This window comes from Neoarius graeffei, chromosome 6 (genome assembly GCF_027579695.1).
Source record: "Neoarius graeffei isolate fNeoGra1 chromosome 6, fNeoGra1.pri, whole genome shotgun sequence".
Lineage (NCBI taxonomy): Eukaryota > Metazoa > Chordata > Actinopteri > Siluriformes > Ariidae > Neoarius > Neoarius graeffei.
This window is the reverse complement of record NC_083574.1, coordinates 88048960-88193138: the sequence shown is the minus strand read 5'-3', so window position 1 is coordinate 88193138 and position 144179 is coordinate 88048960. Positions and strand designations below refer to the sequence as shown.

Here is a 144179-nt window from a genome sequence, read left to right as displayed (position 1 = left end):
ACCAATTTTGATTCTTTCTGGCATGAAGGTAGGGGTATCTAGGGTGCATAATTCTACCCAGATTTGCTTATTTACAATTATTAATGAAGTTATGGACTAATGAAGCCTTAATGCCTTAAGCAGTTCAACAAAAATCGCTTCTTCTCAGACAATTCCTCACCGTTTTGGATTCTTACTGGCAAATAGGTCGGTATTCCTATGGTGGATATTGCTTCTATATATAGCTTGTATGTAGTGTATATAGCTTGTAACATTTATTGTGCAAGGTGGCCCACTTTAGATCGTTCCTTCTGGACTAGACGGGGTCGGAGTGAGTTACACCGTCATTGATGGTCTCATTCATTATTATTTTTTACATTATATTAAAGGGGTGGCACGGTGGTGTAGTGGTTAGCGCTGTCACCTCACAGCAAGACGGTCCGGGTTCGAGCCCCGTGGCCGGCGAGGGCCTTTCTGTGCGGAGTTTGCATGTTCTCCCCGTGTCCGCGTGGGTTTCCTCCGGGCGCTCCGGTTTCCTCCACAGTCCAAAGACATGCAGGTTAGGTTAACTGGTGACTCTAAATTGACCGTAGGTGTGAATGTGAGTGTGAATGGTTGTCTGTGTCTATGTATCAGCCCTGTGATGACCTGGCGACTTGTCCAGGGTGTACCCCGCCTTTCACCCGTAGTCAGCTGGGATAGGCTCCAGCTTGCCTGCGACCCTGTAGGACAGGATAAAGCGGCTAGAGATAATGAGATGAGATGAGATTTTCATATCAGTCCATATGTCAAAGCAATGGCCTTAAACAAGATTCGTTGAGACCTGTGCGAGACATCGTAGGACGGAAGTAAAACATACAGCGGAAATCAAAGTGACCAACATCTACCAACGTTGTCAAAAGACGCGCGCGCCTTCTTTTGAATGCCGATGTAATCAAGCTGTAAGTTTTGTTTGTTTTGATAGCGATCAGGAAAGTTTGAAAAAAGTTGGCAGTAATCGTCATTTAAACTCGTTTTTGTGCAATACTTCGTTTGGAAAACAGTTTTCAAAATGGCGGCACTGACACCTGGTGGACACTTCACATTTCGAAGTCTCGCACAAGTCTCGTGAAGATCATGCGGATAAGTGACGCCTGCCGTGGACCAAACAAACTAAATTCAACACGGCTAAAACCCGAATAGGCCGATAAGTATAATATTTAATTGCAATTAGTTGCCAATACGAGTCACGATATAAGGTTAATAAAACCAAAAACGTAATTGAAGAACACGTTAATTAAGAAATAAAGCAAGTTTAAAAATGACTTCAGTTCTCCTTTCATGGCATTTTGCAGACGCTGTTATCCACAGTCAGTACGTTTACATGCACATCCAAATCGAGCAACTGTCGGTAATCGAGCAAAGGGTCCCAGCAGGGGTGCCAGAGAAATCCAATCCTACATGCAACTGTGAAATCGAGCTATTGTGTAAGGTGCATTGTGCACCTGAGCCACAGGTGGCGCTACACGCCCCATCGTGTTGGTACATTTCCGGTTGTCGTCATGAAGAAGAGCTAAAGTGTTGCCAGATACTGCTGACGTTTCCAGCCCAAAACATGTTAAAATCCGCCAAAATGCACTTAAAACCTCCCAATCTGGCAACACTGGCAGTTCCGTGCTCAAGCTGTTAGGCTTGCTCTAACAGACTGTATGGCTACAAACTGTCCGGCGCAGACCACTGTTTTGTAAGACAACTTATTTTGCACAATTGTATATTTTTCTAAAGTCCATTTTTTTTGCTTACAAAAAATTTTTTTTTTTTGCTTACAATTTAACTTATGTCTTAATAAGCACACAGTTCAATTGTTTTGTTTTTATTGACATTCTTCAGATGTTGGACATATATATATATATATATATATATATATATATATATATATATATATATATATACATACAAATACAATGACTTCTTTATGTACACAATTCACAGCTATGCAACAGCTGTACAGATGTATTTGGTGATACAGTAAGTGAGCTAAATTTTAACAGTGCAAACAATGCCACAAAAAGAAAAGATTCATGCCGTTGTCATGATTCGTTGTCATGCCGACCGAGGCTGTTGTGTTTCCCGCTTGTGGTCTCGTCACTCGTCACTTCCGGAAGGGGCAGCGCTGAAGTAAGCGGTTCGACTACGTATCTCGATAGGGTTTACATGCACTAAGTAGCTCGGCAGAAATCGCATAATCTAGGTCGTGTAGCTCGATTGCGAGAAATCAAGTTCGGTTCAATTTCAGCCTAGCTAAGGTGTTTCCATGCCATTTAGAGCTTCGATTTCAGTCGAGCAACGGCAGAAATTCGATTTTCTCTATGTGCATGTAAACGCACTGATTGATGTACAACATATCCAGAACAGCCTGGGGAGCAGATGGAGGTTAGGTGCCTTGCTCAAGGGCACTTTAGCCATTCCTGCTGGTCCAGGGAATCATACCAGCAACCTTTAGGTCCTAAAGCTGTTTCACTAACCATTAGGCGATGGCTCCGTAAAGCTTTTTTTATCATCATCGTCATCATCATGATGCTTATGAAGTCTTCCAGGTACTGACAGACTGATGCAACAGAGAAACACCACATTGGCATTTTCTCTGCTTGGTAATTATCTGAAGAGATGCATCACACATATTAAAAAGCTTTGCAGTACCAGACTGCTGGGAAACTTCAGCTTGGTGTGTTTCCACCTGTCTAAAACCTTGATTTCCAGGCGCTCAGATCAACGCTGCCTGGCTGACAGCACCATTAGACTGGCATTAGGGTTCTCTCCTCTGGAGGACCAGGCAGGATGCTGGAAAAAGCAAATCAGCCTCTTTAAAAGAGCAGCTTGAAAAAAAAAAGACTCCTGGCCATCACTGTACCTTGTTTTCTCTACCTTCATTTTTCTCTTTCAGGATTCTGGACATCTTTGCATTTTTCTTCCTCACTTTCAACCACACTTTTCTTTCCTCATCTCTCCCTCTTTCATTTTACGGTGTCCTTGGATATTTATCTCTCTGACAGTATTGATTCTTCATGTCTTTCCTCAGGCACTTCTTTCCTCAGGATGATTCTCTCTCTCTCTCTCTCAAACACATTTTGGTGAATGGATGATTTCCAGGTTTATGTGTATTAACGTTCTTATTCTACTATGTTATTGTTTCTAGAGTAACAGCTTAAACAGGGACTTGCATGGCTTCTAATGGCGTATTCACACCTACGTTGTTTGGTCCGGACCAAACGACCAAACAAACCAAATTTCCCTTGGTCCGGACCTTTTGGGTTGGTCTGAATACAAACCACCGAACTCTGGTCCGGACCAAACAAGCGGACCGAGACCGAGCTGCAAGGTCGGACTCGGTCCGGACCAAAGGAACCCTGGTGCGGATCTTTTGGAGGTGTGAAAGCAGACCGGACCTAATCCGACAGTTTTGCTTTTTTTGTACCTCGGGAGCTTCCGTCGTTTGTCGAGCATTATGGGAAACAGAGTCTTGACACTCCACCGCAAAGTGCAAACACTGTTTCGGTTGTCAAGGGAACCTTACAACAGTCGTTCAGTCATTCAGACCAGTGGTAGGCTAGACTACAGAGTACAAAAAATGAGTAGGGGGCAAACGTGGGCCGAGGAAGAAACGCGTACCCTTGTGGATATATGGGCAGATGTCCACATATCTGAGCTTTTGGAGAGAACACACAAAAATGCCGACGTGTTTGCTGTATTCAGTGAGAAAATGAAGGAGAAGGGGTTCACGCGCTCCCCAGAACAATGTCGGCTAAAAGTGAAGAAACTCCGTCAGACCTACATTAAAATCAGGGACATTCTTTCAAAAAGTGGCGGTACTAGCGACGCAAAAAAGAAATTCATCTATTGCGTGAAGAGCCAGAACTGTCACAACATGATGTGCGCTCATCAGCGCTATCCTCCGTAGCCGCCTTGCCCTTTGTCGTCGTCGTTGATTAATTACTTGTACAACAGCATAGTAATCGCACAATTGTGAAAACAATAAAAACTGGAAAAAACATATAGCTTTGATGACATTAAAAAGAATAACAGCACGGAAAGCCTCCATGACTACTTTTGAACTTAACGCTTTGTGTGCGTGTCGTCTCTGACCAATAGCTGAATGACCTCAGGGTGCGTGGCTTTGTTGACAGATTTTGGTCCGCTTACTAAAATGTACAGTGTGAAAGCGAACCGCACCAAAATCTCATCTCATCTCATTATCTCTAGCTGCTTTATCCTTCTACAGGGTCGCAGGCAAGCTGGAGCCTATCCCAGCTGACTACGGGCGAAAGGCGGGGTACACCCTGGACAAGTCGCCAGGTCATCACAGGGCTGACACATAGACACAGACAACCATTCACACTCACATTCACACCTACGGTCAATTTAGAGTCACCAGTTAACCTAACCTGCATGTCTTTGGACTGTGGGGGAAACCGGAGCACCCGGAGGAAACCCACGCGGACACGGGGAGAACATGCAAACTCCACACAGAAAGGCCCTCGCCGGCCCCGGGGCTCGAACCCAGGACCTTCTTGCTGTGAGGCGACAGCGCTAACCACTACACCACCGTGCCGCCCGCACCAAAATGAAAAAATAAAAAAAAAACATTTGGTTCGGACCAAAGCAAGTGAACTATCGAACTATCCTGGTCTGAATACACCCTAAGTTCCATCTAAACACATTTTAAAAGCCAATCTGGGATTGCTGAGATTGTGAAGTTTTCTATAAGGAGATGTGTATTCAATTATCTGTTCCATTTTCCTTGGAAGTCAGAGCTGGGCTGGACATCACACCTGAGTTGACAGCACGCTAGTGCGCCAAGTTGGAAAACCAAGATGGACGCCTCCATTGTGATCCATTGTGAGAAATATCAGTTGAGAACAATACATTATGTGTTATTTTGCACATAACAACACATCCACTGACAGAAGTTGGACAGTATTGTGTGTACGACTGGTTTAATGAGACACAAATAAAACAAAAGTGCTAATAAGCAGTATATTACTACAGTTTTCACTCTGTTGAGGCGTGAAGCAGCCATCTTGGATTTCGACATCAGGGTTGGTCCTTCTGAATTTTCAAGCCGGAAATCTGATTTCATGGCGTGTTCCAGTTAAAATTTCTGACTGGGAACTCGACTTCCCAGTTCAAATGGAATGCATCGTAAGATTTTTGGAAGGAGTCTTCAGCAGAGCCGGCCCATGGCATAGGCAATATAGGCAAATGCTAAGGGCGCTGCGTCCATCCAGGGGCGCAGAAATGGGGGGAGAAAAATTATGACTTCCACTATTCTGAAAACGAGTCAGCATTATAATGTCTTAGCCTAATTTAATTGTACAGCAAAGCATGTAGTCAGGGTGCGATTTGTCAAAAAAGGTGAGGTGGGGTGGGGTGTGGTGGTGGTTGTTAATCATGAAACAATAAGCGCTCAACAGTAGTTCGCCCTGTCTGTAGTGTGTCTTCGGGCGCGCAAGTGCGCATCCGCGGCTATTCTCTGTTTTGGCCAATTGCCTAGAGCTCAAAGTGTGCCCAGGGGCGCCAAGGGCGACCAAAACCCCACCCAAAAGGAGGGATGGAGTTATTGAATGGAGATGTTACCAAGTGCATCAGTGGTGTACAGTGTTTTCAACCACTGTGCTGCTGAAATCTAGTACCGCGGAACACTAGTGTGCCGTGAAAGATCACCAAGTGTACCGTGGAAAATTATAGAATGACTGTATATTGTAAATATTGGCAACAGCGTTTTAGTTTCAGTCAACATTTTCTATTGGTGATGTGCCTTGAGATTTTTTCATTGAAAAAAGTGCGCCCTGGCTCAAAAAGGTTGAAAAACAAGTGTAGCCTACGCAGTAGTGGTCGGTGATTTCCTTATGCCTACTAAAAATGCACAATGATAGGTTATAAGGGGGGCGGGGGGAGCGGTGTTCATCGGGGAATGAGAATGGCTATCCACTGCAAAAAGTAGCCCAGACTACAAGTGCTTAAATGAAGAAATCCAAACGAAGGCTACAGGAAGAAACAAATAGAGCCAAGTCTAGAGGTAAGTCTGATCTAATCTCTCATATCAGCCATTATAGTGGCAAATTAATATTTTAGACGCCTGAATCAATGTCTGCCTAGCTAACTAGATGCAAACAGCAATAGACTTCAATAACAAAGTACCCATAATAGCACTTTTGTTTGAAAATACAGCCCATTGATGTCCTAACAGGGTGCTTAAGTTTGCACAATTTAGAATTGTAGAATTTTTTATTCATTTAATTTGTTAATTCTTCAGAGATGACTTAACTTTTAATAGCAAAAAAGAAACTAAAAATAATTTCTTGTTTATTGTCCATGCACTACACTTTGAACAGGGTGCGGAAGAGTTTTTGCCCATTATATGGAGATATGTATTGAATTTGTGTGGTCATTTTACAACCCCGATTCCAAAAAAGTTGGGACAAAGTACAAATTGTAAATAAAAATGGAATGCAATGATGTGGAAGTTTCAAAATTCCATATTTTATTCAGAATAGAACATAGATGACATATCAGATGTTTAAACTGAGAAAATATATCATTTAAAGAGAAAAATTAGGTGATTTTAAATTTCATGACAACAACACATCTCAAAAAAGTTGGGACAAGGCCATGTTTACCACTGTGAGACATCCCCTTTTCTCTTTACAACAGTCTGTAAACGTCTGGGGACTGAGGAGACAAGTTGCTCAAGTTTAGGGATAGGAATGTTAACCCATTCTTGTCTAATGTAGGATTCTAGTTGCTCAACTGTCTTAGGTCTTTTTTGTCGTATCTTCCATTTTATGATGCACCAAATGTTTCTATGGGTGAAAGATCTGGACTGCAGGCTGGCCAGTTCAGTACCCGGACCCTTCTTCTATGCAGCCATGATGCTGTAATTGATGCAGTATGTGGTTTGGCATTGTCATGTTGGAAAATGCAAGGTCTTCCCTGAAAGAGACGTCGTCTGGATGGGAGCATATGTTGCTCTAGAACCTGGATATACCTTTCAGCATTGATGGTGTCTTTCCAGATGTGTAAGCTGCCCATGCCACATGCACTAATGCAACCCCATACCATCAGAGATGCAGGCTTCTGAACTGAGCGCTGATAACAACTTGGGTCGTCCTTCTCCTCTTTAGTCCGAATGACACGGCGTCCCTGATTTCCATAAAGAACTTCAAATTTTGATTCGTCTGACCACAGAACAGTTTTCCACTTTGCCACAGTCCATTTTAAATGAGCCTTGGCCCAGAGAAGACGTCTGCGCTTCTGGATCGTGTTTAGATACGGCTTCTTCTTTGAACTATAGAGTTTTAGCTGGCAACGGCAGATGGCACGGTGAATTGTGTTCACAGATAATGTTCTCTGGAAATATTCCTGAGCCCATTTTGTGATTTCCAATACAGAAGCATGCCTGTATGTGATGCAGTGCCGTCTAAGGGCCCGAAGATCATGGGCACCCAGTATGGTTTTCTGGCCTTGACCCTTACGCACAGAGATTCTTCCAGATTCTCTGAATCTTTTGATGATATTATGCACTGTAGATGATGATATGTTCAAACTCTTTGCAATTTTACACTGTCGAACTCCTTTCTGATATTGCTCCACTATTTGTCGGCGCAGAATTAGGGGGATTGGTGATCCTCTTCCCATCTTTACTTCTGAGAGCCGCTGCCACTCCAAGATGCTCTTTTTATGCCCAGTCATGTTAATGACCTATTGCCAATTGACCTAATGAGTTGCAATTTGGTCCTCCAGCTGTTCCTTTTTTGTACCTTTAACTTTTCCAGCCTCTTATTGCCCCTGTCCCAACTTTTTTGAGATGTGTTGCTGTCATGAAATTTCAAATGAGCCAATATTTGGCATGAAATTTCAAAATGTCTCACTTCCGACATTTGATATGTTGTCTATGTTCTATTGTGAATACAATATCAGTTTTTGAGATTTGTAAATTATAGCATTCCGTTTTTATTTACAATTTGTACTTTGTCCCAACTTTTTTGGAATCGGGGTTGTACTTTGTGACACTTTATGTGAATAATGATAATAATAACAATAATGAAAAAGATAAAAATGACTTCTTGTTTATTGTCCATGCACCATACATTGTTTAATAGTAATTGAATAGAGATTAAAGTGTTATTTAGATGTTATTAGAGGGTTTTTTTTCTTGGTGGGGGGGCGCCAAAACTCAATCTCGCCTAGAGCAGCCAAAGACCTAGAGCCGGCCCTGGTCTTCAGTATCGGCAATTTGAAACAGTCAGAAGTAAAGTTCTAACTTTGAGTTAGAAAGTTTTCAAAGCAGAGTTATGCATGGATGTTACATGGAATGAACGACTGTAATGACTTTGTAAGGTTTATAACTCTAACACTGATAAGAAGTTATAAAATCTCCAGACTCTGATGTATTACACAAGAACGCCGAAGGTTCTCTGGATTGCACTCCAGGACCCAAGAGTGAAATGTTTGGATGAATGTCATCTGACATGGACAGTGCTGAATAATATTTTAGCTTATCAATGTTATGTTCACTTTATTGTCATAAAAAAATTACTGTGATTCACTCGTGCTTGTGAATCAATTCAGTTAATTAATTGACACAAAAATGTATATTATTTCAACAACCACACACACCTTACATCAATAATTGTAGCAATTATTGTTTGCAAATTCTTTTTCTATTATATATAATTGTATTAAGCTTTTTAGTAAATTTTCTTTCCCGTATTATATATTGTCTGTGAATCAAGTTGGATTGGATTGAATTGAATTCACTTAACAGAGGGAATCAAAATGAATGAACTGTTTTGTGAATTAACCATCACGTTATGCAAAAGACGATTCCTGCAAAAAGAAAAAGGTTCCTTAATGGTTCTTTGGCTTCTTTCTAAGGTGGTTCTTATTAGAACTGTCTTTTGCAGGGTTCTACAAAGAACATTTAAACATTCCAGATTTTTTTTTTTTTACCTCTGCCAACGTTGTTGGAGGAGGTTATGTTTTCACTTCTGTTTGTTTGTTTGTCTTTTCCCAACATAACTCAAAACATAGTGAACAGATTTAGATGAAATTTGGAGGAAATGTGGGCCATGGGCCAAGGAACAATTGCTTAGATTTTGATGCAAATCCAGATATGTATGTGGATCCAGGATCCAGATATGTACACAGATCCAGGATTTTTTGTTTGTTTGTTTGTTTGTTCCCAACATAATTCAAAAAGTGGTGAATGGATTTGGATGAAATTTGGAGAAAAGGTGGGCCATGGCCCAAGGAACAGTTGCTTAGATTTTGATGCAAATGTGGATCTGTATCTGGATCCAAGATCCAGATATGTACACAGATCCAGGATTTTTTTTTGGCTGTTCCCAACATAATTCAAAAAGTAGAGAACAAATTTTGATGAAATTTGGAGGAAAGGTGAGCCATGGGCCAAGGAACAATTGCTTAGATTTTGATGCAAATCCAGATATGTATGTGGATCCAGGATCCAGATATGTACACAGATCTAGGATTTTTTGTTTGTTTGTTTGTTCCCAACATAATTCAAAAAGTGGTGAATGGATTTGGATGAAATTTGGAGAAAAGGTGGGCCATGGCCCAAGGAACAGTTGCTTAGATTTTGATGCAAATGTGGATCTGTATCTGGATCCAAGATCCAGATATGTACACAGATCCAGGATTTTTTTTTGGCTGTTCCCAACATAATTCAAAAAGTAGAGAACAAATTTTGATGAAATTTGGAGGAAAGGTGAGCCATGAACCAAGGAACAATTGCTTAGATTTTGATGCAAATCCAGATATGTATGTGGATCCAGGATCCAGATATGTACACAGATCCAGGATTTTTTGTTTGTTTGTTTGTTCTCAACATAATTCAAAAAGTGGTGAATGGATTTGGATGAAATTTGGAGAAAAGGTGGGCCATGGCCCAAGGAACAGTTGCTTAGATTTTGATGCAAATGTGGATCTGTATCTGGATCCAAGATCCAGATATGTACACAGATCCAGGATTTTTTTTGGCTGTTCCCAACATAATTCAAAAAGTAGAGAACAAATTTTGATGAAATTTGGAGGAAAGGTGAGCCATGAACCAAGGAACAATTGCTTAGATTTTGATGCAAATCCAGATATGTACTGTATGTGGATCCAGAATCCAGATATGTACGTAGATCCAGGATTTTTTGTTTGTTTGCTTGTTCCCAACATAACTCAAAAAGTAGTAAAGGGATTTGGATGAAATTTGGTGTACAGCTTTAGTATTATCCTAGGTTCAAGTGGTTTATTTTGATCTTGATAATATAGTATGTGGCAGGCACGTGCACACATAAGGCTTTAGGGGTGCTTGAGCCCCTGCCCTTTTTGCCTCGAATTAAATGTTGCCCTTTTAAAATAATAATAATCCTAATAATAAATAATACAGTCCTGTTAGAAGTTTAAAACAACGGCGGTACAAAAACTCCATGGCAATCTACCAATTTTCTTGTAATCCGGGGTGGTTGTGTGCGTTGAACTGCCGCTTCTCTGTCCATTGCTGCTCCGCTCGAGTGCGGCCAGAGAGAGGGGGCACGCGGACGTGAGTGCGAGGGAAGAAGGCGCTGCGCTGCCACAATGATAACAGAGGAGACGTGACAGTGAGGCAGCTTGAACATGTGAGTTATGGTCTAACAGTTGGGCCCTTCAAACTGTATGTACATGACATTTGGGCGAGTAATTTAAGTCTCTGTAGTTTAATAATCTGCTTGTTAACTGACGTGACCTGACCTGTTACTGTTCGATTCCCTCGGCCGTGCTTCAGTGTACATGCAAGTATCATATATCGTCAGGAAGCTTACATTCTCCTCTTGTATATATAACTAGTCGTCGACCTCTTCCACAACGTGCTCAAATCAAATGTGGGTTATGTTTTAGAAAAAAAAAAACATATCTGTGAAGATACTTAGTCATCCAGGTACATAGTAATCTGTGGTCGGTAGAAGAGAGCAACTGGACTTGCTTGAAAAGGCTTGAAGACGTTTCGTCTCTCGTCCGAAAGGCATCCTCAGTTCTGTCTGTCTAACAGGGAGTATCCAGTATTTATCCTCTCATGGATCATCATAGAATCTGAATCAGAATGCTGATGGCTGCATTGTAGGTGGCTGATAGATGTCATAGATGTCATACGCACTTTGGGATGAGTTCCCTTCGACTGGTGCGGGAGTATGAGAGGACTTCCAGAAAACTGGCAGACATCTTAGCCAGAGAGGATCGTTCATTTTTGTCAACCTGGAACGACCATCACTGAACAGAGGTGGGTGTCTATGACATCCATCAGCCACCTACAATGCAGCCATCAGCATTCTGATTCGGATTCTATGATGATCCATGAGAGGATAAATACTTGATACTCCCTGTTAGACAGACAGAACTGAGGATGCTTTTCGGACGAGAGGCGAAACGTCTTCAAGACTTTTCAAGCAAGTCCAGTTGCTCTCTTCTACCAACCACAGATAACAAAAACAAAAGCTTGTGAAAAATGTACTCAGAAGCCTATGCAAAGAAGAGAGGCTCTCTGATCTCCTTCTCCTCTCGATTGAAAAAGACATACCCATAAATCACAATGAGGTCATTAATATCTACAGGGACATGGCCCCCAGAAGGTTACTGCTTTAAGGCCCCTGGAATGTTAGGCTTCTACCTTATAAGAGGAAGGACTGATTTTTATCATTTTGTCCATTAGGCTATTTACTTATTTGTTCAAAGTTCAGGTTTCACTGTTCAATGTTAAATCTTTAACAATAAAAAAGCCTAATAATGCACCAGTGTTTTATTGCTTTGCATGTCTTCCAAGCCTATGATAATGTGAGTGACAATTTTGCTGACACAAAAGAAATGGCAATTCCATATCACTTTTACCAACACAGGACACATACAGTGGTGCTTGAAAGTTTGTGAACCCTTCAGAATTTTCTATATTTCTGCATAAATATGACCTCAAACATCATCAGATTTTCACACAAGTCCTAAAAGTAGATAAAGAGAACCCAGTTAAACAAATGAGACAAAAATATTATACTTGGTCATTTATTTATTGAGGAAAATGATCCAATATTACATATCTGTGAGTGGTAAAAGTATGTGAACTTTTGCTTTCAGTATCTGGTGTGACCCCCTTGTGCAGCAATAACTGCAACTAAACGTTTGTGGTAACTGTTGATCAGTCCTGCACACCGGCTTGGAGGAATTTTAGCCCATTCCTCCATACAGAGCAGCTTCAACTCTGGGATGTTGGTGGGTTTCCTCACATGAACTGCTCACTTCAGGTCCTTCCACAACATTTCGATTGGATTAAGGTCAGGACTTTGACTTGGCCATTCCAAAACATTAACTTTATTCTTCTTTAACCATTCTTTGGTAGAACGACTTGTGTGCTTAGGGTCGTTGTCTTGCTGCATGACCCACCTTCTCTTGAGATTCAGTTCATGGACAGATGTCTTGACATTTTCCTTTAGAATTCTCTGGTATAATTCAGAATTCATTGTTCCATCAATGATGGCAAGCCGTCCTGGCCCAGATGCAGCAAAACAGGCCCAAACCATGATACTACCACCACCATGTTTCACAGATGGGATAAGGTTCTTATGCTGGAATGCAGTGTTTTCCTTTCTCCAAACATAACGCTTCTCATTTAAACCAAAAAGTTCTCTTTTGGTCTCATCCGTCCACAAGACATTTTTCCAATAGCCTTCTGGCTTGTCCACATGCTCTTTAGCAAACTGCAGACGAGCAGCAATGTTCTTTTTGGAGAGCAGTGGCTTTCTCCTTGCAACCCTGCCATGCACACCATTGTTGTTCAGTGTCCTCCTGATGGTGGACTCATGAACATTAACATTAGCCAATGTGAGAGAGGCCTTCAGTTGCTTAGAAGTTACCCTGGGGTCCTTTGTGACCTCACTGACTGTTACACGCCTTGCTCTTGGAGTGATCTTTGTTGGTTGACCACTCCTGGGGAGGGTAACAATGGTCTTGAATTTCCTCCATTGTACACAATCTCTCTGACTGTGGATTGGTGGAGTCCAAACTCTTTAGAGATGGTTTTGTAACCTTTTCCAGCCTGATGAGCATCAACAACGCTTTTTCTGAGGTCCTCAGAAATCTTCTTTGTTCATACTATGATACAGTTCCACAAATATGTGTTGTGAAGATCAGACTTTGATCGATCCCTGTTCTTTAAATAAAACAGGGTGCCCACTCACACCTGATTGTCATCCCATTGATTGAAAACACCTGACTCTAATTTCACCTTCAAATTAACTGCTAATCCTAGAGGTTCATATATTTTTGCCACTCACAGATATGTAATATTAGATCATTTTCCTCAATAAATAAATGACCAAGTATAATATTTTTTTTTTTTTTTAAAGATATTTTTTTTGGGCTTTTTGCACCTCCATTGGATAGGACAGTGTAGAGACAGGAAACGAGCGGGAGAGAGACGGGAAGGGACCGGGAAACGACCCCGGGCCGGAACCGAACCCGGGTCGCCCGCATTCATGGCACGACGCCCTAACCACCCGAGCCACGACGCCCCCAAGTATAATATTTTTGTCTCATTTGTTTAACTGGGTTCTCTTTATCTACTTTTAGGACTTGTGTGAAAATCTGATGATGTTTTAGGTCATATTTATGCAGAAATATAGAAAATTCTAAAGGGTTCACAAACTTTCAAGCACCACTGTAGCTAAGTACTTACCTTCCTATAAGTACATTAATTTTAATTCTACATTTCCAGATTTTGGAAAGGACCAGGAAAAAAAATCATGCACTTGCTGCCCTTTTTCTGACTTTGAGCCCCTGCCCCTCAATAATCCTGTGCACGTCCTTGGTATGTGGCTTGGTGCAGGTATACACTCTCCCCTAGTGTTCTAGCATTCTAGTTTAAAGGGGTACAAAATATAATATATACGGTTGCTGATGTGACAAAGTAACGTATTCTTAAGTATTCTATCAAATTTATGTACTAGAAAACAACGAAATATCTTGGTAATTGTAAATATAATACTTTATACGCTAAACCGCACAAGAGTCGCCATTTTTAAAAGACCGTGACGTCAGCGCTACCCACTGCACTAACGGAACTCTCCGAAATAGAGGAGATAAGCGTGTAATCATGGCGTCGGGCGCATCAAGTGAAAGCGACAGCTCTGTCGAATCATACGAAGAGATCCCGCAAGACACACTGCAAGCAGGCTATGGCTTAGAAGGGTACCAGTTTGAACCTAGGAGAGGTACTCTCGACTCCGGTGATGAGATAAGAGAAGAAAGCTCGGATGACGGCGAGGATGAGACTGATGCTGACCATGGGCATGGTGAGCATGGGGCAGAGCGTCTGCGTGCAGGTGACACGGTCATACATGTCAACCTATACGGAATGTCTGTATTTTATACGGATTTGATTCAATAAACGTAGTATACGGGCATATAAATAAAGTTATACGGATTCTTTAAAAAAAACTTCAATATTTATTTAGAGCTATAATCAATTCCCACGATGATAAAAGAGCGCATAACATTTACAAACGTACTGTACACCACAGACAGCCAGTAAAGAGTCTTATGAAATCGCGCGTTATCTTGTGGTAGCGAGACTTCGTTCCACTTTTGATCATGCGCACACTGCATTGCGAGAATCCCGCCAACCGGGAAGTCATAGACAAACATAGACGCCGCCTTCTGCGTAGAATCATACGTCATCCTCGCTGCCATATTCGATGGGGCAAAGCAGAGACTAAAGATGCCTCATTCATGTGCTGCGTTTAACTGTACCAACAGGTTTGCCGTCCAAACGAGATCACATGGGATTATATCTGGGGATTTTAACTTGCATGTAGATAATACTGATAACATTTATGCCAAAGAACTATTTGCAATTATTGATAACTTTAACCTAGTACAACATGTACAGGGACCGACCCACTCTCGTGGTCATACTCTTGACCTCGTCATCACAAAGGGTCTTACTGTTTCTTATACTGTTGTTGACCTGGCCTTATCTGATCATTTCTGTGTTTTCTTTGAAGTTTCTATGTCTCCTCACATTCAGAATAGCTCAACGACTATAGGCAGGAGAGTCATAAACGACAACACATGTGCTCTTTTTAAGCAAGCTCTCTCTCAGAACTCAACCAAAATGTCAGACTCTGTAGATGATTTACTGGAATTTTTTAATTTAAATATGACCCAAATTATGGATGATATTGCTCCATTCAAAATAAAAAGAGTCAATGATAAGCAGAAAGCACCATGGAAGCAGTACCCGGCTGTTAAACTGCTAAAGAGAGAATGTAGAAAGACTGAAAGAAAATGGCGTAAATTTAAACTTCACATCCATTATCAAATCCATAAAGAGATGCTTTGTAATTATAATTATGAAATTCGTAAAGCAAGACAGTCTTTCTTCTCCAATATCATCAGCAGGAATATGAACAATGCCCGTGTGCTATTTTCAACAGTAGAGAAGCTAACTAATCCCCCACCACAATTAGCACCTGAACTTCTCTCAGTTAATAAATGCAATGAGTTTGCATCCTTCTTCAAAGGTAAAATTGATAAAATACGGCAGAATATTTCTCATAATATATCTCAGTTGCAAAAAATTGAAAAACTGCAATCACCAATGACACAGAACTTTAACACAATGTCAGAATTTTGTTTAATTGATTATGAGACTCTTGAAAAAACTGTACAAAATCTCAGTTCCTCAACATCTGAACTGGACATTCTGCCCACCAACTTTTTTAAGTCTGTTCTTCATCTTATAATTACAGATGTGCTTCAAATTATTAATACATCCTTGGAGACTGGTGTTGTTCCTGTGTCCCTAAAAAAAGATGTTGTAAAGCCCCTTCTTAAAAAAAAATAATCTGGATCCTTCAGTGTTAAATAATTACAGGCCAATATCAAATCTACCATTCATCGGGAAAATCCTGGAAAAAATTGTCTTCAATCAATTAACTGCCTTCTTGATATCAAACAGCCGTTTTGATAATTTTCAGTCAGGATTTCGTGCCAATCATAGCACTGAAACAGCGCTGATTAAAGTTATAAATGACATACGTCTTAATACTGATGCAGGCAAAACATCGGTCCTGGTATTACTGGACCTCAGTGCAGCTTTTGATACTGTTGATCACAGCATACTGCTGTATCGACTTGAACACTGGGTTGGATTGACTGGTAAAGTTATCAATTGGTTAAAATCATACTTAAAAGATAGAAGCTTCTTTGTTACCCTGGGAAATTGTTCCTCAACGTCAATGCTCTTGACCTGTGGTGTCCCCCAGGGGTCGATTCTTGGACCATTACTTTTCAACCTTTATATGCTCCCACTTGGGCAAATTATCAATAAAAATTCAATTTTGTATCACTGCTATGCAGATGATACCCAAATTTATTTTGCTCTATCACCAAATGATTATGCCCCCCTTGAATGTCTCTACCAGTGTATCGATCAAATCAATAGCTGGATGTCACAAAATTTTCTTCAGCTGAACACAGATAAAACAGAAGTAATTCTATTTGGAAAAAAAGATGAAAGACTCAGGATTACCACTATTCTTGACACAAAAGGGATTAAAACTAAAGAAATGGTTAAAAATCTTGGTGTTTTCATTGACAGCGAGCTAAACTTTGACAGTCACATGAAAGCAATCACTAAACCGGCATTTTATCACCTAAAAAACATTTCCAAACTAAGAGGACTTATGTCAAAACATGATCTGGAAAAACTAATATATGCCTTCATCTCTAGTAGGGTTGATTACTGCAATGGCCTTTTCACAGGCCTGACAAAAAAGACCATCAAACGACTTCAGCTGGTTCAAAATGCAGCGGCTAGGGTTCTCACACGAACAAAAAGAACAGAGCACATTACTCCAATTCTAAGGTCCCTTCACTGGCTTCCAGTAAGCTACAGAATTGACTTTAAAGTATTGCTGCTGGTGTACAAATCTCTAAATGGTACAGGGCCCAATTACCTCTCTGATATGTTGCAGCGGCCTAACCCAATCAGATCTACCAGATCGCAACAGAAAAATTTACTATTAAAACCAGTTGTTAAAACAAAGTGCGGTGAAGCAGCTTTTAGCTACTATGCAGTACAGCTATGGAACCAACTGCCAGAGGACATTAAAAATGCTCCTGCTGTTGGCAGCTTCAAATCTAGGTTAAAGACCAAGCTGTTTTCAGATGCTTTCTGTTAAATAATTAATATTTTTACATTTTTTATAATCTTTACTTTCTCTGCATGTTTTAAATTTACTTTAACTTTATTCTATTTTATTCTGCTAGTTTCTTTTTCTTTTTCTCCTTTTTCTTTTTGGCATTTTAATATTTTATTTCTACTATTGTTTAATTCTTATTATTTTCTTTTAATTCTTTTAATTCTTTTAATTAATTATTTTAGAATAAATATACAATTATTTTATGTAATTTTATTTCTCTATTGTTTACTGTTTTTGTTTTTACTTCTGTAAAGCACATTGAACTGCCATTGTGTATGAAATGTGCTATATAAATAAACTTGCCTTGCCTTGCCTTACCTTTCACAGGTGAGACTGGAAAAATACTTTTCACTGTATTTGGTCATTATAACGTAATTTTACGAACAGATTTTTCTGACTTTGTGGCTAATATGAAGTCTCGCGCATAATAGCCGCTCGGTGAAACCTGTCTCCAAACAACGAAGTATTTCCTTCGTAACTATGCTGATAACACTTTGTGTTTTTGTCAAACATTGGAGCTTTGTATTCATTCTGACGGTGTATTGTTATTAATATTGAATAAAAAGTAACTGGGATATATCATTGTTAATTATCATTCAAATTTTAGGTAAATTATTTTAATTTGCATCTTATACGGACTTTATAAGGGAAATATGGATTTTGGAGGTTGGTTATACAGGTTTGATTGACCAAAGGTTGACATGTATGCACGGCGTGGTGCTCGTGCAGAAAATGTAACGTGGAGTTGCTCACGAGTCCAGCAGAATATATTTGCTGCAATGAGATAGGCGCCACCCGTGGACTTGCGAAATCGTCGCAAGAGGCAGAAACAGGTATTTCACACGTGCTATTCCCAACCTCAATGAGCCAACACAACTGGGCACATACATACGTCATGAGTGTTACGCAGAGAAAATGAACGTGCATTCTGATTGGATAAAATTAATATCATGGCGGGCTGTTCAAACTGCGGAAATAGTTTGCTCGAGCTACTTTCAAAACACTATAACTTTCCAACCTGAGAACAAAAAACTTTTGTAAGTCTTGAATAAGGTTCATCAATGTGTGTTTTATTGTTATATTTACTCTATATATTGCCCTCTGTTCCCCTTTAAAGAGTGTCATGATTCAGTGGAGTATTTGAATGTACAGTTTGGATTGCTTTGATAATGTGAGTCCTGACCAGAAACACAAGCTTTGGGCCCTGTCCACACGGCAACGGATTCAGGTGACTCCGATACGATTGCTTATCGTTTAGGCCTGGCGTGCACACGGCACCGGCGTTTTGGGTGCCCAAAACGCAATCTTTTTGAGAACAGGTTCCAGAGTGGAAAGATCTGGCAACGTTGCCGTTGCTAAGTCGTCTGGATGAGTAGAACGGATTTGTTTACGATGACGTCACAACCACATGACTGTGAGTGCTTCACGCCGGGTAGAAGTGTAACGAACTTGATGCGAGTTGTCAACAAATCATATAACTTGGTTCATGAAACGTGCTTACAAAATATTTTCACTGTGAATATTTATTGTGTAATGGTGCAAAGTGAGAGAGAGAGAGAGAGAGAGAGAGAGAGAGAGAGAGACTCTGCCCTTAGGGCAGAGTCAATCCCGCCAGCAAAAATAGGGAAAAAAAGGAGCAATCTCATCTCTTCAGATGTTGGTTTAAGTCCTACAATACATTCCTCAAAAAGGGCGTAGAAGAGCAAATTAATCCATCAACGTGTAGCATTCAATTTATTCCGGACCATTAAAGACGCCGCCTTCCGCGTAGAATCATACGTCATCCTCGCCGCCGTATTGGATAGGTCAAAGTGGAGAATAAAGATTAGCTGCATTTAACTGTACCAACAGGTTTGCCGTCCAAATGAGATCACATGGGATTACCTTTCACAGGTGAGACTGGAAAAATACTTTTCATTGTATTTGGTCATTATAATGTAATTTTACGAACAGATTTTCCTGACTTTGTGGCTAATATGAAGTCTCGCGCATAATAGTTTATGCGCATGCGTCCTTACTTCTTCTATTGTTCTGGTGTCTCCGAAGGGACCGTCTTACAGCGCCCCTAGAGGTGTGGCGTGTGTATTGCATCGTTTTCAGCAAGCGTTGCGTTGCCATATGGACCTGATATTTTACTGATCGTTGCCCATTTGGACGCGATATATTTTTAAATAACATCTCGTTGCCGTTGTCGTGTGGATGTAGCCTTAGTCTTAAATCTGATCTGATATTAGTCAGGATTTTTGTTACTTATGGTGGTGTAATAAAAGAAAGTGGATAAGATTGAGAATGAAGCTGCAGCATCTGAGTAAAACTCAGCACAAAATGTGAGATGTTTTGTGTTAATGGCGCCACTGAGACCGTGTTAGTCTTTACAATGTCAATAAAGTTACAGCTTTATTTCACCTCCCTGTTGCTGCTATTGTTGCCTTTGGACAGCCAAAGGCGACTCCCAGTTCTCATTATTTTGAGTGTGTGTGTGTGTGTGTGTGTGTGTGTGTGTGTGTGTGTGTTTACATGTTTGAAATAAAAAAAAAGATATAAGTCATTTTTACTACCCATAAAACAGATGATGGCAATATCTTCCCCTCCAGTGCAGGCACACACACTCTGACCATATGACATTACAACCACAGACATAAATACACAAGATGTGAGGGTAAAGTACAAGCTAAAGCAGGGGATAAAGATCCTAGCAATAGTAAACAGCTGACTAAAAGCCTGTAAACATATGTGGTTTGCCAAAGCTCTTTATATTACGCAGCCATGTGGTCGCATTCAGAATCACAAATCAGAAATTAATCAGATCTGTTTATCAACAGAATCATACACAGCTTTGATGTTTCAATGGCTAAATTCTCTGAACTAATATCTTATCCATCTCTGGTGATGAGAAACATTCCTTGGCTCAGACTTCTAGATGTTTTCTTTGTGTGTGTTCGTCTGATACAAAGATCTTATCATGAAAGTGGAGCTCCAGGGTCTTGGTTAAAAAAAAAAACTAATTCGGAATATTCATCACTGTTAGATATCGTATCTGAACACATGGAATCTGATTCCAGTCCAGACATTCCATCACTCACTCTCACCTGATCACTGAACACACCTGTTTCCTGTTTCAGTCACATTCCCTTTGTGTATTTAAATGGCTCACTCACATCATGGCACGGTGGTGTAGTGGTTATCACTGTCGCCTCACAGCACGAAGGTTTCAGGTTTGAACCTCATGGCCAATGAGGGCCTTTCTAGGTGGATACCCAGCCACTGGGGTTGCACAAGCCCACAGTACATACTTAGTGCTGGTCCCAAGCCTGGATAGATTGGCAAAGGTTGCGTCAGGAAGGGCATCTGGTGTAAAACCTACGCCAAATCAAATATGTGGAACAGATCTGCTGTGGCAACCCCAAATGGGAACAGCTGGAAGAAGAAGAAGACTCACATCACTTTTTTTCTCTGCATAGTGCTTTCTTGTTTGTGACTTCTGCTTCACCTCCTGTTTACAAGTTTGTTTACCCCTTGCGTGGTTGATTGACTCGTGCCTTACCAAATGTTTATGATGAACTCTTTAGGTTCAGAAAATAAAAATATACTCTAAAAAGTGCAATAGTAGCCTTTAAGGTCAAATATTTGCCTTGCAATACAATTATGCCCCTCTAAATAACAAGACAGACCCTTGAGGGCAACACTCCATGTAAGCTTAATATACCTCCATTTTTACTAATGCTCATGGAACATAGTGGTGGTTATACCTTCTTCTGGAGTGGTCGTAGCTGCACTGAATGGTGAGAGGCAGGCATTGGATTTGCTGTAAAGACTCACTTTGCCCAGAAACTTACCAAACTCCTGGAGGGCCATCAACAACCGCCTGATAATACTTCAGCTCCCACTTGGAGGCAAGAAGAATGCAATGTTTATTAGTGCTTATGCCCCCACAATAGATGAAACGCATTGCCAAGGCCCAGAAGAAACGAGGTGTGTGGAAGGCTCAAACTATCACCACCCACACTACAGCACCTACCCACGCATGCCTGACATGTGGGCATACCTTCAAAGCCAGGATTGGCCTCATCAGTCACCTCCAGACCCACCACGCACCAAATTGAAGTCATGGTCATCTTCGACCCCGAAGAACGAACATCAAAAATTATTCCATTTACCTTGGAAGTCAAATGCTGGAGCTAGGAATGGCATCACACTTACTCAAGTGTGGACCACATTCCAGTACAAGTCAGTAAACCAAGATGGACGCCTCCAGGAAAGCAACTGTTGTGCCATGAGCCATTTTTCACAATACCAGTTCATAACAGCACACTATGTGATATTTTGCTCATACAAGCATCGTATTAACATGTCCACAGATAGAAATTGGACAGTACTCTATGTACAACTGATATAATGAGACACAAATAAGACAGAAGTGCTAATAAACAGTATATTAGTACGGCTTTTACTTGCTGTTGATGCGTAGAGCAGCCATCTTGGATTTTGAGGTCAGGGTTGATGAGGTTCTTCTGGCTTTCCAAGCCAGAAATCTGACTTCTTTGGGCATTCCAGTTGAAATTTCTGACTGTGAGCTTGGAAATTCCGACTTCCTGGTTCAAATGGGATCCACCATAAGAGTGCTGATTAAATTAAATAAAGTATATTCCGAATACACATTGGCTGGAAAGCCAGTTATCAGAGAGTACCATTCACACACTCATTCACAACCTGGAGACAATTTAGTACATGCATTTAGTGTACCAATCAATGATGCCATGTTTTTGAAGACATGAGGAAAACAGAGACCCCATAGGAAATTCACATGGCTTACTTCTTACTTTTGCCTAATACTCCTCCTGGGGCATAGGCCGCCAACAAGGGATCTCCAGGCATCTTGGTCTTGGGCTATACGCTCCAGTTGGCTCCAGGTGAATCCCATTCTTTCGGTGTCAGTTTCAAGGTCTCTGCGCCATGTGTTTCTGGGCCATCCTCTGTTCCACTTGCCTTGGGTATTCCAGGTGAGTGCTTGTTTGGTGATGTTGGAGGCCGGCTTGCGGAGTGTGTGGCTGATCCACCTCCAGCGCCATCTCAGGATCTCCTCTTCTGCAGAAAGCTGGTTGGTTCTCTGTCAGAGGTCCTGGTTGCTTATGGTGTTTGGCCAGCAGATCCAAAGGATCCTTTGCAGACTGGTGTTGATAAAAGTCTGCACTTTTTTCATTGTTGCCACAGTTGTCCTCCAGGTTTCTGCTCCATATGGAAGAACCGACTTGACATTGGAGTTGAACAGCCTGATCTTCATTTGCAGAGTCAGTTCCTTTCAGTTCCAAATGTTCTTCAACTGAAGGAATACTGCTCTTGCTTTGCCTATTCGTGCTTTCACATCAGCATCAGTTCCGCCCAGGTTGTTGATAACACTGCCCAGGTAGGTAAAAGCTTCCACCTCTTCCAGCACCTCTCCTTCCATTTTGATCGGGTCACTGCTTGTGGTGTTGACCTTCAGGATCTTGGTCTTCCCCTTGTAAATATTCAAGCTTATTTGAGTCAAGGTGGTTGCCACTCTGTTGGTTTTTTCCTGCATCTGTTGACAGGTATGGGACAGAAGTGCCAGGTCATCTGCAAAGTCCAGGTCATCAAGTTGCGTGAAGGGTGTCCACTGAAAACCCACATGGACATGGAATGAAAATGTTAAACTCCATACCAACAGTAACCCAAGTTCAGGATTGAACTGGAAACCCTGGAGCTGTAAATTGGGAATGCTACCCATTGCAAATTTATATCCTCCCATATTTTACTCCTACTGGAAAAGACAAGCTGTCATTTTAAGACCCATCTTTATATTCTTGTTCCCGCATCCTATACAAGTGTTATGGGCATTCGAGTGTAGATATCAGTGTTCATTAGGGCCGAGTAACCGATAACCTCCACCCTGCTCGAAACACATCTGCTTGCTTCATCTTTATTCCCATATAATCAGTTCAGAGCCATTCAGAACTCGAGTGCTGATCTAGAATCAGGTCAAGTCCTGATGAATACAATTACAAGCAGGGACATGAAGCTCAGCCCATGTCAGATCTTTTCTCCATGACATGTGTGACATCATTGTATTGGTATAACAGGCAGAAATATCCATATAAATAAGCCTAATAATGTTTGATACGCACAGTATGATGGCAAAGAATATGATGCACATAGTGCTCCTGTTTCCTAATCAGCCTAATCAGCAGTTCATTAGCAAAAAAATTGACAATACAATGACCACGTGTTGTGTAGAAGGACTAGTTCTTTCAAACAAAACAATCAGAACTGAAATCCATTGAGAATTGAGTTAGGAGATACGATTTAACTGAAAATAAGCAAATTATTTACAACAGGAAAATCAAACAAATGACCAAGTTTTGTTCCTCAAGGGAAGATCTACCCAAAACATCGATCAGAACTGAAATCAGATGAGAAATCAGAGAGGAGATAAAATTCTCGTGAGAGGCCTGGAAAATTTGCTAATTTGGCCTAATTACTAACTCGTTAGCAAAAGATTTGACAAAACAATGACCAAGTTTTGTGCGGAGTAATGAGTACTTTCAAACAAAATAGTCAGAACGGAAATCCATGGAGAACTGACGCAGGAGGTACAATTTAACTGAATTGTGGATGACGGACACCATGCCATGGCAATAGCTCATCTGCCTTATGGACAGATGAGTTAAAAATAGCACAAATGGAGATTCTCAAGAACCTATGAAAGTACAAAACAATGTTCCACAAGATTATCTTTTAAGTTCCCTATTTGTCTCTGTTTGTATCCATCTGCCTGGACAGGTCATTTGCAAATATGTTGGCTTTCACTTCTACAGTGACGAGACTCAATTAGGCTATATTTCTCAGTTTGACCAGATCTACTGAGACAGCTATGCAAACTAGAAGACCATGTAAAAGATATAAAAGCTTACTTGAGTAGAAATATCAAGGGTGGCAAGGTGGTGCAGTGGTTAGCACTGTTGCCTCTCACCAAGAAGTTCCATCCATCCATCCATCCATCCATCCATCCATTATCTGTAGCCGCTTATCCTATTCTACAGGGTCGCAGGCAAGCTGAAGCCTATCCCAGCTGACTATGGGCGAGAGGCGGGGTACACCCTGGACAAGTCACCAGATCATCACAAGGCTGACACATAGAGACAAACAACCATTCACACTCACATTCACACCTACGGTCAATTTAGAGTCACCAGTTAACCTAACCTGCATGTCTTTGGACTGTAGGGGAAACCGGAGCACCTGGAGGAAACCCACGCGGACACGGGGTGAACATGCAAACTCCACACAGAAAGGCCCTCGCCGGCCACTAGGCTCGAACCCAGGACCTTTTTGCTGTGAGGTGACAGTGCTAACCACTACACCACTGTGCCACCCTCAGCAAGAAGTTATATCCAAAAAAAATGCAAAGACATGCTTATTGACTTTTTACATTATAAGCCTTGTGAACCAGGCCCTTTAATGATAGGCCCTGTGCCCTTGGAACGAGTTCAGAGTTATAAATTACTATATATTTCTAATGATCTCACGTGGAACGTTCATTGTAATTATATTGTTAAGAAAGCTATTCGTCATTAGAGTGATTAAGAGGAGTGGTCTCCCTCCCTTGGATTTGGTTAAGGTCTTTTGTGCAATTATTAGGTCCATTCTCGAATTTGCATCCTCAGTCTGGGCTGCCTTACCCGATTATCTTTCTGACTTTATTGAGTCAGTTCAAAAGAAAGTTTTAAATATAATTTACCTAGATTCAAGCTATAAAGAAGCTTTACTGCTTTCTAAATTACATACTCTTAGTGATAGACATGAGAAATTATGTATTAAGTTTATGAAGAAGTGCAGTGGAGTCTCTCTCGTAAAGTGCCTTATTTCCCCTTCTGAATTCCATCAACCTTATAATTTTAGGTCAGGGAAATTTAGGGTAAGGGCGACATGGTGGTGTAGTGGTTAGTACTGTCGCCTCACAGCAAGAAGGTTCTGGATTTGAGCCCAGTGTCTGACGGGGGTCTTTCTGTGCGGAGTTTGCATGTTCTCCCCGTGTCCGTGTGGGTTTCCTCCGGGTGCTCCGGTTTCCCCCACAGTCCAAAGACATGCAGGTTAGGTGAATTGGTGGCTCTAAATTGACCGTAGGTGTGAATGTGAGTGTGAATGGTTGTTTGTCTCTATGTGTCAGCCCTGCAATGATCTGGTGACTTGTCCAGGGTGTACCCCGCCTCTCGCCCATAGTCAGCTGGGATAGGATCCAGCTTGACCGTGACCCTGCACAAGATAAGCTGTTACAGATAATAGATGGAACTTTAGGGTAGTTGAAGTGGTGGCTAGAACCAAGCGTTTTAATGATTTTATTACCATCCGCCACCAAAAGTGCCTGCTGGATAAGGCATAAGTTGACATCAAGTTTTAATGTAGATTAATATCACCTGACTTGAATTTCCCTATTTATTGTATTTATAAAATGTAATAATTCATTGCTATTGATGTGTATTTTTATATGTCGGATTGTTTGTGTTTTGCTGATATTCCTTGTAATTCAGTTGTTACTGTTAGAAGGAATAAATAAACTAATTGATGATGATGGATGATGAAGGTTCCAGGTTCGAACCTCACATGCCAACAGGGGCCTTTCTGCCTGGCCCCATTGTTTGCATGTTCTTCCCATGTCTGCGTGGGTTTCCTAAGTATTTAGGTAAAATACCCAGATACTAGGGTTGCACAAGCCAGTCCCAAGCCCAGATAGACTGGGGAACAAATAAACGGAATGGATCCACTATGGCAGCCCCTAATGGAAACAACTGAAATAAGAAGATTTGAGTAGAATCCTCCTTCAAAATTCAACAACACTGTTGTTGGGTGTTAAGTGTGCCCTCTTCTGTAATCCCGCAACACGGATGACTGTGTGGCCATACATGACTCCAATGTCATCGTCATGTTTGCTGGTGACTCCACTGTGGTAGGACTGATCTCTAAAGAAGATCCCTTAATATTCTGGCTTTGACAACAATAACAGCGGGTGAACTGAATGTTGTGGTGCTTTTGTTAGCTGTGCACATTTATACCACTCTTCAAATGCAAGCAAAGTCACTGTGCAATCAGAAATATGTTGGAGGAGAAAGTGAAGTCAGAAGTAATTTGAGGCAGAAAGGCGCATGGACCCAAGATGCCATAGATCAAGACATTTGAATTCATGATGGTCTTGGAAAGAAGAATGTCAAAAACATCACACCCCTGTTCTGCAATACCAGCTTTCCCATTTACTTAGACGTCGATCCTGCCTCTGTTACTATCACTTGTTCTGGTTCAGAGGCCGAACAACACAAGACCCCCTGTTCCACATTCGGATGTTTTACACAGACCATGAAGGGGAATAAAGGCATAAGATTCCTGCCTTGAACAGGCTGTGTAAAAGCGGCTAATGATCAACGAGCTTTACCTGGAGAAAGATGAAAACCTCACACAGTGGTGTCAGCTCAACAAACCTTCCTTGAACATTTGTAAGATGAAAGAGCTGGTGGCCAACTTTGGGAAGATGTTCAAGAGGAGTTACAGCACAATCTTGATCAATGGGACCCCTGAGCAGAGAGTCCCACACTTCACATATCTGGGAGTTCAGCTCTTATGGCCCTTTTCCACTACCCTTTTTCAGCTCACTTCAGCTCGCTTCAGCTCATTTCAGCCCGACACGGCTCGCGTTTCAACTATCTCAGAGCAGCACGACTCAGCTCGCTTCAGCCCTGCTTAGCACCCAAAACTCGCACGGTTTTGGAGTGGGGCTGAAGCGAGCTAAACCGAGCCGAGTGGGGCTAGGGGCGTGAGGAGACACTCCCCTGTGCACTGATTGGTGAGGAGGAGTGTCCTCACACGCCCACACACGCCCCGCGAGCACGCTGGGATCTGTAAACACCGTAAACCTGGAAGAAGAAGAATTACGAGAATTTCTGAAGCCTTATGTGCCTCGCCTCATCTATACGCTCTTGCCAGTATCTGTTGGCGTTGTCAGTGACAACAAGCCACAGCACCAAGACCAGCAACACTAACGACTCCACGTCCTCCATGTTTATTGTTTACTATCCGGGTCGTGAGACTACCGCTTAAAAGCTCACTGATGTCACTGTTTGCGCCGCCTAACGACATCACGTGACGTCCACCCACTTTCGCTAACTCCACCCAATGTGTCCACCCACTTCCAGCCAACACGGTTCAGCGCGGTTGTAGTCGAAATGCAACTCCAACAGCCCCACTCAGCTCGACACGGCTCAGCCCAACTAAGCCGCGTTTGTAGTGGAAAAGCGGCATTAGAGAACTTAACTTGGTCTGCACACACTGAGACGGTAGTGAAGAAGGCAGAACAGTGCATTTTCTATGTCTGAAGAATGAGGAAGTTCAAATTTGGGAACATGCAATTCAGAATTTCAGAGCAAGAATTATACACTCAGTAGGTCTTTGTATGTGATAAATACAGACTTGAGCTTGAATAAGGTTGTTGATTTTGCCTCTGAGCTTGACAGCTTCTCTGGAAAACCAAAAGCTACAGATAAGAACCTTCCCAAAATGATAAATATGACAACCCTACCTGACGCCGAGAATCTAGTGCATGTTTTGATAACTTTGAAATTGGGATGTTGTAACATGTTACTCTGTGGTTTCTTTCAAAAAAAGATTCAGCTAGTTCATGCAGCAGCCCATGTCCTAACCAGAAATAACAAGGCACGGCTCATTATCCCAGGCTTATTCAAGCTACAATGGCCAGCTATTAAGTTCCACTTTGACGACAATGGCCTGCTTATGATGTTTAAAGCTGTGTACAGTTAGAACTCTGGTGTATGGTTTCCTCCACAATTATTGGCCCCCCTTTTTAAAGATTAGTAAAAAGGATTAGAACGAATCCACCTTTTGGTGAAGTCGCTTCATCTCACACTAAAGAAATGAGAAAAATCCAACCTTTAATTGAAATAAATTTATCCAGGGAAAAACAAATCCCTCATCAAGAAATAATTATTTTCAGCAAAAAACACATGTGTAAAGACCATTCTTCTTTATACAATCTCTTCATACCTTCCAGAGTCCTAGGCCCTCTCTTGTACTATTATTGGCACCTCTGGAAATTACAGTGACCACAGTGTAACTGAATTGTGATGATCTGGCGATTTGTCCAGGGCGTACCCCGTGTCTCACCCATAGTCAGCTGGGATAGGCTCCAGCTTGCCTGTGACCCTGCACAGGATAAGCAGTTATGGATAATGGATGGATGGACAGTGTAACTAAAGCATATTTCCCATTTAAATTGTACAGTATTTTTGAGTTGGTTGGAGTGTGTAGGAACTTTCAACCTGTAATCCATGATGTCCTAATTAACTGGGGAACAAATATGAGGTGACACAGAGGCCAAGTTCCCTCAACATCAACAAGGGAAAGATCAGAGAGCACACAGACCAAATGAGGGAGAAGTGTGTTGACCTTCATAAATCAGGGAATGGTTATTTTAAAAAAAAAACTACTTGCCTGAAAATGTCCATTTCCTTTGTCCTGTTAGGGCAATAATTAAAAAAAAAAAAAAAGTGGACACCAACTGGAACTGTTACACACTTGCCTGGAAGAGGACCCAAGTTTATTTTGCCCCCATGTACAGTGAGGAAGAGGGTAAGAGGGGCAAAAAAAAAATCCCTAAGAATCACTGTTGGTGAATTTCAAGAAAAAATAAAATCTTGGGGTTTCCAAGTCTTCAAGACCACCATCTGACACCACCTCCATGTCAACAGATTATTTGGAAGGTTTGCCAGAAAAAAAAGCCTTTTCTGTCAGTTAACCACAAATGTAAGCACCTGACATTTGTGAAATGCTACTACAACTTTGACTGGAACCGTGTTCTCTGGTCTGATGGAACAAAAATGGAGCTTTTTGGCAAAAAACACTCAAGGTGGGTTTGGTGTAAAAAGAAGGACGACTATAATGAAAAGAACCCAATTCCAACTGTAAAATATGGTGGAAGTTCTGTGATGTTTTGGGGCTGTTTTTCCTCCAAAGACCCTGGAAACCTTGTTAGGGGCCATGGCATCATGGACTCCATGAAATACCAGGACATTTTAAATCAGAATCTGGCTCCTCTGTCAGGAAACTAAAACCGGGTCATCATTGGATCTTCCAGCAGGACAATGATCCGATGTCCAAATCAACACTAAAATGGTTCACTGAGCACAGAATCAAGCTCCTGCCCTGGCCATCTCAGTCCCCTGACCTGAACCCCAGTGAAAACCTGTGAAGAGGAGAGAGCACAAGAGAGGGCCGAGAATCCTGGTTGATGTGGAGAGATTGTGTAAAGAGGATTGGTCTCAGATGCCCTGCTCTGTATCTTCAACCTTATAAAATGTTATAGGAGAGACTCAGGGCTGTTTTACTGAAAAAGGGAGGGTGTACAAAGTATTAAATACAGGGGTGCCAATAATGGGGGCATACAGTCAAGCCGGAAAGTCTGCACACCCCTTTCACCTGAGGGAACCCTCCCAAAGGGATCAATAAAGTTTTAGCTAGCTAGCTAGCTACCTTCTCCACATTTTATTACATTACAGATTTATTCTACAATAGATTGAGTTCATTTTTTGTCACAAAATTCTACACAAAATAGCCCATAATGACAAAGTGAAAGCAGGTTATTAAAAAATATGCAATTTTATTTTACTGACAAAAATAGGTTATTTAGGGGTTACATATCTGTACACACCCTTATCCTAATACTTGATTGATGCACCTTTGGCAGCAATTACAGCTTCAAGGCATCTTGGGAAAGAAGCTACGAGTTTAGCACACTTGGACATTTTTGCCCATTCCTCTTGGCATATCCTTGCAAGCTCTGTCAGGTTGGATGGGGAGCATCGGTACACAGCCATTTTCAGCTCCTTCCACAGATGTCCAATTGGATTCAGGTCTGGGCTCTGGCTGGGCCACTCAAGGACATTCACAGACTTTCTCTGAAGCCACTCCTTTTTTCTCTTGGCTGTGTGCTTCAGGTCATTGTCATGTTGGAAGGTAAACCTTTGCCCCAGTCTGAGGTCCAGTGCGCTCTGGAGCAGGTTTTCTTCAAGGATCTCAGTGTACTTAGCTGCATTCATCTTTCCCTCCATCAGGACTACTCGCCCCGTTCCCGCTGCTGAAAAACATCCCCACATCATGATCCGCCATGATGTGGAACATCCGCCATGCTTCACTGTAGGGATGACATTAGCCAGGTGATGAACAGTGTCTGGTTTTCTCCAGACGTGGTGCTTGGTATTCAGGCCAAAAAGTTCAATTTTGGTTTCATCAGACCAGAGAATCTTGTTTCTCATGGTTTGAGAGTCCTCTAGGTGCCTTTTGGCAAACGCTAAGCGGGCTGGCATGTGCCTTTTACTCAGGAGTGGCTTCCATCTGGCCACTCTACCATAAAGGCCTGATTTGTGGATTGCTGCCTGGATGGTTAATCTTCTGAAAGGTTCTCCCATCTCCACAAGGATACACTGGAGCTCTGTCAGAGTGACCCTTGGGTACCTGCTCACCTCCCTGGCCAAGGCCCGTCTTCCCCGATCGCTCAGTTTGGCCAGGCAGCCAGGTCTAGGAAAATTCTTGGTGGTTCCAAACTTCTTCCATTTACGAATGATGGTGGCCACGGTGCTCTTTGGGACCTGTAAAGCTGCAGCAATTTTTCTGTACCCTTCTCCAGATCTCTGCCTTGCCACAATCCTGTTTCTGAGGTCTGCAGATAATTCCTTTGACCCTATGGCTTGGACTTTGCTCTGACAGGCACTGTCAACTGTGGGACCTTATATAGGCAGGTCTTGGCAATCCCCAATAATGTCCAGTCAATTGAATTTACCACAGGTGGACTCCAATTAAGTTGTAGAAACATCTCAAGCAGTATCAGTGGAAACAAAATGCACCTCAGCTCACTTTTGGGTGTCATATCAAAGAGTGTGCACAGTTGTGTACATGTGATATTTTTCAATTTGATTTTTAATAAATTAGCACAAATGTCTAAAAGCCTGCTTTGTCATTATGGGCTATTTTGTGACAAAAAATGAACTCAATCTATTGTAGAATGAGTCTGTAACATAATAAAACGTGGAGAAGGTGAAAGTGGTGTGCAGACTTTCCGGCTTGAGTGTATGTGTTTTTTGTTGAAAATAATTATTTCTTGATAAGGAATTTGTTTTTCTCTGAATAAATGACCAGTATTTCAATTAAAGGTTGGATTTTTCTCATTTCTTCAGTGTGAGATGAAGCGACTTTACCAAAAGGTAGATTGTTTCTAATCCTTTTTTTGTAATCTTTTCAAGGAGTGTCAATAATCATGGAGGGCACTGTATCTTGCTGATCTCCTGAATCAGTAGAACCAATCACAAGTACCAGTCCATCACAGCTCAGCCAGTGGAAGATGTTTTTTCCTTATATCATGCTTAATCTCTGGAAGCTTTTTGATATTTGGCAGTTAATATTAGGAACAGGATTTGCGTAATTCAGGTGATTAACCAGATGACATTGTTTGCGTACATTTGATCAGAAACACCATCAAAAACATTTCTCACCATCAAATGTTTAGAAAAAGATACACCCTATTCACTGTATAATGGAGCAAGGGATTGTGTTGAAATGATCAAAGCGTCAGAGGTTTTCTTTTTCTGCTTTGGGGATCGGATGCTGTACTTTTGGACATGACTACAATGTGGTTTCTGAGATCTGATATGCTAGATGTTCCTTCCATACAAAAAAGCTGGCCTGATCACCTTTTGTGCTCGTATGAAAAAACTGGCGTACACACAACAAAAAGCTTTAACCTTCTTCTACTCTTTGATTGTACCAGACAATTACACAGCGAGCTTATCTTCTCATTATTTAACTTGACTGTGATGACAAGGAGGCTTTGTGTTCTGAATAATCTAACTACATGTGGGAGTTCAAATGAAAAGAGTGCACTCAATAGAGAATTACAGATCGAGTGTGAAAGCAACCATGGTGTGTTTAAAAAGAGAGAGAGAGAGAGAGAGAGAAGAAATGCTGGGCTGTGAAAATGAGATTCTATCACTGTGCAGAATTGATTTCCATAATCTAATTTAATCTAATCTAATCTCATACCTGATCAGGCTAAGCAAGACCTTCAAGTAGCGTCTGGAGTCAGATGTGTTCAAGTAAATGTTGTGGAACGGTGACTTGGCACCACGAGAGTGAACAATGTGTAATACCGCCATCTGTTCATGAACATTTGGCAGAATGTACTGACTTTCAGTTCTTTCGGTTTGTCAGTAACGGAAAAGGCCAAATTCTAACACGTTCTTGAGAATGTGAAATTCTGCTTTCAAGATGGCACGTCTGGTTTTTCTCTAGTTCTCATCTACACTGTAGTCAGGGATGGACATTATTTCTAGTATTTCTGATATTTAGATAACAAAAGTTGGATGCTTTGGACACAGTGGCACTAACAAAAAGACAAGAAACTGAACCGGAAGTAGCGGAGTTGAAGATCCTGAGATTTTCATTTGGAGTGACAAAGTTGGACAGGATTAGAAACAAGAATATTAAAGGGACGGGACATGTAGGACATCTTGGAGACAAAGTGAAAGAGGTGAGATTGAAATGGTTTGGATACGTACAGAGAAGAGATCCAGGGTGTATACAGTGGTGCTTGAAAGTTTGTGAACCCTTTAGAATGTTCTATATTTCTGCATAAATATGACCTAAAACATCATCAGATTTTCACACAAGTCTTAAAAGTAGATAAAGAGAACCCAGTTAAACAAATGAGACAAAAATATTATACTTGGTCATTTATTTATTGAGGAAAATGATCTAATATTACATATCTGTGAGTGGCAAAAGTATGTGAACCTTTGCTTTCAGTATCTGGTGTGACCCCCTTGTGCAGCAATAACTGCAACTAAACGTTTCCGGTAACTGTTGATCAGTCCTGCACACCGGCTTGGAGGAATTTTAGCTCATTCCTCCGTACAGAACAACTTCAACTATGGGATGTTGGTGGGTTTCCTCACATGAACTGCTCGCTTCAGGTCCTTCCACAACATTTCGATTTGATTAAGGTCAGGACTTTGACTTGGCCATTCCAAAACATTAACTTTATCCTTCTTTAACCATTCTTTGGTAGAACAACTTGTGTGCTTAGGGTTGTTGTCTTGCTGCATGACCCACCTTCTCTTGAGATTCTGTTCATGGACAGATGTCCTGACATTTTCCTTTAGAATTCACTGGTATAATTCCGAATTCATTGTTCCATCAATGATGGCAAGCCGTCCTGGTCCAGATGCAGCAAAACAGGCCCAAACCATGATACTACCACCACCATGTTTCACAGATGGGATAAGGTTCTTATCCTATCTTATGCAGTGTTTTCCTTTCTCCAAACACAATGCTTCTCATTTAAACCAAAAAGTTCTATTTTGGTCTCATCTGTTCCCAAAACATTTTTCCAATAGCCTTCTGGCTTGTCCACGTGATCTTTAGCAAACTGCAGACAAGCAGCAATGTTCTTTTTGGAGAGCAGTGGCTTTCTCCTTGCAACCCTGCCATGCACACCATTGTTGTTCAGTGTTCTCCTGATGGTGGACTCATGAACATTAACATTAGCCAATGTGAGAGAGGCCTTCAGTTGCTTAGAAGTTACCCTGGGGTCCTTTGTGACCTCACCGACTATTACATGCCTTGCTCTTGGAATGATCTTTGTTGGTCGACCACTCCTGGGGAGGGTAACAATGGTCTTGAATTTCCTCCATTTGTACACAATCTGTCTGACTGTGGATTGGTGGAGTCCAAACTCTTTAGAGATGGCTTTGTCACCTTTTCCAGCCTGATGAGCATCAACAACACTTTTTCTGAGGTCCTCAGAAATCTCCTTTGTTTGTGCCATGATACACTTCCACATACATGTTGTGAAGATCAGACTTTGATAGATCCCTGTTCTTTAAATAAAACAGGGTGCCCACTCACACCTGATCGTCATCCCATTAATTGAAAACACCTGACTCTAATTTCACCTTCAAATTAACCGCTAATCCTAGAGGTTCACAAACTTTTGCCACTCACAGATATGTAATATTGGATCATTTTCCTCAATAAATAAATGATCAAGTATAATATTTTTGTCTCATTTGTTTAACTTGGTTCTCTTTATCTACTTTTAGGACTTGTGTGAAAAATCTGATGATGCTTTCGGTCATATTTATGCAGAAATATAGTATAGAAAATTCTAAAGGGTTCACAAACTTTCAAGCACTGCTGTAGGTGACTTGCAACCACATGATCAAAATGTGCTATGTCATGAGCGTCTGCCATGACAAAGCAACTAGGATGGCAGCTGCTGAAAGCGTGTCTGTAAACAATGCTGAGTTTTTTCACTCTTACCATGATTTGAACGGTTGAGCATAGATTTGATACAAAGACAAGATAGATATGTGCGGTTTTGACCCCTATTATTTAAAAAAGTCAGACTTTTCTGAAGATAAGATGCTTCTACCAACCATCAAGTACCCAGATATCGCATTCTATCTGGTTTGGCTGCTGAAGAATCAAGTCCGACCTTGGTTGAAACGCAGCCCATGTTCTGAGTGGGCACCCAGGCTGGATTGTTTCTATCACATAATTTTGCTGGCGCTCCTAGAAGCGAAACGGTAATGCATGTGTTAAAATTATAACAACAACCGAGTGAACCATTACAAGAGAATGCTCATTTCATAGCAAAATTCTAGCAACACGAAATAAAATTCTTCCATGATATTATCGAGAAAGCTTTTGAATCTCACTGGAGATAAAATGATTACTGCAAACATGAGCTGTTTTGGTTTTAGCCTCTGTTAGATCAGCCCTGCCGATGTTGTTCAGCCGTGCTCGTCTCCTCTCCGTACTAAGCCTCAGAGTTTCCTCACCCTCTTTCCGAATCACGGATGGAATTCTAAAAAATCGGAATGTGCCACGGTCATGAGTACTGTTGTGACCACGACTATATACAGCACAAAGATATGGAGGAGCTAAAAGAACACTTAAAGCAGTGGGAAAACAAAGAGAGTTGTGCACATGTGACTATGTTTAGTATGGAATGTCACTTGATCCCACATTTGTATATCCACCAACATGGCCAACATCCAGGTTTCTGTTTTGCTTTGAAGTCACTTGCAAGTCAAGGATTGGGTCAAGGATTACCAAAAAAGATTGCCCTTTTTTGGTCATTTGACAATGACTCCATTGGTCCAGTCTTGTGGTACTGTTTCTTCCTGCCAGATCTTGTTGACTAAATCAGCAAGCTGTTTGCCTAATACATTCTTTTCATGCTTCAGTAATCCCCCAGTTATTTCATCCCTTCTAGGTGCTTTGCTGTTTTAAGTTTCCTTATGGCATCTAGTACTTCGTTTTTGTGATATCACCAACTTCGAAAAATGGTTATAATCCTATGAAAATCCATGACCTTGAGTTTGACATTACAAAGTGATTCAAGGTCAAAGGTCATGGTGGCAACTGAAACCCCATATGGGACTTCTTATATGTTGATAATGGTAAACATCTGGCTATCATGAACCATTTTAAAGTTATAGCCCTTTGAAAACCCATGACCTTGAGTTTGACCTTTTAAGGTCCGTCAAGTGCAAAGATCATGGTGCCAAATGAAAGCCCATGTGGCACTTCCTATAAAGTTGATAATGGTAAATATGTCTACCATTCACTGTTTTCAAGTTACAGCCCTCTGACCTTGAGTTTGATCTTTCAAGGTCACTCAAGGTCAAAGGTCATGGTGCCAAATGAAAGGCCATATGGGAGTTCCTATATGCTCATAAAAGTAAACATCTGTCTATCGGCAAATGTTTTTGAGTTATAATGGAAAATATGCTATTTTGACCGATGACCTTGACCCCCCCGACCTTTAACCCCCAACCGCTACAGAGAATGTCCAAGCTACCCCATCATACAGCATATGGTTGGAAGCAGAATTGAAAGATGCACATTTTGGTTTTAGGTTGAAGTCAAAATGATGAATTTGAAGAAAGTTATCACAAAAAAAATTATTTTGACCTGTCCAGTAGGGTGCATCAGTTGCCTTCACTTTCATAAAATCTGATGCATTTTTGTTTGCATGTTCCTTTGCACCAATAAAGACATCCTGCAAAATGTTTTGACCATATTCAAAAGTCTAATGGTGGCACCATGAGGTTAATTTTTTGCCAAAAAAACGCTTATTTTATGTTTTCTCGTAAGGTTTGAATCACAATGTTGGACTCCATTTATTGATTTCTTGTGACCCAGAGATCATGTTAAGAACCTTTGCATTTAATAGGGGCTAGCATATGCATAGGTGGCAAGCTTAAAACCAGGGTTATAACATTGATAGATAATGCTAGTGACACCCTAAAATAAACCTCCAAATATTTTTAGACATTCTAGACATACTGTCTACAGTATCTAAGATATTTGGTATACTCTATAAGGTGCCATAAAGTTTCATGAAAAGTGATCGAAATTTTGTCATAAAAGTCATAAAATAGCAGCTTTTTCCATAAATTTGAGCTCCTGGTGCCACCATTAAACTTTTGAATTTTGTCAAAATATTTCACCCAGTGTGTTTTCTTACCAAAATGAACATAAAAACAAAAATGCATCATGATCGGAGGAACTTTTCATTTTTAGGGGGCAACTGATGCACCCTACTGTCCAGTGACCTTGACCCTGACCTGATTACCCCCAAAATTTAATCAGGTAATCTATGGACCATTGCCCACCTACCCTGAAAATGTGAAGTCAATCAGTGCAACCGTCTAGACACTAGATTGTTAACAGACACACACACGAGCAAACCACACTGATTGCAATACCCCGCCCGGCTGACTCTGTTGTGGGCGAGGCAACTATAACTATAAATAAATCGGACTCCTGCAATTGATGTGGTCGGTGCTCACACCAGACTGATAACAATACCTATAGCCCAGACCTGGGTATCGGTGAGATTGCTTCTGGAGCGATTTCTCCAGACCTGGACCTGATCCAATAAAACATCTGACCAATCAGCTAATTGTTTACACGTGATGTCGTCTGAGCACATGCTATTTTTCCCCGGGAATCTTTGTACATCCTTGTTACATCATGAAGTCACGGAAAATAAAAAAAATATAATACAAAGCATGGATCTTTTATTCATGGATATGCGATATTTTCCATGAAATATCAATAGTAAATTAACTAAATTCAGGCGTAGGTATAGTCATAGTTGTAGTTATAGGTATAGTTATAGTTATCGGTGTTGTGGGACCAGGCCCTTGAGATTTTAAGTGCTAGAATACAACCCCGATTCCAAAAAAGTTGGGACAAAGTACAAATTGTAAATAAAAATGGAATGCAATGATGTGGAAGTTTCAAAATTCCATATTTTATTCAGAATAGAACATAGATGACATATCAAATGTTTAAACTGAGAAAATGTATCATTTAAAGAGAAAAATGAGGTGATTTTAAATTTCATGACAACAACACATCTCAAAAAAGTTGGGACAAGGCCATGTTTACCACTGTGAGACATCCCCTTTTCTCTTTACAACAGTCTGTAAACGTCTGGGGACTGAGGAGACAAGTTGCTCAAGTTTAGGGATAGGAATGTTAACCCATTCTTGTCTAATGTAGGATTCTAGTTGCTCAACTGTCTTAGGTCTTTTTTGTCGTATCTTCCGTTTTATGATGCGCCAAATGTTTTCTATGGGTGAAAGATCTGGACTGCAGGCTGGCCAGTTCAGTACCCGGACCCTTCTTCTACGCAGCCATGATGCTGTAATTGATGCAGTATGTGGTTTGGCATTGTCATGCTGGAAAATGCAAGGTCTTCCCTGAAAGAGACGTCGTCTGGATGGGAGCATATGTTGCTCTAGAACCTGGATATACCTTTCAGCATTGATGGTGTCTTTCCAGATGTGTAAGCTGCCCATGCCACACGCACTAATGCAACCCCATACCATCAGAGATGCAGGCTTCTGAACTGAGCGCTGATAACAACTTGGGTCGTCCTTCTCCTCTTTAGTCCGAATGACACGGCGTCCCTGATTTCCATAAAGAACTTCAAATTTTGATTCGTCTGACCACAGAACAGTTTTCCACTTTGCCACAGTCCATTTTAAATGAGCCTTGGCCCAGAGAAGACGTCTGCGCTTCTGGATCGTGTTTAGATACGGTTTCTTCTTTGAACTATAGAGTTTTAGCTGGCAACGGCGGATGGCACGGTGAATTGTGTTCACAGATAATGTTCTCTGGAAATATTCCTGAGCCCATTTTGTGATTTCCAATACAGAAGTATGCCTGTATGTGATGCAGTGCCGTCTAAGGGCCCGAAGATCACAGGCACCCAGTATGGTTTTCCGGCCTTGACCCTTACGCACAGAGATTCTTCCAGATTCTCTGAATCTTTTGATGATATTATGCACTGTAGATGATGATATGTTCAAACTCTTTGCAATTTTACACTGTCGAACTCCTTTCTGATATTGCTCCACTATTTGTCGGCGCAGAATTAGGGGGATTGGTGATCCTCTTCCCATCTTTACTTCTGAGAGCCGCTGCCACTCCAAGATGCTCTTTTTATACCCAGTCATGTTAATGACCTATTGCCAATTGACCTAATGAGTTGCAATTTGGTCCTCCAGCTGTTCCTTTTTTGTACCTTTAACTTTTCCAGCCTCTTATTGCCCCTGTCCCAACTTTTTTGAGATGTGTTGCTGTCATGAAATTTCAAATGAGCCAATATTGGGCATAAAATTTCAAAATGTCTCACTTTCGACATTTGATATGTTGTTTATGTTCTATTGTGAATACAATATCAGTTTTTGAGATTTGTAAATTATTGCATTCCATTTTTATTTACAATGTGTACTTTGTCCCAACTTTTTTGGAATCGGGGTTGTACATTCTTACGCATAGAGCAGATCCCTGACATTTGATTTGATTTGATTTAATTTGATCAGTCACTTTATCTTAGGATTGACCTTCTAAGACAAAACTTTATACTTGCGTGGTAGTTATAAATTCAGAGGATGAGGTGTGCCTATACTGTACAACAAAGTCATATCTGCTGGCCATTATCAAAGAGCTGAGAGTGAAAGGAAGATGAGTCTCATCCAGCAGATAATGGAAACAACTGCATTAAAGTACTCAATCATTATGCGCATTAAGGCTCGCTATCCAGAATTCTATAGAGGGGAAATACTGACAGGAAGTGCCCTAATGCATTCCCTCATGGCCGCATTGATCGATCCTCACTGACCCATCTCCAGCAGCTGTGTACAAAAGCATTATCGTGTGAAATCTCTGGTGCCGACAGAATGCAGCTGATCATATAGAGGCCTTCATCATCTTTCATAACTCTAGCATGTTACTTCTGATGGATTACACTCACCGGGAACTTGTTCTTGATTCTGAGGTTCCTGTTCTTGACTGCAGGAGTGGAACCCAATGGGTCTTCTGTTTTCTGTTGCATGCTGAGATGCTTTTCTGCTCGTCACGGTTGTAAAGAGTTGCTAAATCCTTCCAAACCAATCTGTGCATTTTCCTCTGACCTCTCTTCTCAACAAGGCGTTCGTTTCCACCCAGTGGCGTGCACAGACATTTTGGGGGGCAAGTGCTCTGGGGGAAAAAAGGGCACTTTTTTGCACATGTGGAACACCTTATTATAAAAGTCTGAGATTTAACCCTCCTCTTGTGTTCGGGTCGCCACTGACCCGTTTTAGTTTTTAAAGGTGTAAAACAACCACTTAATGTTAATTTATTACATCAAGGCTTTTTGACTTTGCCAGGAATCTCTAGTTGAACAAAATAGAAAAAGAAATGTTTGTTTTCCTAAATCTGAAAATGGTCTAGCAAAAAATATAATACTTATGTGCAGATGTTTCTGTATGCGACGGGCTACTTCACGACAAAATAATTACAGCTTGGGCTTAGAGGGCAAACAATACATTTTCACTCGATTCACGTGTTACCTGGCTGGTGGGGCAGGGGAAGAGCTGACTGACTGCCCGATGTGTTGTCTGCGCTACGACAAGGCCGTGGCTTCCAGGACGCTATGCTGCTGCAACCTCACATTGAATGCACTGCACGCTTGTTCACGTGACATAGCAAGAGAGACAGAGGTCCGGTGTGTGTGCGGAGGGGGCACACATCGGGACATTATTTTCACACACGCTTTTAATGCCGCGGCTTTTCTAAAAGATCATGTCGACATTGGCCTCAGTAAACTGTAAAAAAAAAAAAAATTCAAAAGGGCACTTTTTTGGACAGAGGGCAGAGGGGCAGGTGCTTGAGCACCACCTCGTGTCTATCTGTGCACGCCACTGTTTCCACCCACAGAACTGTCGCTCAACTCAATGGGTTTTTTTTTTGTTTTGTTTTTCGCACCATGCCGTCTGTGTAAACTCTACAGACTGTTGTTCGTGTGTGAAAACTCCAGGAGATCAGCAGTTTCTGAAACACTCAAACCAGTCCATCTGGCTCAAACCAACACCCATGCCACAGTGAAAGAAAGTCACGCTTCATTGTGAGATCACAATTTTTCCCGTTCTGACGTTTGAACATTGTGAACATTAACTGAAGCTCTTGATTTGTATCTGCGTGATTTGATGCATCGTGCTGCTGTCGAGGGATCGGCTGATTAGAGAACTGCATCAAACAAAACAGCAGGTGGATGGGTGTTTCTAATAAAGTGACCAGTGAGTGTATATCAGAGTGAAGAAAGTGGGGATTCTCTCAGAGTTGTTTCTCTGTGTAATATAGTAAAAATGATAGACCAAAATTGCAACTTGTCAGTATTACAGTGTGAAACGTATCTATAACCTCCTACACACCTCCACCTACACACACACACACCATCACTGTTCAAACGGAATGGTGTGTGTGGGCTCAAACAGAAATCTCAGCTTGTATAAATATATCCTCTTTTTTTTCTTGTCCACCTCCAAGAGCTTCATTCCTGCAAATGAAGGAAAACAGATATCTGCTTCATGGCAAGGTTATGAGTTTAATACTATAGATGTTTTACAGCATGCAATAAGATATGGCAGGTATCAGGATATTGAGGTATATAACCTTCCTGTTTAAACATCCAGTACGTATATGGCTTATGATGACTTTGGACTCATTGTACTTTCTTTATAACTTTGTACTATCTTTGTATTTCAGCAAGATCATGAAGAAATGTTTGTTTTCTTAAAACACTGCCTCTTTTCCCCCTTTTTCTTGACGTCGACTTGGATTTCACTGCAGACAGAATAAACCCAAGATATTTCATGTTTTGTTGGTCAACTTCTTTTCAGGGGGCACGGTGGTGTAGTGGTTAGCACTGTCGCTTCACAGCAAGAAGGTCCGGGTTCGAGCCCCGTGGCCAGCGAGGGCCTTTCTGTGCGGAGTCTGCATGTTCTCCCCGTGTCCGCGTGGGTTTCCTCCTGGTGCTCCGGTTTCCCCCACAGTCCAAAGACATGCAGGTTAGGTTAACTGGTGACTCTAAATTGACCGTGAGTGTGAATGGTTGTCTATGTGTCAGCCCTGTGATGACCTGGCGACTTGTCCAGGGTGTACCCCGCCTTTTGCCCGTAGTCAGCTGGGATAGGCTCCAGCTTGCCTGCGACCCTGTAGAACAGGATAAAGCGGCTAGAGATAATGAGATGGCATATACGTACATCCATTCCTGCGTTTCAGTCCTGCAACACATTCCAAAAAAAAAAAAAAGTTGTGACAGGGTTAATTTAGGGCTAGAAATGAGGTAAAACAATTAAATAATGACGTGATTTCCAACAGGTGACTGTGATCATGATTTGGTACAAAATCAGTATCCAGTATCCAGAAAAGACAGAGTCTTTGAGTAGCAAAGATGGGCCGAAGATCTCCAGTTTGTCAACGAATGCATGAGAAGATAATTGAAATGTTTAAAAACTATGTTCCTCAAAGAAAGATAGGAAGGAATTTGGATGTTTCACCTTCTATGGTGCATAATATCATTAAAAGATTCAAGGAATCTGGAGGAAGGGCAAGGGCTCAAGCCTAATCTGAACCCCCGTGATCTCTGATCCCTCAGACAGCACTGCGTCAAGAACCATCATTCATCTATCGCTGATAGAACCACATGGGTTCAGGATTACTTTGGCAAACCTTTGTCAAGCTACAATACAGAGTTACATCTACAAATACCAGTTAAAACTTTACTGTGCAAAAAGGAAGCCTTATGTTAATTGTGTCCAGAAGCGCCGTCGACTTCTCAGGGCTCGGAAGTATATGGGATGGACCATCACACAGTGGAAACGTGTAAATCAGTATTCCAGGACTTTTTTTGTAAGAAATGGAGGCCATGTGCTCCAGACCAAAGAAAAAAGGACCATCCACTAGGACTGTTACCAGGAACAAGTCCAAAACCCAGGGTCTGTCATGGTATGGCATTGTGTCAGTGCCTTTGGCAAAGGTAACTTACACTTCTGCGATGGAGCATTGATGCAGAAAAGTACACTGAGACTTTGGAGCAACATATGCTGCCTTCAAGACGACATCTTTTCCAGGGAGATTTCAACAAGACAATGTAAAACCACATTCTGCACACATTACAAAGGCAGGGCTGTGGGAGAAGAGGGTGTGTCCCCTCTGTCCCCAATAGAGAATATGTGGAGAATTATGAAATGAAAAATATGACAACGATGACCCCGTACTGTTGCACACCTTAAGACCTGTTTGCAGGAAGAGGGGGATGAAACAACACCTGAAACGCTTCATCACTTGGTGACTTCAGTCCCTAAACATCTTTTAAGCATTGTGAGAAGGAATGGAAACATTATAAAGTGGTAAATGCTTTACCGTCCTAACTTTTTTTTTCCTAAATGTGTTGCAAGGATCAAAACTGAAAGGGGTTTATTATGAAAAAGCAACAAAATTCATGAGGTACAACATCAACCAATGTGATGTTGTATTGTTTAGAGTGCAATACAGATCAAAAATTATTTACAAATCATTGTTTTCGGTTTTAATTTCAATTTTGACATACCGTCCCAACTTTTTCTGTTGTACAACCCCAATTCCAAAAAAGTTGGGACAAAGTACAAATTGTAAATAAAAACGGAATGCAATAATTTACAAATCTCAAAAACTGATATTGTATTCACAATAGAACATAGACAACATATCAAATGTCGAAAGTGAAATATTTTGAAATTTCATGCCAAATATTGGCTCATTTGAAATTTCATGACAGCAACACATCTCAAAAAAGTTGGGACAGGGGCAATAAGAGGCTGGAAAAGTTAAAGGTACAAAAAAGGAACAGCTGGAGGACCAAATTGCAACTCATTAGGTCAATTGGCAATAGGTCATTAACATGACTGGGTATAAAAAGAGCATCTTGGAGTGGCAGCGGCTCTCAGAAGTAAAGATGGGAAGAGGATCACCAATCCCCCTAATTCTGCGCCGACAAATAGTGGAGCAATATCAGAAAGGAGTTCGACAGTGTAAAATTGCAAAGAGTTTGAACATATCATCTACAGTGCATAATATCATCAAAAGATTCAGAGAATCTGGAAGAATCTCTGTGCATAAGGGTCAAGGCCGGAAAATCATACTGGGTGCCCGTGATCTTCGGGCCCTTAGACGGCACTGCATCACATACAGGCATGCTTCTGCATTGGAAATCACAAAATGGGCTCAGGAATATTTCCAGAGAACATTATCTGTGAGCACAATTCACCGTGCCATCCGCCGTTGCCAGCTAAAACTCTATAGTTCAAAGAAGAAGCCGTATCTAAACATGATCCAGAAGCGCAGACGTCTTCTCTGGGCCAAGGCTCATTTAAAATGGACTGTGGCAAAGTGGAAAACTGTTCTGTGGTCAGACGAATCAAAATTTGAAGTTCTTTATGGAAATCAGGGACGCCGTGTCATTCGGACTAAAGAGGAGAAGGACGACCCAAGTTGTTATCAGCGCTCAGTTCAGAAGCCTGCATCTCTGATGGTATGGGGTTGCATTAGTGCATGTGGCATGGGCAGCTTACACATCTGGAAAGACACCATCAATGCTGAAAGGTATATCCAGGTTCTAGAGCAACATATGCTCCCATCCAGACGACGTCTCTTTCAAGGAAGACCTTGCATTTTCCAACATGACAATGCCAAACCACATATTGCATCAATTACAGCATCATGGCTGCGTAGAAGAAGGGTCCGGGTACTGAACTGGCCAGCCTGCAGTCCAGATCTTTCACCCATAGAAAACATTTGGCGCATCATAAAACGGAAGATACGACAAAAAAGACCTAAGACAGTTGAGCAACTAGAATCCTACATTAAACAAGAATGGGTTAACATTCCTATCCCTAAACTTGAGCAACTTGTCTCCTCAGTCCCCAGACGTTTACAGACTGTTGTAAAGAGAAAAGGGGATGTCTCACAGTGGTAAACATGGCCTTGTCCCAACTTTTTTGAGATGTGTTGTCATGAAATTTAAAATGACCTAATTTTTCTCTTTAAATGATACATTTTCTCAGTTTAAACATTTGATATGTCATCTATGTTCTATTCTGAATAAAATATGGAATTTTGAAACTTCCACATCATTGCATTCCGTTTTTATTTACAATTTGTACTTTGTCCCAACTTTTTTGGAATCGGGGTTGTATTTGGCAGACACATTTACACCAAAGTGAGACAGTCTGGGGCTAAAACTACTCAGGGTTAAAGTCTGGCTTTAGATGACCCTGGGTAAGAGTTTATTTTTGTGTATGTAAGAGTTCATTTACCTTCAGAGGTGGACAAAGTACCCAACTTCATTACTTAAGTCAAAGTACAGAACCCACTGGTCAAATGTTACTCCGATACAAGTGAAAATTGTCCAGTCAAATTTTTACTTAAGTTAAAGTACTGAAGTACTTGCTTTTAAAAATACTTAAGTATTAAAAGTACATTTTCTGTCAACACATCGTTGTATTATTGCCACAACGCTTACAAAACCTAATTCCGTTACCAAAGACAGAAATGTGAATTCACAAAATGAACGCATGCTGTGCCATCATGGTGGTTTAACATTAAGCTAGCTAGTCAGTGAAACTCCACCTGACATGTTAGCAAATGCTTTTCAAATTCGAAATCATATTGGGTAGCTAACGCTACTAGAAAAGAAAGATTTCTACATTCTGTTTATTTGGCAAGATTATGCTAAAACATATTTCTGAAAGGACTTCAGATAAGTTAACATTATTCATGTTAGCGTAACTCTGTTTTTACATGCTAACTAACAGTGTCCAAGTTAACTAGCTATGTGTTAACGTTAACTGTGGACAAGGCGACGGCAACTTGGCGGGCAAATCCATAGAAAGTCATTTGACTAACCAGACTGCATAGATATTCCAACGTTATCGCTAGCTCTAAAAGCACAGACAACTTCGTTGCAAGCTTTCTCTTGGAATAAAACGTTTACATCCCTCAATATGCTTCCGCAGGTTGGACGGCGAGTTTTTGTAGGCCGTGATGTGGTTCGTTTTCAGCAAACAAAGCAAACATTTAAAACGAAACGAATCTTTAATCCTTTCAGAAAACTGAAACATGGGTTCTAGCTATAGCCATGGGTGCATGCATTCGCCAAAAGAACCGCCCCTTTCCATTCAGCCATCAACTGATCATGTTAAATAATGCTGTTGAGAAATCATTGAACTTGATTTTATACAGTCTATGGATGTGACGTGACCCTCGTGATTACTGATCGGCTGTCTCAGTGCCCCCTGTGAAAAAAACCATCATGTTTTAGAAAAGAAAAGAAAAAAACATCCACTTTCAAAGCTACTTCATAGTAACGAGTAACGAGGAACTTGATAGAAATGTAGTGGAGTGAAAAGTACGATATTTGCCTTTCAAATGTAGTGAAGTTAAAGTCATGAGTTTCCAAAAAAAATACTCAAGTAAAGTACAGATACTCAAAAAGTGTACTTAAGTACAGCACTCAAGTAAATGTACTTCATTATAGTCCACCTCTGTTTACCTTTGTAGATGTCATTGTATGGAGGGGGTGGGGGTCCTAAGATACACATACATATTTTCAAAAGCTCAGATTTTCAGAGCTTCACTGAGGATCCGAAAGGTCACAGGAATATGAATGTCCTGTTTACGCTGAACCTCACGTTAATGACATCAGAAGTTTATCAAATTCAGAGATGAGCCTCTCAACCTCTTAAAAGAGTGACTCATTATTTAAGTGTGTATCTTAAAATATTTGGTTCAGTAACTACAACAAAATAATTAATACAAGGTAAATACGTATTAACTATTAACGTATTCATAAAGGTACGCATTATCTGATCATTTTTCTAGAACAGCATTGTCCTGATTCATTATAAAACAAATATATAATTGTTAAACCTGTTCCTAGACATTTGCACTAATTCGTATTCCAAGCTTCGACTTGTAGATCATTTTAGGCAATTTGAAATTGGTAACAAAAATCTAGAATTTGGCTGAAATAATATCAATAATATTAGTTTGAGTTACTCTAAATGACTACTCTAATAGGTGTGGATGTGAGTGTGAAGAATTGTTCGTCCCAGGGTTTACTCCTCCCTGGGATTTGCTTCAGCTGGTAATTAGTTTGATTACACTCTCATAATGAAAAATAGTACATACATTTAAATAATATTTTTCTGGCTTTTTTCATGGCATATCAGATATATTCCATTCAGCTAGCGTGATACTGAATGAGTCGAAGACAAGTAGCTGAATTGACTATATCTAATATACCATGAAAAAAGGCCAGCCAATATTATTATTATTGTTATCATCCATCCATTATCTGTAGCCGCTTATACTGTCCTACAGGGTCGCAGGCAAGCTGGAGCCTATCCCAGCTGACTACGGGCGAAAGGCGGGGTACACCCTGGACAAGTCGCCAGGTTATCACAGGGCTGACACATAGACACAGACAACCATTCACACTCACATTCACACCTACGCTCAATTTAGAGTCACCAGTTAACCTAACCTGCATGTCTTTGGGGGAAACCGGAGCACCCGGAGGAAACCCACGCGGACACGGGGAGAACATGCAAACTCCACACAGAAAGGCTCTCGCCGACCGCTGGGCTCGAACCCAGTACCTTCTTGCTGTGAGCCGACAGTGCTAACCACTACACCACTGTGCCGCCCCTTATTATAATTATTATAATACACTCTCTTCATATCAGCATTCTTGAAGGCCAGTGCTAGCTTACCTGCAAGTTAGTGGTGTCAACGCAATAGTGAAGTCACCTTCCAGCCGGTGTAGCGTTCATCAGTAGTGTTACACCCAGGTCAGATGGCAGGCTGCAACTAGTTTTCAACTACTTGCGTCTACCTGCGATAACAAAATCACAGGTAGATGCAAAACTGGTCTTATGTCGACGCACAACGACACAGATAATGGCAGAGTGTTGCAGAGGGTCTTTAGTAAAGGCAGGTTGATGCAAGTGGATCACAATCTGTTCGCATTTCAGCTGCGATTTGCATCCAATTGGTGCAAATAGCAGGATGATGCATGTAGAGGCAGGTGGTCGTGCAATGCTTGAGCACAGGTTGAAACAGGTAGTGGAAGCTAGACGCAGGCTGATGCAGGGGAAGACAAGTCTTTAGAGATGGCTGCGATGCATTGCAGGTAGACGCAAACTGCACCTGCAAATAGTTTACACCAACCTGCGAGCAGTCTTCTCATCTCGTCTCATTATCTCTAGCCGCTTTATCCTGTTCTACAGGGTCGCAAGCAAGCTGGAGCCTATCCCAGCTGACTACGGGCGAAAGGCGGGGTACACCCTGGACAAGTCGCCAGGTCATCACAGGGCTGACACATAGACACAGACAACCATTCACACTCACATTCACACCTACGGTCAATTTAGAGTCACCAGTTAACCTAACCTGCATGTCTTTGGACTGTGGGGGAAACCGGAGCACCCGGAGGAAACCCACGCGGACACGCGGAGAACATGCAAACTCTGCACAGAAAGGCCCTTGCCGGCCACGGGGCTCAAACCCGGACCTTCTTGCTGTGAGGCGACAGCGCTAACCACTACACCACCGTGCGAGCAGTCTTATGGCCTTATATTTTTTAAAGGTTTTCTGTGTGCTGCGTCAACCTGCGTTTCGGTGCATCTGCTTCCGACTGGTTGCATCCTGTCGTAACTAGACTCAACCGGTCATAACCAGACACAGCTAGGCATGGCTAGATGCCAGGTCCGAATGCGAGGTATAAATAGATGGTGGAAGCTGCCTCCCACAGAGGCATGTTGATGAAGTTCCAGTTGCATAGAGATTCAGCTTAAAAACTCTGTGTCTTGCAATATGTCTGACTACAACGAAGGATTTGACGCAAAACGCCTGCGCCCACCTGCAATCAGTTGCCATCCGACCGATCGCAGGTTGCAGCATACGTCTTTCTGACATCTGACCTGGGCATTAGTGAATGCTAATAAAGCAGTCAAGCCAGTGCTATCTATCGAGAGAAAGTAGCACTGGCTAACGACTGAGAAACTAAGATTTCTGTTTCCAGACTCTTCTTCCACTCTGGACGCTTGCTACAGTATTTTTCACTCAGACCTAAGTATTAATTTCCCTGTGTAATTTACTGAGTTACTTTTAAAATCAACATCAACAGCTACACACAATGGAGCGACCTGGCAGCCAAAATTCTCTCAAAATCTTCCACTTTTAATGAAGCAAACCTGGCAGCCATGTTTGTTGACAAATTATCACAGTCACTCGCTAGCACGGAAGTTTTACATCTCCGATGTGTCTCTTTTCCAGCTTTTCGATGTCCATTGGTATGTTTTTCTCTTGTAAATATGCATGAAGAATATGTAATCAAGTTTTGGTAGCCTTTTGGGTGTTCACCATGTCTTTAGTTTCAGGTTTCAGTTTATTTATTTATTTAGTACTTAATTATAGCATAGCTAATCCTAGCAGTAGCATTGGATTAGCCTCATCTTTCCTCTTTCTCAGCAGACAAAGAAATGATTCTGTGCATGCACAGCAGAAAAGTTTTGTCACTGGATATTCGCATAAGCTCTGACGTGTGACGTCATGTTGTCTTGACGACCATGCAATATTGTAAACCATATTCAATGGTCATTCTCCATTGGATAGACTGACGTACACTACCGTTCAAAAGTTTGGGGTCACTTTGAAATGTCCTTATTTTTGAAAGAAAAGCACTGTTCTTTTCAATGAAGATCACTTTAAACTAATCAGAAATCCACTCTATACATTGCTAATGTGGTAAATGACTATTCTAGCTGCAAATGTCTGGTTTTTGGTGCAATATCTCCATAGGTGTATAGAGGCCCATTTCCAGCAACTCTCACTCCAGTGTTCTAATGGTACAATGTGTTTGCTCATTGCCTCAGAAGGCTAATGGATGATTAGAAAACCCTTGTACAATCATGTTAGCACAGCTGAAAACAGTTGAGCTCTTTAGAGAAGCTATAAAACTGACCTTCCTTTGAGCAGATTGAGTTTCTGGAGCATCACATTTGTGGGGTCGATTAAATGCTCAAAATGGCCAGAAAAATGTCTCGACTATATTTTCTATTCATTTTACAACTTATGGCGGTAAATAAAAGTGTGACTTTTCATGGAAAACACAAAATTGTCTGGGTGACCCCAAACTTTTGAACGGTAGTGTAATACACGTAGGATAAGCAACATGCTAACAATATCGCATGCTATCAAACCAAATGAATGAAACTTGCTAGAAGGGAATAGAACACATGTTTTTATTCCATGGAAAGAGTGTCCTGTATGTATAATAATTCCATATATTTCACTCCGATGACGTCACTCCCAGTGTTTTCCCGCTGACTAGACGCATGTTGTGAAAATGGCGAACTGGTTCGAAATTAAAATTCTTTTGATTAACTTGCATTTTTTTGTTTGTTTTGTGGATGTGTCCATTTTACATAAAGAACATTACATGGTGGCGTGAAGATATGAAGTTTATCTTCTTGTGTTGAAAATATTTTATACATTCACCACTCGAAGATAAACTCCATATCTTCACGCCACTGTGGAATATCGTCGATGTATACAAGATGCATTTCTTTTGTACCAGCATGTGTAGGTTTATGTGGATAATCCATATCTATATATAATCCTGCCTTAACATGTGTGAAGCATGGTTGTGTAAACAGCGTCTTTGTCATTCGGCAGACACGTTGAGCCAGTGGTTTATAACTGAGACACAATCCAATCCAAACACCGAGCTGAACAGTTGAGGGATTATGTCCTTCTGGCATTCCTGAGATTTGAACTCACAGAAGCACAGAAGCTTTCAAATTCATTCCCTTATTTCCTCCTGACTGAAATGTTTAGCCTAATAAACATTCCATTTTCTGAGCCAAGATCGCAGACTAATGTGCACACGCACACACACACACAGTGAGTTTCATTTCGAGTCCCAAAAGAAGCATTTAGACAAGAATTGCGTTCGAAAAGCATGTGTGAGAGAATGTTTCAAAGATATGAATGTTTGTGACAGGAAGTAGCGATGAAATCGTCCGTGCCTGAGAGAGCAAGCCAAACATGAAGGAAACGAGAGAGACAGAGAGAGAGAGAGATTTCTCTTCCTGATATGAGAGTTATTGAGTTGTTTTATGAACTGCAAATTCATGACTCAAGTAGGGCGGCACGGTGGTGTAGTGGTTAGCGCTGTCGCCTCACAGCAAGAAGGTCCGGGTTCGAGCCCCGTGGCCGGCGAGGGCCTTTCTGTGTGGAGTTTGCATGTTCTCCCCGTGTCCGCATGGGTTTCCTCCGGGTGCTCCGGTTTCCCCCACAGTCCAAAGACATGCAGGTTAGGTTAACTGGTGACTCTAAATTGACCGTAGGTGTGAATGGTTGTCTGTGTCTATGTGTCAGCCCTGTGATGACCTGGCGACTTGTCCAGGGTGTACCCCGCCTTTTGCCCGTAGTCAGCTGGGATAGGCTCCAGCTTGCCCACGACCCTGTAGAAGGATAAAGCGGCTAGAGATAATCAGATGAGATTTCACTTTTAACAAAAACAAAATCAAGGAACGTGGGAAAACCTTAGCTAAGACAAACTAACAACAGGTTTGTCGCTAATCTCTCAAATGTTAGCTAGCATGATAATAACCCTGACCTTACAAACTAGCTGAATGCTAATCACTATTGGTGTAAACAACAAGCCTAGAAACTGGCGTAATGGCATGTAGCACACAGTCATATCTTACACCCAAGACTCTTTTTTTAATAAATAAATAAATAAATATTATATATATATATATATATATATTTTTTTTTTTTAATTTATCAACATGTTGGTCTCTTTTCACTTTAGTTATCAGGTTCCTACTTTACCCACATTGCCATTTGACAGCCCGCTGATCGACTTCTTTCACATCACCCATAAAACGTTGCCCCTTGGGAGGTCATCAAAATAAAAACAAACTAAAACAACATGGCATCGCACACTGAAAGTAATCTTTCGAATTTAAATCTCCCTAAAACCTTCAAAGAAGTGTCAAAACTAACTAAACCAAAGCTTAAAGAAATCTGCAAAGTCTTTTCTGTGGACATCAAGAAATCAATCGGTAAAAAAGCGCTTGTAAAGATCGTATCGAACACTTTGAACATCTCTACTTTGGGTGACAGCGAGTCAGCAGCCTTCTTCATCTGGCGTTCAAACAATTACTGACCTGCAGAAGGCAAAAGATTGGCAGAGGAGCTGAGAAAAATCGACACTGATCATAAAAGAATTCACAGTGAAATGGTTTTTGGTGGGTGCTGGTTACGACGAGAAAGCCGTAAGAAAATACAAAACGCATCGTGCGTGGGACATAAGCAAGGAATTCACTCAGTCAAGTAAGTACACGACTGTAAACACAGCAGAACTGTCAGATTTATTTGTTAAGTTGAAGTTGAGTTTGATTTCCTTCACTCTGATTTTCATCGAGCTCATGCACTACTGGATTACGTCAATCTTTGGGCTGTTAAGGCCAATTTATGCTGACAACCCAGTCCTCGCAGATGGCGTCGCAGATGGCGTCTGCGTAGCCCCCCCCCCTTCGCAGATGCTCTGCACGCACCTCCCAAAAATTGTGACCACCGCAGACAGCCTCGCAGACAGCGTCGCAGACAAGAGGGCTCTGATTGGTCCACTCTACATCCGCTGTACACGCACTTCCACTTCCCTACTTTCCCGGTTTGTTTTGCTTTCACTACCGCCATTTTTAAAAACACGAGCGAAGATGGAGCAGCACGAAGAGCGGTTGATCGAGGAAGTGAGGAAGTACGTACATCTATACGACTCCAGTTCTAGTCATTATAAGTAACCGGAGGATAAACACTCCACTAACCACACCCACCAACTACTCCTAGCGATTTCGCGACTTCGCGCCCCCTTGCGTTGTGGCGGTGAATAACATCGCACACGCCTATTACTCCCTGCTCAACGATAAATTACAACTGTCTGCGAAAAGCTATCTGCAAAAGCCTTGTCGCAAGAGCATGCAGAGGCCCTTAGAGGAAGCTGTTCAGATGACAGGGTCAAATAGTACATTCGATCTACCGACAAACACTAAAAGCAGAAGGACATGTGAGTTTACTGACACTGCATTGTCTGTGCTTTGTTTTGGGAGTTGATCCTTCAATAAAGTCGTCCTTTTCAGTTCTTTGACTTGTCCTTGTTTTTTGGTTTTCACACTTTTTATGACTCGACACAAAGACAGATGGGTTGTAGGCTTTGTGACTTGGGTCAACAGACTTTACTCCACCACTGAAGTGTGTAGAACACAGTCATGTGTTGTCTGTCGGTGTAAAATTTTGTCAATGAATTCTGTCTAACCCACGCTTTTCGATACTTAGCTTCTTGAGGTATTCTATAAAACTTTAAAGGAGAACTGAAGTCCTTTTTAAACTTGCTTTATTTCTTAATTAACACGTTATTTGATTACGTTTTCGGTTTTAGTAACCTTATATCGTGATTCGTATTGGCAACTAATCGCAATTAAATATTATACTTATCGGCATATTCGGTTTTTAGCCATGCTGAATTTAGTTCGCTTGGTCCACGGAAGGCATCGCTTATCCGCATGATCTTCATGAGACTTGTGCGAGACTTCAAAATGTGAAGAAGTGTCAGCCAGGTGTCAGCACCGCCATTTTGAAAACTGTTTTCCAAACGAAGTATTGCACAAAAACGAGTTTAAATGACGATTACTGCCTACTTTTTTCAAACTTTCCTGATTGCTATAAAAACAAACAAAACTTCCGGCTTGATTACATCAGCATTCGAAAGAGGGCGCGCGCGTCTTTTGACAACGTTGGCAGATGCTGGTCGCTTTGATTTCCGCTGTACGTTTTACTTCCGTCCTACGATGTCTCGCACAGGTCTCAACGAATCTCATAAATATCTCATCTCATCTCATTATCTCTAGCCGCTTTATCCTGTTCTACAGGGTCGCAGGCAAGCTGGAGCCTATCCCAGCTGACTATGGGCGAAAGGCGGGGTACACCCTGGACAAGTCACCAGGTCATCACAGGGCTGACACATAGACACAGACAACCATTCACACTCACATTCACACCTACGGTCAATTTAGAGTCACCAGTTAACCTAACCTGCATGTCTTTGGACTGTGGGGGAAACCGGAGCACCCGGAGGAAACACACACGGACACGGGGAGAACATGCAAACTCCGCACAGAAAGGCCCTCGCCGGCCACGGGGCTCGAACCTGGACCTTCTTGCTGTGAGGTGACAGCGCTAACCACTACACCACCGTGCCGCCTCTCATAGTTATGTTACGTTCATTATGTCTTCTTATTAAATCAACCATTAGTTTTCTTTTGTTTCAGACATGTAAAAGTTTTTTCCTTTACCTGACATGTTTCAACGGTGTAACTTCCATCTTCATCAGAGGGTCACCCGGATGTTGGTGTGTGACGTGCCTTTATAATCACAGGGGAGACAGGAAGGAGTTTTAGTATACGAAAAAAGGAACATAAAAGGGAATGTGAAAAAGAAACAGAACAGAGACAAACAAGAGCAAAAAAAGATAAAGCCATGCAAGAGAACCTCAAATCAGCAATGACAGACCACTGCAGAAGGGAAAATCATATAATGGACTGGGACAATGCTCAAATCATACAACAAGAGAACAACAGACACCACTGTTGGATTAAGGAGTCAATAGAAATCAGAAAGCGTAGCCCAAGAATGATAAACAGGGATGAGGGGGCATACATGCTCTCCCACACCTGGAGCGCCATCCTGAGGAGGCAACACTGACAGCGGGAGGCGTGACCGACCTGTCAATATTGACAGGGAGGTCACACCTCCGTAACATCAGCTGATTATAAAGGCAAGTCACACACCAACATCCGGGTGACCCTCTGATGAAGACGGAAGTTACACCGTCGAAACCTGTCAGTGTAGAAAGTCCCTTAGGTGTGGGTGGAGCACAGAGGACGGCAGGACAGAGATTCAGGTGATTAGAAGGCTTTATTGCCACACTTTTCAGTCTAACAATAACCACTGGAGAGAAACACACACACTCTGTGTTCTCGTCCGGGGAAGAGCCTCCCCTCTGCTCTCCCTCTGTCTCCTTAAATAGGGTGCGGTTACTGGGAAGACACACAAACACAGGTTAATTACCGTCAGGTGTAGTGATTCTGCCACTCACCTTCCCTGGCTCCGCCCTCCAGTCACAGACCGGCGCTTGACCACGCCCCCGCTGCCACATACCCCCACCGCCCGGCTCAGGCCGGGCGGCCATCCGGCCCGCAGCCGACTCCCCCCCCCCCCCCCCCCCCCCCCCCTTGGTGGGAGAGGAAGTCCGCCACGACCATCTGTGCCCCCGGCCTGTGGACCACCTTGAAATTGAAGGGTTGGAGTGCCAGATACCAACGGGTGATCTGCGCGTTGGCATCTTTCATGCGGTGGAGCCACTGGAGGGGCGCGTGGGCCGAACAGAGGGTGAAAGGGCGCCCCAGCAGGTAGTAACAGAGGGCGAGGACCGCCCACTTGATCGCTAGACATTCTTTTTCAATAGTGCTGTAGCGCCCCTCATGCACCGACAGCTTCCTGCTAATGTACAGGATGGGGCGGTCCTCCCCCTCCACCTCTTGGGACAACACCGCCCCCAGCCCTCTGTCCGACACGTCGGTCTGCAACACAAAAGGGAGAGAAAAGTCAGGGGAGTGTAACAGTGGCCCCCCACACAGTGCAGCCTTTACTTCAGAGAAAGCCCGCTGGCACTGCTCCGTCCACTGGACCGGATCTGGTGCCCCCTTTTTAGTGAGGTCAGTCAGCGGGCTGGTGACGTCCGAATAATTAGGTATAAACCTACGATAGTAGCCAGCCAGCCCCAGGAACTGTCTCACCCCCTTTTTGGTCTTGGGCCTCGGGCAGGCCGCAATCGCTGCTGTCTTATTAATTTGGGGACGCACCTGCCCGTTGCCCAAGTGGAAGTTCAGATACCATACTTCCACCCGCCCAATCGCACACTTCTTCGGGTTGGCAGTGAGACCCGCCCGCCTCAGCGACCTAAGGACGGCCCTCAGGTGTTGCACGTGCCGCTGCCAGTCGTTACTATAAACGATTATATCGTCCAGATATGCGGCCGCATAGGTGGCGTGGGGCCGGAGGACCCTGTCCATCAGCCGCTGAAACGTAGCAGGCGCCCCAAACAGCCCAAAAGGAAGTGTGACGAATTGGTGTAAGCCGAACGGAGTGGAAAAGGCCGTTTTTTCCCGGGATAGTGAAGTCAAGGGGATCTGCCAATATCCCTTCGTCAAATCCAGTGTCGAATAAAAGCGAGCCGTGCCTAGTCGATCAACAGATTCAGCAGCATACAAAATGTGGGGGCATACAGGGTATACAGGTTAATCAGGGTTAGTATATATGAGAGTTTTTTTCTTTGTTGTTTGTTTTTTGTAAAGGCTTTACCCCGTTTAAAACAAAACAAAAAACAAACAACAAAGAAAAAAACTCTCCTATATCCTAACCCTGATTAACCTGTATACCCTGTATGCCCCCACATTTTGTATGCTGCTGAATCTGTCCTTTTTTCAGTAGCTTTGTATAAACAATAACCGCTAAATGTAATGCAATGTTATGTAAGGTGATCGCCTAGGCATTCTCATTGTGAAAAGTAAGTCACATGTACATGGACTGGCATTCAATGTTGTATTTGTTCCTTTCTATTTGTTTTTTGTCTGTTCATATTCTTTTTGGGGGAGTAAAGTCAGTTTAAAAACGCCGTTAAATGCATAGGCCTATAGGCCAAGTTTAATGACCTTGAGGTTATCAGAGGTCATATGTCGTTTTACAAATGAAAAATGAATTCAGCACCCAAACATTTAACAAACAAGGCCATTTGCTAACTTCATTAATCATTTTAGTACATTTCATTCCTTAGAAAGCTGAGAAACTGGGTTCAGCTGAGACGTTTACAGGCCCAAAGTTCAATGACCTCTAGAGGTCAACAGAGGTCAGATAGAGCTCGGCATATTGCAGATTTGAATTCGGCACACCCAAATTGACAAAATAAGACTGTTTGCCGACTTTGTCTCAAAAATGCCTTTGGGTGTCACAATTCTGGATTTTGGTACCAGTCTACGACAAAATAGCGATCAGAAATGCATTCCTATATTTAATAAAATGAGATAAATAGAATCTTGATCATAAAAAATTTGCCTTCAGTTCTCCTTTAAATCAGGATTCCTTTTATGGTTATTTGAACAAGCTGGAGCACAGCAAAAGTCATTTTCCCCAGTGTGACTTTGAAAAAATGACTGACGTTATCTGACTTAGTAAACAAATATAGCTCCTGGTTACACCCCAAGGCGCAAAGCATTATGGGTAATGTGAAAGTAGTCAATAGTGATGCAACCATCGCTTCATCTTTACCTAAAGAGAATGATGCAGCGGCACTTTAGTGTTTTCGTAACTCCTAGAGCTGCACTGCATTCTGGGACTTTGAGTCCATGTTTTGAGTTTTCAGCAATCTCTCCACTACTTCTACTCTGGATTTCTAATTAATAAGATGTCACTAGGAAATGGTGCGTGAGAAAAGAAGCTCTTTTAGTTTGATGAAACAGAAACCTGACGGGTTTTTCTTTGCCGATTATTATAACTGTATGGAACTAAAATACAACACCCACCAGGTAACAAATTCAGGGCTTTGAACCGGTTCAAGGAACGAAAACGAAAACCGGGAACTTTTTCTATTTCACATGGAACAGAAACGAAACCAGAAACTTTATTATTTTTTATGTTCCGGAACAGAAACACTTATTAAAAATAATGGTAACCGGTTAATACCGGTTTTGATTTTGTTCCTCAAAGTTTCCGTAGCCTACAAATAAAAAAGTCATTCTTCTCCTGCGCAAGTTTCTATGACCCGCTGGGGTTCACTTCCTGTGTGACGTTCGCTAACTGAATGGAGAGAGCGGGAGGGTAGACTACTATCACGTCTCCACATCTTAAATAAGAGGTAAATATTGCAGTCTATCGTTATTCAAAAACGTCAATTTCAAACACGATATCAATATATTTGTCCACGTTAATGAGAGGCTCGCGAACATTAAATGACGTTAACCTCTGTTAGCCTATCAATGCATAGGGCCTGACTAGCCTTTGGTAACACACTAAACGAATTATCTTTCATTTTTGGCACTTTTTCTGTTTGTGCAGATGGGAAGACATACTGAGAATCCAAATCGCCAACATTTGAAATAATAATTGTTTTGAATTATTTCTTGTCTTATTTAATGAAGGTTGTAATTAGCCTACATTTGGCTTAAGCTGGATGAGACAGAGACATAATTTTATAGCCATTTGTTAAACAGCTGACAGGGAACGTAATTAACCGTTCCGGGAACGAAATTTTTTTGTTCTAACCGGTTCGGGAACGTCTATTTAATGGTGGAACCCAAAACCGGAAACGTTAAAATTCCGTTTCTGTTCGGAACGAACCAATAGGAAAAAAATTCTGGTTCAAAGCCCTGAACAAATTAGTAGCAGAATTGCTAAACACACCACAAATACGGTATTGAATGTGGCGTTTTCCTTTGAGTAATCCTTCATGACGTCTGGAGAGAATTGAATAACCCCACTTCACCCTCATTCCCCCATGTCTTACACCTCTTCAGGCAATTTCATCGAACGAAAGTGCAATACTTTCGTGCATTTCTATTGCAGTTGTACTTCTTCGTGTAACTTCATTTCATTACAGTGCAATATTTATTTCAATTTCTTTCTTTAGTACAATATTTAACAGTTATTCCATGAAATCAAGTCGTACATGAGCTGATAGCCGATGAGGCACGTAGCACCGAGTCGGCTATAAGCCACGTACAATGAGATCGAGTGGAATAACTGTTTTATTCTATCCACATTCGCTGGATTTTGAGAAACGGAACATTTTTATTTTTATTTTTTGAAAATCTGGTAAATAAAAACTTCACACAAAACGTCTGATAAAATCATTTCCACTTAGAAGGTAAACAAACCGGCGAAATGACAGGAGCAATTTGTGAAGAATAGTATAATAATAATAATAATCATAATAATTCTTGAAAAATAAGATATGTTTTTACCATCAAATACTTTCATTCCATATTTTGTTGCTTTTTTTGTGGTTTTGTTTTCAAGTAGAGTTTTTATTTCGTCCTCGGTTGGTTCAGTAACACGCTCCGCCATTTCTTCTTCTTCTTTAGGGTTTTTTTGGCAGTTGGCAAACCAACTTAAAGGTGCATTACCGCAACCAACTGGGCTTGAGTGTGGAACAGGTGATATTAGAGGGAAAAAAAACTATATTCTTTTTGCTATTTCTGTTTCTTTTAAATACTTGATAACATAGTAATATATCTGACTTGATATGATTAGTTTTTTCTTTTTAATCAGACATCTAGTTTTAGGTTTGTTTACCTGACATGTTTCGACGTACGTAACTGTCGTCTTCCTCAGAGTGTCACCGGATGTTGTTGGTGACGCATCTTATCAGCTGATGTTTCCGAAGGCAATATCCAAAGGGGCAGAACAGGTCAAGAACAACAAGACACAGAAGAAAGAGAAAAAAACTAAGCAACAAACAAGAACACAGGGGAGTAGTAACATCGCCATACATCAGAGGAATAACGGAACGCATTCAAAGAGCAACGAGGAAACACAACATTAACACACCTGTAAAACTACACACAACACTCCGTCAGATCCTGGTTCATCCCAAAGACAGAATACATCCGGAAAACAGATGCAACACCATATATGAGATTCCATGCCAATCATGCAATAAAACTTACATCGGGGAGACAGGAAGGAGTTTCAACACAAGGAAAAATGAACATAAGAAAGAGTGCGAAAAGGAGACATCTACAAGACAAATCCGAACAATAAAAGAAAAGGCACAACAGGAAAATTACAAGTCAGCCATAACAGATCATTGCAAAAGAGAAAATCACATTATGGACTGGGGGAATGCCAGAGTCATCCGCACAGAAGATAATAAACATCAGCGCTGGATCAGGGAGGCCATAGAGATCCGAAAGCGAAGCCTGAGGACCATCAACCGGGATGAGGGAGCATACATGCTCTCCCATACCTGGAGTGCCATCTTGCAGGGGACGAACAGACAGTAGAAGATGTGACCGACCTGTCAAACCAGACAGGAAGGTCACGCCTTCGGAAACATCAGCTGATAAGATGCGTCACCAACAACCAGTGGCGGCTCCTGAATTTTTTTTCAGGGGGGGCAATTTTCCCCCGTTATGTCTACACGGACCATAAATGTGCACAGGACTGAAGTAAATTGACCTAGGTAGCAAATCAATTGGCCGAACTTGTTTTTGCCTGGTAAATTCAGATATCAATATAGACAATATCTCTTCTCTCCACTAGGTGGCAACACTAAACAAGTTAAAGGTGGCAAACTAAGGTAGCTGAGTAAACTAGACCCACCCGCCTAGCGGCCAAAAATATTTTTGCCTACGAGTGGCAAATATTCACATTTAGTCTGGCTTGCCAGGCTAAAACTAAGGAAGATTCATTGTGAAGCCTTCAAAGCAAAACATTTGGCATCACAATCAATTAATATTACATTACTCATTTGTTTTCTCATATTTTTCCAGTATTCTATAATAAGTAGACACAAATTCTTAATTATAAACATATTCTAATTTCTTCATTCTAAAGAATGCAATTAAAGTGGCAGGATATAAATCCAAAACAAGTGTTTATTTAAGTTTTGAAAAAGATGAAGAAAAGCATATAACCATCAAACAAACATGTGCAGCTTAATTATGTTTTTTTTATATGGAATTGCACCATTTTAACAACAAATAATAATTCTAAATAAATTCTGCAGTTTTTTTTCCCCAAGAATTCCTCCAGAAAGCCATGCCTTAAAAGGAAATTTAAAGTATTACAAGCATGTCAATGAACACAAAAGGCTTTAGTTATTTAGCTATATACACACAAGGTTACACAAGGTTTTGTAGTCAGTGCAACTTGGCTTAACAAGTTGGAAAAAAGGTAAGGCGCTGCTGGCTCCAATGAACACATACTGTACAATATATAAAAACTGAAAATATGCTTAATTTACACCAAGTCAGAGAGAACTTGAGGCTACTGAAATATTCCAAGCATGGCAATGTTAAACTGCCATCGGTAACACACACACACACACACACAAAAAAACTTTTGCCTAGTAAATTTAAATATCAGATATCACTGTACCGTCTGCTGTGCTACTTCCAGGGTGGAAGAGAACACAAGGGTAGCAAAAAAGAGCACTGACTACATCACAGCCAGCTAGCCAAGTTTTCCGGTGGTACCAGTTCTTGTTAAAACCTCTTGAGTAGGTCTTCTCCCCCTTCATAGACACTTGCTTGATGTTTAAATTCGGTCTAGAAGGTCCTAGCTGTTTGATTGCCGTTTTCTCCTCATTGGTACGACGACTAAAGGGAACTTCTTTCAGAGACGCTATCGTATTGTTGCACTCAACACTCGCCATCTTCTTCATAGAATGTTCACACATTTCCCGCGCAAGTTGCGTTTTCCAGCCCAAAATTATGTTCAAAACCCGCCAAAATGCACTTAAAACCGCCCAATCTGGCAACACTTCCACAGCGCAACAGGCGTATTGCAAGGCTGACACTTGCACGATTCCGTGGCACGCATTGGCACGACTCGAGTCGTGCCAGTGCGCAAACTAGTCGTAAACTGGCGTGAAGTGTGCGTAAACCCGTCGTGACTGCGTGCCATGTCGGGACGAGAATTTTGAAATGTTCAAAATTTTGGTCACGACAAAATTTTGCGACCGGGTCGTAAACTATGCGCAAACTGTTCGTGATCTCATCGTGAACTCGTCGGGACGATGCAGGAGGATGCGTGGAAGTGCGCGCCATGCCACAACTGTCACGAACTGCCACGAATAGTTCACGAACAGCTCACGTCGAGTTCACGAGTAGTTCACGACATGTTCACGAATTGGTGCGCGTCGCAGCGTGGCCGTGCCTTCCCACTGACACGGTCACGCATTGATGGCACGAGCAGTTCACGACTAGTTTACGCACTTCACGAACAGTTTGCGCATGGCACGAGCAGTTCACGACGAGTTCACGAGCAGTTCTCTTGGAACAGGTCAGGTGTGATTCTGAGGTAATTTTTGTAGCCCCTTTGATCTTCCTTGTGGAGTTCAGTCAGTAGACTGTCATACTGTCCAAACTCGTGCCTTCTGGTCAACCATTCCCGGACCCACACTTTCCTTTGTGTCTTTCTTCAAGGTGGGGTTGCCTTTTCTTGCTCTTCTGCCTCTTCCAGCCTTTTCTGCTGCTCTTCAACAATGGCTAGAGCAGCTGCCAGGTATAGGCATCTTCTCTTCTCTGCAATGATTGTGTCTCTGGTATTCAGCATGTTGTCTCTTCCACAGCCAATTCAAAAATGACCAGGGGTTGGGGAGGCCCCCTTTTTATATGGCGTGCCCAAGTCGGTACGACACCGTCCGAATTGCGCAAACTCGTCGTGCCAATGCGGGAAGTGCGTAAACTATGCGCAAACTATGCGTGAACTCGTCGTGCCAGTTCGTGAATGCGGACGGGCACGCATTCGTGAACTCGTCGTGAACTAGTCGTGAACAGTGTGGGAGCCTCCCAGTTCGTGCCCCAAAATGGCACGACTTGCCACGACAAAATCGTGGCCAAAAGTCGTGCAAGTGTCAGCCTTGCATAAGACGTAAGCACGCTGCTTGTGCGAGCACATAAAACCTAATAGAAAATGCATTGGGAGCATGATTTTCAAAAAAAACGTACGTACCATTAGTGTCAATGGGAGATTTTGGGGCAAATCTGAACCTGACAGAAATCGCCCCAAAAGGGCGTGGCTACATCAGGCGCGACCTTAGCCTGATTGGACAATGACATTACTGTTGCCGTGGTAGTAGGAGTAGATAAAAAAAAAATCTCCCTCCCTGTTTGGGAGTGCGTCGCCCAAATCGCCCATATTAATGAGCCGCCAGTGCCAACAACATCCGGTGACACTCTGAGGAAGACGACAGTTACGTACGTCGAAACATGTCAGGTAAACAAACCTAAAACTAGATGTCTGATAAAAAAGAAAAAAACTAATCATATCTAATATTAGATGATGAACGTAATCATAATGAACGTAATCGAGAGATATCTGACTTGATGCGCTCTGCCATTTTGTTTTTCTCTACTCATGGTATATGAGCTGATATTCTCGTACTAGAGTAGCCAATCAGAGCGCACGATTGCTCATATCTCATGAATGTGGATAGAATAATTATAGATATTATATATTTTGTGTATATTCTACAGAACACTCCATCATTACATTTTTTTATTTTTATTTTTTATTCTATTTATTTCATTCTATTTGACTCCCTTTCTTCACGACTTATGGAGCATTGCAATAAGCTTTTCACTGCATGTCATACTCTGTATGATTGTGTATGTGACAAATAAATTGAAATTTTACATTTGATTTGAACACAGAGCATGTACAACCCCGATTCCAAAAAAGTTGGGACAAAGTACAAATTGTAAATAAAAACGGAATGCAATAATTTACAAATCTCAAAAACTGATATTGTATTCACAATAGAACATAGACAACATATCAAATGTCGAAAGTGAGACATTTTGAAATTTTATACCAAATATTGGCTCATTTGAAATTTCATGACAGCAACACATCTCAAAAAAGTTGGGACAGGGTCAATAAGAGGCTGGAAAAGTTAAAGGTACAAAAAAGGAACAGCTGGAGGACCAAATTGCAACTCATTAGGTCAATTGGCAATAGGTCATTAACATGACTGGGTATAAAAAGAGCATCTTGGAGTGGCAGCGGCTCTCAGAAGTAAAGATGGGAAGAGGATCACCAATCCCCCTAATTCTGCGCCGACAAATAGTGGAGCAATATCAGAAAGGAGTTCGACTGTGTAAAATTGCAAAGAGTTTGAACATATCATCATCTACAGTGCATAATATCATCAAAAGATTCAGAGAATCTGGAAGAATCTCTGTGCGTAAGGGTCAAGGCCGGAAAACCATACTGGGTGCCCGTGATCTTCGGACCCTTAGACGCCACTGCATCACATACAGGCATGCTTCTGTATTGGAAATCACAAAATGGGCTCAGGAATATTTCCAGAGAACATTATCTGTGAGCACAATTCACCGTGCCATCCGCCGTTGCCAGCTAAAACTCTATAGTTCAAAGAAGAAGCCATATCTAAACATGATCCAGAAGCGCAGACGTCTTCTCTGGGCCAAGGCTCATTTAAAATGGACTGTGGCAAAGTGGAAAACTGTTCTATGGTCAGACAAATCAAAATTTGAAGTTCTTTATGGAAATCAGGGACGCCGTGTCATTCGGACTAAAGAGGAGAAGGACGACCCAAGTTGTTATCAGCGCTCAGTTCAGAAGCCTGCATCTCTGATGGTATGGGGTCGCATTAGTGCATGTGGCATGGGCAGCTTACACATCTGGAAAGACACCATCAATGCTGAAAGGTATATCCAGGTTCTAGAACAACATATGCTCCCATCCAGACAACGTCTCTTTCAGGGAAGACCTTGCATTTTCCAACATGACAATGCCAAACCACATACTGCATCAATTACAGCATCATGGCTGCATAGAAGAAGGGTCCGGGTACTGAACTGGCCAGCCTGCAGTCCAGAACTTTCACCCATAGAAAACATTTGGCGCATCATAAAATGGAAGATACGACAAAAAAGACCTAAGACAGTTGAGCAACTAGAATCCTACATTAGACAAGAATGGGTTAACATTCCTATCCCTAAACTTGAGCAACTTGTCTCCTCAGTCCCCAGACGTTTACAGACTGTTGTAAAGAGAAAAGGGGATGTCTCACAGTGGTAAACATGGCCTTGTCCCAACTTTTTTGAGATGTGTTGTTGTCATGAAATTTAAAATCACCTCATTTTTCTCTTTAAATGATACATTTTCTCAGTTTAAACATTTGATATGTCATCTATGTTCTATTCTGAATAAAATAAGGAATTTTGAAACTTCCACATCATTGCATTCCGTTTTTATTTACAATTTGTACTTTGTCCCAACTTTTTTGGAATCGGGGTTGTAGAACATATAACACATTTCACACCAAATGCAGCGAGTGTGTTAAAAGGATTTCACCAAGTCAGACCAAATCCATGACTTTAGCACATATTGGTATTGACGGAGACGTTTTGATTCTTAAAGCAGATTGCGAGCTCGTTAGACTCTCTCCCTTATCTCTAAATCAAGCTGCAGCTTTTCATTACATCCCCACAACTCTCCGCTCTGGGCTTGACAGCAGCCAGAGTCAAACCACAAACAGTAGCTGATTTCGAGCTCTTAGGAAAGGAGGCTCTCCAGCCCGAACCCATATAACACACACAGGATTAGACTCAGGAAGTGGATTAGTGCTGGATCACAGGGTTTGGGATGTACAGTCAGAAGTGTGAAGTGAAGTCCACACACACATCAAGTTTTCCTCCTTCATGAGCGTTTTTGATTGACGCTCGGACAACATTTCGACCTTCTCAGATCTTCCAAAGACCTGAGAAACCCTGAGGAAGATCTGAGAATTGGTATTTATCACTGACCTGTCTGCAACTGATAACGAAATCAAATCGCACAAGTCTTAGCGTTTAAGCAAAAAAAAAAAAAAGGCATTCGAAATTAATTTTTCACATCTCCGTTCATTTCATGTGAGCTTAGGCCATTATTAAAAAATGTTCTGTTTCCGGTCCACCGGCCGGGTGAGTGCTGTTTGTGCGGGTGAAATTTTTTTTTTTGACATTTTTTTCAGGTTCGTAAATCTAAACTCGAACTTGACATTTCCACATTCCCAGGGCTTTCCACTAAGGCTCATACTAGCCAGCCATGACAAATAAGTAGCCAGCCGGGGGGGTAAACACAAAATAAACTCCTGTGCATGCAGTTCCCAGGATTAAATGTATTTTCCACAGACCATTTATTTATTCACTTTACTCAAATACAAAGTAAAATGGCAGTAAATCTTCTTTCTTTTCTTGCGTATTGCATCATGAGGCGTTCCTGGCTTGTAAATCTCTTATTTTCGGTGCATGACACATTCACGCAGCTGAGCACGCTATGAATTAACAACGACAACGGTCTGCAGTGGCGGCTACACAAACACTCAGCGAACATTTCTCCATTTGTGTATGAAAATACACTCCAACCACTCAGTTTGGGTTCATTTACAACCAACGGTGTCTTTTGATGCCAGCACGTAATTGAACGAGAGAAGACTGGTTTACCGGAGACAAAATAAGCGTCATCTCTGCTTCTGTTCCCTCCGACACACTACTGCCTCCGCCGAGTGCGCGCGCACACACCGCATGTCGGGGCCGCGGATGAGTTACTCTCCCTTGATCAACGAAGTCAGCGGGGAATTAATCACAACTTAAATGAGTGCAGTTCAGTTTGACATTATTGTCAGTCCGTTAGATAAACATTTAATTTTATTAAAATCGAAAATTAATATTTGGAGCCTGTGGGCTACAAAAATAGTCATTAAAGTAGCCGGCTGGACTTAATTGCGTGGCCGCAGACGGCGCTTGTGGAAAGCCCTGTCGAATCAGCTCTGCGCATGCGCCGTGCAGCACAAAAAAATGGCAGCCACCATGAAGGAAGCAGATCCGGAGTTTTCAAACATTTGCTTAAGTGTGAAATCGCAAAATGGTATTCTAGCGAACAACAAAATAGTAAAGATTCAGAAAAACAAATCATTCAGTGATCATTTTAATAGTGTAATTTCATCCGAACTAGGCCTAAGGCAGCTGGGCCATAGAAGGTTCACACTGCATGCTGCACACTACACGCTACACGCGTGTAAAGAAAAGTGGACAAACGTAGCATGACTTGCTCTGGGCCATAGAACGGCGTTCACGTTGCACGCTGCACGCTGCACACTTCACCCGTGAAGCGAGAAATGAACATGCACACTTTTTTCTAGGCGTGAAGATGGAAATTCCAGTCAATGCATGCGGTCACCGCCGCGCCAGCCAATCAGAACGGGTCTAGGGAGATAACTCTATGCTTTCAGGGGAAAACTTCAGAAAAAATATAATTGAATGGTATAATTGAAAAATAGTTCTTCATCGGGATTGTCAAGCAGATTATAGAATGTTCGGTGAAATTCACCACGGGTTTCTCTCAGAAGGAAGTGTTCTCGGCTCCAAATTCTGTTCCTTTTTCTCTTCCTCTGTCTCAGTAAAAGCAGAATGAGGCAATCGTCGTCATCCGAAGAGTCCATATTGTTGGTTACTCGGTCAAAGTAGAACAGACGCAACACGTGAACATCCAAGCATGAAGTTTAATGGCCCAGGGTCCGGTTCTTCACGTGAACGTGTAGCGTGCAGCATGCAGCGTGCAGCGTGAACCTTCTATGGCCCAGCAGCCTAACGGCCGATTTAGAACTACAAAAAGTCCGTGTGTCGGACATTTTAAGTACCTTTGTAAAAGTTTTGCAAATGTTGCAGTCAGCATTTAAAATGCTAACTTAAAGTTTTTGTACAAGTTTCAGTTGATTAAACGGTCATATTGTATTAAATGTGTCTGCTTTTGTAATAAAAAAGTACTGAAAGAAAAAGCAAACACAGCATTGCGATTTCTTATCCATCCATATATAATAAAAAAAAAAAAATCCCTCCCTCCCGACTGAAAATTTTTTTGCTCACCCGGTGGACAGGAAACGGATTTTTTTTTTAAGGATGGCCTTACGTTAAGTTAAATACGGTATTTATTTTACATCCCTAAGAGAACATTTCAAAAATACAATAATACCTAAGAGACAGACTTATTTCAGTGTTTATTTATTATACCACGTTGCCAGCAGGTCAAACGTTTGGTGACGTAAACTCTTGGAGTATCCTTCTACAAACCTCTCAGAATACTTTGCAGGAATTGTTGCCCATTGGTCTCGTCCTGACAGAACTCGTGCAGTGTTATAGTCGAGTCACTACACTGTAAAAAAAAATAGTTGAGAATACTTGAAATTTCAAGGCAACCGTCTGCATTAAGAATTTTATGTTTTGCCAACGATGTGCCCATGATAATCCAAACTATGATAAAACTGTTATCTTTATTAAGAATTCTTAATTAAGTCATTTTTCAATTCCTCATTCTGCCAACATAGATTTCTCTTTTTGCTGAACAGTGGCATTCACAGTAGTACAAAAAGGCAATTGAGATTATCACAATTTTTTTTTTTAGATTTTTTTGGGGCTTTTTTCACCTCTATTTGGACAGGACAGCGTAGAGACAGGAAATGAGCGGGAGAGAGACGGGGAGGGATCGGGAAATGACCTCGGGTCGGAACTGAACCCGGGTCCCCGGATTTATGGTATGGCGCCTTATCCACCTGAGCCACGACACCCCCAAGTTTATCACAATTTATCATTAAACTATACATGCCTTTTTTCATTGTTCTACACAATTACAAAACTTCAATATTGAAATAAAAAGTTTTTAAAACCCACATCGTGGGTATGGCGTCGTGGCTCAGGTGGATAAGGCGCCATACCATAAATCCAGGGACCCGGGTTCGATTCCGACCCGAGATCATTTCCCAATCCCTCCCCGGCCCTCTCTCCCGCTCATTTCCTGTCTCTACACTGTCCTATCCAAATAAAGGTGAAAAAGCCCCCCAAAAAAGTCTGATAACCTCAATTGCCTTTTTGCACTACTGTGAATGCCACTGTTCAGCAAAAAGAGAAATCTATGTTGGCAGAATGAGGAATTGAAAATTGACTTAATTAAGAATTCTTAATAAAGATAACAGTTTTATCATAGTTTGGATTGTCATGGGCACATCATTGGCAAAACATAAAATTCTTAATGCAGACTGTTGCCTTGAAATTTCAAGTATTCTCAACTATTCTTTTTTTACAGTGTAAACCTAGAGTCTGAGTCCAGTCTCAAGTCCCCAGCGTTCAAGTCCAAGTCATTTCGGGTCGAGTCTGAGAACAAGGCTCCACCTGCACCGTTTGACGGTGTCTGTTGCTGCCTTTATGTGAAACCGTTGGACTAACGTTCCCGCTCGACTGCGCCATTTTAATTAACAGGCTACAGATAAAAAGCTTGTTCATCGCTCAGCAAGCCCCGCCCACTATCAACAGGGCAAATAACATGAGAGAGGGTTAACACTAGCTAGTTCATCACTCAGCAAGCAAACCCTACTATCAATAAGCAATGAACATAGTGTGTCACTTACTTTTCTGGGTCGAGTCTCGCCAAATGATGATTGAAGTTCGAGGTTGTCCCCGTCGTCTCCTCGATAGTTCTTCGACATATGGAACACATAGGCTACTGTAGCAGTGCATTTTTTCCCCACTGCACGAGAAGTCTGTATAAGCAAAGCAGACAATCCAAGGGGCGTCTCTCCAGGCATTTTAGCGTCATTAACGTTAGTTTGTTCCTAAATATGACGTATGAACAGGTGAATGTGCATTCATCTCATCATCTCTAGCCGCTTTATCCTGTTCTACAGGGTCGCAGGCAAGCTGGAGCCTATCCCAGCTGACTACGGGCGAAAGGCGGGGTACACCCTGGACAAGTCGCCAGGTCATCACAGGGCTGACACATAGACACAGACAACCATTCACACTCACACCTACGGTCAATTTAGAGTCACCAGTTAACCTAACCTGCATGTCTTTGGACTGTGGGGGAAACCGGAGCACCCGGAGGAAACCCACGCGGACACAGGGAGAACATGCAAACTCCACACAGAAAGGCCCTCGCTGGCCACGGGGCTCGAACCCAGACCTTCTTGCTGTGAGGCGACAGTGCTAACCACTACACCACCATGCCGCCTGAATGTGCATTCTCTTGTACAAAATTAGTATAAAAATTAATGTAGACATAAATATCTTATGGCAAATTATTATGGCATGTTACAAAAAAAAAAGAAAGAAAAACTCAGAGTCCTCATCTCCAATTTACGAGTCCGAATGCAATTAATGCACGAGTCCGAGTCATCAGTGCTCAAGTCCAAGTCAAGTCACGAGTCCTTAAAATTAGGACACGAGTCCTGGACTCGAGTACTACAAGCCTGGGCTCGTGTCAGGTTCTTTGCGATGGCCAATCAAATACTTTCACTATTTGCGGTTTGCTTTGGATTATTGCCCTGCTAGAAGATCCAGTTTGAACATTCCAGGTGGTCTCTTGAACTTCCAACATTCTGAAGTGTGACAGTCAATTTTCCGGTAAAACACCCCCTCCCCCTGCAGGATGCTCCCACCACCATGCTTCACAGTTGGGATTAAAAGCTTCACTCCTTTTCCTCCATGCATAGCGCTGATCATTATGGCTGAACAAGTTGAATTTTTTTTTTCATCTGACCAGAGAACTCGTCCAACAGGCTGGTGATGACCTGGAAAACTTTGTCGTCTTCTTCTTCTTCTTCTTCTTTTGGCAATGTCAAACTCTCATATGATCATGATTAAACATTTCTATAAGAATATGAATGACTTCTCGTGCACTTCAAAGAGCACTGAAAGTGTTCAGGATACACTTTGGACTGATGAGACTCAAGTTCTGTTGAAACGACATGCTCTTATTTCTCCATTACGGATTCTAGAGAATCCAGAGTTCCTCTCAGTACTGACAGATGATACCATTTCGCTGTTTCCAGTACATGGCAGACTGGGAGTCTGAAAGTCGCATGGGAGGAGACTAAATCCCACCCCTAATCTCTTAACTTGGGTTTTCTGAAGAATTTTTTTTTTGCGCTAGCGCAAATTGTTACTCTCACTCAGGAACCTTCCTCTTCTTCTTCTTCTTCTTCTTATCCTAATGTTTTTAGGACGCTATTTCTCCCTCAGTTTTCAACCAATCATCAACAAATTTCACATGAAGAATACTTCTGGGCTGAATTACATTGCTGTGACTTTTGGTGCTGATCAGGATCACTGAACTGGAATGATCCATGAAAAACGGGCTTTTTTCCTCACTAAGAGTCATTCTCTATCTCTTACCATTCCTCATCTATTGGGTACAGTGATCAGATGTCCCGGTTTGTAAGCGCTAGTGCAAATTAGTGTGACTTTCGTCACAGTATCTGTCTAGTTTTTATTATTATTATTATTATTATTATTATTATTATTATTATTATCTTAACTTATTTTAGGATGCTATTTCTCCTTCAGTTTTCAACCAATCATCAACAAATTTCACATGAAGAATACCTCTGGGCTGAATTACGTTGCTATGACTTTTGGTGCTGATCTGGATCACTGATCTGGAATGATCCATGAAAAACGGACTTTTTTCCTCACTAAGCATCATTCTCTATCTCTTACCGTTCCTGATCTATAGAGTACAGTGACCAGACGTCCCAGTTTGTCAGAGCTATCGCAAATTACTGTGACTTTAGTCACAGTATCTGTCTAGTTATTTTTTATTTTTTAATTAATTTATTTATTATTATCCTAATGTTTTTAGGACGCTATTTCTCCCTCAGTTTTCAACCAATCATCAACAAATTTCACATGAAGAATAACTCTTGACTGAATTACATTGCTATGACTTTTGGTGCTGATCTGGATCACTGATCCGGAATGAGCCATGAAAAGCGGGCTTTTTTCCTCACTAAGCATCATTCTCTATCTCTTACCATTCAGGATCTATAGGGTACAGTGATCAGACATCCTGGTTTGTAAGAGCTAGCGCAAATCACTGTGCCTTTAGTCACAGTATCTGTTTATTATTATTATTATTATCCTAATGTTTTTAGGATGCTATTTCTCCCTCAGTTTTCAACCAATCATCAACAACTTTCACATGAAGAATACCTCTGGGCTGAATTATGTCACTATGACTTTTGGTGCTGATCCGGATCACTGAACTGGAATGATCCATGAAAAACAGGCTTTTTTTCCCCTCACTAAGCGTCATTCTTTATCTCTTACCATTCCAGATCTATAGGGTACAGTAACCAGACGTCCCGGTTTGTCAAAGATATCGCAAATTACTGTGACTTTAGTTACAGTCTCTGTCTAGTTATTATTATTATTATTATTATTATTATTATTATTATTATTATTATTATTATGTTTTTAGGATGCTATTTCTCCCTCAGTTTTCAGCCAATCATCAACAAATTTCACCTGAAGAATACCTCTGGGCTGAATTACATTGCTATGACTTTTGGTACTGATCTGGATCACTGATCTGGAATGATCCATGAAAAACAGGATTTTTTTTCAATCACTTATAACTCTGTCAATTTTCATGATTTTTTCAATCAAACATTTTTTTTAAAATTTTGTTCAAGGCAGCAGGGTGCAACTTTTCCTTGACCTTCAATTGACAAAGGTCAGCTAGCACAAATTACTGTGACTTTAGTCACAGTCTCTATCTATTTTATTTTTTAATTTTTTTTATGAACGAGTGTCCTGGTCACATCCCTGGATTGTCAAAGATCCAGTGTTAATCCTTTAACTGCTCGTTGACTCTTTCTCACTACCAGTAAGCGCTTATCCTTGTCAGGGTTGCAGTGGATCCAGAGCCGATCCCGGGAACGCTGAGCATGATCTGAGAACACATCCTGGAAATATTACAAATTTACAAACAGAAACACAGGAAGAGAAGAAGAGTCGCTCAATAAATGTTCTCAAGCTACACCTTCACAGTCCTGGAGAGATGTGTTGAAATTTGTGTTGAGATATTTTTACTATACATAACCTTGTAGCCACCAAACCGGTACTCGCCCTGCAGCTCAGACAGCGTGTTTCACACCAAACCAGACATTCACATCTTCTAGAGACAATAACAACACGTGGGTGACAGATACAGCGCCGTTCGAGACAATTTCACTCTCACTCTGTGTCTGGATCTCGCTGCAGATCTTTCATTGGGTTTCTCCAGCATTATCAGAATGATATGATGAGTTTAATGAGTTTAAACACATCTGACTGTGTAATAAATATCAAACAGATTTTAAAAAGGTGGTTTTCTTTTAATAAATGAAAGTAAAATGTTGGCATTATATACTCAGGCTCTCGAGGTAAGATTTTTATCTGAGTGAATGAGATGAGAAAAAAAACATCTCCTTGTCTGACTGCCTTACATGAAAAATCTCCCTAAAACTCTTTCATTGGGATTTTTTCCTGCTGACTCACCGCTTCGACAGTTTTCATCTCATTTCTTTTCTTTTAATGGCTCGTGTTTTTTCCTGATTCTTGACTTAAAATAAGAAATTAGTTCCTGAATGTAGCTGCAGTTCTGAGAGTGCATACAAAACATCTCATTATATTCCATATAATACACACACACACACACACACACACACACACACACACACTGATGTGCGTACAAAGACATCTTGTCTTTTCTGTGTCACTGCCACTGATTTTGATTCTGTAATGAAGACTCAGTTGCAGTGCCGAGGTCAGGAGCGATCTGTGACTGAAACCGTCTCTGCTCCTCTCGTCCTCAGTACAGGGAGGAGGAGTCTGAGGGTCGGGCGGAATGAGAGTCGTCTCCTGAACACTAATAACAGGAACAGACAGGAGGACGAGGCAGGGAGCGACGCCGTGGCTGTGAACCACAAACAGTGTGAGAGCTGCAGGGGAGAGATGCATCACTGTCCTTACTGACGCACAGACAGATAGATAAGCAGGCAGACAGCCACAGGTAGAAAGACAATGACAGACAGACAGGCAGACTGACAGGCAGACAGTGACAGACAAACAGGCAGACAGACAGACAATGACAGGCAGGCAGACACACAAACAGACAGCGGCAGGTAGACAGACAGATGGGGCAGACAGACAGGTAGATAGATAGACAGACAGATGGACAGGGACAAACAGACAGACTGACTGACTGACAGACAGACAGACAGTGACAGGCAGGCAGACACACAAACAGACAGCGACAGGTAGACAGACAGACCCACAGACAGATAGATAGATGGAGAGACAGGGACAGACAGACAGGAACAAATAGAAAGAAAGACAGACAGACAGATAAGCAGGCAGACAACCACAGGTAGACAGCGACAGGTAGACAGACAGACAGATAGGGACAGACAGACAGGTACATAGACAGACAGACAGACTGACAGATAGACAGGGACAGACTGACAGACAGACACGCAGACAGGCAGACAATGATGGGTAGACAGACAGACAGACAGACAGAGACAGATAGACGCACACACACAGGTAAACCGACAGACAGACAGGCAGACAATGACAGATGAGCAGACAGATAGAGACAGACAGTCAGACAGACAGGTAATTGAATGCACCTGAGAGACAGAAAGAGATGGACAGTGACAGAGAATAAATCGAGGTGTTCTATTTGCACCTAATGCTTTTTTTTGGTATGTGAAAGATGACATTTGAAAAACAGGATAAAAATGCGCCTTGTACACACACACACACACACACACACACACACTCATTAGTAAAGTTGTGTATTGGACATTTTTTCTCTTCCTGAACAGACAGAAGCTCAACTTTTTTTCCTTTCTTTTTTTATTTTTTAATCTTTGCTGAATTGACTGAAACTCTACTGAAAACAGGAATACGCTGAGTTGTATTGATTTATCCTGTGAGCAGAAATATCATATATTACTGTTTCATAAAACTATTTTTTTTGTTCTTCCATCATCCTGTAAGTTCAAAATTAACAAGAAAGAATCATGAAAGGGAAAATGTGATAAATTAGTGGCAGGTTTTCCTTCATTATTGTTGGATTCACATTGCAATATTTTGTTTGAAAATGTAAAAGATGTCATTAATATTTTTACTTCACTTTTAAAATTGAATGTTTGGTTTGTTTTCTCTAATTTGCTGATGCAGAACAAAGATCTGTCTTTGGCCTTTTTGGCAACATTTAAACACTTACCGTGGGTGCCAATATTTATGAAACCTTGATTGAAACTGATTGTAAGTTGGCATGATATGGAAAACTATGACTGGCATGTCCCTTTGTCCCTTAATAATCAATAATGAATCAGTGCTGCTGTGATAAATGTGTTGGCTCTAGTTCCCCCTGGTGGTCAGATCGTGTAATGACGCCGATATAAAATAAATGACTTTTATTAAAGCAAACTGTAATCTTTTACAATTTAATTTCGATTATTATGGCTTACTATTAATCTATGGACACACGAAACTATAAATAGAATAATAAATAACGATTATTCTCAAGTGAAATGTGTGATAATGTAAATTCTGCTTTTTTCTTTTTAAAGCTAATTTTTTTCTCTCCAAAACTTTTAAACCTCCCTGAGCAAAAAAAAAAAAAAAAAGGTGAAAATAGTTTGTGATCTTAATGTTGTTGTTTTTTCTGATTTTCTGTAATTTAAGTGTAATTTGAGGAAGGTATTCAGCATTGCTTAGTTCCTGGAATTAAATCTTAACATTTTTAGATTCATTTCAGTTGCAGGTTTAGATTTAATTATTTTTGAGTTAACAGACTAGTGTTTAGTGATGTACATGATCCACTACTAATCAGCATTTTTATGTACTTAATATTTTTACTGCAAATCTAAAAATCTCTCTGAGTCTATAATCTGATGAGACTTCCGGTTTAGGACTTTTATTATGAAAGTGGCTCTTTTCACAATGTTGGGAATTCCGCATTTGTTCAGTGATTCAAATCAGTTGGCGCAGCTTTAATAATAAGAGTCAACTCTTTCGACTCCCAGTTGACTCATTGCTATTCTTTTTTCCTAAACCGGACAAAGTTTGGAATATTTTGACCACTGTTTGTAGTTATTTGTTTAACCATGGCTGAAATTGTTTAATAAAAGCTTACTTTGCTTCCTAATAAACAAAAAGACTTTCCAAAGCTCTGTAAATGTGCATTGGCTCATAATAATGTTCTTCTAGCTAATGTTCTTGCTGTGTATGTGCTTCATTAAGAAGATTAATGTAAATTTATCTTTATAACTGAGTTCCTTTTGTATATAATACACGGTCAACATTGTTTAAGAAAGAGAAAAAGAAGAAGAAAAACCTCAAACAGCTCGAATGGATGTGCGAGTCGGTTCTAAAAGAGCCGACTCAAAGAGCCGATTTAAAGAGTCGACTCGTTTGTGTAGTTGCTGGAAACATGACTGATAAATGAACTATGACATGATTATTAGCTTTTTAATTTCGTTTCCAACATGAACGACATCATGGAGGAACAGGAGAAGGAACAGGATAATCTGGTAGCCGGGTCTCCGTCCATGAAGGTACATTTTATTCATTTTATTTTGTTTTCTTTTGTAGAGGCTAGCTAATTATGCTAAGTGTTTTGACAGGGGTTAGCTAGCGCTTAAGTTGTCGTTGATAGTTACACAGAGGCGCTAATATTAACGTTAAATTGTTTTATTTTTATTTTATTTTCAGGATTTGTATCATAAATGGCATGTAATCATCAAATAAGTCGTTTGTGAACACTGTCAGCTAACAAACAAACAAATAAATAAATAACGGCTCGTGTTGTTAGCGGCTAGCGGTGCTTTTTTATTTACTTTATTTTTATTTATATTTTTTTCTCAGTCTATTCAAATATAATTTTCACTGTTTAACAGAAAAGTGTAATCTACTTTTATCCATATGCGGAAAATAATAAATTAACTTGAAAAAAAAATTAACGGAAAGTTTTGATCAGACATATCGTGTAATATCGCGATATTTCATTCATTTTCAATCCAGAACGAGAACATATTTTAAAAGGATTAAATAATAAACCTAATGTCTCACTTTTAATATTGCTTTAGGTTTAGTTACAATTTTTTAGTGTAATTAAGCTGAAAATTAAAAAAAATGCATTTCCATGCCTTTTATTGTTTTCATTTTTATTGATAATGGGGTGCCAATATTTTTGGAGGGCCCTGTGGAGCTCTTATTGGATTTGGGTCTTTAAAAAATAGTTAAAATATCATAAAATCATGATTCATTAAGTTTTCAGGGCGGCACGGTGGTGTAGTGGTTAGCGCTGTCGCCTCACAGCAAGAAGGTCCGGGTTCGAGCCCCGGGGCCGGCGAGGGCCTTTCTGTGTGGAGTTTGCATGTTCTCCCCGTGTCCGCGTGGGTTTCCTCCGGGTGCTCCGGTTTCCCCCACAGTCCAAAGACATGCAGGTTAGGTTAACTGGTGACTCTAAATTGACCGTAGGTGTGAATGTGAGTGTGAATGGTTGTCTGTGTCTATGTGTCGGCCCTGTGATGACCTGGCGACTTGTCCAGGGTGTACCCCGCCTTTCACCCATAGTCAGCTGGGATAGGCTCCAGCTTGCCTGCGACCCTGTAGAACAGGATAAAGCGGCTAGAGATAATGAGATGAGATATTGATCATGAGGTTGGAGTACACATGAGAGAGGTGGGTTGTATAGGACAGAGTAGAGAGCAAATAACTCCCCTCTGTATAGCCTTTTTCGACCTGTGTAAGGCTTTCGATTCAGTCAATCGCGAAGTCTTATGCATGATCCTAAGGAAGTATGGCTGTCCAGATAAACTGATCAGACCAAAAAAAAAAAAATAGTGTGTTTCCGGTAACATGAAATACTAAAATAAGGTCGGTAGGTAGGAAAGTGTTTTTTTTTTTTTCCCTTAATTTTTTTTTTTATTTTGTTCGAAAAAATTAACACAAGTAAAAATCTTACAAAATAGTATTTTGGCACAGAATCCTTTATACCACACATCATAATAAAATAAGTGTTTTAAATCTTTAAACGAATAAAAAAAATATCGCGAGAGTTCGAGTTATGATCTACGGAAGCGATATTTCATGATATTTTCATGTAATAACGTGAAAACACCTTATCAAGAAATAACGTGAAAATAACGTCCTAGGCTACTTCCATTAAAAGCAGACGGCCTAGCCGAGCCTACTGTAGAACTTGGATCGAGCAAAAACATGGCTGAATCCTGAATGACTGCTATTTGTATAAATAGGGGACTACATAGGCGGCAAAATGTAGTGTTTTTCCCTGCCATGGAAGTGCACTTGTATACTGAAAAGGAAGCAATTTGCATTACAGCCTTGAATGAGGATTCAAAATGGGGGCTCGGCTCAGGAGGGCTGATAGAAGTGGCGAAACATTTTACTTTTTATCGTTTCTTTCACAACTTGAATGCGTTGAAACAAAAAATTATGACAAACTAACGCCGCTTACACTAAAATATCGAAGGAAATTTGTAGTAAAAACTTTACGGTCGGCGATTTCGACGCGGAAATTCTCGATCGGTCGGGTTACCGGAAACACACTATTTTTTTTAATTTGGCCTCATGATGATCCGCCTGCTTCGCGACAAGATGATCGTCTCTGTACTACGTGCAGGTGAGCAAGTGGAACCATTTCCTGTGGAAGTGGGTGTCGGACAGGGCTGCGTATTAGCCCCAACGTTGTTTGCTCTCTACATGGGTGCTGTCTTGCAATTAGCAGAGCCTCAACTGAGAAATCGTGGAATTAAAATCGATTACCGATATGATGGCGACTTGTTCAGTCTGCGCCGGCTACACGCCAAAACAAAGGCAACTACAGTGTCGGACTATCGTTAAACTGCACCAAAACAGAACTAATCTATCGACCTGTTTATGCTACCACCACCTCAGCTGTCACTCAACCTGAAATTACTGTGGGTGGAACTGTCCTTCAGGTAGTCCCGCACCTTGGTTGCTTTGGAACCGGTGACGTTTCCCTTGATCGTGAGATTAATAACAGGACCAGTGCTGCTGCAACAGCTTTTGGTAAGCTACGTAAGCGTGTTTTCAATAATCACGAACTTGAGCTCGACACCAAGATACAAGTCTATCATCATACCTACATTACTTCTGTATGGTTCCGAAGCTTCTCTCAGACTACGTACCGATATCAAGTAAAACAGCTAGAGACATTTCACCAAAGATACTTGCGTACAATCCTGAACATTAAGCAGTATGATCGTATCACCAATACTGAGATTCTTGACTGGTGTTCTGTGATGACAGTCCTCGAAAAAAAAGTCTCCCAGCCTTACTTGCCCAATGGGCGAGCAGCACCCAAAACATACTTGCCCAAAAAACAATTCCACTTGCCCAGAGCTTTATTTTATTTTGGAGAGGACAGAATGTGATTTGATTTTTTTTGTTTTTTTTTAATGTATAGGTGAAGCAGCATAATTATCATAAACCCATAACACCAATATATGCAGACACATTCAGAAAGAAAAGTTGTAGTAGCAGAGGAATTAATAATTTAGGGTATATTAAGCTGTAGGGAGTTTTGAATGAGTATAATAATAATAATAATGCTGGAGCTTTGTTTCTGTTATCAAAGGAACCCAGGCCTGTGCAAAATGTCACCGTGGAACCAGAGTGTAGAAAGGAACCTACAGTTCGAGAGAGTTCTACACGTACACGCTGAACTTTACAACAGCATGTGAAATGGAAATAAATCGACTAAGGCAGGAAAAACTATTTTGGATAAAATTGTTATTGTCCGTTACACACCGATCAACCTGTGCGACTCAGCTGTGCCTTTGAATCGAGAATAAATGAAAAGGGAACTGAACATTAACCGTTTATTGAAATTATTATTATTATTATTACAAGAGCGATTATACTTACTATATGACTACGGCTACAACTGGAACGTGCTGATTCTGTTAGCGTTTGTAATTACTGTACCATCCACTATTAGATAAAATAAAATCTTACAATATTGTTTGAAAGTCTAGAGCAAGATATGCGTGTTATTTACCAGCTGGGAGGTCCGTATCGTGAAATACCGTGACCGAGGTCTTGAAAGTACCGAGCGAGGTCAGTATTCAAGGCCGAGGTCGCGCTATTTCACCATACGGACCGACCTTAAGCTGAAAAATAATATATTTATTTTTTTCTTTACCAAATTCTAACAGAAAACGAGAGCGCCCGAAAGGGAAAACCGAGCCGAGCCGCCATTTTGAATCCTCATTCACGGCTGTAATGCAAACGGCTTCCTCCTCGGTATACAAGTGCACTTCCATGGCAGGAAAAAAACTACATTTTGCCGCCTATGTAGTCCCCTATTTATACAAATAGGAGTCATTCAGGATTCAGCCATGTTTTTGCTCGGCGTTAGCAACAGTTAGAGGTTTTTAGCTTTCTCCTGAAATGTTTTCTTTTATTTCTTCTTCCTCAGGGTAGTAAAACTCGCTTTCGCTGTGAACACTGTCGTTATCGCTATCCATGCTGTAAAATTAATGCTATTATACTGAGAAATGCTGGCACAAATTTACCGGATACTGTCCGGTGTTTTGATTCAAGACTTAAGAAATACCTTATCGCAAAATATTAAAATTAAAGCTTTTGCAACAATTTAAAGAATTTTAATCCGCTCCGACCGTTCGCGTAGTAATAATTAAAATCTTTGTTTGATACTAGGGAGGTGGGGGGGGGGAGAATTCTGATGTTCAAATTATTTTCTTTTCATTTATTTTGTTTTTTAATTTTCTTTTCCATTTTAATTTTTTTTGTTCATTTATTTCTTGTTTGTTGTTTGGGTGTGTCTGTCTGCATTTGTTGGGGAGGGTGGGGGATGGGTGGGTCGAGACCGGTTCCGTTTCTGTGTATTTGGTTTTTGTTTGTTTTGCTTAATTTGGGACTGACAGATTTTTTAAAATCTTAGTCTCGACCCGAATCTTTTTTTTTTTATGTATTTTGTTAATATACCGGTGTGTTTGTTGTACAAAATGATTCGAAATAAAGTATAAATAAATAAATTTACGAGATTTTTGATAATCTTATAAATAAATCTTATTAAAAAAAAGATAAATGTTGACAAAAAGTGCTACTCTGTTTGTTGTTGTGAACGAGCAAGTCGCCAGAGGTCCGTACCATAGGATATGGACCCGCTTGCCAGCCAATCAGAGTGCAGGATTTGATGGAAACCAGACCGCGAAAAAATAAATTATTTTACAAATAACACTTCAGATATTGTTTTAACAATAATAAGCATCACTGTATAAATGGTAGCGTGCAGGTAGCTGTGTGACTACATGTCCTTGGGGTTGCTGAGACATGGACGGGTGGGAATAAGATCTAGCCTACAGTTCAATTCAAAGCCCTTTGAGAGTAAATGCTTTGGCTTTCACAGCATTCTGTTCCCAAAAGCTGATGTCGGGGGAGTCTTTACACAAAGAAGGTTTTCTTGCTTCTGTAGGTTTTTTTTTTTTAAACTGTTCTTCCGTGTCGGGATTCTTCGGGAAAAAGAATGTATATTCCAACATGTAGCTAATGCTAACGCTAGGCCACAAATCCGCACCGTCACTTCGAGGAATTTTGCATGGATCAGAACCGCTAATAAGCTCTCAATTCCTTGTATAGACCCCTTCGCATGTTTGTGAACAAACCGACCGTTGCCAGGATGCGTGCGCAGCCTGGACCCAGAAACAATGGCGCTGCCCATAGACCGGCATTATGAGCTGTCAGATTATGCCAAACAATTGTCGTTACAAGATCGAGAATGCTACATAAATAAGTTAACTCTAACAAGTGGACATCGCCTACCGGATCCGTATTTAATTAAAGAGTGGACGGACGATTTTAGTAAGTTTTCCTCTGATACCTGAAGGCAGTCATACTATTTACAAAAAATGTCAAACTCAAAAAAAAAAAAAAAACCTATTTACAAAAGTAGCCTGCCATCAACATTCTGGTTACAGCGAGACTACAACTTGATTAACAATGGGACATTCATGTTCATTTTGTTTTAATCAAATTATGCCAGTGATGTGATGGCAATGTGGCTTTAGCTACAACAGCAAATCCCAACACTAAACAGCAATTTGCAGGAGGTAATGGCATGAAAGGAATGATAGTGTAAAGAGTGCAGCTAAGAGAAATCAGAGCTGCGTAAAAAGCGAGAGGCAGAGAGCAGAAATGAAACTGATCGGGGCGGGAGCTAGGTTAGAGCAGTCAACGTAAGTTGGCATTTAGAGTGAGGGCACACAATTTTACCTTTCCATCCTTGCTTTAAAATTGTGATTTTCGGCATACACAAATAATGATGGCACAAAATCTGGACTGCTTGAGTCAAGCGAGACCTCTCCTACAAACAAAACTGCATGCAAAGCTAATGCCGCTTTTCCACTACAAACGCGGCTGAGTTGGGCTGAGCCGTGCCGAGCTGAGCGGGGCTGTTGGAGTTGCATTTCGACTACAACCGCGCTGAACCGTGCTGGCTGGAAGTGGGTGGACACATTGGGTGGAGTTAGCAAAAGTGGGTGGACGTCAGGTGATGTCGTTAAGCAGCGCAAACAGTGACATCAGTGAGCTTTTAAGCGGTAGTCTCACGACCCGGATAGTAAACAATAAACATGGAGGACATGGAGTCGTTAGTGTTGCTGGTCTTGGTGCTGTGGCTTGTTGTCACCGACAACGCGAACAGATACTGGCAAGAGCGTATAGATGAGGCGAGGCGCGTAAGGCTTCAGAAATTCTCGTAATTCGTAATTCTTCTCCTTCCAGGTTTGCGGTGTTTACAGATCCCAGCGTGCTCGCGGGGCGTGTGTGGGCATGTGAGGACACTCCTCCTCACCAATCAGTGCACAGGGGAGTGTCTGCTCACGCCCCCAGCCTCACTCGGCACGGTTTGGCTCGCTTCAGCCCCACTCCAAAACGGTGCGAGTTTTAGGGGCTAAGCAGGGCTGAAACGAGCTGAGTCGTGCTGTTTTTTGGTAGTCGAAACGCAAGCCGTGTCGGGCTGAAGCGAGCTGAAGTGAGCTGAAAAAGGGTAGTGGAAAAGGGCCATATGTTAACATGCTAACAATATTCATTACATTGTGTAACTATGACCCAGCTAATCAGACAAACGTTACCAAAGTATTTTGCTACATCAATAAACGAAGACTAGAAAGAATAAAAAAGAAAGATTTAATAAATAGCCTGATCTTACCTGTGATGAAGTGGGCGCTGCAAACCCGCGCTTTCATCCCAGTCTACACGTTTGATGGCTTGTAGCCATAGACGTCGGCGATTTTTTTTGGAATGGGTGAGATCCTGCTGGAATTCTGAACATTTTAACCCCGTCACTGCTACGATTCTGACACCCGACAACACAACAACTAGGCATTTCTTCCAAATATTTCTTCTCGTCTCTACCGTCGCCAAAAGTCAGTCTGACCGTCGCTGAGTCTTTTTTGAGTCCAGGCTGCGCGCGCAATTTCCTCTTGCGTATGAATGACGTTTACTGCGAAGGGGTCTATATCTGTCCTGCGCTTCTTCCTGACCTAAGGTTATCCGCGTAATCCGGTAGTAGAGCTTTTTTTTAGCTGTGGTTTTCTTCGGACAACAGCGACAGGCGCCGGACATCTCCGCTTGGCTTCAGTATGCGAACAGCCAATCAGCAGGTCCCGGATGTGTTTACGATTTTTATGTCACGATTTACAACCAATGGGAGGCACCCTTTGTCAGCTGTCCACCAATCACAGGCTCCCGTGCCACAATGGCGGTATGTTGATAAATATTTAGAAAATAAAAGTTACGAAATGTATGAAACCGTCAAAAACAATGAAAAAAATCATTAGAGGTAAGGAACATTATTCAGTGGTCTTGTTTATTATTAACTCCAATTGTGATATAAAAGTTCCAAGTTTGACACCTGCGCTGCTGGCACACGATGTCCTTGACCCTTGTCGCCCGGAGCTAATTGGTATAATTACGTCATTACGTAGACCCCTCTGAGCCGAGTTTTTCCTGTACACTCGAACGCACGCATATTTCAACGAATTATAACAAAAAACAAGGAAATTTGAATGATTTCCTCAAAATATTTGTTGTACTTTTATATACCGTCATGTTGAGGAATAAAAATTTTGAATGCATTTCCCATGAAACGAGACGAGCTGCTTTAGACTGGTTCCCTGCTCTCTTAGCGCCTGTGTTGCTTAGGTTGCCAGCGCTAACTTTTATTGTCCGATCAGACGAGCATTGAGGCTATGCGACAGCAGAATAGATTACGATGGTATGGATGCACATCGTCTACCTAAACGGCTTCTCTTCGGTCAGCTATCTACAGGAACCAGAAGCATCGGCGCGACAAAGGGTAGTATCTCACTGGGCTGCGACTAGTTGGAGACACAACAATTGTGATAAAATATGCGAATTAGCGACAATTTTCACTTGGAATCACACTGAATTGATATTCGTATATTTTATCGCAATCTTCAACTAGTCGCAGGCTGTCGCAGCCCAGTGAGATACACTTGCACTTCCTGTCTCATGGAAACTGACTTGAGAAGGGTTCGCGACGGCTTTGCGACACCAGCGACGCATTTGCGGCTATTTCGAGAGAAATTTTGACGCACAAATTTTTTGAACATGTTCAAAATTTCAGCGACGAAGGAGCGACACTTTGCAACTCATGCGAGGAAACTGAAAAAACCCCGCCAGGGCTCGACATTAACAGTAGCCCGATTTCCTGGGGCAACCATTCAATAGATTCGGACAACCAGACTCTCACAAATGCTTGTCCGATCGGGCAACTACCCAAATATGTCAACTTGCGTGAAAAACGATATTTATTCATTCATATTATAATGAAATTCCATCACGATTTGCGATTGTTTGACTCGGAAAGGCCGCGTCCATGTTGTCATTACGGGATGTTCAACAACTAGCGGAATTCACATTTGCACATCACGGGCTCGCAATGCAGTTTCCCATTGTTAATGATTATTGCGTAGTGCATATTCAGTGTTCTAATCAGACCCTCCAGGATTTCGCGATGTTGCGATTTGCAACTTCAACGCAAATTCAACCAATCCCCGCGAATTCAGGGTGGTGTTGCAATTATATCCAATCACCGCAACTTTCCCACAAATTTGACCAATCATTGGTGGCGTCTTGAGGTGACGTCGACAAACTACCTTCCGCTTTACTTCCGTGTATACGTTCAAGAGAAGCAGCATGTGCGCAATGTTGCCAGATTAGGTGGTTTTAAGTGCATTTTGGCGGGTTTTGAACATATTTTGGACTGGAAAACGTCAGCAGTATCTGGCAACGCTGCATGTGCGAGTCAGTGTTTATGTAGGCTTAAATTCTGTTACTGAAAGTGTGTTATGTTTACAGTGAAGGGCTGTGTGCACTTTACATTATTGTTTTACTTAATACAAGAAATTAATGGATGCCAACATTTTTGCCAAAATGGTATTTTATTTTCCATTGTTTAGGCAGCTTCAGCATCATACTGAGAGATTCTGTTCAAATTGTTTTTTTTTTCTTCTATGAAGCCTGAGCCATTTATTTTATTAGTTTATAATTATTGTTTAATTTAGTCTTCAGGAGAGACTGCCTGCACACAGTACTAGTATTAATAGTTCTTTTTTCTTACATGAAAGCTGAGGCATTTATATTATATTTTAAGGTAACTTCATGTTGTGCTGTGAGGTTCTATGCACTTTAACTTTTGAACCAACGGTTGCATTTGGATAAGTAAAGCCTATTTTTCTGCATTTTTGTAGTCCTGGTAATCTTTTATATTGGTAAAGTTGTTTTATAGGACCATTTCTCAGTGTCTTTTTGTTTTTTTAATCAATAGTTTTTCAGTAATAACAAATATTTAACATATCACTCAATTTTAATCACAAAAAGAGAAAATCGCAACAATTTCTCGCAACTTTCACTTCCTCCCGCAATGTAATCGCAACAAAAACCTAAAAAACACTGCAACTTTCATCGCAATTTTTTGGAAAACCCCCTGGAACATCAGACATTTTAGCCTGCAACAATCACAAAAAAGGCCCGTGGAATCCTGGGGGGACTGCCTATTGGTATGTCCTTCACTACATGACTAATTACCGCATTACTCGCACGGGGCACTAGTGTCAATGCTTGTTGATACAGACAGCGTCTGAGAAGGGTGAATAATAAATTTTAAAAAATGTAATATATGGGCGACCATGTTCTGAGTTCGGGCAACCAGATTTCTACAAATGGTTGCCCAAATGGGCAACCATGTCTCAAAGTTAACGTAGAACCCTGGCGGCCCGTGAATGTTTCAGGACACTTTTGAAACTCTCTCGCGAATGACGTTCGCAATTTGTCGTGGCCCAGTGAGATACTGGCTTAAGAAGAGATTTAACGTGTACCAGTACTGGTCAGGCGTACAGCATGAATCGTGCTTTATACTGTATATTACTTATAGACAAAAGACGTGCACGTTCAGTCCAAAAAAAAAAAAAAGCTGTAAAAGCACTTTTGCGGACAATTTTATTCTGTGAATTACTCGTGGAGGCAGACCCACGGGGAGGAGCTGTTGCCGGCCAGAAGTGGCGTACAGTTGTTGATTCCGGGTTATCGAGTGCGAGTAAACAAGCAGTGTTCTGTGGGTCGAGATTCCCAGTTCCCAGTCAGGTAACTTCAGAACACGTTGAATAAATATAGATCTAATACTTGTAATAGATCTTTATTTTATGGCACATGGCTATTATTTCATGGCATTATGTGCAAGTAGATTTAGTTGTACTTTGGGGTCGAGAGCTTCACCGGCGAAGATCAACAGGTTTAGAATGAGTGCGTCATGTATTGAGAGAAAAATATTGATAACTTTTTACTTTCCTGTGTGCCTACTGCCCAATAATATTATTATAGTTTTTAAATGAAACATAAAACTTGTCACCTTCCTCAGTCACACCGGAGCGCACACTTCCGCATTCGTAAAAGACGATTCACACGCCGTGTCCGAAATCGGTCCCTACTAGGGATGTTAACCGATGACCAATGGTTGACCGAATCAATGTCAACCGGTTAATTTTTTTTTGGTTGTCGGTTAAAAAAATCAATCGTTTTGAAGCTGCCGATTTTGGAGCGGAGAACCTGGAATTCTGTGTTGTAAACGCTTGGGGCATGCCATGTGGTGTAAGGACGACAGCTGACAAATCAGAAACACCCATTCAGTCATGTCCTGCCCTCCCGCCCCAGTTGACGACAGCTGCTACTCGGCGAAAGAAAAGTGTAGATACAGGCTTTTTAGCTTACAAATTACTATTCAGTTTTTTTTTTTTTAATTATTATTAGAAGGCACATGGAGTTTAGTCCTGCCTTGGCCAGTGCATTCTGAAAGTATGTTTCGGTCTGTAGCCAACAATGCATGTTATTGCAGATCATATCTCTCCACACAAACTAATGGCCCTTTTCCACTACCCTTTTTCAGCTCACTTCAGCTCACTTCAGCCCGACACGGCTCGCGTTTCGACTACCAAAAAACAGCACGACTCGGCTCGCTTCAGCCCTGCTTAGCCCCTAAAACTCGCACCGTTTTGGAGTGGGGCTGAAGCGAGCCAAACCGAGCCGAGTGAGGCTGGGGGCATGAGGAGACACTCCCCTGTGCACTGATTGGTGAGGAGGAGTGTCCACATGCCCACACACGCCCCGCGAGCACGCTGGGATCTGTAAACCCGGAAGAAGAAGAATTACGAGAATTTCTGAAGCCTTATGCGCCTCGCCTCATCTATACGCTCTTGCCAGTATCTGTTGGCGTTGTCGGTGACAACAAGCCACAGCACCAAGACCAGCAACACTAACGACTCCATGTCCATGTTTATTGTTTACTATTTGGGTTGTGAGACTACCGCTTAAAAGCTCACTGATGTCACTGTTTGCGCTGCTTAACGACATCACGTGACGTCCACCCACTTTCGCTAACTCCACCCAATGTGTCCACCCACTTCCAGCCAGCATGGTTCAGCGCGGTTGTAGTCGAAATGCAACTCCAATAGCCCCGCTCAGCTCGACTCAGCACGGCACGGCTCAGCCCGACTCAGCCGCGTTTGTAGTGGAAAAGCGGCATATAGGCGCAGATGCCGACTTTTTCATGGCTGAATCGTGCAGATCCGATTTTTTTTTTTTGGTGGGGGGGGCGTTGGAGTGTCTGAATAATTTCATCAGAGTAAATTCTGTATTAAAATTACTAAATAAGCAAATGCCGTTACAGTCCATGAAACACAGGAAGTATGAGAAGAAAACAGTAAATCAGAAAGCTGCGCACATTTGCGCAGCTTCCGTGAAAAATGTGCACAGCTTTCTGATTTACTGTTTTCTTCTCATACTTATACTTCCTGTGTTTCATGGACTGTAACGGCATTTGCTTATTTAGTAATTTTAATACAGAATTTACTCTGATGAAATTATTCAGACACTCCAACGCCACCCCTAAAAAAAATCGGATCTGCACGATTCAGCCATGAAAAAGGCGGAATCCGCCAAAAGGCGTGCCGTTTGCATCCCTGTTTAAACTCGTACGTTAACCGACTTTAACCGGCTAATGAGACTCGGTGGTCGGTCAAGACTTTTTTTTTTTTTTTTTAGTTTTCGCCATCCCTAGTTTCTAGAACACATCAAGAAAACGTGGAAGAAACAGCAATAATGGAAGAGCCGGTTTCTAAGCTGCCTAAAACTAGCAATGGTAATTTTATTTTTTTGTTACATAATGCACTCAGGCTGCCAGTCAGTGTGTGACACACACACACACACACCCTGAAAAATCCTAGCTACGCCCCTGATTTACATGAGAAATTTGGTATTCATTGGTGTGTTTAAATTTACAGACAATACGAACTAATGTAAGCAATTGGCTTCAACTCACATAAATCTGAATTGGAAATGTTTAGTTCACTTTAGCTTCTGCAAACGCACAACTCTACTAAAAGATTGATAAACGACACTCAATGTCCCCAACATTGAAACCTGAAAGCTTTAGAAACTCTAATGGTGATGATACACGGGGCAACTTTTTGGGCAATGTTGCCGAGCAATGTTGCTGGGCAATTGCGTTTTGACTCTTTTCTATTGAGATTGGGCAACATTGTTTCTTTCTGAATGGTTTTGATAATCTCTGGCAACTTTTTGAGATAAGCCAATCAGAACGTGAGTATCGAGTCATGTGACCTCCGGTGAGGTTCGGATCAGAAATTTCAAACAAATATGGCGGCCGCTCAGCGTCAGTGGAGTGAAGAGATGGAGAGACTCCTCATCTGTTTTTACGCCGGTAAGTTGTTATTTTAATATTCTATATGGAGGAATTTACCTCACCAAAGCTCTAAAAAACAACAGACAGCTTGATTAAATGGTCACAGCAAAAATTAAGACATCGATTTTTTTTTTTGTTTTTTTTTAGCTAACTGTTGTTGCCCATTGTTAGTTGCCCTGAAAAGTTGCCCTGTGTCTCACCTAGTTGCCCGTTGCCAGCAACATTGCTCGGCAACATTGCCCAAAAAGTTGCCCCGTGTATCATCACCTTAACAGACCTTTACTTTTTAACAGCACTGTTTTGGGATTTTGCTGAGTTTACCTTCAACTGTCTGATTTTTTTTTTTTCCAAGTAATGAAGTGTGTAGCAGGAAAATCACCGCATTTTCTAAACGCACTCCTGAAAATTACTCATTAACTAGGGGAATTAAATTTGATCAAAGTTATAACTTGTTTTAGTGAAAATAAGTACTAAAATGCACTAGAATGCAGGGTTTTGCGTGTTATGTTATTAAAATATTTTCAGGGGACGTTGCCCCCTCCCCATCTTAGTTTGACTTTCAAAAGTTCAGGGTTTTTTTTTTTTTTTCTTTGCTCCACTTTCTTCTCTATAACCTTAAAGTTGAAACACAGATGCGTAATCCTTTCCTAGCCGACATAGACTGAATCAGTGATGAAGACCTTGCCAAAGATGACCTCATTGACTTGAGGACAAAGGAAATGTTAAATGAATTCAACTCCGAGTCTTGGAGAATTCTGGTGTGCGTTGACCCAAAGCGAGCTATGAGCGCTCCAATTCCCTTTGCTACCACATACCTTTGTGAATCAGGGTTTTCAGCACTGGTTTCTATCAAAACGCAAAGTCGAAATGGATTGGTTTGTCAAAGATGACGTGCGTGTCACCTTGTCAAAGACCACTCCACAGTTTCACGTTCAAGGCAAACAACAGCCGCCTTCTTGAAATAAAGTAGATAACGAGAGAGTAGATGTAGTACATGGTTTTGCCCAAAGCGCTGCTCTGTCTGTCGATACGCTTAGTCGCTTTAGTTAAAATCCGATACGCTTAGATTTATACCGATACGTTAAATTTCCTACCCACAAGTAAGTAGATACATAGGAGAGCAAATAACAGATCCATTTCCATATTAATTGATATTTGTGTTAAACAAGGCCATCCTTAAAAAAAAAAAATCCGTTTCCTGTCCACCGGGTGAGCAAAAAAAAATTCAGTCGGGAGGGAGGGATTTTTTTTTTTTTATATATATATATATATATATATATATATATATATATATATATATATATATATATATATATGGATGGATAAGAAATCGCAATGTTGCATTTGCTTTTTCTTTCAGTACTTTTTTATTACAAAAGCAGACACATTTAATAAAATGACAGTTTAATCAACTGAAACTTGTACGAAAACTTTAAGTTAGCATTTTAAATGCTGACTGCAACATTTGCAAAACTTTTACAAAGGTACTTAAAATGTCCGACACACGGACGTTTTGTAGTTCTGAATCGAGCGTTAGGCCGAGTTCGGATGAAATTACACTATTAAAATGATCACTGAATGATTTGTTTTTCTGAATCTTTACTATTTTGTTGTTCGCTAGAATACCATTTTGCGATTTCACACTTAAGCAAATGATGAAAACTCCGGATCTCTTCCTTCATGGTGGCTGCCATTTTTTTTGTGCCGCACGGCGCATGCGCAGAGCTGATTCAATTCAGAGTGCGCGCGCACTCGCCGGAGGCAGTAGTGTGTCGGAGGGAACAGAAGCAGAGATGACGCTTATTTTCACTACGTTCAGACCGCAACCTGAAACGACCCATATCTGATTTGTTGTGAAATCCGATTTTTTTGTTAGGCCGTTCACATTACCAATTATATGAGACTTGTATGCGATCTCCAATATGAACGGAAAACGACCCAAAAGTGTCCCGCATGTGCAAATTGACACGTAATAAGCACATCTACGTAATACGTAAACAAAAAAAAAAGCGCACTCTTGATGTTTAATGATTTTCTTTTTTGTCTGTTTGTTTGTTTGTTTGTTTAATTATCTGGTTAGTGTTAAAGTGTGAGGTCTCGTGTGTGTTTTTGTTTCTGAACTGAAATGAAAACGTGTAGCCTGGTAACGAGGGTTGACTCCTAAATGTCTCTCTAATTTCTATATAAGTGCACTACATGTTACTAGGAAGTAATGGATTTTTAAACTCTATATAGTGCACTCGAGCTTCAGTAGGCAGTCGTTTGGGATACGGCCGCTGTATTACCAAACTCTTAATTCAGGCTTAATAATTTGCACATATTTATTTCGTCATATTAATAAACTTTTTCTACATTTGTATAAATATTTATTTAGATTGTTTATAGCCAGCTGAATTCTGCAACTTCTCTCAGCGCTGGCTCAAGGTGCAGAAACACCAGTGCAGTTTGCGATGGAGATGAGGCGAGACCTGGCGATGTGGTTTTTGTGGCGGCGGCGGAACTCGCACAATAATCTGATTAATGTGGGCAGCAGACTAACGAGACCGAAGGTGTCAAATTACTGGAAATTTCCAGAACAATCTTATAATCTTGTAATACAGGATGGTTTAAGTTATAAATCAGTTATAGAAACTGTTTTATTTAATCAGGCTAACAGATCAACATCCAGGTCCCTACCAAATCCACCATTAGCTTGATCAGTTCTATAAAAGTCTATTTAAATTCTGAAAACTACAAATGTTGTTGTTTTCCACCAAAGAGGCGGGATTAGCCAACGCAGAATAGTGACGTTTGTCTCTTGTTGATGACGTGTAGGTCGCATGAATGCGACCTGTCCGGTCAGACTGCAGTCGCATGTGAAAATAACGGATATGCATCGGAATTAGGACCACATACCCAAGCGGCCTGGGTCGCATGTGAAAAAATCGGATCTGTGTCGTTCAGACTGTCAATAACAAATCGGATACAGGTCGCATATGGGCAAAAAAAATCGGATATGGGTCGTTTCAGGGTGCAGTCTGAACGTAGTCTCCGGTAAACCAGTCTTCTCTCGTTCAATTACGTGCTGGCATCAAAAGACACCGTTGGTTGTAAATGAACCCAAACGGAGTGGTTGGAGTGTATTTTCATACACAAATGGAGAAATGTTCGCTGAGTGTGTAATTGTGTAGCCGCCACTGCAGACGGTTGTCGTTGTTAATTCATAGCATGCTCAGCTGCGTGAATGTGTCATGCACCGAAAATAAGAGATTTACCCGAAAAAAAATGTCGAAAAACCGGCGTTAAAAAAAATTTTTTCAACCGCACAAACAGCACTCACCCGGCCGGTGGACCGGAAACAGAACATTTTTTTAATAATGGCCCAAGCGGCCTTTTTTTTTTTTTTTTTTCCAATGTTTGTGTTGATTCCGTCAAAGTAATATGTCCGTGTGGTATGATGTAAACAAACTGTAATCTCTTGGCTAGGTCAAGATCACGTGTTCAAACCGTCCACTAAAAATATCGAAATAAAACGTCAGACATCCCGGAATTTTCCGATTCTTTATAAGCGATCTCATTGGCTGCCGATGTTGTCCCCGACCAGACGGACAAAGCCGACTGATTTCAATCACAAAAGTTCGACCAAGTCTATTATCATTATGGCTTCGATCAAAGATTGGTCGACTAAACATCAACAAACCCACATGAGTGATGGCGCACAAAACCAGACGACTGTCACGACAACGAAAACGTCGTCAATTTTGGTCACAGCGACCGGCTCAAAAAGTGCTCGCTGGACAATTTGATCCACATCAGCATGGATGAAAGCAAGATGGACTATGAGAAGGTTGCCAAACATTGGGCCAAGCAAAAGCCGAGGAGAATTAATCTGCTTTAAAGGAGGAGAAAACTTAATTCATTAGTTCGGGTTTGCAGAAAGATTGTGTCCTTATAAACACACTCACGAAGTGAAGTTGTCCAAATGTGTCAAATACAGCATCATTTCAAATAATAATCATAAGCATTTTTGGCAGTGTGACGTCACTGGGATCCATTTAACAAAAGAGGGCTCGGATTATTCTTTCGTTAAAAGCTCACCGTGACATCACACTGCCAAATACGCTTATCATTATTATTCGAAATTATGCTACATTTGACGCTTAAACACATTCATGAAGAGAATTTGTTAATATCAGTACATAATCTTTCTGCAAACTTGAATGTATGAATTAAGTTTTCTTTTCCTTTAAATATGTTTTAATCTTAATCTAGTCCATTTAATAAAGTGCCAAAATTTAAACTTTATAATATGCAGTCGCCTTACTTTTCTTTTCAGTGCATCTTAGTTATACATATATTACGGTAATTGCATCAGAATCATTACAGTTATAGCAATACAGCAACTTATTTTAAGGTGGCAGGTCTTCGGTTCAGATCCCTTTGTGATCAACAGGAGGTCATGATGATCGATTCTCTTCATTGGATTGCATAAGCTGGAGCAAACCACTGTTCATATTTTCATGCACGTTTTTGTTACAACACGACTTGATAATTAAGGGATCCCTGTAGATTTTCAATCTATTATATACCTCAGTAATCCTATAACAAAACAGTTTAACCCACATGTTGAACTTTAAGGTCTCGTCTCGTTGTCTTCCGCTTATCCGGGACCGGGTCGCGGAGGCTGCAGTCTGAGCATGGAAGCCCAAACTTCCCTTTCCCCAGACACCTCGGCCAGCTCCTTGGGAAGAACACCAAGGCGTTCCCAGGCCAGCCGAGAGACATAGTCCCTCCAGTGTGTCCTGGGTCTTCCCCGGGGCCTCCTCCCGGGGGGACATGCCTGGAACACCTCCCCAGGGAGGCGTCCAGGAGGCATCGGAAAGAGATGCCCGAGCCACCTCAGCTGATTCCTCTCGATGTGGAGGAGCAGCGGCTCTACTCCGAGCTCCTCCCGAGTGACTGTGCTTCTCACCCCGTCTCTAAGGGAGCGCCCAGCCACCCTGCGAAGGAAACTCATTTCGGTTGCTTGTATCTGCGATCTTGTTCTTTCGGTCATTACCCAAAGCTCATGACCGTAGGTGAGAGTCAGAACATAGATCGACCAGTAAATCGAGAGCTTCGCCTTTTGGCTCAGCTCCTTCTTCACCACAACGGACCGGTAAAGCGACCGCATCACTGCGGAGGCTGCACCGATCCACCTGTCGATCTCATGCTCTATCCTTCCCTCCCTTTGTGTGCTTGAATGATCCTAGGAGCTATGTTGTCGGGGCATTACGCCCCTGTTAGGGTCTCCCAAGGCAGACAGGTCCTAGGTGACAGGCCAGACTAAGAGCAGTTCACCAAAACCCCTTATGGATAACAATCTATCAAGGACCGTCACGTTGCCGGGTATGGTGCAGCCGGGGCCCCACCCTGGAGCCAGGCCCGGGGTTGGGGCTCGTATGTGAGCGCTTGGTGGCCGGGCCTTTGCCCACGGGGCCCGGCCGGGCTCAGCCCGAAGCGGTGACATGGGCCCGACCTCCTGTGGGTTCACCACCCACAGAGGTAGCCGTAGGGGGCTGGTGCAATGTGGATTGGGCAGCAGTTGAAGGCAGGGGCCTCGACGACTTGATCCCCGAACACAGCGGCTAGCTGTTGGGACATGAACTTTAAGGTGAAATTTCAAATGTGTGTACATTAATACTATTTAGGTCAGAAATCATTGAAACACTGGTAAAATCTATGCTATAATCATGGATCTAAAACCTCTCGGAGACCCTGAAAATGCACCCGAGAGCATCTATTTTCAAAAAATTTTCTGGGGGGGGGGCATGCCCCCGCACCCCCCTAGTTTCGCTTCGCACCTTCGGCCATTGGCGCTCAATTGTCTGTGTATTATCATGCCAGAATTTAGGGCTTTAATTTTTTTTCTGGGGAAAACACTGGTGGTAGTAGTACTAATACTTTTGCGTATGTCATATGTATGAGAATTAAAACCTTGACAAATAAACTACGTTTATACATATTGCATGCAATGTTGTGTTTATGTGAATATTTCTGGGGAAGGGGGTCCATAGCTTTCATCAGATTCTTAAAGGGGTCCGTGACTCAAAGTTTAAGAACCACTGCTATGTAGGGAGTAGTGAAGGAGTGAGCGATTTCAGACACAGGGATGGTAACGGCATGATAATCACCTTTCACTCTTTCGGTTTCTTTTTTGCGATGGGAACGCCCACCGTAAACAGGATAAAATCTGTCTGACATCCCATTAGGGATATAGTTGGGCTATAATTTGGAGGTAAAACCTGTTGCGAGATGGCACACGAATTTGATGCGCTTTGGATGATTCATTTTATGATTTAGGACAGCGATTGGGCTCAATCTTCAGAACTGCGACACTGATGAACACACCCCCCCCCCCCCCCCCCCCCCTTTTTTTTTTTTTTTTTAAATACAACCTCGATTCCAAAAAAGTTGGGACAAAGTACAAATTGTAAATAAAAACGGAATGCAATGATGTAGAAGTTTCAAAATTCCATATTTTATTCAGAATAGAACATAGATGACATATCAAATGTTTAAACTGAGAAAATGTATCATTTAAAGAGAAAAATTAGGTGATTTTAAATTTCATGACAACAACACATCTCAAAAAAGTTGGGACAAGGCCATGTTTACCACTGTGAGACATCCCCTTTTCTCTTTACAACAGTCTGTAAACGTCTGGGGACTGAGGAGACAAGTTGCTCAAGTTTAGGGATAGGAATGTTAACCCATTCTTGTCTAATGTAGGATTCTAGTTGCTCAACTGTCTTGGGTCTTTTTTGTCGTATCTTCCGTTTTATGATGCACCAAATGTTTTCTATGGGTGAAAGATCTGGACTGCAGGCTGGCCAGTTCAGTACCCGGACCCTTCTTCTAAGCAGCTGTGATGCTGTAATTGATGCAGTATGTGGTTTGGCATTGTCATGTTGGCAAATGCAAGGTCTTCCCTGAAAGAGACGTCGTCTGGATGGGAGCATATGTTGCTCTAGAACCTGGATATACCTTTCAGCATTGATGGTGTCTTTCCAGATGTGTAAGCTGCCCATGCCACACGCACTAATGCAACCCCATACCATCAGAGATGCAGGCTTCTGAACTGAACGCTGATAACAACTTGGGTCGTCCTTCTCCTCTTTAGTCCGAATGACACGGCGTCCCTGATTTCCATAAAGAACTTCAAATTTTGATTCGTCTGACCACAGAACAGTTTTCCACTTTGCCACAGTCCATTTTAAATGAGCCTCGGCCCAGAGAAGACGTCTGCGCTTCTGGATCATGTTTAGATACGGCTTCTTCTTTGAAATATAGAGTTTTAGCTGGCAACGGCGGATGGCACGGTGAGTTGTGTTCACAGATAATGTTCTCTGGAAATATTCCTGAGCCCATTTTGTGATTTCCAATACAGAAGCATGCCTGTATGTGATGCAGTGCCGTCTAAGGGCCCGAAGATCACGGGCACCCAGTATGGTTTTCTGGCCTTGACCCTTACGCACAGAGATTCTTCCAGATTCTCTGAATCTTTTGATGATATTATGCACTGTAGATGATATGTTCAAACTCTTTGCAATTTTACACTGTCGAACTCCTTTCTGATATTGCTCCACTATTTGTCGGCGCAGAATTAGGGGGATTGGTGATCCTCTTCCCATCTTTACTTCTGAGAGCCGCTGCCACTCCAAGATGCTCTTTTTATACCCAGTCATGTTAATGACCTATTGCCAATTGACCTAATGAGTTGCAGTTTGGTCCTCCAGCTGTTCCTTTTTTGTACCTTTAACTTTTCCAGCCTCTTATTGCCCCTGTCCCAACTTTTTTGAGATGTGTTGCTGTCATGAAATTTCAAATGAGCCAATATTTGGCATGAAATTTCAAAGTGTCTCACTTTCGACATTTGATATGTTGTCTATGTTCTATTGTGAATACAATATCAGTTTCTGAGATTTGTAAATTATTGCATTCTGTTTTTATTTACAATTTATACTTTGTCCCAACTTTTTTGGAATCAGGGTTGTACTTCGACTCGATCTAGCCAAAGATCAGCTCGAGTAAGTGTAAATATTTCTTATGTGCAGATCGGTTGATAGTGTTATCTTAGACTGGGGTTTGCAGCATGGGGTCGGTGACCAGTCCACTGCAGCCCAGACAAACGGATGAACCAATGACTGCACATCACTGCCAGAACAGCCCATGAAGGAGGCAGCATATCGCTGACCATGCCTGACTGTCGGAGCAGTGACTTAAAACTCGCGTGTACTTGATAACAAATGTTACATGACAGAACCACTGGTATTATACATGATCTTTTGAAATGGCTAGTAATTAAAATTCGCTACAGGTACCCTTGAAGGATGTCCTAAAAAGGACCTTCAAAGACTGTGAGATTTGATAATTGGACCACGAACCCATTAGATAGATCGGAGTGGAGGAGAGCGGTTTGTGATGGTGCGAGGACCTTTGAAAAGAAGAGAGGCGAGCCAGACACAAGGCTGCTGAGAAAATAAAACTAGAACAACCTCCTGGGTAGATGTCCACGCAGATGCCACATGGACCGCCATGCTCGTGTCGAGTGGCGATGAGGAGGTGGGTTGCATCCGACGTCCCATCCACCTCATTAGATATGCAAGACGTGAAGTGGTGGTCAGCTGAGCTCACTGTTCACAAAATGTTCGTATTATCGGGGTCCCTTGATGGTCATTAAAATACCCTGCGCTTTTGAGTTGTTTTGGGCTGCTCGAATCAAACAAACCATGAACTGATGATGATGATGATGATGATTTCTTCCGGGTTCCCTGTGAAGTGATAAAGGGTGAAAGTAGGGCTGTGCGATATATTGAATATACTCAATATATCTCCGAAAATTCTGTGTGAGATACATAAAGTTATTATATCGTAACTATAGGGTATTTTATGGTCATCTGCTGACTTGTTTGTTGCATTTGTTTAAAACATTTTCTGGTGGTTTTCTCCCTGTCCCTCAGGCAGTAACGTGAGAGGCTGCCTAAGGCCATTATTAAAAAATGTTCTGTTTCCGATCCACCGGCCGGGTGAGTGCCGTTTGTGCGGTTGAAAAAAATTTTTTTAACGCTGGTTTTTCGACATTTTTTCGGGTTCGTAAATCTAAAATCGAACTTGACATTTCCGCATTCCCAGGGCTTTCCACTAAGGCTCATACTAGCCAGCCATGACAAATAAGTAGCCAGCCGGGGGGAGTAAACACAAAATAAACTCCTGTGCATGCAGTTCCCAGGATTAAATGTATTTTCCACAGACCATTTATTTATTCACTTTACTCAAATACAAAGTAAAATGGCAGCAAATCTTCTTTCTTTTCTTGCGTATTGCATCATGAGGCGTTCCTGGCTTGTAAATCTCTTATTTTCGGTGCATGACACATTCACGCAGCTGAGCATGCTATGAATTAACAACGACAACGGTCTGCAGTGGGGCGACACAATTACACACTCAGCCAACATTTCTCCATTTGTGTATGAAAATACACTCCAACCACTCAGTTTGGTTTCATTTACAACCAGCGGTGTCTTTTGATGCCAGCACGTAATTGAACGAGAGAAGACTGGTTTACCGGAGACAAAATAAGCATCATCTCTGCTTCTGTCCCCTCCGACACACTGCTGCCTCCGCCGAGTGCGCGCGCACTCTGAACTGAATCAGCTCTGCGCATGCGCCGTGCGGCACAAAAAAATGGCAGCCACCATGAAGGAAGGAGATCCGGAGTTTTCAAACATTTGCTTAAGTGTGAAATCGCAAAATGGTATTCTAGCGAACAACAAAATAGTCAAGATTCAGAAAAACAAATCATTCAGTGATCATTTTAATAGTGTAATTTCATCCGAACTAGGCCTAACGCTCGATTCAGAGCTACAAAAAGTCCGTGTGTCGGACATTTTAAGTACCTTTGTAAAAGTTTTGCAAATGTTGCAGTCAGCATTTAAAATGCTAACTTAAAGTTTTCGTACAAGTTTCAGTTGATTAAACTGTCATTTTATTAAATGTGTCTGCTTTTGTAATAAAAAAGTACTGAAAGAAAAAGCAAACACAGCATTGCGATTTCTTATCCATCCATATATTAAAAAAAAAAAAAATCCCTCCCTCCCGACTGAATTTTTTTTGCTCACCCGGTGGACAGGAAACGGATTTTTTTTAAGGATGGCCTAAGGGTAAAAAAAAAACCAATAACGTCACACACTCTTCAGCCAATCCCGGATGACATCTAGGTGCTGAAAGGAACTTGCGGGAAGATTTTCTAGTTTCGGTTTACAGCGCTGACTCAGTTCGTGCAATCGCTGGTGTTGCATAGGCTACCGTGTAAGCTCTGTCAATTTCAGCGGCAAATTAAAAATGGAAGCGGACGAATTGGTTCCTAAAAGAACTAGTAAGGGGTCAGTCATCTGGCTTTTTTTTTTTTTTTTTTTTGATATCGCGAGGAGGACGTGGAACAGCAAATGCCAGTTTGTAAAGTGTGCAAAAAAAACCTGTCGTCACAAAAGGCAGCAGCACTACAAATATGTTCCATCACCTGAAAACTCACCCGGTACAGTATGAAGAGTCTATTACGCTACGTTCACACTGCAAGGCTTAATGCTCAATTCCGATTTTTTTGTGAAATCCGATTTTTTTGTGAGGTCGTTCACATTAACAAATATATGCGACTTGTATGTGATCCTCAGTATGAACGAAAAGCGACCTAAAAGTGTTCCGCATGCGCACTGCAGGATACGACGACGTCACACGCAGTGAGCATGGCCAGTGTTTACGGAAGTAAAACTGCCCGGTTGCGGTATGACCCATCCAATCTAGCTTGAATAGCTGCATCCCCCCAAATGGAAATCAGCTCCCTAACCTCTGCGTCCTTCCATTGAGAAGATTCAGAACCTTCACAGCCCGAAGCGTCCCTCGCATTGATGTCATGCGCAGGGGCGCAGATACGTTTTTTGAACTGGGGGGGACAAAGCTGCCAGCAAACCAACCCCAACATGCCTGTCAAACTTGTTGTGGGTTACCATAGCAACCAAGCTCGAGCTCGCAACCTGTGCAGTCTGCGCAGCTCAACCAACCGAATATCAGTCTTTGTTTTGTTTTATGTGAGTTGTTGCAACTATGTATACACTGCCGTGCACCTCAATAAACCGAATGGTAATTAGTCTTTTGATTTTTCCGTGAGGTTTGCCTTATGCAAAGAAAGACAGCATAGACGTTTTTTCCTCCCTATAAGTGGGGGGGACCGAACGAAGTGAATTTAAATCTGGGTGGGACGAGTCCCACCCTCTATCTGCGCCCGTGATTATGCGCCATGTTGTTGTAACATTTTTGAGAGACCCGCCGCCTACTTCAGCGCAGAATAGTGACGTTTGTGGCTTGTTGATGACGTGTAAGTCGGATGAATGCGACCTGGCGGTTCAGACTGAAGTCGCATATGAAAAGAGCGGATAGGAATCGGAATTAGGACCACATATCCAAACGGCCTGGGTCGGATTTGAAAAAATCGGATCTGTGTCGTTCATATTGTCAATAAAAGATCGGATACAGGTCACATATGGGCGAAAAGATCGGATTTGAGTCACTTCAGCCTGCAGTGTGAACGTAGCCTTAGACTACGTTCAGACTGCACCCTGAAACGACCCATATCCGACTTTTTTGCCCATATGCGACCTGTATCCGATTTGTTATTGACAATCTGAACGACACAGATCCGATTTTTTTTTTTTTTTCACATGCGACCCAGGCCGCTTGGATATGTGGTCCTAATTCCGATGCATATCCGATATTTTCACATGCGACTGCAGTCTGACTGGACAGGTCACATTCATGACAAACGTCACTATTCTGCGTTGGCTAATCCCACCTCTTGGGTGGAAAACAACAACATTTGTACAGTTTTCAGAATTTAAATAGACTTTTATAGAATTGATCAAGCTAATCTGGGCTTAATTTGAGGGGGAGCAAGCCGGAGCGCGCTCCGGAACCTCGGACGTTGGCTCTGGCAGCTATTTACACTGGATCCGGTGATAGCAAACTGCACTGGTGTTTCTGCACCTTGAGCCAGCGCTGAGAGAAGTTGCAGAATTCAGCTGGCTATAAACAATCTAAATAAATATTTATAAAAATGTAGAAAAAGTTTATTAATATGACGAAATAAATATGTGCAAATTATTAAGCCTGAATTAAGAGTTTGGTAATACAGCGGCCGTATCCCAAATGACTGCCTACTGAAGCTCGAGTGCACTATATAGAGTTTAAAAATCCATTACTTCCTAGTAACATGTAGTGCACTTGTATAGAAATTAGAGAGACATTTAGGAGTCAACCCTCGTTACCAGGCTACACGTTTTCATTTCAGTTCAGAAACAAAAACACACACGAGACCTCACACTTTAACACTAACCAGATAATTAAACAAACAAAAAAGAAATCATTAAACATGAGTGCGCTTTTTTTTTTTTTTTTGGTTTATGTATTACGTAGATGTGCTTATTACGTGTCAATTTGCGCATGCGGGACACTTTTGGGTCGTTTTCCGTTCATATTGGAGATCGCATACAAGTCTCATATAATTGGTAATGTGAACGGCCTAACAAAAAAATCGGATTTCACAAAAAAATCAGATATGGGTCGTTTCAGGTTGCAGTCTGAACGTAGTGTTAAACTCTGAACTACTTGCCCACGAGCTAAACAAATGACCATAGCGGCCTCGTTCTCCAAAGCCACCCCATATGTTGCAATTTTCAAGATTGTTTTTTCAGTTTGTGCGACATCTTTGTTGAATAAAAATAGTCTTATTTCAACTCCATTGCGATTAATAAAGTTAACCAAGAATGTTATTTAATCTGCAGGGATTGTAGTGAAAGCAGTCAAGAGTAAAAGTTAGATTTCATGGGGTCCTTTAGAGGAGATTTCAATATATCGTGAAATGGAGAAAATGTATCGGGATATTAATTTTTTCCCCATATCGCACAGCCCTAGGTGAAAGAGCAAAGGATTTTACCAAAAGACAACGAGAAAGGTGGCTCTCGAACCTTTCTCTGCGATTTGAAACGAGCTCAGTCAAATAACACTCGAGTTTGCAATGATCACTTCGTGAAAGGTTTGTAATTTCGTTGAGGATATCGGTGGGCGTGTCATTAGTTTGGAGAGCACAAGAGAAAAGGATACATCTACAGGAAAATTCGATAATATCTGCAATAACGGAACGAAAGCTCGCAGGTATTCGATGCCCAGTCATCTGTTTACTCCTCCTGTTGTGAATTGTGCAACGCTCTCCGTTCATGACGCGTCCTTGATTACAGCGGTTCTGCTAATAACTGGTTAAAACGTGGGCCCTGTTGGTCATAAAGGGGGTATGAGATTTCGCTGAAAAACTGCAACAGGAGCTGAAGGGTTCAGAAGAACGAACTACAACCGAAAGGACTGCGCCATATTGGGTTTTCTGGAAGTGCTAGCCGAGTGAACGAACAGAATTTCTGACGCTACAAGATAAGCAAATTATTATTCCTTTTTTTTTTTTTTTTTAAATCCCCTAAAGGCAGGCAGTAGCAGGAGCAGCAGAACAAAGCCGGCGGTGGATGGAGGAAACAGAACGGTCGAGAAGAGAGGACCTTACATAATGGCCAAATCTCTAAACATGAAACTGCGTGAGTAGAAGCTCCTGGTGGATTTGTATATTTCAGGACACGTCATGTGTGGTTAGTTAAACATAATGATGACATCAGTTTGTTAAAGATATCGCTGTTTTTTTTTTTTTTTTTGTGCGTGTCCCCGTGCGTGTGAATATTTTGCAGAGAAACCCAGAGAGATGGCCAGGAGAGTGTTTAAGAAGAAAAGCTTTTCCTCCGGTGGAGCAGTCATGCAGCAGCCCAGGCATGGAGTTAAGAAGTGAGTGATCGGCTGCGTTACATAAGCTTCAGGCACATTACAGGCATTTAGCAGACGCTCTTATCCAGAGCGACGTACAGCATACCCAGAGCGGCCTGGGGAGCAGTCGGAGGTTAAGTACCTCGTTCAAGGGCACTCCAGCCATTCCTGCTGGCCCAGGGAATCAAACCAGCAACCTTCTGGTCCTTAAAGGAGATACGCAGAGCCTTTTATTTTAAAGTAAATTTCTGAGTGGATAGTATCTCCATCCTTGACTCTTGTATGCTGCATAAATGGGAATAAAAAATATTTTTGAGAGTTAAAATCGACCACAAAGTCAGCCAGCCCTGAGCGCGCGACATCACAGCGGCAACCGGTTTTAAGGCCAAGACCTTTTACAGCTAAAGACCAAAGTCATATATAAATAAAGATTTATAGTGAAAGTAAGAAATACTGTTAGGATAGGTGTTATAACTTAGCCAACATACAGTTAGGTCCATATATATTGGGACACTGAGACAAATTGTTTTTCTTTTTACCTGTTTACTGAAACATATTCAAGTTATAGTTATATAATGGACATGGACATAAAGTCCAGACTTTCAGCTTTCATTTGAGGGTATCCACATTAAAATTGGATGAAGGGTTTAGGAGTTTCAGCTCCTTAACATATGCCACCCTGTTTTTAAAGGGTCCAATTACTTTTGGTCAATTGACTCAAAGGCTATTTCATGGGCAGGTGTGGGCAATTCCTTCGTTATGTCATTCTCAATTAAGCAGATAAAAGGCCTGGAGTTGATTTGAGGTGTGGTGCTTGCATTTGGAAGATTTTGCTGTGAAGAAAACATGCGGTCAAAGGAGCTCTCCATGCAGGTGAAACAAGCCATCCTTAAGCTGCGAAAACATAAAAACCTATCCGAGAAATTGCTACAATATTAGGAGTGGTAAAATCTACAGTTTGGTACATCCTGAGAAAGAAAGAAAGAAAGAAAGAAAGAAAGAAAGAAAGAAAGCACTGGTGAACTCATCAGTGCAAAAAGACCTGGACGCCCACAGAAGACAACAGTGGTGGATGATCGCAGAATAATTTCCATGGTGAAGAGAAACCCCTTCACAACAGCCAACCAAGTGAACAACACTCTCCAGGAGGTAGGCGTATCAATATCCAAATCTACCATAAAGAGAAGACTGCATGAAAGTAAATACAGAGGGTTCACTGCACGGTGCAAGCCACTCATAAGCCTCAAGAATAAAAAGGCTAGATTGGACTTTGCTAAAAAAGCATCTAAAAAAGCCAGCACAGTTCTGGAAGAACATTCTTTGGACAGATGAAACCAAGATCAACCTCTACCAGAATGATGGAAAGAAAAAAGTATGGTGAAGGCGTGGTACAGTTCATGAGTCAAAGCATACCACATCATCTGTAAAACACGGCGGAGGCAGTGTGATGGCTTGGGCATGCATGGCTGCCAGTGGCACTGGGTCACTAGTGTTTACTGATGATGTGACACAGGACAGAAGCAGCCGGATGAATTCTGAAGTATTCAGAGACCTACTGTGTGCTCAAATCCAGCCAAACTGATTGGTCGGCGTTTCATAATACAGATGGACAATGACCCAAAACATAAAGCCAAAGCAACCCAGGAGTTTATTAAAGCAAAGAAGTGGAATATTCTTGAATGGCCAAGTCAGTCACTTGATCTCAACCCAATTGAGCATGCATTTCACTTGTTAAAGACTAAACTTCAGACAGAAAGGCCCACAAACAAACAGCAACTGAAAACTGCTGCAGTAAAGGCCTGGCAGAGCATTAAAAAGGAGGAAACACAGCGTCTGGTGATGTCCATGAGTTCAAGACTTCAGGCAGTCATTGCCAACAAAGGGTTTTCAACCAAGTATTAGAAATGAACATTTTATTTACAATTATTTAATTTGTCCAATTACTTTTGAGCCCCTGAAATGAAGGGATTGTGTTTAAAAAAAAAAAAAAATGCTTTAGTTCCTCACATTTTTATGCAATCATTTTGTTCAACCCACTGAATTAAAGCTGAAAGTCTGAACTTCAACTGCATCTGAATTGTTTTGTTCAAAATTCATTGTGGTAATGTACAGAACCAAAATTAGAAAAATGTTGTCTGTCCAAATATTTATGGACCTAACTGGTATGTATGTATGTATGTATGTATGTACAACCCCAATTCCAAAAAAGTTGGGACAAAGTACAAATTGTAAATAAAAACGGAATGCAATAATTTACAAATCTCAAAAACTGATATTGTATTCACAATAGAACATAGACAACATATCAAATGTCAAAAGTGAGACATTTTGAAATTTCATGCCAAATATTGGCTCATTTGAAATTTCATGACAGCAACACATCTCAAAAAAGTTGGGACAGGGGCAATAAGAGGCTGGAAAAGTTCAAGGTACAAAAAAGGAACAGCTGGAGGACCAAATTGCAACTCATTAGGTCAATTGGCAATAGGTCATTAACATGACTGGGTATAAAAAGAGCATCTTGGAGTGGCAGCGGCTCTCAGAAGTAAAGATGGGAAGAGGATCACCAATCCCCCTAATTCTGCGCCGACAAATAGTGGAGCAATATCAGAAAGGAGTTCGACAGTGTAAAATTGCAAAGAGTTTGAACATATCATCATCTACAGTGCATAATATCATCAAAAGATTCAGAGAATCTGGAAGAATCTCTGTGCGTAAGGGTCAAGGCCGGAAAACCATACTGGGTGCCCGTGATCTTCGGGCCCTTAGACGGCACTGCATCACATACAGGCATGCTTCTGTATTGGAAATCACAAAATGGGCTCAGGAATATTTCCAGAGAACATTATCTGTGAACACAATTCACCGTGCCATCCGCCGCTGCCAGCTAAAACACTATAGTTCAAAGAAGCCGTATCTAAACACGATCCAGAAGCGCAGACGTCTTCTCTGGGCCAAGGCTCATTTAAAATGGACTGTGGCAAAGTGGAAAACTGTTCTGTGGTCAGACGAATCAAAATTTGAAGTTCTTTATGGAAATCAGGGACGCCGTGTCATTCGGACTAAAGAGGAGAAGGACGACCCAAGTTGTTATCGGCGCTCAGTTCAGAAGCCTGCATCTCTGATGGTATGGGGTTGCATTAGTGCGTGTAGCATGGGCTGCTTACACATCTGGAAAGACACCATCAATGCTGAAAGGTATATCCAGGTTCTAGAGCAACATATGCTCCCATCCAGACGACGTCTCTTTCAGGGAAGACCTTGCATTTTCCAACATGACAATGCCAAACCACATACTGCATCAATTACAGCATCATGGCTGTGTAGAAGAAGGGTCCGGGTACTGAACTGGCCAGCCTGCAGTCCAGATCTTTCACCCATAGAAAACATTTGGCGCATCATAAAACGGAAGATACGACAAAAAAGACCTAAGACAGTTGAGCAACTAGAATCCTACATTAGACAAGAATGGGTTAACATTCCTATCCCTAAACTTGAGCAACTTGTCTCCTCAGTCCCCAGACGTTTACAGACTGTTGTAAAGAGAAAAGGGGATGTCTCACAGTGGTAAACATGGCCTTGTCCCAACTTTTTTGAGATGTGTTGTTGTCATGAAATTTAAAATCACCTAATTTTTCTCTTTAAATGATACATTTTCTCAGTTTAAACATTTGATATGTCATCTATGTTCTATTCTGAATAAAATATGGAATTTTGAAACTTCCACATCATTGCATTCTGTTTTATTTACAATTTGTACTTTGTCCCAACTTTTTTGGAATCGGGGTTGTGTGTATTATTCTTCACAAATAGAGCTGCATTTGCAATACTTTGCTAGGACGTAAGACAAATTTCAGAGTTATCTGACATTAAAGTGTTATCAAATTCTCCATTTTCTCCATACTGTGTACTCCGCCATTACTGCTCGGCTCAGGCAATTACTAAAACCTGAGACGGAACGGGATGTCACCGGTTTTAGCAACAACCGCGGGGATGTCACTGCCCGAGCGATATGTCCCATCCTGGGTTTTAGCAACAACTCTCGGCTCACTCCAGGAGGACTGGTGCAACTGAATTCACTTTCCTTTTAATAAATAAAATAAATACTTGTTTTCTTTAATTGTTGGTACTGCATCCTCTTTCAGTACGAGCTTATAGCCAACACTCCTCAACAGATTAGAGGTCTCGTACGAGTCTTCAGTAAAATGTGCAGAGCAGAGGAAAGACCACTTCATAGGCGCCCAATGTGCCCATGAACTTCTCGCAAAACGCATCCGAATCTTTGCAGTTTGAACATTCTTGGGCCATGAATGCAACGTAAATCCACCTTCTGTCGTGTTGCTGCACCTGCCAGCAACACATCTATGTGGCATGGCGATAAATTAGCTCAAAATGGAGGATCGGAGTTGCAGTCAGCTGTGTGTTTTAGTATAGCGGAAATGCCGATGAGGCCGATGGACTTCCTGCTGTGACGTTACAGGCGTCAAGGTCATTCACTCAGACCGCTACCTATAGAAATCACTTTAATCGTAAAAATTACGAGATTAGATTTATTGTTAACGCTTAAAACTATTCCTGTGCCATTCTTGAGGTTTCAAGGCATTTATAAACAAAATGTGAGGCCATGGTTCTGCATATCTGCTTTAAGCTGCTTCGCTTACTTCTATTAGGCCATAACTTTCCAGACTAATAACTGGTCGGAGGTTGAACATCATCTGACCAATCAGAATGAAGAATTCATCATCGCTTGGGGTAGGGTATACATTTCAACAAAGCCGTTTGGGAACAAATCAGAAGATTACTGGCCGTGTTTGATCACAGCATAGGTTCTGGTGTAATCACTTAGCATCAGGGAAAAAGTAAAAAACTCCATACAGCAGGTTTTCTGTTTACAAATATTTACTATGTATACAAATAATACTGACATTTTATACCGTGTGTGTGTGTGTGTGTGTGCGCGCGCTGTAGAGGGAGAGTCATGTTTCACCTTCATGCTGCTTTTCAGTATTGTATTTAAGGGTCATTTTTCCACTCAAAGGGAACAAACATGGAATAACTGTAATTTAGTATAAGTATGCAGGTGATTTATAGGAAATCGTGCGCACTGATCGGTCGAGAAATTCAAACTATTTTTCGATAATCGCCTCGAGCGACTCGCAAAATAGCGGCCGATCACTTCATCACTGTAAGTGAGGAATCATTACGCATGATGAAAGAAAACGCTGTTCCTAAAAGCACTAAAGATGCTACGAAGTCTGGTCTCAAACTATTCAAAGGTATAGCCTCGGTCACAACCGGCCGTACGTGCTCCTACGGCCGGTCTACGTGCAAAAAACGCAAGAAACACATGGAGGGCGCACGTGTGACGTGATGATTTTCGAGCCGCAGACCGGCCGCAGAGGTTCTTTGTCATGTCAAACAAACTGTACGGGCGCTTACATTTTTTTTTCAGGTTGCAAGACAAACTTACGGCCAACGCACGTCTTTCTCCATGAACAAAAAAAATCGGATTTCACAACAAATCGGATATGGGTCGTTTCAGGTTGCAGTCTGAACGTAGTGTTAAACTCCGAACTACTTGCCCACGAGCTAAACAAATGACCATAGCGGCCTCGTTCTCCAAAGCCACCCCATATGTTGCAATTTTCAAGATTGTTTTTTCAGTTTGTGCGACATCTTTGTTGAATAAAAATAGTCTTATTTCAACTCCATTGCGATTAATAAAGTTAACCAAGAATGTTATTTAATCTGCAGGGATTGTAGTGAAAGCAGTCAAGAGTAAAAGTTAGATTTCATGGGGTCCTTTAGAGGAGATTTCAATATATCGTGAAATGGAGAAAATGTATCGGGATATTAATTTTTTCCCCATATCGCACAGCCCTAGGTGAAAGAGCAAAGGATTTTACCAAAAGACAACGAGAAAGGTGGCTCTCGAACCTTTCTCTGCGATTTGAAACGAGCTCAGTCGAATAACACTCGAGTTTGCAATGATCACTTCGTGAAAGGTTTGTAAATTCGTTGAGGATATCGGTGGGCGTGTCATTAGTTTGGAGAGCGCAAGAGAAAAGGATGCATCTACAGGAAAATTCGATATCATCTGCAATAACAGAACGAAAGCTCGCAGGTATTCGATGCGCAGTCATCTGTTTACTCCTCCTGTTGTGAATTGTGCAACGCTCTCCGTTCATGACGCGTCCTTGATTACAGCGGTTCTGCTAATAACTGGTTAAAACGTGGGCCCTGTTGGTCATAAAGGGGGTATGAGATTTCGCTGAAAAACTGCAACAGGAGCTGAAGGGTTCAGAAGAACGAACCACAACCGAAAGGACTGCGCCATATCGGGTTTTCTGGAAATGCTAGCCGAGTGGACGAACAGAACCAAAGCGAATGAGAATTTCTGACGCTACAAGATAAGCAAATTATTATTCCTTTTTTTTTTTTTTTTTTAAATCCCCTAAAGGCAGGCAGTAGCAGGAGCAGCAGAACAAAGCCGGCGGTGGATGGAGGCCGGTCTACGTGCAAAACGGTCTGCACAAACTTGCGGCCAACGCGCGTCTTTCTCCATGAACAAAAAAAAACGCAGCGATTTGGGGAAACGCCAAAAGTCGCACGGCCAAAAAATCTTACGTCCGGTTGTGACCTAGGCTTAAGGCGGAGTCGGGATTTATTTTATCGATTTCAAAACCAAGTACTTTATGTGACTCGGCGTAGATAAGTGACACAACCCTGAGTCACGCCGTTATTACGTTCGCATGCCGCTTTTGAAGATTGAAATAAATGATTGTTTTAAATAATCACTTGTGTATTTATACTAAAACAATTATCCGCGGCAGGCTCAGTGAATTATTATACATACAGGACACGTTTTCCATGAAATAAAAACGCGTGTTTTATTCCCTTGTATTGGGTTTATTGATGGCATGCAATATTATCATATCGCTTATCCTCCATGTATTCCGCCACTCTCTCTCCAGTGGAGAATGAGCGTGCAATATTATAATATTGCATGTTAAGACAACACGTCAGCGCTCATGCAAAGAGCCAATGACAGTTTTTGTGCTGCGCTTTCTTTGTCTGCCGTGAAGGAGAGAAGACGAGGCTAATCCAGTGCTAGGTTTAAGCATTAAATAGATAAAGTCAAGATGTGCTGAACACCTGAAACGCTGAAAACCCAAACTTCATTATATATTCTTCACACATATTTACAAGAGAAAAACATACCAACGGACATCGAAAAACTGGAAAAGAGACACGTCGGAGATGTAAAACTTGCGCCCTAGCGAATGACTGACCGTTTGTAAACAAACATGGCTGCCAGGTTGCTCCGTTGTGTGTACTGTAGTTGTCGATGTTGATTTTAAAAGTTACTAAGTAAATTACACAGGCTAAATAATATTAATAATATTTGGCTTGACTGCGCTAGTATTTAGCCTTCGGTAACACTACACCAGCTAGAAGCTAACTGGACTGCTATGCTAACAGCACGGAGTTGCGGGTAAGCTCATGTTAGCCTTCACTAACGCTACGCCAGCTAGAAGCTAGCTGCACTAACAGCACCGAGTCGTAGGTAAGCTCGCGTCAGCCTTCACTAATGCTACGCTGGCTAGAAGCTAACTGGGCCGCCGCACTAACAGCACAGAGTTGCGGGTAAGCTCACGTTGGCTTTCACTAATGCTACTGCTGAATGCTACGCCAGCTAGAAGCTAACAGCACCGAGTCGCAGGTAAGCTTGCGTCAGCCAGTATTGCTACTCCAACTGGAAGCTAACTGGACTGCTATGCTAACAGCATCAAGTCGCAGGTAAGCTAGCATTTGGTTTTCGAGAATGCTCATATAAAAAGTGTGTCTGTGTTGTAATATTAATAATAATGACTTTTTTTTTTCATGGTAGATATATTCCATTCAGCTACTCGTCTTCCACTCGTTCAATATCATGCTAGCTGAATGGAATATATCTGATATCCCACTCAAAGCCAGCCAATATTATTTAAATTATGACCTCGACTTCATCTCTATTATTCACTTCACCTTCAGCGAATAATTAAGTATAAATGTCAAAAGAATACTCCTAAAACACGGATAATATCCGCATACCCAACATGTCTTAATTGGAAAATGCTAAATTTGGAATATGTCGTTTACGCAACCCGTATCGAATTCCTAATAGTCATATTCAGAATAATCGTGGAATATTAGTGTACATGTAGGTGTACTGAATGATTAGGAAAAGTTTGGTTTCCAAACTTCTGGGGAAAGTAGACTCTATTATTATTTTCTTTATTCCTGTATTATTATCTAGAACTATTATAACAATATTTCATACAGTTTGTCAGTAGGATAAGAGCTACTGTAACGTATAGCACACTTGTACACTACCGTTCAAAAGTTTGGGGTCACCCAGACAATTTTGTATTTTCCATGAAAAGTCACACTTTTATTTCCCGCCATAAGTCGTAAAATGAATAGAAAATATAGTCAAGACATTTTTCTGGCCATTTTGAGCATTTAATCGACCCCACAAATGTGATGCTCCAGTAGGGTGACCATTTCCATAACACCAAAAAGGAGGACATTATTTGAACCGGGGGGTCTGGGGGCCCTCCCGCAGAAAATTTTGTATTTCTTAGATGCAATTTCCTGCATTCTAATCAATTTTAGGGTGAATAATGGCAAATCCCATCTGATTCATAGCCCTCAAATGTTTATGTAAACCACAGTGGCAAGATTGAGAATGGATTATTTTTCTGCAAGTCACTCAAATTTGGTGAAATCAACATCGCAATTTTGTCGGGTTAAAGATTATGATTGTGGGGAAAAAAGAGTAAGGTCAAAGCATTCATAGTATTTATTATAATTCATGTATTAGCTCTTAATCGGCTAGAACACACAGTATTTATATTTATTAAAAACAGTGTGGAGTTAACAAACCACTGAAATTAAACTTAAGGTGCTGAGTACCAAAAAGCACAACATTTGTAGATTCTCAAAGAACAAACAGGCAACATAACCAGCAACATTAAAAAACGTTTTAAAGCATTCATAATAGGGCTGTAACGATACACCCGACTCACGATTCGATTCGTATCGCGATTTTTGACCCACGATTCGATACGGCCACGATTTTTTTTTAAATGTTTTTTTTTAAAGTAGTAAATTTGACTTATTAACATTTACTTACTTACATTAACTATTTAATAACAAATAATTCAGGCCACTGCAGAGAATGAGTAATATGTATGCAAAAATGAACAAATGTATATTCAAAGATTGTTTTATTTCTCAAAATAATACTGTTGAGCCGGAAGCTCTGTTTTCTTCGGTTCTGAAAAAGTCATTTTTCCAAATCGTGTAAATCCGTTAAGATTTTTTTTTTTGGGGGGGGGTGGCTCTCTCACTGTCTCACTCTCATAGGGCCAATGATTTTCTGTGATCGCGCAAAACAGATGGAAATTACGGAATTTTTATGGTGAAACATTGCTCGCGTGTCAAAATGTAACTGCCGCAGAAGGCTTCCGCCCAAGCAGACATGCCTTCAGTGTTGCCAGATATTGCTAACGTTTTCCACCCCAACATATGTTCAAAACCAGCCAAAAAGCACCTAAACCCGCCCAATCTGGCAACACTGCATGCCTTTCCGGTCAAGTGATTGTGATTGGTTTGTGGCACACCTAGCCAGCCAATGAGCTGCTTGTTTACAGATTCGCTCCCCGCGTCGCAACCAGAATGGCGACCGCTTAAAAGAAACGAATGCTCTGCCAGTGGCGAGTGTGGACGTTGCGTGACTCGCAGAAGATTGTTGCAGGTCGGTGAAAAAACGACTTATTAATAGATATAAAAAATAAAAGTAATTTAAGTAAGTTTAAAATGTAATTTAAATAAAAAGTAAAGTATTCATAAATTGAAGTTTGGAAGTGCCTCTGTTTTTGGGCTGAGGAGAAGTTTGAAAGGGTGTACCGCGATTCTGCCTTCTTGTATCGCGATACGGATCGTGGCTCTGCGTATCGCGATTTCGATACGCATATCGTTACAGCCCTAATTCATAGTATTTATTATAATTCATGTATTAGCTCTTAATTGGCTAGAACACCATATTTGTATTTATTGAAAACATTGTGGAGTAACAAACCACTGAAATTAAACTTAAGGTAGATATAGTAGATGTGCATTTGCACTGTCATCCATATCCTAACAAGTTAAGTTGTGAGCAGCTGGTCTACCGGACAGACTCGTGTTTCCAAGTCCCAGCCAGGGCCAGGGGGGCAGGGCACTAGGCACGCACCAGGAAGATCATCAAAGGATAGAGCGCAACCCGTTCTAGAACGCAACGCCTCGCGGTGCGGAGTTCGCATTGCATGCCAAAAAACATCGAGCCATAGACTATTGTAGATTACTAGTGTGCAGCACAGATCTGCAGTTTCCCTACAAAACGTTATTCTAGAACTCTGCTCTTCCAGTCTGGCAAGTCGATATTATATATTTCCACTCATCGTCTCTAAAAGGAGGACAAATGTGTGTCCGGCTTGATGCTACGCCGGACAAGACATTGAAAAGACGGACGGTCCGGCCTAAAGCCGGACGTCTGGCCACCCTATGCTCCAGAAACTCAATCTGCTCAAAGGAAGGTCAGTTTTATAGCTTCTCTAAAGAGCTAAACTGTGTTCAGCTGCGCTAACATGATTGTACAAGGGTTTTCTAATCATCCATTAGCCTTCTGAGGCAATGAGCAAACACATTGTACCATTAGAACACTGGAGTGAGAGTTGCTGGAAATGGGCCTCTATACACCTATGGAGATATTGCACCAAAAACCAGACATTTGCAGCTAGAATAGTCATTTACCACATTAGCAATGTATAGAGTGCATTTCTGATTAGTTAAAGTGATCGTCATTGAAAAGAACAGTGCTTTTCTTTCAAAAATAAGGACATTTCAAAGTGACCCCAAACTTTTGAACGGTAGTGTAAATCAATATTCAGTAAATGTTTCATGGGTTGTTTGTTTTATAAATCCGAGTCCCTGGATGTTGTCGAGGCGCGAGCTGAGGTAGACTGACGCAGAAATTTTTTTATTGTTGAACTCCTACACTAGTGCAGTGTGTCAGGAGTCAAAAAGAGACTACAAGATCATGTGATTTTATACACAGCTTGTTTATATCTTTCTCCCCGGAACATCTCAAAATAGTACCGCACAAAATCCATGTTCATAGTTCGATATTTATAAGATTGCGAGTATTGGTGAAGAGAGATATTTGTGTGTGTGTTTCATGAATGAATCTTTGGGAAGCTCTGAATCCATCCATCCATCCATCCATCCATCCATCCATACTGAGCAGGTTTCAACGTTTATTAACAATGCTGTGTGTTTTTCAGAAATGCATTTAAAATGAGATTTTGATTTCTCTCTTTTTTTGAAAGTGTGAAGTTCAATAAAGGATATGCAGCTCTCAGCCAGAACGCAGAAGATCCACTGGTGTCTCTGGACTCGGACAGGTAAACGAACGCGCTGTTTTTACGTCCACGCTTGGGTTTATTTGTGTGCAACAGCCTGAGAGTCTGAACTTCTCTCACTGCAGAGGAAACGTACTCGTGATTTCTGTAATCCGCTCTTTAACAAGAGCACATTTCGTACCTGACTTCACTGTAGGCAGAAGTAACGCAGCTGTAATGCCATGAAAGCACACGGAAAGGAAATCAGAGCTCTTTTTTTTTTTTTTTTTTTTTTTTTTTTACAGACGGCTTAAAGCAGTGTTTCTCAAACTTTTTCAGACCTAGGACCACTTTGTCCCAAAAAAAAATTTCAGGGACCACCTGTCAACACCCCACACACACACACACACACACACACAGATAGGGTATTAGGCAGAAAAAGAAAATTACCAGTCAAAAATAATATTTTATATAATCCTGATGAGCGCCGCAGGCACGAAGTCCCTCTAGGGGGGGTCTGGGGGCATGCCCCCTCAGAAAATTTTTGAAATTTAGACTTCATTTCCTGCATTCTAGGACATTTTCAGGGTGAAATGGCGTGTAATTTTTGATCAGAAATATTGCATATTTTTACTTTGTATTTTTTTCAGTTTCACTCCTGAATGTATCAGATGTATGTATGGTGTTTGATTTGGTAACAAAAGTGAAAAGAAAATAAACAACAATGAATTGTATATAATCTTTTGATCTAGTGACAGTATTGAATAAAAAAAAACCCAACAGTATTCTATTTTACGTGGCACAAATTAAATCGCAGAATGTCTGTCACTGACTGTCATCCATAATATTTTGACCAAACTACTCAAAATTAACTTTGAAAGAACGGGAACTGAGTTTCTTTGGTTTACACAAAGATTACAGACGTCTAGGGGCCTGCAAAAATCGGTCTGCTGCTGCATCAAAGTCAAATTCCTGACGATCTAACTTTTCGTAGCTTTGTCTGATAAGCTGCTCCAGCCTAACTATACTTAATTTTGTTCTCAACTTGGTTTTGATCCTGTTCTGAACAGAAAAGACTCGCTCAGCCTCTGCATTGCCAACAAGCACACATATTGCCATTGATATGAGGTGAAACATGCTTGGATAGAGCCGCTGATTTGGTATGTTTGGACCTCCAAATATCTTCATCATGAGCTGAGTTGGTCTTGCAAAATGACCCTCTTCCTGCCATTCATCATCACCATCTGTTGAGAACCTATTCTGGTATACTAGTCGCTTGAAGACAAGAAATTCTCCTCTTGCCTGTCTGAGGGTCGCTATCCCAATCGATCGGACGGCGACCCCCCCCCACGTGGGGGGGGGGGGGGGGGGGGGGGCGCCTCCGCGGCTGGAGGCTCGCAGGTGCCCGCTAGGCGCCTCCGTCCTCCTAAACCCAGATGCGCCTCGCGCCTCTCAAGGCTCTCTCCCCCGACCTCCCGACACGCGCGTCATGCCGTGCGAACGCCTCGGCCCACCCCCCGCGGACGCGCACGGCTGCCGGTGGATCCTTCCACTCTGGCTGCCCGCGCACGCCCCGGACCGGGACGAGACGGGGTCGCGGCCATGGGCGCGAGAGGCTCAGGCTGAGGCCGGGGGTCGGAATGACGAGAGGTCGCCTGAAGGGGAGAGGGCCCCCTCTCCCTTTTTCGAAAACCCCATCCGAACGCAACCTCAGATCAGACGAGACGACCTGCTGAATTTAAGCATATTACTAAGCGGAGGAAAAGAAACTAACCAGGATTCCCTCAGTAGCGGCGAGCGAAGAGGGAAGCGATGAAATATTCTGATTTTTCATTTCAAGTTTTCAGTATTTTTCGTATTAAACTGTGTTTCTTACGATTTGTAAATGATGGCGGAACATAACTGGATTTATCGGATGACGTGGGAGTATTCATGTGCGAAAATTTTCGGCATTATCGTCCGTTTCAGTATCCGTCTGTGTGTATACTTGCCCGTTGAAATCGGCAATCGCCCGTCAAATTTACGGGTGGACGGGTCTCTGCCTAATACCTTACACACAGACCATACAGAGATGTGTACTATTAGGTGTTTTTAATTGAAAAAATTATGGTTAACGAAATACATTAAAGGCCTATCCATTCCATATCCTCCGTGGTTTTTAAAGGCAAAAAAACCCTCATTGCCTCGTTGGCTAAAATCTCATAGCACAGGACACAGTGGGATTGGGATCTTCAGAATCCCCAGTCCAGAAAAATCCCAACTTTAGATATTCATTGTGGTATTTTCTTTTCACCTTTGCCGTTGGTTTAGTCTGCCGAGCTTGTTTTTCTTGTTCTTCCTGAGTTGAGGAGTCAGTGAGTGCGTTTACATGCACATAGAGAAAATCGAATTTCTGCCGTAGCTCGACTGAAATCGAAGTTCTAAATGGCATGGAAACACCTTAGCTCGGCTGAAATTGAACCGAACTTGATTCCTCGCAATCGAGCTACACGACCTAGATTATGCGATTTTAGCCGAGCTACTTAGTGCATGTAAACCCTATCGAGCTACGTAGTCGAGCTGCTTACTTCAGCACTGCCCCTTCCGGAAGTGACAAGACCACAAGCGGGAAACGCAACAGCCTCGGTCGGCATGACACTTCACCTTAGCCGCCACTTCATTAGGAACACTTGTGTCTGGGCATGTACGCATCCATTTCCAATTAAGTAAGTTATTAGCAGGCTAACAGTTATGTTCATTACAGATCAACTTCAACTTGGTGGCCATTTTCTTAGGAACGCTTCTGTTCATACATACAAACTACAAACACTCTTGTGAACACGGAACTGATAACTTTGTTTATACTCAGTGTTGCCAGATTGGGCGGTTTTAAGTGCATTTTGGGGGGTTTTGAACATATTTTGGGCTGGAAAACGTCAGCAGTATCTGGCAACACTGCAGTCTTGAAGAGCTCTTCTTCATGACGACAACCGGAAGTGTACCAACACGATGGGGTGTGTAGCGCCACCTGTGGCTCGGGTGCACAATGCACCTCACACAATAGCTCGATTTCCTTGTGTGCATGTAGGATTGGATTTCTCTGGCACCCCTGCTGGGACCCTCAGCTTGATTACCGACAACAGCTCGATTTGGATGTGCATGTAAACGCAGGAATTGCTAACCGAATCTTCTTTTCTTTGCATTTTCTCCTTATTGATGCTTGTGTCGGTAGTGTCAGGTTTTTTCCTCTTAACTGAACCGGTCAGCCACTTCTCCATCCTTGTTGTTTCACTTTCAGTAAATTTAAAAAAATCGCCACGAACACAAGCTAGTTAGGAATAGTCTATTATATGTTCAGAATTTGTTTTCAGGTCTGTTTGCCTGTGAGGCAGAGATTTGTGAGGTGACTGTTGCCTAGAGACGAGAGGCGGAATAAGAGCACGTGCACACTCCAAGTTTTATGTGGTGCAAATTCAGATGCAGAACGCTTTTTAAATAATAATAATGATGAAATTACCGGCCCGTTTGATTGCCGTTTTAAAAACAAGATTGGATAAATTTAACTTTCTAATAATGTTACAAAGCATACGCTAGCTTATCTTGAAAACGCTGACTACATTTGTAGATCACCTCGCGGACCACACTTTGCGAAACACTGGCTTAAAGATTACAAAAAAAGAGAAGCAAATGGAGGCAGTACAAACGTCATAAATGTTTATTCAGAAAAGGCATTGTTTATTACCTCGCCCATGACGGAGTAACCGGGGCGGGGTATTGTAGATCAGTGCGGTGTGTGTGTCTAACTGCTAACAATCTAGCGTCTAGACAGTTGCACCGATTGACTTCAGATTTTCAGGGTAGGTGGGCAATGGTCTGTAGATTACCAGATTAAATTTTGGGGGTAATCAGGTCAAGGTCACCAGGAAGGTCAACCTTTCAGTCAAAATAACACATTTTCCATTATAACTCAAAAACGGTTGCCGATAGACAGATGTTTACTATTCTGAGCATATAGGAACTCCCATATGGCCTTTCATTTGGCACCATGATCTTGAGTGACCCTGAAAGGTGTCAAACTCAAGGTCACGGGTTTTCAGAGGGCTGTAACTTGAAAACCGTTGATGGTAGACAGATATTTACCATTATCAACTTGTAGGAAGTGCCATATGGGCTTTCATTCGGCACCATGATCTTTGACCTTGAGTAACGCTGAAAGGTCAAACTCAAGGCCGTGGGTTTTCAAAGGGCTATCACTTTTAAAACGGTTGATGGTCGACAGATGTTTACCATTATCAACATACAAGAAGTCCCATATGGGCTTTCAGTTGCCGCCATGACCTTTGACCTTGAATGACTTTTGAAATGTCAAACTCAAGGTCATGGATTTTCATAGGACTAAAACCTGGCAGCTGATGGTTGAGAAATATTACCATTATCAACACAGAGGTATAAAATAAGTGCTGCCGGGCGAGGTTTGTTTTGCCTGGCAGCACTTGTTATTAACTTTTTTTTTTCATTCTGAATAAAAGGAATATTTTAGTCCAACCTTAACACATGCGCATAAATGATTATTAAGGAAATGAAACAAAAGGTTGTTTTGTTATTTAACAAAATGAATATTTAATTGTGTTTGATAAAGAATAGGAAAATTAAATGTCGCTTTTTTGCGGGGGAACAAAACTTTTTTTCTTTTTCAGAAATATCATGAAAATTGAATCGTGAGTTCGTTGAATCGTTACATGCCTATTAGTTTATAAGACTTTTGGATTTGGATGTGCTTGTATTTCTGTGTGACTGTAATCAGGCCTTTCAATTACACGAAACCTGCGACGGATAACATCGTAGGCGCCCAAATTAAAAAGGGGCCCAAAATATGCTACCAAAAGTTTAAAATTAAAAAAAAAAAAAACACGAGATGTTGATTAAATATACTTGGCTGCAGAACACCGAAATTAGCAAGAATTAGCATGTGTTTCTTGTAATTGATGCAAAATACGCACCATTCCCATGTTGTTCCGGGCGCGTCGAACTAGCCGTAAGCCTCGCGCAGAGCACGAATTCTCCATCAACGGTGATCGGCACGGCATGATTTCGTGGAGGAGCGAGACTCGCGTACCAATGACCAAAGCGGGATTTCCACATTAAGCAAATCTTCTTTCTTCTTCTTTTATATTGTTTTATCAAAAATCAAAGTCCTTCCCACGCCATGTGGCACATAGGGTGACGCCGATCTCCGTTTCCGTAGCCCTCGGCCTCTTGCCTGTTACATAGCTAGGGTTACAGTGGGGGCGGGTCCTCTGGTAACCATGACAGTTTGACTCCCCACTCGCATCTGTATTGCAGCGCACCTTGCCAGACGGCAGGAGGTACCATTTTTATGACGGTCTTTGGTCTGACCTGACTGTGAGTAGATCTCCTGATCAAGAGGCGGACACACTAACCACTAGGCCAACTGTCGGTATGTTGTTTTATGGCGGTTGGCAAACAGCTTTTAGGTACATTACCGCCACCTTCTGGACTGGAGTGTGAACCAGAACGTTTACTTACCCTATTGTGCTAAATACTCCTAATAATTCCTGTATCATTTAAAAACCTAAAAATAATCCTATATCCCACGTTATCTGACCTCAACTGCAATATCTCGGATACCGAGCGTCATGTGATTTTTAAATCGGGTGAAAGACTGACTAAAAGATTCAGGACACAACTGTGTGTATTTAAGGTACAGCTGATCTTGCATCTTAAATCCGCACAGTTGTGTAAGTGTGGGTGGAAGGAGTGACTTTGAGCTTGGGCCTCGTGTTGATGATGGTCTTAGACACTGGCCTTTCATTTAAACGGAGATCTTTTACCCGACCACATGCTGTGAATTGCGCTGCCGATTCTTGTGACGTGACCGAAAAGCCTTTAGTGTCGCAGGTCTGCTGCAGGTTCGTCTCTTTGACGGCAACAGTGCAGAACTTGCTTTTTCATTCCCAGGCTCCTTTCCTCCAGGCTCTCCTCAGGCCCCGATACATCTTTTAAATCCGAACTATTCTCGTTATTTTTGTCATGTACATCAAGAGGGATTAATGCTGTAGACATTTTGCAATAAAGGTAAAAATAACATTCATAGATTTCTCAGAATCAGAAGCACTTTATTGCCAGGTATGTTACACACACGAGGAATTTGACTCCGGTTCGACTTAGCTTTCATAGTACAGACAGAAAGAAAGTATAGAAAAAAAAATTAAAAAAAAACACAGTCTCACTGCAGTGAACTCCAGGGGGAGAATCGCGTTTCTACAGCGACTGCCTTGAAGGCAGTGCTGGCTGGAGCCAAGATAAGATTGGAATTTGTTTAGGCTTAAGATGGGTAGACGTGTCCTTTTTCGCTTAACCCGCTTGTCCATTCTGGCCACCAAAATGATCCATTTCTCTCTGCAAAGCCATCAACTTCTCCAGGATGTTATCAATGTTGCGACTCAAGTTCTGAACAGCCACAGTTCTGAGTGCCGACAGCTCTGCCCACCGCCTCAATCATGTCGGGCAGCTTTGTGGGGCTTTGAACAACTGCCACTGTTCTCTGATTTCCTCGATACACCAGGGCAATGCCAAGTCCAATCAGCAAAAATCCTGTGATCATGGTTCCGAATAGGTAAATATCCTCAATGTCCTCCACGGAAAGAATCGCCAAGCACACCACACGCCACTTCTCCCAGGCATCCATGGTGTATCCGGCTGCAAACGTTCCGGCAGGACAGGCAGGTTCCCCCGAACCCCAGGCTTCTCGTCGAGAAGATTGTGTCAATTTCGTGAAGTGACCAGTTGATCAAATCCATAATTTCGATTCGGAGAACAGTGCAGGAAGGGTCTCTCTGACCAGACGAGTCCGCAGAAGCAAAGCAGGAGAGAGGCTTGTCAGGAAGGGAGAGGCTGAGAGAGATGAGAGGAAAAAAACACCCACACATTTCGCTCCTATCAGGACCGGAATGTGTAGGCATTTAAAAAAAAAAAAAACCTCAGCACAGCATTCCGTGAAGCACGGAGAAGAATTAACACAACAGTTACGCAAAAACATAGAAAGTACGAGAGAGCAAAGTCCCGTGGCAGCCGTCTGCGGCGCCATCTTGGATGTAAGCCAAGATGGCTTTATTTATTCATAACTTTGTAGCTAAAAAAGCAGCAGCAGGTTTAAAGGGCTGATGACACGAACATGACTCTATGCAATTTCTTAAATAAACTATACAACATGGCAAACATGTTAGATTTCTGTTATAATTACGTGAAAAGGTGTTGTTACGCAAATATCCAACTTTTAATTGCACAGCGCAAGAAAACTGGGTCCGTGGCTCGCGGCCATGTTGTGACGTCAGCGGAAGAACACGCTGCGGTTCACTGGCTGTTCTACTCTGGTTCTACTCAATGGAAATGGCGCATGAAAATGCCGGTGAACTCTCTCTAGTGCTAGCTCTTCCTCTTCTGGGAGTCTAGAATTGTGTTGATCTCTTCCGAATAGAGTCTATGATAGCCTACCCTCTTTACCCTTTGCCTCTCGTTGCTAGGCGGCAGTTGCATGAAAGCCGCAAGCTTTCACAAGCAAATACATGACTGATATCACGCCGACTTTATGATTACATTTATGATTATCATGTAGAATCTATAGCTCTACGTACCTTTATCTTATGTCGTTTCACAACACATGTTCTGACAGGAGGACTGTCTTTGGATCCGGCATAGCTACTAGTAGACCCCCTCCGGAATACTGGCAGTGTTGCCAGATTGGGAGGAATCCCGCCCAGTTGAGTGGTTTCAAGTGCATTTTGGTGGGTTTTGAACATATTTTGGGCTGGAAAACGTCAGCAGTATCTGTTGCCAGATACTGCTGACGTTTTCCAGCCCAAAATATGTTCAAAACCCACCAAAATGCACTTGAAACCACTCAACTGGGCGGGAAACCTCCCAATCTGGCAACACTGTGTAGGCACTGCTGATGGTAGTAACACACGTTTGTGCTGAACTGAACACCCAAGAGATTCTTTTAAGCTGGGAAGGGTGTCAAAACAATCCAAATCGAAGTATTCAGAGCACAGGACGGATGTTGGTGAGGGCTCCCACTTTTCACGAGTGCGCCTGATTTGCTTCACCCACTTCGCATGCAGCTCGAGCTCTCTGGGAAACTTGAATAAACTTACCCCATCCTTGTGGGTTTTGGAGCAAAAGCCGGCAACACAACGTGAAGGCATAATAACTAATATATATATAAAATAATGACAAACTGAACACCTGTCGCATCAACAACAAACTGGTAAGTTAGGAGGAAGGTTCTTTCGCTGACGTCATATAGCTCCTCCTCCTCTTTCGTCTCCTGGGTGCTGCAGCCCCGTCAAATTTGCCCAAATAGCCGCGTTTTTTAATCATAACTTGTAAAATAGGCGCCTTTGTGAATTAATATATGGATCATCGGGAATTACTTTTTATGTTATAAAACATCGCCAAAGATGTCAAAAATGTGTCATCAGCACTTTAAACACGGAGCACTTTGCGCGTGCAGAAAAGCCCAAATTACCCTGAATCACGACGGAAAAAGCCCAAATTCAGAAATGCAGCATGTAGCCCAAATTATGGAATTGAAAGGCCTGGTAATAAACCTTCATCTGTGCACCGTGGACCTGAACCAGCTGAAATGTCTTGGAATTAAAGTGTGTATTTAGTATGAAGTGTTTCTGATTCACTGTTTTTCTCCCTGTTTCTTCTTCAGTGATGTAGAGCTGGAGTATTCGTCTGGATATTCCTCAGCAGAGGTACAACACGACGACGATGATGATGATGATGTCGGCGAGCGGTTGTAACCTTTGGCAGTAATAACCTTAGCTAGAAAGTTAGAGAGGCTTCAAATAATATAGCACACTTTTACTTGAGATTAAAACAGAAGTAAAATAGATTTCACAAGTTTTATTATTTAGTTTTGTGTCAGTGCTGTAAAACTAATTTAACTCCCAAGTAATGGAAGTCTGTCTTAGACCAGATCCATAACTGCACACCTAAAACAACTTGTACTGGCTTTAAGGGTGTATTCAGACCAGGATAGTTCGATAGTTCACTTGCTTTGGTCCGAACCTTTTTTTTTTCCATTTTGGTGCGGTTCGCTTTCACACTGTACATTTTAGTAAGCGGACCAAAATCTGTCAACAAAACCACGCGCCCTGAGGTCGTTCAGCTATTGGTCAGAGACGACACGCGCACAAAGCGTTAAAGGTCCCATGGCATGGTGGTTTGTTGATGCTTTAAACGGGCTCGTGGAGGTTTCCGGATGTTATATCCGCAGCCTTTCTCGAAATGAACCCTCGGCACGTAGATATAGCCTCCTGGAAGAAAGCCCCATTTCAGCGCTTTTCCCAGTGCGTCGTTTTGCTAATGAGAAGCAGGAGGCGGGGAAGGGTAGAGGGTGGGGGCGGGTCTTATCATTAATATTCATGACATGTAAACGTGTTACCTCTGATTGGCTAACAGCACTGTGACGCTACCTCCAGTGGGTCAGAACAAGCGGATGTGGGTGTCTTACTATGGCGAGAGAGAAGGAACAAACCGCGAAGGGAAAAATACCGCGCACTGACGTCATTAAGGTGCGACGCGAGGAAATAAAATAAATTCAACAAATGTTTGGGTTTTTACTGAACAAACAAACAAATAAAATGAACGAGTGACTTAAAAAAAAGAATGTGGGTGTCTTTGTAAAAACTGTTTTGATTGGCTATTATAACAGAGCATGCTGCATGCTTTTTGGTTTTGTAGCGCAGAGCACCTGGCTAACTGCAGGAAGCGGTTAGCTGCACAGCTAATGTAGCCATTGCAAGGCTAACGTGGCACCGATTTTAAAACACGGCAAAACGACTTAACAGTTATACACTTACTTGTTTGGTGTTTGTGGCTGATGCGGCAGGGATGCTTGGTACGGACCCAGGCTTCAGTGACAGTCGATGTGCAAAACCTGCCCTGTACTGTCCCAAGTTGTGGAAACATTCATCAGGAAAATGCTTCTGACAAACATACACCGTCTTAGGTAGACTCGACGGCGTATTATTGAGGTAAATAAAATTAAGCCACTGCGTCTTCAGGGGCTCTCCCGTCGGCAGTAAAAACAGACTCCTTTCTGTGGTGTCACATCCATGTACAGCTCAATTTCCATGTTTAGCTCACTTAGGTGGTGCCATGTTGTTGTGTCCTCTATGGTCTCCTCACTACAACTGGGCGGGCAATCCATACAGTGGGTGGGAATCCAGAGGGGGGGCGTGGGGATCATCTCCCTTGCTGACGTCGGCAAGGGAAGAGCTTCTCAACGCGCTGTTTTGACGCGCCATTCTCAAATATTGGGCATAGTTTGGTTTACACATTATGACATTTCTAGCCACTGGGGTGACTTAAGAAGGTCAGAGGAACTCATTTTAACGTTAAAAAGCCTCAAAGTGAAAATTTCATGCCATGGGACCTTTAAGTTCAAAAGTAGTCATGGAGGCTTTCCGTGCTGTTATTCTTTTTAATGTCATCAAAGCTATATGTTTTTTACTGTTTTCACAATTGTGCGATTACTATGCTGTTGTACAAGTAATTTATCAACGACGACGACAAAGGGCAAGGCGGCTACGGAGGATAGCGCTGATGAGCGCACAATCATGTTGTGACAGTTCTGGCTCTTCACGCAAGACGGAGGAGGTATGTGTCGGGATATTCGCCTTATCCATCGTAATAGATGAATTTCTTTTTTGCGTCGCTAGTACCGCCACTTTTTGAAAGAATGTCCCTGATTTTAATGTAGGTCTGACGGAGTTTCTTCACTTTTAGCCGACATTGTTCTGGGGAGCGCGTGAACCCCTTCTCCTTCATTTTCTCACTGAATACAGCAAACACGTCAGCATTTTTGCGTGTTCTCTCCAAAACCTCAGATATGTGGACATCTGCCCATATATCCACAAGGGTACGCGTTTCTTCCTCGGCCCATGTTTGCCCCCTACTCATTTTTTGTACTCTGTAGTCTAGCCTACCACTGGTCTGAATGACTGAACAACTGTTGTAAGGTTCCCTTGACAACCGAAACAGTGTTTGCACTTTGCGGTGGAGTGTCAAGACTCTGTTTCCCATAATGCTCGACAAACGACGGAAGCTCCCGAGGTACAAAAAAGCAAAACTGTCGGATTAGGTCCGGTCTGCTTTCACACCTCCAAAAGATCCGCACCAGGGTTCCTTTGGTCCGGACCGAGTCCGACCTTGCAGCTCGGTCTCGGTCTGCTTGTTTGGTCCGGACCAGAGTTCGGTGGTTTGTATTCAGACCAACCCAAAAAGTCCGGACCAAGGGAAATTTGGTTCGTTTGGTCCGGACCAAACAACATAGGTGTGAATACGCCCTAAATCAGATTAAGCTGTGCAGTCTCTTGTTTTGTTTAAATGATTTATGCAAAGACTAGTTCTAGTGTTTACAAATCTGAGCGAGAGATGCATGAGAACTGAGTAAGCGATCAGATGCATGACATCAAATTAGGAGGTTTTAATCCAGTTATAGAACTGAAATCAGCCAAGGAGTGATAGAGCTGTCATGGACAAACTGTATATCCGTCGATTATGCGGTTTGTCCATGATAATTGATGCACGGTTGCCCTTTGCTTGGTGCTGTTTCATGATTGGGAACATTTTTTCCTTTGTTTATTTCTTTAGCGAATTGGTCAGTTGAGCCCAAAGTTTGTGCCTTCGAGTGTTTACAAATCTAAATCCGAACTGGATTAGGGTTGTAACAGCGTCAGTTAAAGGTGCAGTGCGAGATTTTTTTCAGGAGTATTTTTTTACCATATTGCTTGAAAAGCTCCTCACACCCATGTTGCAAGCAGTACAATAGAAGGTTTGACCCAAAAACGAAATATTTTAATCCAGTCTGCAGTGTAAAATAAAGGAAAAACGCCATCCAATCATATCGAGGTACCACCTCAAAATGATTGGATACTGACACGTCAATCAGACTGAACCCCGCGAGCAGCCCGTCCTTTCTGTGTGTGTGTGTGTGTGTGTGTGTGCGAGCAGAGTGTCACACAGAGCGCAGGTTTCTCTCAGTGCACTTCCTCCAAACAGCGGGGATTTACACGAAAACGGAAGGAGATATTCACAAAATTCTTTCACAGTGAGTGCCACAAGGCTCTCCTGAACACACTGATGTAATTTTTTTTGTCTGTAGTGTAAAAAAATGAGGTCACTAGAGCGAGTTAAAAACAAGTGACTTTTCTGCCAAGTTTATAATGGCAGTCTATGGGGCTGGGCGGCTGTGCTCTCCTCACTTTCAGGCTTCTCATTCAAAAACTGCAAGTCCTATCATGTAGGTAGACACATTGTGTGAATCAGGACAAGTCTGGCTACTACTTTTGAGAAAATTGTGTGTGTGGAGTGAAAATTGGGGCTGAAAACAGTTTGAATGAGAAAGTTTGAGCTATTTTTCCAAGCTCCACTGGTGTGTAATGCAATAGACACCCATTATAAAGGCTGATTTTCTCAGGCTTTATAAGGGGGAGGGGGGTGGAGACGCGGGGGGTGGGAGCATGGCGAGGGCGGGCATGTTTCTTTTCAAAATATGGCTTGCGGGAACCGTTATTCCAAAATCTCCTACCCCACCTTTAAGCCATGAACACGATTTTAGCCCCGAATTTCGGAGCTCGATGACGAGACTGCGTGCTTGTCGAGTGGGAGCTATTTAATAACAAGATTTTTCTCAGTCTGTGAGGTCGCAGTGGGTTCAAATATTTTAAAAACTTTAAAAAATATTTTAATATTTCAAACACCTCCATGTAGGGCTGTGCGATATGGGAAAAAATGAATATCCCGATACATTTTCTCCATTTCACGATATATATCTCGATATATTGAAATCTCCTCTAAAGGACCCCATGAAATCTAACTTTTACTCTTTACGGTTTTCACTACAATCCCTGCAGATTAAATAACATTCTTGGTTAACTTTACAGGTGGTTTTCAGCAACACATTTTAAATTTTCATGTTCGTGATTAATCACGATTGAGTTGAAATAAGACTATTTTTATTCAACAAAGATGTGGCACAAACTGCAAAAACAATCTTGAAAATTGCAACAAAGGGGCAACACAATACAGAGCTGCTCAGAGCTCAAATCAATAAAGCGCAAGCTCAACACTGAGAAAGACATTTAGCCTAAATAAGAAAAGTGCTCATTCATTAAATTATTTAAAAAAATAGAGGTAGATCTCCAAGCTATTAACCTGACTACTGAGAACCACTGGAACATTCACAATAGAGAGAGAGATTGAGGGAGAGAAGAGAGAGATCTGCAAAACATCATTTTTCTCTTTGCACACTTTTGAACTGAGTGTTTTCTGGCTCTGCCTCTCAGATGTGTATAATTCCGGTACTGTCTTCTCTGCAAAATGTCTGCGACCAGGCAACTCATATTTGGGATCGAGTGTGTTTAGTAATTTTTGGAAGCCTGGTTTTTCCACTATACTAACTGGGATCATGTCTTCGGCAGTGAAGTTAGTGATCACATCCGTTATAGCTCTCCATCTCTGACTCGTTTTCTCATATGGGGGGGCTTTGGAGAGCGAGGCCGCTATGGTCATTTGTTTAGCTCGTGGGCAAGTAGTTCGGAGTTTAAGAGACTCTTCATACTGTACCGGGTGAGTTTCAGGTGATGGAACATATTTGTAGTGCTGCTGCCTTTTGTGATGACAGGTTTTTTTGCACACTTTACAAACTGGCATTTGCTGTTCCACGTCCTCCTCGCGATATCCAAAAAAATGCCGGATGACTGACCCTTTACTAGTTCTTTTAGGAACCAATTCATCCGCTTCTATTTTTAATTTTTCGCTGAAATTGCCAGAGCTTACACGGTAGCCTATGCAAAATCAGCGATTGCACGAACTGAGTCAGCGCTGTAAACTGAAACTAGGAAATCTTCCCGCCGGCAGTGTTGCCAGATACTGCTGACATTTTCCAGCCCAAAATATGTTCAAAACCCGCCAAAACGCACTTAAAACCGCCCAATCTGACAACACAACCGAAACTAGAAAATCTTCCCGGAAGTTCCTTTCAGCACCGAGATGTCGCCCGGGATTGGTTGGGGAGTGCGTGACGTTATTGTTTTCTTTACCCTTAGGCAGCTTCTCACGTTACTGCCTGAGGGACAGGGAGAAAACCACCGGGAAAGGTTTTAAACAAACACAAGTCGGAAGATGACCATAAAATACTCAATAGTTACGATATAATAATTTTATGTATCGCACACAGAATTTTCAGCGATATATCGAGAATATTCGATATATCGCACAGCCCTACCTCCATGTTTGTTTGTTTAGTTCACTAAAAGGTCTACGATCAATGTTTTATGTTCATGGATTCGTAACAGCCAGTGAAGGGACTAAAAGAAATCAGATTTCTCTGCTGTCCTGCACAGCAGATCTCTGAATCCGGTTTATCATCCATTTACTTGTTTGGGGAGGATGAGAAAAAAAAATGTAAGCATGATGATGATAATAATATGCTTCTATTTGACTTGTACCCAAATGGATGATGGGAACAGTGAATCCATCCATCCAGTAGAAGAGGCATTCGTTGAACTGAGTCATCATTAACATTAACGTCTAGGTTTTCACTGCAGTTCCAATGTGAAACTATAACAGGTGCCACTAACACTGTGCGTTAACAAAAAAAAAAAAATTTTGATTGGCCAACTTGACTGGCCCATGATGCTACACTGTGTAATTTTAATTGTTAGCACCGTCGCCTCACAGCAAGAAGGTCCGGGTTCGAGCCCCGTGGCCGGCGAGGGCCTTTCTGTGCGGAGTTTGCATGTTCTCCCCGTGTCCGTGTGGGTTTCCTCCGGGTGCTCCGGTTTCCCCCACAGTCCAAAGACATGCAGGTTAGGTTAACTGGTGACTCTAAATTGACCGTAGGTGTGAATGTGAGTGTGAATGGTTGTCTGTGTCTATGTGTCAGCCCTGTGATGACCTGGCGACTTGTCCAGGGTGTACCCCGCCTTTCACCCGTAGTCAGCTGGGATAGGCTCCAGCTTGCCTGCGACCCTGTAGAACAGGATAAAGCGGCTAGAGATAATGGATGGATGGACACCGTGTCCTAAACCAAGAACTAAAGAGGAACTGGTTAGAAGCAGATTTGGGGTGAGTTGGACTTCTGTTACTTGTTAGCAACATGAGCTGTAAAGCTACAGTGCAGAGAAAAAGAAGTGAACGTCACACACTATAGAATATCGTTTTTACTGAATTATGCATTTAAACAGGTGTGTGTGTTTATATATTAAAGGTGGACGGCCTTTCGATTTCATAAAATCTGTGAAATTTAGTTCCCTCTGAAATTTGGTCATTGTGATGTATGTTTATTTCTGTAATATATCTTAAACAGTCCAGTCTGTTCTGTGGCTGGGAAGTTATTTAAGAGGATTGAGGGGATTAAAGCAAATTAAATGCTTGAAATTGTTCGCTTCGTGCAGTCAAGCAGACAGAGGAAGTCCGTGCGTGTGTGTGCAGGTTTCCCTTTGAGCGTGCACTGACAGTTCCATCATTCTGTCGCTAAACGAACAGCTGATCACACCGAGGTGCTCGCTGAGCGCCGATTATTTATTAGTTTGGTCCTGCGTTTCCTTTCCTTCATATATAACGGAACGTCTTTTCTTCTAGTTTTCTTTCCGTTACTGTAGTCGGTCTTTCACGTTTCATTCACACACTCACATCCTCCATTTTTCTCTCCTGTTTCAAATTGGTATCCCACAATGCCTTCGAACGGGGAAAGCCCACCACGTGATGTCATGCATGACGTAGTATCTTGTATTGGGTCATGGTGAAGCAGGAAAAAATAGCGGAGGATATACCGTAGGGCCACGTGGAGATAAATTCATTAATTGTTCTGTTAGAGGAAAAAACAAAACGAGTAAAATTGGAAGTCTGTGACTCGAATTCAGTAGCTTTCACTCCACTGAACAAAAATACTCAGGTGTCGGGAAATTTCTTTTTAATGACCTAAATGCGAAAAATCTGAAAGGCGGTCTAGCTTTAATTAAAAATTATTCGCTGATATTCACTGAGCCTGAGGCAGATCATTGTTTTAGTATAAATCCACAGGTGTTTATTGGGGAAAAAAAATAATCATTTTTCAAACTTCAAATGGTGCGGTGCAGATTTTTGTCACTTATCTACGCCGAGTCACATAAAATACTTTGTTTTGAAATCGATAAAATAAATCGCAATCCTACCTTACTTTTTAAATAGTTTTAGACCAAACTTCAGAGCATCTTTAGTGCTTTTAGGAACAGCATTTTCTTTCGGCATTTGTAATTCTTCTTCACTTATGGTGACGAAGCGATCGGCCGCCATTTTGCAAGTCGCTCGAGGTGATTATCGAGAAATGGTGTGAATTTCTCGACCAATCAGCATGTAGGATTTTCTATAATCACCTGTGTGTGTATACTAATATATTTTAATAGGAGTGATAGTGGAGTCTGGTGTATAGTATGGAATAATCCAGTAATGAGATACAGATTGGATTTCTGTTCATTGTATCTTTTTTTTTTTTTTTCTTCGCTCTATAGATTCATCCAGAGCTGAGCCGACAGCTGCTAAAAGACGGATACCGACTGGACGAGATCCCAGACGACGAGGATCTAGACCTCATTCCTCCCAAAGCCATGGGTTCCTCCATCTGCTGCTGCTCCACCGACGGCCCGTCCTGCTGCCTGCAGTGAACTCTCCCGCTGCGCTTTTCCTCTCCACAGCACGCGGCTTTCACTCAGCAGCCATGCTGCAGGAAGTAACGTCCCGCCTTTTGGGAAGAACACCGTTTCTGAGGCGAGCGCACCTCTTCATTGTGACATTAAGCACTAAAACACTGCCGCGGAACGTTCCCGAGTTCCTGCAGTGATGTCCCTGATCTCATGTGTATCCTGTTTCCTCTACAGACCACCAGAGACGTCCTTAATTCCACCTTTTTTTTTTTTAAATTTAATAATGCGGCTTTACACAAAGCTCACAACGTCAGGCTCAGAATAATATCCAAGTGAAGCACGCGTACGTCTTCGAATGATCTCCGTGTACCACATCTGTAGCGTACCAAACTTCAGTTCTTGTCTGTCTTACTGTCCCGAGAAGAGACGTTGATGTTGTGTGATCTGTGCACTTTCTTAGAACGTTCCTATAAATACAGTATAAAAGCTCCAACTCTGTATAATTCATCATTTCTGACACGAGGTTACGGTTTCAGAACTGCTGAAAATGAACGTAGCTCAGAATAAACCCAGAAGTGCCTCGGTTTTGATTGGTTAACAAATCCAACGGCTCCGGTTTAGATTATTTATTTTCGACAACGGGAAAGCTCCAGATGTGGTGCAGATTAATTTAAAAAGGTTATCTTGGCTTATTTAAGAGCAACTTTAGGTGATTAAAGCAACTTTCTATTCATCTTAAAGCCAAACCATGGGCTGTAACTCGTTCTAGTCCGGGCCGGTCCTGTCCTAAACCTGTTCGCACCAACGCACCTGCCAACTTTCACGCGTTTTGCGTAGTGATGTATTCCAGGACACTAGAACGAATTGTCACTTTACGCAAAAAGACCAGCCTTCTTCGAGTTATAAAGCCGGAGCAAAGATGTTTAGAACCGTCTCGTAATTCAGGACGTCCTGGAAGCCCCGCCCCCTTCCCTATCCTGTCACGTTTGTAAAGTTTTGTTCGGTGCTCATTTCATATCGTACCGTGACCCGATTTTGACGCTTGAAACAAAATGTAAGGTAAGCAGAGAATATACAGAGTTCATTAATGTGAAATAATGTTTTTGACCTAGCTAACATTAGCTCACGTTATTAGCTGTTATATAGTTAGTAAGGTGTTTTTATAAGGGACGCAGCGAAATTTCAGGTATGGAAATTTTTCAGCTGAAAAAGGTCAAAAACGGAGAACCAGGAGGCGGAGCAGGATCCGATCTGATCTGATCTGACTCCTCCTCCTATAAGCCGATCTCTAACCTCTAACCCCAGACACGTTAATCCATGACGTTACCCGCCTCGAAGTATCTTACGTTTGTTGAGATTTTTTTTTATGGGTGTTTTTCTTTCGTGTGAAGCTGAAGAAGTTCTTTCTACTGCCAGCCTGTTTATCTTGCGCTTCAAACTTTTTACATTCGTACTGACACTCGGGATTAACGAGAGACGGCTGACTCGGAGAGAGCAGTATTTACCTTTTTTTCTTTTGTTTTCTCTTCTCTTTAAGTTTGTAATTGCATTTACTTTTCTGATATTTAAGGAATAACACCGAAAAATAGCTGGATTTTATTATCTTTAAAGCATTACGATTGTGGGTGATTTTTTTTTTTAATAATACATGGTTAGTCAAAATTATGTGAACACTTAAATGGTAGAAACCATTTATTCACAAAACGCGCATCATATGTGCAAGATGATTTACAGGGCGGTCTCAACCTGTTCGCCATCGTGTCCAACACACAAAAACCAGCGAGAAAAAGGACCATTTTAAATTAAAATAAGAAGAATAAAAATAATCCATTAGTGTTCAGATAATTTTGACCAACCCTGTGTATATAAACTCGCTTCTTGTGTTTCTAATAGTGAAGCTTTTTGTTTCACTACTCATGTAAAAGTGCAATTTTTTTTTTTTAAGAGTGATGTCTTGCTCTTTTGGAATTACTGTATGTTTACATTTTTTCAGACCCAGAACTTAGCCTTGTCCTGAACTCATCAGACAAGTCACAAGGAATGTTTCGGGTTTTTTTTTTTTTTTGGTGTTGGTTAAAGAGACAATAAGAGATTGAGATTCGCCTCTTGGGCAGCAGATGGCGCTATAAATCAAAACTCCTATTCTTGTACTTGAGTTTACAGAGTTTGTGTGTTGTGAACAGGAGACGGAAGCCTGCGCTACTGATTTGACCCATACTGTGCTAACGCCACCGTGTTTCGCAGCACTTTCGAAAAAGAGAAAGAAAGAAACCCTTATTTGTCACATGCACAATGAGATTCATCCTCTGCGTTTAACCCGTCTGAAGCAGTGAACGCGTGCACACACACCCAGAGCAGTGGGCAGCCACATTAGAGCGACCGGGGAGCAGTCAGGGGTTCGGTACCTTGCTCAAGGGCACTTCAGCCCAAGGCCGCCCCATGTTAACCTTTGGACTTGCAGTTAGGGTTTTTTTTTTTTAGGCTTTACGTGCTTGGAACCTTGTCCGGTCAAGCCCGTGTTCGTGAAACGCACAATAATTAAACGCCGCAGTCTGTCTGTTTTATCTGCGCATGCAGATTAGCGCACACGATTTATAAAAGCGTTCTCCTGTCAGCCAGATGACTCCCCGACTAATGTGTGTGGTGCAGCGGGTGGTGGGATGCAAAAAGACCAGTGTGTGCTGTGGTTATAGCATCAAGGTTCGGACTTCATCATCGTGATGTGGGTTATATATCAAATTTTGTTTTGGAGTTTGGGTTTGTTTTTTGTAACTATGAGGGGAGAAAACTAATAGCCAGGACACAACATGCGTCCCTGGGCTACAGCAACCCGTGGGGTGGACGGCTGGCTGATGCAAACCATCGTGTGCTAACGCCACCATGCTTCACAGCACTTCCAGTGCTTGGATCCGTGTGTCACATCAGCCCCTCGTTTCTGAAACGCACCCGGAATTTAATTCAGATTCAACGTGAAAAGGTTAAGACCTAAATCGTGGCAGTTTTGTGCACAGGTATTCACTTCACGGCACGTTAGCGTGATGCGTTTCGGCTTCACTGAGCTACAGAGTGTAGGAAAATGAACCAGGACAACAAGGAGCAGCGTTATCTCTGATCTCTTAATTTAATTTGGAAGGGACGCTGATATTTTTTTTCTTTACATTATACTGGAAAATAGAAGTAATAGAAAGAAAGAAAGATTTCCGAACGTCCTGTGAAAGGATGCGTGGGATTCGGGTCGAGTGTAGTGTTGTCTGTGAAATGGAAGTTTGTTCAGTACACGTTTGTGTGAAGGGGGGAGAAAGGAAAGGTTAGATAATAACTTATTTCCTGCGTGTCGTTTTGAGCGGGTGATTGGAGCGCCGAGTGAACGTTTCCTCTCCTTCACTATGCAACTAATTGGACAATCTTTTTATTCTTCATCCTCTAAGTAGCAATTAATAAAAATGACTCGGTTCCACACGCAATAACTAACTTCACTTTGTTTTTGATGTAATTATGGAAAAACTCACTTTTATTTCACTCACCGTGTAAACATGTATATGTAACGGCTTGCAATGTTAGAACACACCTGTATAACATCTGGCTTTTTACTGTAACTAAGAAGTATTTGAGATTAAAATATGTTTGAGTTTATCCGTAAGAGAGTACGTTTCATTGCGTAATACTTTTTCATGTTCCGTCTCTTCAAGTCACTGCAAAAAAAAAAAAAAAGTACAGATGGGATTTTAATTTCAAAGCTTTCTGAAATCAAAGGAAGAAAAACACGAGTGTTTTCGTAGCATCTTTTGGAGGGGAAAAGTTGTTTTTTTTTGTTTTTTTTTTGCGGGGGAGAGATGAAGCACAGTTACTCACTACCCTGAAGTTGATTGTTTTCCAATGACAGCACTTCGTGAATGGGTTTATTCCTTTTCATGCAACAGTAGAAAGTCACAGTAAGGCTACATCCACACGACAACGGCAGCGAGATGTTATTTAAAAAAATATCGCGTCCAAATGGGCAACGATCAGTAAAATATCAGGTCCATATGGCAACGCAACGCTTGCTGAAAACGATGCAATACACATGCCACACCTCTAGGGGCCCTGTAAGACGGTCCCTTCGGAGACACCAGAACAATAGAAGAAGTAAGGACACATGAGCATAAACTATTATGCGCGAGACTTCATATTAGCCACAAAGTCAGGAAAATCTGTTCGTAAAATTACATTATAATGACCAAATACAATGAAAAGTATTTTTCCAGTCTCACCTGTGAAAGGTAATCCCATGTGATCTCGTTTGGACGGTAAACCTGTTGGTACAGTTAAACGCAGCTAATCTTTATTCTCCGCTTTGACCTTTCCAATATGGCGGCGAGGATGACGTATGATTCTACGCGGAAGGCGGCGTCTTTAATGGTCCGGGATAAATTGAATGCTACACGTTGATGGATTAATTTGTTCTTCTACGCCCTTTTTGAGGAATGTATTGTAGGACTTAAACCAACATCTGAAGAGGTGAGATCGCTCCTTTTTTTTCCCTATTTTTGCTGGCGGGATTGACTCTGCCCTAAGGGCTATTCTCTCTCTCTCTCTCTCTCTCTCTCTCTCTCTCTCACTTTGCACTATTACACAATAAATATTCAGTGAAAATATTTTGTAAGCGCGTTTCATGAACCAAGTTATAGGATTTGTTGACAACTCGCATCAAGTTCGTTACACTTCTACCCGGCGTGAAGCACTGACAGTCATGTGGTTGTGACGTCATCGTAAACAAATCCGTTCTACTCATCCAGACGACTTCGCAACGGCAACGTTGCCAGATCTTTCCACTCTGGAACCCGTTCTCAAAAAGATTGCGTTTTGGGCACCCAAAACACCGGTGCCGTGTGGACGCCAGGCCGAAACGATAAACAATTGTATCGGATTCACCTGAATCCGTTGCCGTGTGGACAGGGCCTAAGTCAATGATTCTAGATACACTACTGTTCAAAAGTTTGGGGTCACTTTGAAATGTCCTTATTTTTGAAAGAAAAGCACTGTTCTTTTCAATGAAGATCACTTTAAACTAATCAGAAATGCACTCTATACATTGCTAATGTGGTAAATGACTATTCTAGCTGAGCAATTCCAGCGTTATGGACGTGACACTTGAACTCAAAATGGCAACAAATGACCGAGTGCATGTTTTATTGTCTCCCAGTATTTAAACAGGTGTTGCATATTTTAAGGCTGTACCATACTGGAGAAGTGATAGAACAAGAACAATTCCCATAGTACATCTAGGGCATGCCAGAAAACGCCAATAAAAGATGCGTTATGGATGTGACAGAAAAAGTATCACTTTTCTTGGGTGACTGTACATTTTTATCAAACTCTGTGAAATTGTAAACCTAATGTCGAAATGGAGAGATCCATTTGATAGAGGGGTCCAAGGTGAATATTAAAAAATCTTTGTTTAAATATTTTGTATTTCATGCAGAGTTTCGGAAGGAAAAGTCAGCGTTATGGAAGTGACGAAATTCCGTTATGGATGTGACGCGTCTGAAATGGACATGGCATATGTTTAGAAAATCAGCGATTTAACCACCATAACCCTTTGAAAAACTCTCTAAATATCAGCTAAAACTATCAAAGTTCTTAAATAATATTTAGGATGGCTATTGTTTTGCTGTTTTGTGGATTTTAGCATACATTTCTGTGGCTTGTGGCAATAATATAGAATTGTACATGATCAAAGTTGATTTTAGCTTGGGGTTTACATTATAAGAAAGAAAGACTGACAGTGACATATTAGGTTGGTTACAAATTGGTTCAGCTTGTTCACATCTGTAAAATACAGGCCTAGGTGATATCTCTGGGAGTGGTTTTGATGTATTACATGTTGCTTTATTTTTGCATGGTGAGGTTGACATTTACATGGAATTGCCCAGCTGCAAATGTCTGGTTTTTGGTGCAATATCTCCATAGGTGTATAGAGGCCCATTTCCAGCAACCATCACTCCAGTGTTCTAATGGTACAATGTGTTTGCTCATTGCCTCAGAAGGCTAATGGATGATTAGAAAACCCTTGTACAATCATGTTAGCACAGCTGAAAACAGTTTAGCTCTTTAGAGAAGCTATAAAACTGACCTTCCTTTGAGCAGATTGAGTTTCTGGAGCATCACATTTGTGGGGTCGATTAAATGCTCAAAATGGCCAGAAAAATGTCTCGACTATATTTTCTATTCATTTTACAACTTATGGTGGGAAATAAAAGTGTGACTTTTCATGGAAAACACAAAATTGTCTGGGTGACCCCAAACTTTTGAACGGTAGTGTATGTGTTTATTAAAAAGTGAAATTTTGTACTTTTTATCCATTTCTAGTTAAATGATGATGTGGATCATCCAGAAAACAAGTCATCACTCCTGTTATAGTAGCTATAAATGTTCATTCCTTCTTCAAACTCCTCTGTCCTGAAGACTGACCTTTTTTTTTTTCTGTTATAGTTATAAAGCGCTGACACTGGCGACTCCTTCCATAAATATTAAATAAAGTTTCCTTGGAGAACATTTCACCTTCTCAACAATTGTTTTCTGTATTAAATAACATTTTTAACTTGAGTTATTTCAAGCTGCAGACAGAACCACCGTCCAAGCTGCTGTTTGATACAGATTGGATTCTGTCCAACACAGGAATCAAATTGTACGGTTTATTTAATTTCTTTATATTTGCTACAGATATCATTCTTAAACACTTAGTCGAGAAGAACCAGTAAAGGCCCTCAGATGACCAGAAACATGCATTCATCACAAGACCAGTCCAGTCACTGTTATTATATTCCACCACTAGGGGGCGGTCGTGAGCTGGAAATACTTCGAGGTAACCAAGAAAATGAACACATGATTAAGGTGTTTATAACCAAGTTTTTAGGAATCTTTCTCAGTTTACAAATTTAATATGTCTTGTTTTAAATTAGATATTTATTCATCATATCTTCCTATAATTATTGAAGCTTTTCTTGTTTTAAATGCTATATCTGTTCTATATCATTTTGCTGTTCGATACAGTAATTGTCATTTTTGTAAGGCACTTTGGACTGATTTCTGAATGAAAGGTGCTAAAAATAAACTAGTTATTGTTATTATTTTTCCTTGTGTGTATCATCTTGAATTTCTGTGTGTGGCGTGCTATCTCTCTCCGACATCCTGTATCAGTAACTGTGCTCTGTCTGTTTCCAGTTAACAATGCTGTTCATTTTAGATCTCATGAACTGAACTTTGCCACAGTTCTTATTTCCCGAGATTATAATCTGCGTTTCATTGCAGACACAGTTTGCGTTTGCTAGAAACCGAGATGAAACACTACTGACAATGCAGTGCAGTACTGAGATTAGATTTCTGCACAGAGTGACTGACTGCAGGATACTTGGTGATGGGTAAAAAAAAAAAAACCTGGGTGCAAAAGGGTGGGTTGGTTTTTATTTTTATTTTTTTATTTTTTTTTTGTGTTTTGGGGGTTTTTTTGTGCTTTGAGAGATCACTAGTATATTTTTACCTCTTTATAAGAATAATTTCTCAAGAAAGGGTGATCACTTTCTACAGGGCTTTCACTTGGAGCCTTTTTATTTTTCTGTACACATTAAACAACTAATTACCATCAAATTATTCACTGAAGCTATTACAACTCCCACACACACACACACTGAAATAAATTTTTTTTTAATATATATGTATGTGTGTATATATATATATATATATATATATATATATATATATATATATATAAAATTTTTTTTTTTTTTTTTTATTCCTGGACACAATGTCCCTTTTTAATATTTTACATTCCTTGAATTAGATTTGGATTGAAGCACTTAAGTAATGAGTCACTTCATTTTAGAAAGATAATGACATTTAATAGAGCTTGCATTTTACACTCCTGTAATTTCATAGATCTCTCCGAATCACAATTTATTCTATCTGTTTATCTACAAACAAACTTTTTTTTATTATTATTATTATAACAGCAGTGAGGTTTTGTCTGTCGTATACTTATTTTCCTGAACTTAAACAGTCTTAGACCTCCTGGATATTCCTAAACTATACGACAGAGTATAATATATTATTTTATTAATTTTTAACCTGATTATAAGCTTGCTGAATAAACTTCCTAAACTGCCAGATAACCTCAGACTACTACTACTACTTTTGATTATTATTATTATTTATTAAACCAGTAAGCTTCTCCCCCCCCCATTATGAAACTACTGAGATTGTATGAAACATCCTGAATTTCTTGAATGACAATATTAACCAGTGCTCGAAGATGTCCCAGTTTAAATCTACATCCTTGTTTAAATTTTTAATAAACTTTTGTTTCAATTAGTTTAAAAAAATGTTTTTTGTTGTGTTTTTAAATGTATCTTGTAGTGTAATTAGTTTTCTTGAAAATCATTTTGGTGATCCTGTTAAAATATCAATTAATAATTAAATAACCGATCTGCTGACTCCGAATCCCTGGACTCCAACATATACAGTATACTACCGTTCAAAAGTTTGGGGTCACCCAGACAATTTTGTGTTTTCCATGAAAAGTCACACTTTTATTGCCCACCATAAGTTGTAAAATGAATAGAAAATATAGTCGAGACATTTTTCTGGCCATTTTGAGCATTTAATCGACCCCACAAATGTGATGCTCCAGAAACTCAATCTGCTCAAAGGAAGGTCAGTTTTATAGCTTCTCTAAAGAGCTAAACTGTTTTCAGCTGTGCTAACATGATTGTACAAGGGTTTTCTAATCATCCATTAGCCTTCTGAGGCAATGAGCAAACACATTGTACCATTAGAACACTGGAGTGAGAGTTGCTGGAAATGGGCCTCTATACACCTATGGAGATATTGCACCAAAAACCACACATTTGCAGCTAGAATAGTCATTTACCACATTAGCAATGTATAGAGTGGATTTCTGATTAGTTTAAAGTGATCTTCATTGAAAAGAACAGTGCTTTTCTTTCAAAAATAAGGACGTTTCAAAGTGACCCCAAACTTTTGAACAGTAGTGTGATTAGATTAGATGAGCCTTTATCTCTACTTGAGAGAAATTTGTTTTGGGCAAACAAGAGCGTGTGACTTTACAGAACCATGCAACATAAATGTAGCATACTAAACTAATTAACAACTAAACAAGTAACACGCAAACAGATACATCCTAGTTCATCTGCCTCCACACCCCTTGTATTACAGTCCATAGGTATTGCACACAGCCATTTCCCTGAGCTACTTAACACAAACATTGCTCAGAGAGATATTATAATAAATATTACACATAAAACAAAATGATTGCATAAAATTACACCACAACCTAAAAATAATACCCCCCCCCCCCCCCCCCCCCCCCCCCAACTCGCACCACACTAAGACCTACTATACTACTACTAGTTTAATTGACCAAGGAACCATTGAGAGTTTGAACCTATTTGTTTTAGTTTGGGAGCCTATATCTTCTTCCTGAGGGTAACATTTCATATTCGCCATGCAAAATATGTTCCTCATCCACTGAGATTTTCAATTCCTGTCTCCTTACTGCTTCATCAAATAAAGCTTGCAATGATGTAGGAAGGGGCATGCCCATAATTTTCCCAGCTCTCTTAATAAGGGTATGCAATTGAGCTTTCAGTTTAACAGACAGGTTCCCAAACCATATTATGATGCCGTATCTGATGATGGATTCAATGAAAGCCCTATAGAAGGCCATCATAATATCTTTCTCAACGCCAAACACTCTCAACCTCCTCAGAAAATGAAGACGCTGACTGATCCTTGAACATAAAAAGTCAACATGCTGGCACCATTTTAGTTGAGAGTCAAATAAAACACCTAAATATTTATATGTGGATACCTGCTCCACTGCCTCCCCATTTAGTGTCATCAAATTATGGTTACCTATGTCAAGTCAAGTCAAGTTTATTTGTATAGCGCTTTTAACAATAAGCATTGTCGCAAAGCAGCTTTACAGAATTTGAACGACTTAAAACATGAGCTAATTTTATCCCTACTCTATCCCCAATGAGCAAGCCTGTGGCGACGGTGGCAAGGAAAAACTCCCTCAGACGACATGACAGAGAAACCTCGAGAGGAACCAGACTCAAACGGGAACCCATCCTCATTTGGGCAACAACAGACAGCCTGACTATAATATTAACAGTTTTAACATGAGGACAGTTTCGTTGATGTTATAAACTCTTCATTGATGGAAACTTGAGTGCAAAACTGATTCATGATAACTGCCGTCCTAAAGTTAGCAAGTCAACTGTAGTCCTCAGCCATAAAAGCATTACTGTAAGAGTCAAGAGCGTCTTCCAAATGGGACTTTCAACTGTCCTCATGGGGCCGTCCTTCACAGGAGCGATGCGATAAAACTCCGACCAGACACAGGGCACCAGGATGGATCAAGCAGGTCCGAGGGGCAGAAGAGGCCAGCATCTCAATCCCAGGACCAACATGTAACTCAGAGGGACAGATTGAGGGGGAAGAGAGAGAGAGAGAAAGAAAACACATGTTGCCCTAAAAATGACAAGTATTAAATCTGTGTGTATTTAATGGATCTAGGGTCAAAGATGATTTCTTTTGTTTTGCTCACATTTAAAACCAAATTGTTTGACTCACACCACAGCACAACCTTGTCTATTTCTGACTGATAGACAATATATACATCTCATCTCATCTCATTATCTCTAGCCGCTTTATCCTTCTACAGGGTCGCAGGCAAGCTGGAGCCTATCCCAGCTGACTACGGGCGAAAGGCGGGGTACACCCTGGACAAGTCGCCAGGTCATCACAGGGCTGACACATAGACAACCATTCACACTCACATTCACACCTACGGTCAATTTAGAGTCACCAGTTAACCTAACCTGCATGTCTTTGGACTGTGGGGGAAACCGGAGCACCCGGAGGAAACCCACGCGGACACGGGGAGAACATGCAAACTCCACACAGAGGGGCCCTCGCCGGCCCCGGGGCTCGAACCAGGACCTTCTTGCTGTGAGGCGACAGCGCTAACCACTACACCACCGTGCCGCCCACATCTCATCTCATCTCATCTCATTATCTCTAGCCGCTTTATCCTGTTCTACAGGGTCGCAGGCAAGCTGGAGCCTATCCCAGCTGACTACGGGCGAAAGGCGGGGTACACCCTGGACAAGTCGCCAGGTCATCACAGGGCTGACACATAGACACAGACAACCATTCACACTCACATTCACACCTACGCTCAATTTAGAGTCACCAGTTAACCTAACCTGCATGTCTTTGGACTGTGGGGGAAACCGGAGCACCCGGAGGAAACCCATGCGGACAACATGCAAACTCCGCACAGAAGGGCCCTCGCCGGCCCCGGGGCTCGAGCCCAGGACCTTCTTGCTGTGATGCGACAGCGCTAACCACTACACCACCGTGCCGCCCACATCTCATCTCATCTCATCTCATTATCTCTAGCCGCTTTATCCTGTTCTACAGGGTCGCAGGCAAGCTGGAGCCTATCCCAGCTGACTACGGGCGAAAGGCGGGGTACACCCTGGACAAGTCGCCAGGTCATCACAGGGCTGACACATAGACACACAACCATTCACACTCACATTCACACCTACGGTCAATTTAGAGTCACCAGTTAACCTAACCTGCATGTCTTTGGACTGTGGGGGAAACCGGAGCACCCGGAGGAAACCCATGCGGACAACATGCAAACTCCGCACAGAGGGGCCCTCGCCGGCCCCGGGGCTCGAGCCCAGGACCTTCTTGCTGTGAGGCAACAGCGCTAACCACTACACCACCGTGCCGCCCCGAATATATACATATATATATATATATATATATATATTTTTTTTATTTGTTATAAACTCTATGATCCCCTGAATATCCCTTACCTCAGTGTCAGAATTAAAAAACAAAACAGTATTTTATTAAATATCTCAGAGTGATCAGGCTGAGCACAGAGTGTGGAATAAAATTGATGATTTAAAAAAAAAAAAAAAAAACAGAGCTGTAAGTGCTGAATTCATGAATGGCAGCTTGCTATGGAGTGGGCGTGGTTATTTACTGTGTATAGGCGGTGCTTTGGGCAAAACGGGCGTGGTTTAAAGAGGGGCGGGGCGTTAACCCAAGCACCAGTCGCAGGCATCCTGAGAGCTCCAGGCGTGGGGAGGTTTATATCAGATCACTGGGTTCTGCTGTGTTCAACTGGTTTGTTTTGGGCTCCTGAGTGGAATTCATTACCTGTTTACTTGTTAGTTAGTGTTTAGTTGTTTGTAAATAATTATTTATCCAGGTCAGCTGATCAGTTGCATGCGCGAGCGTGGAAGGGAAAGGGATGGTGGACAACTCCAACAGCACCAAGACTCAAATGGTGAGTGAGTGAGTGATTTTACCCGAGTGCATGGGTTTAAAGTGTGGCTAAGGACAGGTGAAGCCTCCAGGTGGGTCATAAATAAGCTGTGGAGGTTTCGTGAGCCAGTATATATATATTTATATATCTAATTATTATTTATTATTATTATTATTATTTCTTCTAATCACCATGTTGGTACAAGTTCTAAACCTAAACTCGTCTTGGCTTTTAAGTGAGAATGAAACTCGAGTTATTTCCCATGTGAGTAATCCAAGCATACTAAACAGTATCTGAGTAAACATGGTAGGGTAGGTTACGTCACCAGCAGCCAGGCGCGTGCTCGCGCGTCTCCATGACGACGCTCCATACTGCCTACTAGCGTACTAAAGAGCGTGACAGCACAGCACAGTGCGCATGCGCAGCTAGTGCTCTGTGTATAATAATCCAGTGCTCTAGTATTCAATCTTTTTTTTTTTGAAAGTTTATTTTGTATTTATTTCACCAGAAATGATATGTGTGATGATATTTTAAATAATTATATATCATCTTAAAGACCTGTTTATGTATCTGTATAATTTTGCAGACAGCTTGTGGGTGTGGTAATTTGTGCAGGGCTTCTCTACAGCCTGTGATGATCTCATCTCATTATCTGTAGCCGCTTTATCCTGTTCTACAGGGTCGCAGGCGAGCTGGAGCCTATCCCAGCTGACTACGGGCGAAAGGCGGGGTACACCCTGGACAAGTCGCCAGGTCATCACAGGGCTGACACATAGACACAGACAACCATTCACACTCACATTCACACCTACGGTCAATTTAGAGTCACCAGTTAACCTAACCTGCATGTCTTTGGACTGTGGGGGAAACCGGAGCACCCGGAGGAAACCCACGCGGACACGGGGAGAACATGCAAACTCCGCACAGAAAGACCCTCGCCGGCCACGGGGCTCGAACCCGGACCTTCTTGCTGTGAGGCGACAGCACTAACCACTACACCACCGTGCCGCCGTTGTGTCTCATCTCATCGTCTCTATCCACTTTATCCTGTTCTACAGGGTCGCAGGCGAGCTGGAGCCTATCCCAG

At 41.7% G+C, this 144179-nt stretch overlaps 2 protein-coding genes across 3 annotated transcripts in view; both read left to right on the top strand.

Annotated features, from left to right (window-relative positions):
- The first annotated feature begins 75847 nt into the window (after window positions 1–75847).
- Window positions 75848–134376, top strand: fam219b (family with sequence similarity 219 member B). 2 transcript variants are annotated; one of them, XM_060924167.1, is made up of 6 exons: window positions 75848–76008; window positions 102289–102397; window positions 102545–102638; window positions 114032–114106; window positions 122763–122805; window positions 130612–134376. In XM_060924167.1, exons 1-6 carry the CDS (start codon window positions 75940–75942, stop codon window positions 130762–130764), a joined length of 543 nt encoding a protein of 180 aa, XP_060780150.1. In that variant the 5' UTR covers window positions 75848–75939; the 3' UTR covers window positions 130765–134376. The 2 variants fall into 2 exon arrangements, with proteins under 2 accessions (XP_060780150.1, XP_060780151.1); XM_060924168.1 differs by having other exon boundaries at window positions 122763–122846; window positions 130612–130729.
- An 8532-nt stretch (window positions 134377–142908) lies between these two features.
- Window positions 142909–144179, top strand: part of LOC132888142 (AT-rich interactive domain-containing protein 3B-like) — a 170078-nt gene continuing 168807 nt past the window's right edge. Inside the window, exon 1 of the mRNA XM_060924166.1 lies at window positions 142909–143113. Within this exon, the coding sequence (XP_060780149.1) occupies window positions 143078–143113 (36 nt within the window). The 5' untranslated portion in view covers window positions 142909–143077. The remainder of the gene's footprint in view (window positions 143114–144179) is intronic.

Excerpts from the sequence above, each read along its gene's own strand:
- fam219b (XM_060924167.1), top strand. The coding sequence starts at position 75,940 with ATGAACGACATCATGGAGGAACAGGAGAAGGAACAGGATAATCTGGTA. Across the intron at positions 102,639-114,031 it reads CCCAGGCATGGAGTTAAGAA|TGTGAAGTTCAATAAAGGAT; the intron begins GTGAGTGATCGG and ends TTTTTTTGAAAG. Across the intron at positions 122,806-130,611 it reads CTGGATATTCCTCAGCAGAG|ATTCATCCAGAGCTGAGCCG; the intron begins GTACAACACGAC and ends TTCGCTCTATAG.